The 120,070-nt window shown below is 38.2% G+C and overlaps 14 protein-coding genes across 30 annotated transcripts; 9 read left to right on the forward strand and 5 right to left on the reverse strand.

The window, feature by feature from the left end:
• Positions 1-15,446: 15,446 nt before the first annotated feature.
• On the forward strand, positions 15,447-19,408 carry LOC131314494 (uncharacterized). Of its 8 annotated transcripts, none has more exons than XR_009196425.1 (4): positions 15,447-15,704; positions 16,409-18,299; positions 18,405-18,537; positions 18,803-19,408. XR_009196425.1 is itself a non-coding variant. In XM_058343166.1 (2 exons), the coding sequence occupies exon 2, from the start codon at positions 16,675-16,677 to the stop codon at positions 18,172-18,174; it is 1,500 nt and encodes a 499-aa protein (XP_058199149.1). In that variant the 5' UTR covers positions 15,447-15,704; positions 16,409-16,674; the 3' UTR covers positions 18,175-19,408. The 8 variants fall into 8 exon arrangements, 1 of the variants encoding a protein (XP_058199149.1); XR_009196422.1 differs by having other exon boundaries at positions 18,408-18,676; XR_009196421.1 differs by having other exon boundaries at positions 18,408-18,537.
• Positions 19,409-19,963: 555 nt separating this feature from the next.
• LOC131314495 (mitochondrial fission 1 protein A-like) lies at positions 19,964-25,610 on the reverse strand. The gene is made up of 5 exons (XM_058343168.1): positions 24,698-25,610; positions 22,505-22,643; positions 21,366-21,487; positions 20,410-20,473; positions 19,964-20,295 (listed from the first exon to the last, which is right to left on the reverse strand). The coding sequence occupies exons 1-5, from the start codon at positions 24,788-24,790 to the stop codon at positions 20,210-20,212; spliced, it is 504 nt and encodes a 167-aa protein (XP_058199151.1). The 5' UTR covers positions 24,791-25,610; the 3' UTR covers positions 19,964-20,209.
• Positions 25,567-31,875, reverse strand: LOC131314493 (uncharacterized). Its single transcript, XM_058343165.1, has 6 exons — positions 31,686-31,875; positions 28,827-29,001; positions 28,141-28,262; positions 27,456-27,519; positions 26,721-27,094; positions 25,567-26,633 (listed from the first exon to the last, which is right to left on the reverse strand). The coding sequence occupies exons 1-6, from the start codon at positions 31,800-31,802 to the stop codon at positions 25,842-25,844; spliced, it is 1,644 nt and encodes a 547-aa protein (XP_058199148.1). The 5' UTR covers positions 31,803-31,875; the 3' UTR covers positions 25,567-25,841.
• Positions 31,876-33,078: 1,203 nt separating this feature from the next.
• LOC131314496 (probable magnesium transporter NIPA4) lies at positions 33,079-41,002 on the reverse strand. Of its 3 annotated transcripts, none has more exons than XM_058343171.1 (9): positions 40,762-41,002; positions 40,591-40,647; positions 40,094-40,184; positions 39,820-39,980; positions 39,606-39,733; positions 36,575-36,712; positions 34,915-35,007; positions 33,919-34,039; positions 33,079-33,776 (listed from the first exon to the last, which is right to left on the reverse strand). In XM_058343171.1, exons 1-9 carry the CDS (start codon positions 40,985-40,987, stop codon positions 33,676-33,678), a joined length of 1,116 nt encoding a protein of 371 aa, XP_058199154.1. In that variant the 5' UTR covers positions 40,988-41,002; the 3' UTR covers positions 33,079-33,675. The 3 variants fall into 3 exon arrangements, with proteins under 3 accessions (XP_058199154.1, XP_058199153.1, XP_058199152.1); XM_058343170.1 differs by having other exon boundaries at positions 33,079-33,809; XM_058343169.1 differs by having other exon boundaries at positions 33,079-33,818.
• Positions 41,003-44,798: 3,796 nt separating this feature from the next.
• Positions 44,799-53,749, forward strand: LOC131314497 (pentatricopeptide repeat-containing protein At5g47360). 7 transcript variants are annotated; one of them, XM_058343175.1, is made up of 4 exons: positions 44,799-46,494; positions 48,024-49,834; positions 49,944-50,099; positions 52,564-53,062. In XM_058343175.1, exon 1 carries the CDS (start codon positions 44,985-44,987, stop codon positions 46,317-46,319), a length of 1,335 nt encoding a protein of 444 aa, XP_058199158.1. In that variant the 5' UTR covers positions 44,799-44,984; the 3' UTR covers positions 46,320-46,494; positions 48,024-49,834; positions 49,944-50,099; positions 52,564-53,062. The 7 variants fall into 7 exon arrangements, with proteins under 7 accessions (XP_058199158.1, XP_058199159.1, XP_058199157.1 ...); XM_058343176.1 differs by having other exon boundaries at positions 48,024-48,171; positions 49,649-50,099; XM_058343174.1 differs by having other exon boundaries at positions 48,024-50,099.
• Positions 53,750-56,196: 2,447 nt separating this feature from the next.
• Positions 56,197-62,557, forward strand: LOC131314498 (beta-glucosidase 12-like). Its single transcript, XM_058343180.1, has 13 exons — positions 56,197-56,398; positions 56,502-56,571; positions 57,374-57,432; positions 58,305-58,380; positions 58,929-59,006; positions 59,102-59,189; positions 59,329-59,584; positions 59,712-59,827; positions 60,445-60,665; positions 60,996-61,027; positions 61,134-61,236; positions 61,885-61,993; positions 62,140-62,557. The coding sequence occupies exons 1-13, from the start codon at positions 56,333-56,335 to the stop codon at positions 62,354-62,356; spliced, it is 1,491 nt and encodes a 496-aa protein (XP_058199163.1). The 5' UTR covers positions 56,197-56,332; the 3' UTR covers positions 62,357-62,557.
• Positions 62,558-62,893: 336 nt separating this feature from the next.
• LOC131314499 (cysteine proteinase inhibitor-like) lies at positions 62,894-67,612 on the reverse strand. 2 transcript variants are annotated; one of them, XM_058343182.1, is made up of 3 exons: positions 67,326-67,612; positions 65,020-65,203; positions 62,894-63,122 (listed from the first exon to the last, which is right to left on the reverse strand). In XM_058343182.1, the coding sequence occupies exons 1-2, from the start codon at positions 67,425-67,427 to the stop codon at positions 65,024-65,026; spliced, it is 282 nt and encodes a 93-aa protein (XP_058199165.1). In that variant the 5' UTR covers positions 67,428-67,612; the 3' UTR covers positions 62,894-63,122; positions 65,020-65,023. The 2 variants fall into 2 exon arrangements, with proteins under 2 accessions (XP_058199165.1, XP_058199164.1); XM_058343181.1 differs by having other exon boundaries at positions 62,894-63,133.
• Positions 67,613-72,502: 4,890 nt separating this feature from the next.
• Positions 72,503-73,705, forward strand: LOC131314500 (F-box protein At4g18380-like; the record flags this gene model as incomplete). The annotated part of the gene is made up of 1 exon (XM_058343183.1): positions 72,503-73,705. A coding segment is annotated over one exon (903 nt), but the record flags the coding sequence as incomplete, so codon positions are not given.
• Positions 73,706-80,768: 7,063 nt separating this feature from the next.
• On the forward strand, positions 80,769-81,812 carry LOC131314117 (F-box protein At4g18380-like). The gene has a single exon (XM_058342609.1). The coding sequence runs from the start codon at positions 80,769-80,771 to the stop codon at positions 81,810-81,812; it is 1,044 nt and encodes a 347-aa protein (XP_058198592.1).
• A 7,431-nt stretch (positions 81,813-89,243) lies between these two features.
• LOC131314118 (uncharacterized) lies at positions 89,244-90,374 on the forward strand. The gene has a single exon (XM_058342610.1). It carries the CDS (start codon positions 89,244-89,246, stop codon positions 90,372-90,374), a length of 1,131 nt encoding a protein of 376 aa, XP_058198593.1.
• Positions 90,375-92,587: 2,213 nt separating this feature from the next.
• LOC131314119 (F-box protein At4g18380-like) lies at positions 92,588-94,526 on the forward strand. Its single transcript, XM_058342611.1, has 2 exons — positions 92,588-94,158; positions 94,518-94,526. The coding sequence occupies exons 1-2, from the start codon at positions 93,178-93,180 to the stop codon at positions 94,524-94,526; spliced, it is 990 nt and encodes a 329-aa protein (XP_058198594.1). The 5' UTR covers positions 92,588-93,177.
• Positions 94,527-103,068: 8,542 nt separating this feature from the next.
• Positions 103,069-103,611, forward strand: LOC131314120 (F-box protein At4g18380-like). Its single transcript, XM_058342613.1, has one exon. It carries the CDS (start codon positions 103,069-103,071, stop codon positions 103,609-103,611), a length of 543 nt encoding a protein of 180 aa, XP_058198596.1.
• A 9,210-nt stretch (positions 103,612-112,821) lies between these two features.
• Positions 112,822-114,844, reverse strand: LOC131314501 (F-box protein At1g30200-like). The gene has a single exon (XM_058343184.1). The coding sequence runs from the start codon at positions 114,414-114,416 to the stop codon at positions 113,448-113,450; it is 969 nt and encodes a 322-aa protein (XP_058199167.1). The 5' UTR covers positions 114,417-114,844; the 3' UTR covers positions 112,822-113,447.
• Positions 114,845-117,629: 2,785 nt separating this feature from the next.
• LOC131314121 (F-box protein AUF2-like) lies at positions 117,630-118,619 on the forward strand. The gene has a single exon (XM_058342614.1). It carries the CDS (start codon positions 117,630-117,632, stop codon positions 118,617-118,619), a length of 990 nt encoding a protein of 329 aa, XP_058198597.1.
• The last annotated feature ends 1,451 nt before the right edge of the window (positions 118,620-120,070 follow it).

Consider the following 120,070-nt stretch of genomic DNA (forward strand, 5'->3'; position numbering starts at 1 on the left):
TACACCCAGTGTTCTTTCCCTCGATGCTTTAAGTGGTAGTATCATGTGGCTAACACAAGATCTTTTTGTTACTGCTGATGTGCTTTATTGTTTGTAACATAAGACCTTTTTGTGAACTATGAAGTGGTGAAGTGGTGTTGCAACTTATGAAGGCCATAATGGCAACTTAATGTTGCATCCATTTCAATTTTCTGCTATGATGATAAAAGGAACTAATATTTGAGCAGAATTTAGTTTTCTTATTCATTTTCCTTATTAATTTTTTTTGATGGGTATTTTGGGATTATTCAAGGGATATACGGAAATTGAAAGGGGCCATTTTCTTCCTCAGTTGGATGGGGTGGCAATATGGTATTAAATTTTTTTTTGACTTTACCTCCATTCTAGAACTTTTTGGTACAAAAGAGCATTTTCAAGGTGTAATTGGCCTATGAACTTGGCTTGTGATATTTTCTTGATATGCATTGCAGGGTACTGGAGGAAGATCTGGGTTCGGCCGTGGTGGCGGCGGTGGCAGTTTTGGTGCCGGGCCTGCTGGTGGAAGTTTTGAGTAAGGAAGATGGATGGTGTATTGAAGCTCTCCGTGCTGCTGGCTCGGTCCGGAAGAGACTCTGGAAGCTTGAATGTTGTACTACTTCAGGACACCATTTCTGTTCTTTTTTATTGTTGAGCAAAGTTATTAGTATGTGATTTTAAATGGGCTAGCCTGCTTGTTCAGTTTAAATTTTGACAGATATGATGATTTTGATTGAACTTCATTTTCTACAACTACTAATATTTATGTTTGTAGATTTTATGTTGCTGGGTTCTTGCTAGTGATCCTAGTTTAAGCTATTCATTCTTAGTTTCTTACCTAAACCCACAAAATCTACATAACAGTAGGCAGATTTGCTATGGCAGGAGCTTCAGTTGTTGCAACAAGTACGAGTGTAGTTCAACTGTTCAAATTATCCTCACTGGATGGAATCGAAGCTTTTGAGTTTAATTTGGTCTTAATATAGTGTTCTAATACTGGTCTCAACATGCATCAGAGTCTATGAAGTAGGAACCCAATTTGGGATTCCTAAGTCGTTGCTTCAAAATTGTTTTCCCTAGCAATGGGCCAACACATTTCAACCCCTCTTTCTCTCTCTCTTCTTTATTCTTCAGTACCCTGTTTTTAATGATACAATACAATTTGTGTGCGCTTATTATGTTGAAGATGAAAGAACTATTTTCACAATTGAATACTTATATTGTCAACGTGCATATAGGCATGATAATTCCACCCAGAGGGTGTTTCCAGCATCTTCGAAAAACTTCTACAATCTGAAAATAAGGATGATGCTCTGCTCGCATTTCAAACAGCTTTTGATTTAGTCGAGAATGAGCACTAAGCTTTTCTACTGAATGTGAAAAATCTGCTTTCTGGTCTCAAGTCTCACCCATCCAAACCTCCACAGCAACATTGAAATTCATGGTGATTCTTTGATAGGAATGCTATTGTCTCTCTCTCTCTTGGCAACATGTTAGTATGGATTTCAAAGACTATCCATAATGAATCCCAAACGTCCATGAGGATGACGAGGAGATACCAACTGGGCTACAGCCCATTGGCAATAACGTTGGTTACTAATGTTAATTTTGAATATAACATTTGTGAGAGCATGTGTGTTTCTAGGGGGATGCACCTTGCACGTAGACACTGGATAATCATTAGGATTGAAATATTGAATAATACGATCTACAAACTTAGGAACATTAGAGGCACCGACGCACCGGGCATCGGAATGTGTGTTTTTTGGGAAGATTTTTTTTTAGACGAAAATCGGTTGCCGGTTGGTGATGTGTATACGAAAATCGAAAACCGATGACACAACATGGCACGACATGAGCGGCACGACACACGATTAAGGGCCAGCACGGCACGACCCGACAAAAAAAGGCACGGCACGACGCAACCCGACAAAAAAGGCACGGCATGACCCGACCCGACCAAAAAAAGCACGGCACAATGCGGTACGATTAATTAATCGGGCACGGCACGACACGACACGATTTAAAAAAGGCACGGCCCAACACGGCCCGACAAAGCAAAATGGCCCACCATGGCACAGTACGGCACGGTACGGGCATGGCACGCCATGGCACGATGAAGTCAACGGGCACGGTACGGCACGACACGAAGCACGGTTGGCACGGAAGAAAATGACACAGTACGATACGACAGGCACGTTTGACACCTCTACTGCCAAATGCTCTCAGAAAACATACAAAAATAAGAAGCAAGAGGACCCACTTATAGTCAGCCCTCTGGGCTGATAGTAGATTTCTCCTATCTATAATAGTGTAAATCACTGCATGTTATAACCGTGATCGAATACATCATCGGGAAATATTACAATACACACTTCTTATTTAGATGTGTATTATATGCACCTCAAAATATTATGAATTATAGAGAAAATTTTACGAATCGTATTGCTAAAAAGTTACTGATCGTAAAAAAGTTACGAGATACACCAAAATGTTATAAATCAAAATGAAAATGTTATGAATCATACTGCTGAAAAGTTATGAATTCTAGAATAAAAGTCACGAAACACGCTAAAATGTTATGAATGAACCATAAAATAAGTGCATATAGTACACCCTTTTAAGGGTTGTGTATTGTAGACGTTCTCACATCATTGGGTTTACAGTTTTCACTTTCAACTTATTGGTGGAATCCATTCTACCTACTATATAAATAAAGGACATCCAATCCCAGAAGAGCAACAAAAAAAATAGTAGTAATAATACTATGTTGCATTTTTTTCCAGTCTTGTTGCTTTTGATTGGTCACTGTTGACAAGGTCGGTATCGATCGGCAAATTACGCACGCCATAATAACGGACGTAAGAGAGGAAAATGACGTCCTAACTTATTGTGATATACTACTCCTAAAGAGAGGCTTGATAGCATGAAAGGTCTTACATGCGTAGATTATATTGACGTCCTAACTCAACAGCACGCTTTGATCGACTTTACTATTCTCTCTCTCTCTCTCTCTCTCTCTCTCTGAGTCTATTTATATGGTAATAAATGTCTGCAAAGAAGTTAAGAAACAAGAACTTCTAGCTCTTTGTCAATGTCTTCCGCCCTTTACGTGGTCATCTTGTGAATAGGTGGTTCATGCAATTAGTTTCAAACGCACACTCTAAACTTAGACGAATAAAGGAATCGGCCATCCAGACGATAGAAGAGTCGGGTTCAGATCCAGGGGGTGCGTGCGATCCAAACATTGCATTACAAACCCCGACCTCGTCCCATATCTGCAGTACTATTGACGATCGATGATGAAGACATTGAAGAGACAACGCAGAACAGAGACCGCCAAGGCGCCAATGCATTTCTGTAATGACTATTCTTCCTTGTTTTAATTAATAAATTTATTACTCTTTTCGTCCCAATTTATTTGTCTTTTTTGGGAATTTCAACTTATTTAAGAAACATTATAATTGCGCTTGTCATATTTTTATTCTCTCTTTTTACCTGTCGAAACATCCTCACAGCATTGTACTAGTAGTATTTAATTTCAAAAAATGAGGAAAAAAGAAGTAAACTCATCAATTTTTATTGTCGCTGGATCAACGTACAATCTCACATTCAATGTGAACTTTATGGATTGACAAAACTTTCTCTTTTAGGTAATTGGATTGATAATTTCTTTCTTTTTTAGGTAATGCATATATTTCAAAACCTAAAGGCTCTGTTTGTTTCGAAATAAATGTCTTCCTGGAAAATGATTTACTTATGAAAGAATCTTATTCACGGATGCAGAAATAAATATTTTCGTGTGGAGTGCTTGGAGATCTAGAGACAAAAATTAATTATAATCCTTTAGAAAAATATGGTCAGAAAAATAAGATTTTCGCACCGATTCAAATAGATTAAAAATCTAAAGGATCATAATTAATTTGTCTGTAGAACTCGCATAATCAAGTTTCTGCACTATAGGGGCCCAAATAAATAGCAGATAATTATGAGAGCTCTAGAGACAAAATTCAATTATGATCCTTTGAGATAAAATGATTAAACAAAGTTCTATTGAAAATTGGTGCACTTAGTTTTTGAGTCATATTTTTTAATATATAAACAGTTTAAAAAAATTAAATGATCCAATTTTAATAATTCGTTTGAACCGGTGCGAAAGTAAAGCACCTGGTTCAGATCAGAAGAGAGCGACAGAGTGGGGTTAAAGTTGCACGTGTGACAGCCTTTGATTGGTGTCCGAAAATATATATTTTTTAATCTTTTGGTTTAAACATGTTAAAAAGAAAGCTTAATTACCACACAAAAAAAAAAAAACATGTGATAAGAAGAGAAGGAAGAGAAAGGGTCGGGATCCTCTCCAGTTACTGTCTTGGAAAGTTCCCTTTTTTTCTCACACTTTCGTATTTTTATCGATAAGAATTTCATTGTGGGGTTCTTATTTGAGAGACAACCTAGCAACTGGAGAGGATCCAAATACTCAATATGCAGAAAAATTTATTGTACTCGATTCGTTATTTTGCTATTTCTTTTCACTTTCTTCTCAAACTAAATAAGGGAAAATAAATTTTTAATATTTCGTTATTTTCTTTCTTTTCTCCAAGATCCAAAGGGTTTGTTTTGGAACCTATGAAAAAGAAGAGAAAATAATTTTTCCGTGACTCCCATATTAATAGAAGTGATAATTGAAAGTTTTTTATTTTATTTTGGTAGAGGTAAAATACAAGGCAATTAACCGACTATTGAAGAAATACTGATCGTAGTGCTTGCTCATGGCTGCTTCATCCAATCAGCCGGGCGAGAATATGGCCTTCAGCACTTCAAGACCAGGTAGAGTTTTAACCTCACATCCTTTTCCTCATCGATAGTGAAGGTAAGTTCATTTTGCAAGCTTGGTATTTTAGGGATTCAAGGGGTGTTTCTAGTCGTGAAAATTTTGTAGATTTTTATTTGTGGTTAAGAAATACGTTGTTAGGTGTTTCCGATAGTAAATAAATTGTTAATAAATGTCAAGTTATTTTCGATAGTGAACAAGTAAGAAATTAATGTGAAAATTAGAAGAGCAGTCATTATTACTGGAGAAATTAATTACTTTATTGTCTGATGAGTTATATGATTACCATTATCAAGCTTACACTGCAGCCAGAAAAATTTGGAGGGCAGTTTTTTTTGATACATTCATGTTGATAAAGATTTTTTTTTTTTTTTATAGGCAAAAAATTTTATTGAAGAAAATTTGACAAAGGGCACATTAAGTTGGAGGGACGGAGAGAGGAATCCAACCAAATTAAGGTTGGATGAAACTAAAATACATCCGAAGGAACAAAGCTTGAAAACACCTAAGGGGCTAAGCCTGAAACATCTAAAAAGGCAAACTTCATACAAAGTAGGAGTATATATGGGCCAAAACCAATCCGAGAACCCCAAAACCTAACCCTAACCCTAACCCTCTACCTTCAAAATCATTCCAACCAAAACAGACCCATGAAACTACCACATTAACAACCTGCCACCACCCCGTACGCTCCTCAAAGAAACAAAATGACTCCCCAAAAAAAAAACCATGCCTAAAATGCACACTCCTATTTCCCTGTCACCTGGTGATACAAGATTGAAAACTTTAGCAAGCGGAGGTACTCCTTTGCATAATCATACGCTCGTTTGCTTCCATCTCCAATCATGTTTCTCATCCTTTGAACGTCTCTCTCCGTAATCTTCACTCCTAAGCTTTTGCCAATGTTTGTTGTTAATTGGAGCTCAGCATCTATTTCTTCTTGATCTTGCCTTGTCCCTTGTGAAGAACATGAGTTTTGGACAAACTCACTCCCTCCAGTGCTCATGCAATCCTCATATATAAGATTGATTTCTTATCTTTTTTCTGAGTTCGGCTGGTTTAAGGTCCAAGATGAGATTTATCCCCTCCATTTGGGATGCTCTGAGGTTGTTCCTTGAATCAATCACTAGTGGCTCATACATTGAAATTATACATCTGTCATCATTCTGCACTTGTTCACTTGGTACCGGATTCTCCAACCTCTGGTCATTACCACCTTGACCTTTGTTTTCAATATTGCTTTGACCCTTATGAGTGCTTTGACCCTTATGAGTGACCAAAAATGGGCCTGTTGAGTCCGCCACCCAAGAGTTGAGACCAAGAACTGAAATTTCCTCATTGCACTCCTCATCTGACTCCACTTCTGATGTGTGATAGTCCTTAGGAATCTGGGAGAATTGATCATCCTCCACACGCTTGATGCCCAACTGAACTTTCCTCATTATTCTAATTTAATTGAAGAGACACTTTTGGCATGACCGAGAGGGTGGTGAAAGGATTAGGGGGCAATAAGCTAGGCTGTTGCTGATTTTCAACTCTCGAAAGAGCCACTTTCGGCATGACCCGCAACTCTCGAAGGTGATCAAACCAAGACTCCGCAATTACAGAATCTCCCCGTCAAATGGCCTATTTCCCACACTAAAACACTGCTAATGATACACATACATATAGGGGAATCAGTGGTGTCACACCTTGTGAACACTCCAATGCATGTGAACGCCAGCAGCTGAAGCAAAGTCCCATTTTGCTTCTTCTTCCTTAAAGCCAACCCACACAAATATCACCTTCGAGAAGATTGGATGCTTACGATAAGTTCCTTTTACAAGCTTGGTGGAGTTGTATTTTAGAGATTCACGAGAAGATTGTTGATGAGGCACTAACAAGATTTTGGCCTAATAAATAAAGCAAAAGTCAAGCCCAATAAACAAGTCCAAAATTGAAGATATTATCAGAGAATATATAAATATCTAGTTTCGAAAAGTTCAAAAATATATCTAGCTTATGTATATGTAAATATCCACCATTTTTTGGATTTTTTTTTTGTTATACATAAACATAAACTTTAAGAATTTTTTCTTTACCCAAGAGACTTGTAGGGGCAATTTCATAGATTTTTTACAAGTTATTAATTAACCTGAAAACTAGTATAATTAGTGGAGATATTTGTCATTTAGGGGCCAGGCATCCCAACACCCCTTGTGTCAGGCCCTGCCTAGCTAGGATGTGTCAAGCATTGACAATCAACGTCCATAGATATCACGCGTCTAACACGTGATAGAGAGAAGCCCTTACAAGGTTTATATTACCATCGTATTAACCCCCGTACCGTTTTTATAAAAAAAAATCCTAAACATCAACAATAATACTTGAATCGTGATGGCAAGGAAACTAGAGCTGAGCAAATAACCTGGTAACCCGCGGGTTCGACCCCACCCGACCAGACCCGAAGGGTTTTGGATGGCTTCGACCAAGCACTTCGATCGGGCACGGGTTGATTTCCCTTAAGAAAATCTATTTTCGGTTTTGTTTGCGTTTTGCTCGTCGCCACAACCAAAACCCTAGAGAGTACAGCCGCCCTACCACTCCAATTCTTCGTCTGAGATCTGGAAAATGGAGACCCACACTGTGAGCCTCTGCCACTCTCTCTCTCTCTCTCAGACCGTCCACTGTCTCCCTCTCTTCTTCCTCACCCATCTTCATAGCGACCACAATCTCGCCGGTGAAAAATGACGACAACAAGCGATGCCGGAAGATTTGTCTTCGTCTTCCTCTTCTTTTCTTGATCAGATCTGTTTTACTGAAGTCGAAACCAACCCGACCGACAATCCGATGATGTCGGATTGGTCGAGTTGAACGCCGTAGTCAGTCGACCAACGGGTGTAACTTTTCCAACCCGATCTGGTCGGGTCGGGTGGCGACTATATGCCAAACCCAACTCGACCTGTGCTCACCCCTAAAAGAAACCAATCAAAACAAAAATCCAATTTCGTTTTGGCGTACAAAAAAAAAAAACCCCAATCAACGCTTAGTGGTTCGCTCATTCGTGTTTGGAGATATTGTCTAGGTGCTAACCTAATGTTCGAGTTGTGCTATATGTACCGAAAGTGGGGGAGAGAATATGTACCGACGGCTGCCGGCGGGCCGTCTCCGGCCACCGGACGGCCGATCCGAGCCGTCCAAAAATTCTAAAAAAAAAAACCGATGGGGCCTACGCGAGGATCAACGGCATCCGAGGTGTGTAGGGTACTTGATCCGAGCACTTTTTTTGTGTGTATATACACGTATATACATATATACAAGAAAAAAGGGTGCTCGGATCAAGTACCTTACACACCTCGGATGCCATTAATTCTCGCGTAGGCCCCATCGGTTTTTTTTTTTAGAATTTTTGGACGGCTCGGATCGGCCGTCCGGTGGCCGGAGACGGCCCGCCGGCGGCCGTCGGTACGTTTTCTCTCCTCCATGGTCGGTACCTATATCATTTCTCGGTTCCAATAGGAAGAGTTCTTACGCTTATGGGTATGTTTCTTTCTTTGTTTTCTTTTCGTTTCCTCGTGTTTTCAGCTTTTATGATACACAAATCATAATGTTTTATTACCTATTTTGTTTACATGTGACTTTTTGCATCGAGTGGTAGTCTTACATGATGAAATTAGCATTGGAACCTCTGCAAGTAGAGGTGGCAAACGGGCGGGTCTGAACGGATTGAAACGGATCGTGAGTCAAATATGGGCGGGTCGAATATGGGGTCAAAAGGTAAACGGGTTGAAACGGGCCGGGTCGAATATGGGTCAAGTCAAACCCAAACCCGCTCAACCCGACCCGTTTTCCTCCTCTTTTTTTCCCCCTTCCCCCCCCCTCTGATTTGTCTCAATAAGGGGATTCAAAAAAATAAAATTTTATGATTAAAACTCTTCTTTTTTTTGAATAAAAATGAAGCAATTAGAGGCTAAAAAAGCTTTTAAAAAATTAGATTTTTACTTCTTCTTTTTTCATTTCCAAATAGTAACGTAATTTCGACGAGGAGTCAAAGACAACATCAGAGAATTGTCTGGAAGGCGATGATTGCACCAATTGTACAGTTTCGGTCTTCGTTGCATTTGCCGAAGCCACCACTTAGGTTTGGATTAAATTTGTTTGTACAATTTTTTGTTTGTACAATTTTTTTGTACCACCACCAATTGTACAATTTTTTTGTCTTTATTCAAATTTGTTTGTATTTGTTTGTTTTGCGACAAACTTCTTAGCCCTATTAGTTCGTCTCGACGACAGAATTGAAAAAGTAATTTTTTCTACTTTTACCCTAATATTTTTTGTAATATTCAAGATAAATCCCAACAACCGACTTTTGGGACTTTATTTTGGATGTTTTCAAAAATATTTGGGTAAAAGTCAATTTTTTACTTTTCTGATTGGAGCGAATCAAAAATTGTAAAATACATGTCGCGAAACGACAAACGCGAAAAAAGTTGAATAAGGACAAAACGAAAAAAAACCCAAAAAAAGGAGAGGAGCTCAAGGGATTGGTCTTGTAATTATCTTATCACAATCAAGAGGAGCTCAAGGGATTGGAGAGAGAGAGAGAGAGAGAGAGTGAGTTTGTGTGGATAAATTTGATTGGATTGAATAGTGAAGACGAACTTTTATTTTTTGATAGTTTAGAATGAAGACCGGCCCATTAAGTTTGGGCTCATTCTGAACTCGTCCGAATTTTGCCAAACCGGGTAATTCGAAATTAAACATCGTTTGGGCTTCCGAGACTTCATCCGGTCCAATTGAACATAGAATTGGGCCTCCATATGTTCTACATCAAGAGGCGTGTTGGATGGACGATCTATTCAGGAGACGAAATCGAGAAAAGTTTGTTTTCTTTTTCTTTTTCTTTTTTTCTGAAATAAGCATCAACCAAACAGTTCCTTGAAATATAAAGGTGTTTATTGGAACAGTAATTTTTTCGAAGACGAGGTTGTGATAAAGTGAGCTGAGGGGGTATGTTTTTGTCGAACCTGCGCGGTCTTGTTTTCGTGGAGTAGTCACCAACACGCCTTTTGCAATTACAGGCTCTGGGTTTTCCATTCAACCCATATTAAACTCATTTTCAACCCATCTAAATCCACTTAAATATGGGTTGAACCCATATCAACCCATTACATAATATGGGCGGGTTGGGTTGGGTTGGGTTATAAGTGGACGGATTTGAACGAGTTAAAAAATATGGGTTGAGATTGCCACCTCTACTTACAAGTGTCCTATCTATTCCTCTCTAGTGAGAAGATATTGAAACTGCAACCTAGACGAACATTATCTACATGAGTTCTATGTGCAATTACACAACAGCTATGTGCAGTATCAGATATGTACCTTAGGATTTTTTAAGGGAAATGATATTGGCACTCCAAAAAATGATACAGGCACTCCAAAAAATAAAAGAAAATGGCTTAGGAGTTACTCTGATTTTGGAGTGTCTGCATCAATTTTTGGAGTGCCAATATCATTTCCCTTTTTTAAACGAAATTCCTGATAGAACTTTTTTTGGTGATTGGCTTCTCTTCTAATCCCAAATGTCCATATCCGAGCACCTTTAATGTCTATGTCGCATGATGAAACATCATCCAAAAGGAATAAAATGACAATCGAGAGCAGTCCTGTATCAATTTCAATTTTAGTAATTATGGCAGCATGTGGAGTATCAGTTTCAGCGAGAACGAAGATAAGAGCTAGCTAATCAAGCGAGGGTTGTCGCAGGGCTCATCCTTTGCAGTAAACTAATAATGGAAGCCGTTTTCTTGCTTTTCTTAATCCCGCTATTACTGCTAAGAAATTGATGCAGTTGCCCGAAGTCCTTGAATTTTAGGCCCATCATGTAACAGGCAGGCTCGTCATCCTCATAAGACTGTTTTCCTAGCTTCTTATCACCTAAGAAGCATGGTTTTGGACCCGACATTTTCCAAATTTGGACACCAACTCATTTAGGGCACTTTGAATAATATATTAAGATCTATTATTCTCTTTAATCCCACATATACTTGTAATTGTTTAACAGTTTATGTGCCTATCTGCTTTTCTTTTCTTTTTTTCAGATTCAACAACATAATTGGTTTTTTTTTTTTTTGTCAATCGAACCACATAATTGGTTCAAGAAACTCATAAAGTGTGATATTCTAGAATTATATCAGATACAAGTTATATATAAGCAACTTTTTACTTGTGCTAAATACCTGTTACGGACCGTTCTTATCATCCTGGTTATTTATACTTTACATTTTTCAAAAATGTCGTGGAATTTGCTGAAAGAGTGTGGCGAGAATCTGGACGAGGTGGGGGCCAGCTGCGATGATCTCCTACGTACTGAGGGACATTATCGTTGCAGTGATGCTGCGTATGACACTATGACTGCGATTTTGGGGTATGATTCCCCGCCTCCGTTTCCACAAACACCACGCCGTTCTACTTCATGGGGCGGATGTCCGTGCGGTCGACTACAGAGCTATGCTGCGCATCGGATAAGACCATCATTTTTGGTTACCGGGTGGGCCGGACCACTAGGACGGACATTGCGAGCATCCAACGCAACGCGCTTGCTCGTGGGTTTCCACCAGCCTCGGGAGGACATTTATAAGTGTTGAACTATGCACAGCTCTGAGAGGACAATGGTTGTTATAGTTCTTATGTTAGAGCACATTATGGTTTTATTGGATCACATAAGGAATGTTGGCATCGGTGATGGTTGCACTGGCGCTTTGTTATAGCTAAGACCCTCTGGGACGAGTCAAGGTTGTGACAGAAATGCACACATTCTTTCTGGGACGAGTCAAGGTCGTGACAGAAATGCACACATTCTTTCTTTTTATAGCCATCCACCCCTTCAATAAAACAGCTAGGATTATTTTCATCCAATAGCCCACATTCTCCTTTTAGAGTCCTCCTAAAAAAATATATTTCCTTCTTTACATCTCCAGAATATTTCAGAACTTTCCACACAAGTCTAGCATGTCAGGATTATTTTCATCCAACAGCCCATATTCTCCTTTTAGAGTCCTCCTAAAAAATATAGTTTCTTCTTTACATCTTCAGAATATTTCAAAACGGCTTTTTTGCCTTTTTGGTTTCCAAAATATTAGCGAGTTGTCAATTTGGCCCCCAATATATGAATTTAGCCAATTTAGTCTCCAACGTTTAAAATGTGTGCCAAAATGGTCCTCCTCCCCAACGGCGTTTGCCTCTTCCGTCAAAAGAGGGGGGTTGGTATTTCACCCCCTTTACACGTAACTTATGCCTAGTTTGACATTATAAGCCAAACAGCTTATTTTTTTGACAAAAAAATTGCATTTGTTAGTTTTTCGTTTATTTTTGGAGAATATTGCTTCTTCGTGGTGAGAATAATTTAAAAAGTAAAAAATTACGATCAAAATCTATTTTTTTAATAAAGAAGAAAAAATTGGCTTATCGGCTTTTTTTTGTCTTTATTAAAAAAAGATTGGGTTTGATTGTAATTTTTTTTACTTTTCAAATTCCTCTTGTCATGAAGAAATAATTAATCCTCAAAAAATTGACAAAAAAACTAACAAATGCATTTTTTTTTTTTGAACAAGGACAAAAAAAATAAGTCGACAAAAAAATCCTGGGTAAACAAAATCTCTCTCTGTGTGTTTTCTTTTGAGTGTTACAATCTATATAAGAAGTGAGGGATGACATTTGGCGGGAAAAAGCTCTCCATGAGAAAGAAACGTGTATAGTGGTGAAATACCATTCATGCCCCCCTTTTGACGGGAGAGGCAAACGCTGTTGGGGAGGAGGACCATTTTGGCACACATTTTAAACGTTGGGGACCAAATTGGCTAAATTCATACATTGGGGACCAAATTGGCAACTCTCTAATACTTTGGGGACCAAAAAGACAAAAAAGCCATTTCAAAACTTTCCACACAAGTCTAGCATGTAATAGAGTTTTTTACAATCTTGTAAAACATTCCAGAAGAAAAATGTACAATAGTCTATTTTCATTTTTGACAAGTATTTTATCGAATAACATGGTCTGGCAACAAAAAGTTAGATAGTTTGATTAAACATTTAGGAATATCTAATTGAGATAGTATATTTTTAGAAAATGATTAAAAGGTTAAAATGTTAAGAAAATGAATTTACCTATTGAAGTGTGACCTAGTATGGATTCAAAATAAAATAGATAATGTTCACCCTATTTTTCAGTTATTGACAAAATTCCTTGATATGCATCTAATTGTGTTAGCTAGTTGGCTCAACTATATAAAAGCAATATTATTTGGTTAAAATAAAACTTAAACTACCAATTGAAAAAAATAACTGAAACTAGGATGGGAGGGGGATAGAGATAGTGGGAACGTGGCAGTTGGCTGAGAGAGGGCCGGGTGTGTTCCGCATTGCCTTTTAAAAAAATAAGTAACTTATTTCACATTTTCAAACTCAAAAATAATGTATTGATGAAATAATTAATATATCAAATTTTTTTTGCACCGTTCAAAAGATCTCGATGGGATCTATCAAACAATATCCATATTGCTATAAAAATTATTTGCGTAAACACATTATTTTTTAGTTTGAAATCTCCTTATTAAAAAATAAGCAATTTATTTGGAAAATGTGGAACACATCCAAAATCTGATCAACATGGGGAGGTTGGATTTTGATTTCACATTTTTTTTATTGTTCTTTTTTTGTTTTATTAATTTATGTTTTATGGCCCTTTCTTCTTATTTTCTTTTTTAATCGGTCATGATTTTTTTTTATATGTACTTGCAGACAGGTAACAAATTATTTTAACAATTAGCTTCTTATTTTCTTTTTTAATCGGCAATGATTTTTGTATACATACTTGCACACAAGTAATAAATTACTTTAACAATTGGCGTTGTATCTCATTCAATGCACAAGACGAACCAATAAATTTCGGAAAATACTTTTGCCACTTCCTTTTTTGTTAACGTCACTCATCTGCAAGTGTATTTGTACACCAAAAAATACACTTATAGGGGAGTGGCATTAACAAAAAAGGGAGTGGCAAAATCCGCAGCCTAAATTTCACTCCAATAACTTTTTTTGTTGCCCGTGCATTGAGGGAAACAACGCTGGTACATGGGTACAGAAAGTGGCACAAGTAAGGCTACAAATGAACCAAGCCGCTCGTGAGCGGCTCGAGTAGGTTATGGCTCGTTCGAACTCGGTTCATTACGTTTCATTGAGTTCGACTCAAACTCGATAAAATTTTAATAAACAAACTCGAGCATACTAAAACTCGGCTCGGCTTGGCTCTGGACTCGGCTAAACATGAGGAGATAACATGATTTTCTATTTCAAATTAATATCTTGATGCAAAATTGTCAAGAAAATATAGTAAAGTTTATTTGAATAAGGCTTGTCCTTGTAGTGTATACAAATATAAAACATACTTATATATTTGCACAACCAAAACTTTCTTTGCATTCCTATGCCGGTATGTAAGTATAAATGTATGTTTTTTTATACTCGTTAAAGCTCGTGAGCAAGTTCAAGCTCGAGTCCAGCCCAGGTCAACTCTATTCATCAAGTTTTTATTGGCTCGGCTCGGCTCGAGCTCAAACTCGATAAAATTTTAATAAATAAAGTTGAGCACGGCAAAGAGGAGTGTTAGGAACAAAAAAAATTGATAAAGAAAATACTCTTAAAGTGTACATAAACGGCTCAGATTCATTGTGCAGTACACTTGAACCATTCATGTACATTTTAAAAATATTTTTTTTATTCATTTTCCTTACACCTAATATTTCTCCACGACAAAATTTGGTTTGACTCGTTTGCAACCTTAGGCACGAGGGACGACAAGTTACGATTTTTTTTAATCGGTCATAATGTTTGCTGCCACGGCAAGTTACGATTTTCTACTTCCGATTGACGGTTTTCTCTGTCCCCTCTCTCTCTCTCTCTCTCAACTCAAATCCCTCCGTATGGTACTCGGCACTGAAAATCTTCTCAAAAGGAGAAATTTTTGGGTGCCGGGTGGAAGAAGATTTTTAGTGCGGAGGGATATCAAGTGGTGTCTGCTCGATGCATTCAGTTTCTTCATTTTAATTTTTGGACAGCTTGAATTTAGAGGGAAAAAAAAGAAAGAGAAAGAGGAGAGAGAGTGTTTCGATCTGAGCAGTCCAATACATTTTTGGACGGTCCGGATGTGTTGCTCAGGCACTAGGTCGGCTAGGTAACGTGGTATCCACCCGGTGAGAAATTTTGGGTACCCCTATCAGACAGTTTGTTTACACAGATTTTTCATACACATATCATGCACAGTTCATTATGTGCGGCACACTACGGGCCCCACACAAACGATCCAAATTGTTCATTAAATATGAAATATTTTTTCAAGGCCCCTTGCAAAATATCAGCTCAATCTAATATATATATATATATAAATGCTCGATCCTAATGAAAAGTTAAATAATTGAATCGAGCCTCTATAAGCATTGAATTGAACTGATTTTTCAAGTGAACCCTTCAAAAAATATTTTACATTTAATGAATAGCTTGAATTATTTTGGTGGAATCTGAGGCACCACATTAAAATCTGTGTGGATAGCATTGCTGTGCCCCTGTATCATTATTGTTCCCTCAAGACCTTTCCTCCCCTTCTTCTTCACCTGCTAAACCCCTCCCTCTCACGTAGCAACACTGCCAACAACTATCCAGGTGCCACCTTGATCCCTTCGCAATCAACACTGGAGCATACCCTTCGCAATCAACACTGGAGTATTTTTTTCCTAAAAGTTCGGATCCCCGTTTCTCTGCTGGCCCAAGTAATCCGTATATTAGGGCTTCATTCAGTTCTTATTAAGCAGTTAGCTGAAGAAAGGTCAGTATCAATGGTTTTATTGCTCTGCTGTTTTATACTACTAGTCTGTTACTACTACTACTACTTGATAAACTCCTCAATTTCCTTTGTGGGTGTTTGCTAACCTAAAAGTTCTGATCCTTTTCTCTTGTTTCCGAATTTCCAGATTCAGCTTCTTTGATTTTTTATTGCTAAGTGCGACAAATAGCTTAGGTAGTTAATAAACCTAATATCTTTACTGACAACATTGCTTACAGCAAGAAACCGCTTGATACGCTTTAAGTTTTACTTTTCTCTTTCGTATTAGTCCTCAGTTTTTACAGTGTCAGATTGTCATTGTATTGCGGGTGTAGGTATAATGTATTTGACTGTATCATTCGTGAATTTATTTAAAGAACAAGATATGGGTATTGTGGATTATGGCAAGAGAATCTAATTGTTTACACACCCTTGGGAACTATGATTATTGCTTTCCTACTTGGCTAGCTATCATGTCCGTTTTGTTTTCTCTTGTTCGTGCTGTGCACGTAAGAAGCACTCTAGTTATCCATCCAGTTTGGCCCGAAAACACAAAATGCCCTTTGGTTTATTTGCATTGTTTGGAAGCAACTTTGTTCACTTACGTGTGTGTGTGTGTGTGTGTGTGTGTGTGTGTGATGCGTTATTTGTGTTAGTGTAACTTATGTGCAATTTTCGTATATGTTTCCCTATTTTGTTTGGCTCAGGCAGGTAGAGGATTGAGAAAGAAGAAAGGGGGAAAATATTTAACAGAGGACTCAAATGAAAGAGACCAGCAGTGAGAACAAAGAAATGACACCACAAGGTGCGAAGGACAGTCTTTTGGTACTGGAGTCCTTCTGATTCCTTTCTGCAGCTTCCTAACACGAAGAGGAGTAGAGGAATATCTGAACCTTCAAGGGACCCAAAGCAGTTGTCCCTAATGGCTTATGCTGCCATCTCAGTTACTAAGGGGCTTAACCTATAGGTACCAATGGCTTCAAAGCTGATCCAAACAGAAGGCCATGAAGCTGAGAACCCCATTGGAGTCTGTCTACGAGAAGCCTTTGGCCTTATTGAATCTCAGCTAAGACCCCCATTCCCACTCACAATTCCATCTCCACCGGAGTACGTAAACCTTAATCGGGCAATCCTTTACGGAATTTTATGTGAACCCCATCTGGCCAAAGTTCATATTAAGCACTTACATGGGAAAATAACAGACGGTTATGGTTTCTTCACCAATATGCTTACAAAGGTAGTTAATGATTTGTACCCAAAACTTGTATATACAGCAAAGGTTCAGTTGATTTGGGTTACTAGTGAAATGGTTTCTGTTTCAGCTATAGGGATCGATGGCTTGTTGGTGGCCCTGCTGAGGCAAATTGTTTCTGGAGATTTTACTGAAGGAAATTTGTGGTTGTGTTCAGAGTTGGTCGGTCTTTTTTTAGCTAAATGGGATTGCTTATTAGAAGAAGAACCAATAGTCTTAACAAGTGCTCTTTATACATTTCTTCGGTTATTGGCCGATCATTATAGGTTATCAAGTAATTCAAAATTGGACATCTTGAAGCAACTTGAGATCAAGTTTTGTATCCGAATGTTTAGGGAGCAATTCCATCTGTGTTTCAAGATAGGAAGAGATCTTGTTCGCCTTTTACAAGAGTTGGTTCATATACCTGAGTTTCGAGCAATATGGAAGGATTTGCTGTTCAATCCTGGTGAATTCAAGACTAGTGACTACCGTGACATTTCACAGCTTTACCTATCAAGGACTTCAAGTTGGTACCTTTTGCTCCGCATCACTCCAGAAATGGAAACCCAATTGCGATTTTTGCTTACACATGTGAATTTAGGGAGTCAAAAGAGGTACCAAGCTTGGTTTGGTAGGAAGTTTCTTAGCTTTCCAGAGAGAGAGACTCTTGTTGTTGACATTGTTCGATTTATTTGTTGTTCGCACCATCCACCCAATGAGATTATCCAATCAGCTGTTATCCCTAGATGGGCTGTTATAGGATGGCTATTGAAATCTTGCGGGAGGAATTATGTTCAAGCCAATGCTAAGCTGGCCCTGTTTTATGATTGGCTGTTCTTTGATGAAAGATTGGACAACGTTATGAATATTGAGCCTGCAATCTTACTTATTGTACACTCAATTCCAAAATACATTGACGTGACTCACACTCTTCTTGAGTTCTTGTTCCTTCTTATGGAGAACTATGATGTTGGGAGGAAGGATATAATTAATCATGGGGTCTTATCAGCCTTCTGTATGCTTGTTAGAAAAGGAGTGCTTCACTCACTTGATATTTTGGTTAATTGTGATGCAATTTCCCCCTTTCTTAAACAGAGGCTTGTAGAGTTGTTTTCTGGTATGAATGCAATTGTTTCCAAGGAATTGCAGCCAGTCATAAAGGGATGCTCTTTGGATTTGCTAAAAGCATCCAGTGTGGAAGTACAAAACACAGTTGCAGGGAACACACATGAGCAATGAAGTAGTGGTCACATAATGGTGCTACTCTATATTCAAACGAGCCAGGCACTGCTTCTCGTCTGTTGCACAAGACTAGCAAAATTCAGGTTGATCCTCAGGAGAATTTGGTTTGCTGCAGATGTTAGGTACTTTTTTTGTTCCCCTTATTAATTGGTTATCTGGAGCATTTTATCGGCCCATGATAATTTTGGAAGTTTTTTTTTTTGTTCTGCATGGATTGTGTTGACTAGCAGTTCTGTGATCATGAACTTATATGACATTCAGACCAACAATTCTGAGACACCTCAGTTGCCTAAATTGGTTCTTCTGCTTTGGCTCGTTAAATAAGCTCTTACCTCAGCAATATCAAATTGCTCACTGTGGGTGAGTTTTGGTTCTCTACTGTATTGATTGGACATTGTAGAATGTGAAACCCTCAACTCCAGAAATTTCATTTGGCCGACTGGCTTCCTTTTTAATGTTTGCTCCCAGAAGGCTTTGCTTAGCCTGCCAAACAACATAGGTTACCACTATGACTTACCACTCTCTCTCTCTTCTTGTCCGGTATCTACAATTAGTTGTTCAATGCATTTTTGTTCAACCATTTCAACTGAAATGCGTCTGTAACAATGTTGTTTGGCTATGCTAGGTTTGATTCCAATTTGAAAAAGTTTAGAGGACTCCTCTTAAATCTGTCACTACGCTGGGACGTTCCGAGTCCAAGATTGAGGCCATTGATGGCTGTCAATGCACGGAGAGGATTTTGGACTGTCTTAGACATCATCTCTTCTCCTGGAGATTGAAATGTGGTTTCCGTGTTCAGCTGAAGAGATGGCAGACAGCCCAACAAGGATCCATGTTATGTGTGACAGTTATCGATCACATTGTTTTGTTATTCGGAGTACACTGCAAGATACCTTGAAACTGGATAGCATATTTTGGCTATGTGGATTATCAATATGAAAATTAGGTTTCTTGTGATTCTAACTTGTCGAATGTTTAAAGGGTACGTTAGATGAGGTAATGGTGATTTTAGTTTTCAAGCTTTTGTTCAGGAGAAAGTGAGCGCTAAATATTTGAATCAAGGTACCAAGATGTGGTTGAATCTTGTAATAAGGGATGCTGATCGATGGAAATTTGGCAGTGATGTGAGCCACAAATAATGGTATAGAAGCAATGTACAGTGACCATGAATTGTAATTCTCATAATTTCTATTACTGGAAAGGTAAAAATAAGACAAGTGATTTCTCATAACTAATTTGATCTTGAATGACATACTCTAACCTAGTAAGAAAATTTTAACCAAATTTCTGGGTAAGATTCTTGAATTTATCCAAATATGTTAGAATCACAAGAAACCTCTATAAAGTTACAGACGTTAAGCTCTCATCAAATTCAATTATTCTACAGGCTACAGCCTCCTCTAGTTTTGCAACTTGTGAACCCATTCGAGCACACAAGGATGATCTAAATCAATGCAACTCGTAGACCTTGCATAGAAGTATCTATGTAAAAAAGAATTAACTTTGAATCAGATGTAAGTAGCTAGTAGCTAACTCAATGATTCACTACAGACGGAAAAAAATGATTAGGACTATTAACCATTCAATTTTTCTTGCAAAGTGGCAAAAGTATGCATCGTAATTAAACATATTTTTAAGCAGGCCGTACACCTTAGTGAGGTTTACGAGATAGAACGATTCAAATCATCTTTACGGGTCTAAGATGGGCCCATAAAGTCTCAAAACTGAATTTCCGTTTGACCCAAAAAAAATAAAGTCTCAAAACTGGAAGATACTACAGGATAGGTGACTAGATAGCTAGATCCGTCAAATGTAGATTAAGCACATCCTGATGGAAACAGGGTTCTTAGCTATCCATGCTATACATGAAAGTAAACCATCAATATTTGCACGTCATAGAACAAAACCATCAATCTTTGTACATGGCAGAAAGCAAAACATGAGGAGATTAGAAGAAATTCAACATGGGTTCGGGGACAGGATGGTAACTCCAGTGAGTTTTGATGTTACAACGGTTTAATAAAGCATGATATCATTTCTTGCGAGACACAGCCGCCGCAATCCCACCAGCCAATAGTCCTATAGCAGTTGCAGCAATGCCAACTCCTATTACTCCATCTGCGATAAAGAAACAACGAAACACGAGGGCAGAAAGTTCATATTATACAATGGTTGATCTTCAATGGCCATTAAAAAAAAGGGAAGGTAAGCAAAACACGATTGGTTGTTTACCTTTTGTAATCCGATCTTCAATTGCTTTCTTAAGGGTTAGAGCTTGCCTCCAATCAGGTGCAATCTACAAATTCATATTGTCAGTCGTCAAATACCAACTTAAAATTGAAAGAACAAATGAAGAAGAAGAAGAATCTGCACGTTCTTATTGTCAAATACCAACAATACAATCCACAAAAGAAAAAAAGAAACTGAAAAAGAATCACAAATTCACATTCTCAAATACCAAATTTACAATAAATGAAGGGAAACAAAAGAACCAATTTACTAATGGAGAAGGAAATAAAGAAAAAAGAAAAGAGAAAAAGAATGCACTTCCCAAACCAAATCATATTCTGTGTCTAAACACCTACATGTTTTTTTATCCGAACACCTACATGTTTGTAACAGTTTTTCAATGATGAAAGTGGAAGTTAGCAAACTCTGACAACCAAAAGAACATCTACAGAGAATTGCTGACATAAGCAGATTGCAATGATTGTAAAACTTGACAATGACAGAGAGCTCATATAGCCCAAAAGCTCTACTAAATACTCCGGGATCCTAGTTACATCTAGCAGCAGTGCAATGATTGTAAAAACTTGACAAAATTAATGGATACTTGACAAATTTAATGGATACGGATACGTTTGGATCTTCAATTTGTCAAATGACATGAAAGTAGAAATACTCAAGTCATTTTTTGTAGGTAGGAAAAAAATTATTGACAAACAGTTATTCATTTTCATGGGAAAAAAAATTGGCTTCCACTTATTTTCTTTTCCGATATTATAGTCACTTTGTCTTTGACCTCCATTAATCCAAGATCGAAACACATCCCAAACAAATAATAGACAACTGAAGCAAACAGATATTGTATGCCAACTCAAACAAACCAGAATATCATAGATCAGAAACAGATATTGGAAGTCACCAATCAGGTGATGTATCAAAGAACCAGAATACAGAGATCAGACCTCCAAACAACGCTCAGCAAGCTGCCGGCTCCTTGAATAGTCCCCACTTCTATAATATCCAACAGCCAGGAGATAAAGTTTCTCTCTCATTTGCAGTGGGCTGGAAACACCAGACAGAGAAGCTGCCAACAAGAAGGTATCCCAAGTCATAAATGGAAGCTAGTTTTGATCCAAAGGGAAAAAAAACCGGGGGGGGGGGGGGGGGACCAAAAGTCAACCCTTTTGTATCAAGGTTGTTTATAAAGGTCAATAGAGGTAGCTTTATGGCATCTGTAGTTTTATCCTTTGTGCAGAATAATTCTGTACCATTTGCTGCAATACAAATGATGTATCCTCTTTCCTCCATCTTTCAGATTTATCAAAGTATCAAAAAGCATCTGGACTTTTGCTCATTGAAAATGGGATAGTAGATGGAGATTGAAAATGGGATAGTGGACGGAGAAGGGGGGGTTGAGTACGTTCAGAAGTGTGATGTGTTTGGATATGTGCAGTGAGCAGAGAAGCTAGCTACTAGCCTAAACAGTCTGTTGATTGTCTGTATCGCAGACTCGTAGGTGTACTACTGGGGAATACAATTTGGTCAACACCTTTTATCATGAGCTATCTAATTAGCACCTTATCATTTCTGTTGGCTTTGATTGTTGTAGGCTAATCCCAATTCGGTGGAGCATAAGTTGTTTTTAGTCAGAGCAGAATGCACAATTACTATACCCTTTTGGTATGTTGACAAGTGTGTTATGAACTTTGGTGTATGCTATCTACTAAGGTAGTTAGCTCATTAGCCCCCAAAACTATCGGATGTTGTATGACAATTGATTGTTTTCATTTATACAGTTAGTGGAACTAATAAAAGATTGTTTTCATCTAATGACTATTGTTGCTAGATATTACTGGAATATTCCACCGAATATCTTCACGTCCTATGCATCTCCCCACAGGACACAGTCAACCCTTTTTCCAGATATGGTAGACCCCACATGTACCCTCGTATATTTAGTGTGGATACATGTATAAGGTGAAAAAGGGGTCAAAAGGAATGAAATTATTTGGTGACAAAATCACTTCCCAGGTTGCAAAGCAAAGATGACAAACGACTCTCACACACAGAAGCCTGCTATATTACACATCTAGTGTCTCACCTTCAAGCATAGCAATCCCACGCTGCACATCTTCTGGTCTTCTTGAGTGAACAAGAGCCCACGATAACCTCATGATACATTCACTCTTAAGCTCATCAGAGGAACCTTTCTCAGCCTCAGCAACCTCTCGTTCACAACCCTACAAATATATCAGGATTAAGAGGTAGGAATAAACAGAAGAAGATGAAAATACGAATGCCTAAGAGTGGAGTCACAAAATCCTTCGATAGGACCCAGCTCCCGCTGTCAACCTCACCCTCACAGATTATATTACTTTGGGATGCTTTCGATCAAAGCTTTCCACGCTCGCACCAGCACATTATGTGACTTAGCTTACATGGCAGGATGCAGGAAAACCAGTAACCAAACATCATTTCTTAAACTGTTCAACCCTGTCACGTTTAGTTGAGAACTAGAAGGAAATTATTGTAAGAGCCGGTGGTTGAATAGTGTGGGAACGATGACATTGGCACATTCCATTCGTTAGTTTTGCAAAATAATGGTCGAACTGTAGAGACCAATGACCTCAACAAGAAGGGAAAATCCAAAAAAGAAAAGAAAAGGATGTAGATAACATTTGTGAGTGGCAAATACCCCAAATTCTGAGTAAGATGGAACCATGTGCACAAACCTATGAGAAGTAAATTGGACAAAAGTGCGGGCTCAAAAATGTTTCATGCAAGACTTAATTGACCACAGCTGTTAATCAAAGACGGAACCAGGTCTTAACCATATAAGCCAACCATCTGGTGCATTCTCATCATTCAAACAAAAAGGATTGGCAAGAGTTGTTGGATATGATATGGTATGATACAAATAACAGGATAACCAAAGGATTCAGGTATTCGGGCAAAAGAAAGAAAAACAGGGTATAGTAAGAGCCTCAGGTCTATGCGTAGGCCTAGTTAACAAGCAACTTTAAAACGCTATGTTACACAATTACTGAATTATCAGGATACTGATGGACAAAGAGCCACAGAATGGTACAGAACAAGAGTTTAGTATTGTAAGATCACCCCATAAAGGCAAGACGTTACAAGATCATCTCTCTCTCTCTCTGAATTATCTAGGTACTGGTGGACAAAGAGCCCCAGAATGCCACCGAACAACAGTTTAGTAAAGTAAGATCACCACACCAAGGCAAAACGTTACCTGATCCTCTCTCTCTCTCTCTCTCTCTCTCTCTCTCTCTCTCTCGCACACACACACCCCGCTATGTTACACAATTAGTGAATTAACTAGGTACTGATGGACAAAGAACCCCATAATGGCAACGAACAACAGTTTAGTAATGTAAGACCACCACATAAAGGCAAGAAGTTACACACACACACACACACTCTCTCTCTCTCTCTCTCTCTCTCTCTCTCTCTCTCTCTCTCTCTCTCTCTCTCTCTCTCACACACACACACACACACAGAGGCAATTAATAAGTTCGTCAAAACAATTTTGAGGTCAAATTGAATTTCAACAATGCCACAACACTCATTACTCACGCTTGGTGGGCACAGAACTAATGGGATCTTGCAAAAAGAAGCTACCCTATTAACTTACATACAAAGTAAATGATAACCATCCAAAAACCATTAGACACGAGAGTTCTTTTCAATATGTCCATTTTAGCCAATTTGCCTCCAATTCCATTAGCAGCTTAGGATAACCATCCAAAAACCATTAGACACCAAAGTTCTACACAAGCCAACAACCGTCCTGTACACACTTGCTTTCAGTATGTTCAGATTCCTCAGAAGTTGTCGAGCAAAGCAAACTCAAAAACGACATTTGAGAACTAATCAGCAAAAAAAATCAAAAATCAATCAATGTTCAAAAAATCGTTAGGCAGCCGACCAGACGGTCGCCTAGCGCCTAGGCGGGACTAGTAGGCTGCCTAATCTAGGGGTTGGATCACCGCCTAGCCTAGCGCCTAGGTGGGGACTAGTCAGCCAAGGCGGCCAGTTTTATAACACTGAAAAAAGAGAGTAAAGAATGGGAAATAAAGAATGATCACTCCGAACAAAACCCTAAGTTCAGCTACATCAGAAAGACAACACGTATGTCCATACATATATACGAACTGAGTGAGGTTATGGTGAAACTGAAAGCAAATCAAGTAGTAGGGGGAAAAAAAAAAAATTAGCAAGCAATTCAGACAAAAAGAGCCCTAATTAATTCGAACAGCAACGAAATACTTACGACAACGATGTCGCCATCGGACCAAGGGATGTGGTCGCCGCCGGTGAAGAAGCTGCCCACCGACTCGAAGAATTTCCCAATCTTCGCTTCCATTTCTCAAAGGATTTTCAACGGGGGAAGAAGAGCAGAAGAAGAACGTTTTGTGCCTTCGCAGCGACGAAATCTGAGAGGAGGAGAAAGAAACAGCTGAATACATATAATGGTGTGTCTAGAAGATGAGACCCAGTATGTCTTGTTTGGGATGCAAGAAAGAAAAGCTCTTTTTTCCTCTCAAAATTAAAATTTGACATTATAATAATTACTACTAGATACTGAGAATAAAAATGACAAAAATACTGCCGACTTAATCCTATGAAAATGTGGAAATATTCGTTTTGGACTCTCTATGCTATCCGCTATGGTACGAAAAAATCTTCAATACAACGATTATTTGTAACGTCCTCTCACAAGATGTAGATTTTATGCATGTATAAGTCTCACACCATATGAGAGAGACATTACAAATTATCATTGCATTGAAAGTTTTCACGGCTATAACTTGATTTGTTAATTTTTAATAAACTAGTAGTATTTTTTGTCCATAACTTTTTTTTGGTAGTTTTTATTTTTCGTAATTTTTTGTTCAATTTTTACTATAATTTTTAACATTAATTATTCGTCAAATGAATCGAATAAGTATAAAAACATAGATCAATGTTGAAAAAATTCGTATATGATGATAGTTTAGACAAAAAAAAGTCTATTGTTTCATACTGAGCTTTTTTTTTTTTTTTTTTTTTTTTTTACTTTTGGTCCTAATTTTTTATTTTTTAAACTTTTCTTATCGTGATAGATGATTAATCTAAAAAAAATATTAGGCAAATCTAAAAAAATTTGGACAATACGAACAAAACACGCGAAATTTAAATAAAAAAAACCTTAAGAACCAACCCGGCTCGACCAACTAAAAGGGGGACTTCAGATTAGTGCTGTGCAGTGAGATACACAGCACCGTACTGCACACTTCCGAGCCGTCTAAAAGGGTGCACGGGCAGTTTCAAATAAGTATATCAGTTGGGTTCGGGCCAAATAAAAACAATTTTTTTTAAACGTCAGTCGGGTTTGGGGAGTCCACCAGTTTCAAACACGCGACTTGAGCCATCTCTTATACCCCTTGCACCGAACGCGCACAAATCTTCTTTTGTTGTGCGACAAACCAAATTTTCCCTTCCTCGGTAGGAACCAAATTGGGATCAGTCATCATGATCTCTTTCTCCAACTTCATCCTCTCTTGCTCGTGTTTAGCTTCAAATCTCATTCGCTCTCGTTCGAGTTTAGACTCCGCCCTCCAAATCGCCTTTTGTTGCGCAATGACCCAAGCTTTCCCTTCTTCGGTAGGAAGCGAATTCGGATCAGCCATCATTATCTCTTTCTCAAAAATCATGTCTTCTTTCTCACGTTTCGCTGCAATCCTCATCCGCTCTAGTTCGAGTTTCGCTTGTATTTTCATTTGTTCTCGTTGTTTTGCCATATTGATCTCTTGTTCAGCAATCTCTTTTTGCTCCTTTCTCAAATTGTTAAATTCTTCCGCAAAGAACTTCAAAGCCTCTGAGTGATCAAGGTTCTTCTTTCGGTGTATTTTCTTCACCACTTTTCGTCCAAGGGGTCTTGGCAATTCATGTGATCCTTGGCTCAATGGTGAATTCCCATTGTCAAGGCTAACTGAACCTGCATTTGAACCCAGTGTTGCAAGAGTTGATGGATTCAAAGAATCTAAAGTTTGCTCAACATCCAAATCCGAACCATCTCTCTTCCTTCGTGCAATTTTATGTTTCTTGCATTCATGCTCTTGGGTATAGCTATTCCATTTTGTGGAATCTTTAAGGATTAACCAACAGCCAACCCATTTGAAAGGGCGACCCTCAGATATGTAGTACAGTTGTTTTGCAGCTCCTATCTATAGTATAGCAAACAATAAACAAGAATCAAAGTCTAAGCTCAATTTAAATAGGGCTGAGTACCATAACTTAGGAACTAAACTTACCAATCCTTCACCATTATAGCCACTGGTATGAGTCCCCCCCTCTACTGAGCGTACAAATCCGGAATATTTGATAAGGCGGGGCTGAATGCTTGACCAACGGTGCATCAAACCCGTGTTAGCCCTATCTGCCTCATAACCCAATATGTCAATAAACTCTTCCCGAATTCGATCCCATAACCTTGCTCCTGTATAGTCAGTATCTGTTGGATTTTCCGGGATACGCAACCATGCTCTACAAAGTGCTTCATCTTCTTCCTTAGTCCAATTAGGATTCCTTTCCCTCGTTTGCACTTGACCCTTCTTTTTCTTTTGCATAATGGGATGTTGCAAATCAATGGTTTCTGAAGGTTGATGAGATGAGAACTGAGATTGGTCTGAAACAAAATGGGTGAATGGGGTGATGAAAACTTCCGGATTAAGCAAGTAGCTAGAGGCAAATAAGAATATAAAACGTTGGGGTGTTCAACAGATTCTTATGAAACAAGACAGAGAAACAGCTCTAAAATAAATGTCTTTGTGGTATGGAACTGTTGCAACAGCCAATGGACTTGGATGATTGTGCACTATTTTAATGGGATTGGGCCAACAAGTAGCCAGAAAAAGGGCTGGCTGCAGTCAACAAGCATTCTGGGACCTTACAAGGTTAACAAACTTCCTACTATGTCTAATGTCAAATGCTGCAAAAATAAAGGCAAGCACTAACTACTGGCATTAGCAGATGCTCTTAGTTCTTACCTATGGTGATCTTATCTTCAATTGCTTTCTTTAGGGACAGAGCCTGCATGCAATCAGGTGCAATCTACAAATTCACACCGACATGTCAAATACCAACTTAACAAGAAAAAGAAACAAAGAAAGAAAGAAAGAAACAGAATGCACTTGTCAAACTGGACTGACATTCTTTACATAAATCTGAGTGACGAAAGTGCAACTTGGCATGCTCTTTACTACTACAATAATATCTACCAGGAATGGTTAACATAAGCTGCAACATAGGTCATTACCCTACGAGGCAATCTCTAACAGTTTGGGGATACACATTAAACTTTGTAGTAGCATTGCCATAAACTTGGAACCCTATAAAATAAATATATGCGGTATTGGATCAGTCAGGGAAAGGAAACTGAAAGTGCAATTATATTACTCCGTAGTCCATACTTATTGATGCCTATTACCTCATTCTTCATAGTTAACTAGACAAAAATACATTTTCCCCAAACATATGTATTTACTTCTCATTTTACTAACGCAACCAAACAGGAAAGATGTTAGTGTCTTCCCCTCATAAATTCCAGATCCAACTAATAAACAATGGAAGCAAACAGACATTGCATGTCAACAAGAAGCCAAAATTGACAAACAAGGATGCAGAGATCAAAAAACAGCTATTGGATGTCAACTCGCATCCATAAAAGCAGACCTCCAAACATTGTCCAACAAGCTGCATGCTCCTTGTATAGTCTCCACTTCTGTAATGTCCAACAGCCAGAAGATAGACCTTCTCTTTCATTTGCAGTGGGCTGCTAAAAACAGCCAGAGAAGCTGCGAACAAGGGTTTTGCCAAAAAAAAAAAAGAAGGTAACCAGTCAACACTCTGAAGAAGAAAAAAGGTGCCGAAAGTCAACTTAGCAAAAACTAAGAAAACAAGCAGGAGCAAACGCCAGAGACTCAACGGCACTATGGAAAGTTCCGGTTAGATTAAAAAGACAACATATCCAACACCACATCAGAGGCTTGCCAACACAGGCAAGTCCTAACAACGCTAAAAGAGGGCCTCTAAATATCAATGGACCGCATCGGCTAACCTCCAATATGTCTCCCATGGGGTATGGTGGGTCTCATTACCCTCGAAGATGACAAACCCACATTTACACATGGTGGGTCCAACAGAGTAAAGGGCTGCTTCACATCACAGAAATATCTCACCAAATCTCTTGACCTCCTAATGGGTCCCATTATTTTCTCGCATGACAGGTCCGACATGTAGGCATGGTGTTTGTAGTGTGTTTATACGCGTATGAGGTGCAAAAGGTACTGTGAAATATATTCCGCGGCGGATATCATTAACCAATTTAAAAAGCCAAAGATGCCCAGCAATTCACATACACGGAGGGATGCTAACTGCCACATCTATTTTCCCACTATCAAGCATAGCAATCCCGCGCAGCACATCTTCCGGTCTTTTTGAGTGAACAAGAGCCCATGACAACTTCATCTGACATTCACTTTTACGTTCATCAGAGGAGCCTTTCTCAGCCTCAGCAGCCTCTCTTTCACAATCCTGAAAATATATCAGTAATCAGCAGCCGGCAAGAAACAGCAGAAACAATGACTTAAGTTGAACAAGTGATCGAACAGCATTTATTAAACAGGTCAAGCGTATCAGGATTAGTTGAACAGCAAGGGAAACACAGCTTGTACAATGACAAAAGGTCATCCTGTTCTAGTTTACAGAAGTTGGTGTTGAACTAAGGGAGTATGACAACAGCTCCTTAGGATAGGGAAAATTCCATAGATATGCTTGTTGAATAGATTTCCAACTACTCGTTCTGGGCACATATCTCCAACCCAACCCACCGTGGGCTAAGTCTTCTGGGCTGTAAATCAATCAAATACTAACAAGGGAAAACTAGAAGGGCTTAAAGAACTAACAGCGAGTTAAGGGTTGAAGTGTCAGATTCTCGAAACGTGTAGATGGATCAAGCAACATAGCACACGGTATAACAAGAGAGGTATGACAGCAGAAAAGTTAAGTGACGGGCAATGCAAACATCACGAGATCAAAAATTCATCAATCAGGCCAAAACAAGAGAATGAAAAAGTTAACAGTATAACAATCAGTAGCCCAAGGGAATATGGAGTGTTGAAGTCAATGCATCGATCCCGTTAACAAGACTTTAGACAAATTCAGAAACCTCTAGAATAGTAAAATTTTCAACCGAGAAACATGAGCATATCTTCCATTTTATCAATACATTACATACATATAGCACTTTATCAAAAAATTTATATGCTCTCTCTCCAGTAAACATATATCGTAGAAGATTATCCACTATTTATCTCCCTCAACATAATACTGCCAAGCCAAACAAGATTGTCTTTTTCTCTACATTATCTGCTTCAAGATCCCAATAATGATCGGATACTTTCCCCATGCTTAGGGGTAGTTTCCCAAATGTACTAAAAGTACTTTTTTCCCTGTGTATTTTGTGAAGGAACTTTGTACTTTTAGCACATTTGGGAAACTAGGCCTCAATGCAAAAGAACAATACAACAATCCAGCTAAAACAAAGAAAAGAACAATGGCAGTTTATACAAGAGAAACACTCGCTTCAATACTTTAGTTTTATGCCCGTCCGTGTATGATGTTGCAATGGGATTGAAAATTCTCTAATTTCTCTCAGCAGTTTCATTTATCATAGGTTGATAGTATTTTTAATTTACATTATGAATCAATGAGCTTTCTCTCTCACACAACATTATAGGACCTCCAATTTGTTTCCAATTCCATTAACGAGTTAGACCATTTCAAAACCTTACTCTTATTTTTTCCCTCAAATTTGACTATTAATTTGGGTAAAAGGTTTGTTTGGTATGAAACAATCCAATTGACAAACTCAATTGTAAGCATAATTTTGAATAAAAGGTTCATTAATGGCAAAGTTGCATATTTAAGAGACTTAAAATAGCTTCTAAATTTTAATAAAGAATATAGTTTCCCATAATTTAAGTACAAATCAAGTAAAACCCAATTTGGTATGGGTTCGAGTCAAAGATTGGAGTGAGTTTTAAGGTTTTTTCACTCAAATTTTCAGTGTAAGGCCCCATTCTCCTTAGTCCTTACAAAAATAAGTACTTATTTTTTGAATTAAAGGTGATGTATTGTGAAAGAATGACATGTATCGTAAAGTGCATTTAAAAAATAAGAACCTTAGCGTAACAGGGCCTAAATGTATTAAAAAAAATGTAGGGCTCGAGATTCTCTCATAACTAAGCAAAATACTCCCTCCTTCCCAAAATATTTGTCCGGTCCGCAAAACGAGAATTTAAGAATAATACAAATTTCCCAATAAAAATTCTAAATTTTTTCAACATTCTACTGGAAATCCATTAGTTCTTTAATTTTTTCTCGAGGAAAATTTATTACATTTAAGTCCTCATTTTGCGGACCAAACAAATATTTGGGACGGAGGTAGTAAGACATTACAGTGTTAAACAAGCCAAATTTTAGTTTGAGGGAGCTCCTGGTGCCGCTCCCACCTTGGGAGCCCGCTTTTGCACTCCCAACTAAGGAGCTTGACGGGAGCCCACTCACAATGAGATGAGAGCTCGCTCCTTACAAAGATGAGAGCTTTTGTATGATCGTTGTATAGAAATATAGGGATTCATCACTCGGTTTTATTACTTGGTCTTTGATGAACTCATATATCTAGCCAAGTCATGATATCTTGAAAAGAAAATCATACTATATTGTAACGCTAGCTCATTTCTTAAACTTACGGAGGACTTGGCCCATATTTTAAATTCCTAAAATGATTGTACTTTTAAAGTGAATACTCTATGCTACATTATTTTCATGATATTTGTACACGCTCCTCCCACACTCAGCTTCTGCATTCCCTCGCTCCCACACTCCCGCCCCCGCTTCCGCTTCGTGCAACTAAGAGCCAAACGCCGTTACACTTGTTTCCATTACCGTCAGAGTAGTAGAGCACAAAGCAATACATAAATGACATTGGTGGAGCAACCAGGGAAAAGAAAAACAGCACACAAAGTGAAATCACAAGCAATCACTCCAAACAAAACCCTAATTTCGACTTCATCAGAGTGATACATGTATGTATAAGATATACAGAGAGAAGGACTTGGGAAGCAAATGTTCCAATACTGACGTAGCGAATCGAAAACAACACTGAATTAGTTCGACAGGAAAAGGGGAAATGCTCGAGAAAAGGTGATCCTTACAGCGACGGAGTCGGCATCGGACCAAGGGATACTTTGAAACTGCCGATCAAGAGAAGGGGTACTTTGAAACGGAGTCAACACAACAGGCTCGAAGAATTTCTCAATCTTCGGTTCCATTTTTTGTTCCGAAATTCAAAAACAAAAAAAGCAGAACGTTGTGGCCGAAGTTACGTTTAGCCCTAGTACTAATTTGCTAGTTACAGAGTGGTTTACATGATGCATGTAAGCCAAAGCTTTACGTGCATCTAACAGTCTCGAACGCAATTTATAATTTAGATATGTGTAATAATATTGGAAATTTTATAAAGTTTCAATACTTATTTTTACCCTTTTTATTAAGATACATTTATTTTTAATTAAAAGTTGTGACTTGTGAAAAGAAAATAGTAATATTTAGAGTTATACATTATTCTAGTACCAGCCCAAATTAATTTAAGAGTCTCTTGGTTAGTCATACTATTTTGTTGGAGTGATTGGATATACTTGTTCCCGGGCTTAGTTAATTCAGTGTTTGATAGGCACACATCCCCGAACTATTTGATTGTATAGAAGGGAGTCAGATCCCGTCCAGTATGGGTTACCCTCTAGTCCCGTCCGGTTCGGCCTTTTGTGGGCCCTTTTCGGGCCCACGGCAATGATCGGAACCGTTCACATTTTAGAGCTCATCGAGACCAACGAACATACCAAAAATGACGTTGATCGGATACCGTTTGATATCATTCAAAATGTATTCAGTTTTCGAAAAAATGTGTTGAAGGGTTGTAATCCTGTGTTTCACCCCTTTTTTTAGACAACATTAATGCATTTTGAAATGATATACGGTATCCAATCAACGTGATTTTTGGTATGGTCGTTAGTCTCGACGAGCTCTAAAATGTGAACGGTTCCGATCATTGTTGTGTGCCCGGAAATGGACCACAAAAGGCCGAACTGAACGGGACTGGAGGGTAACCCATACTGGACGGAATCTGAAGTCTCTCTGCAGTTAGACAATTTACGGTAATGTTCTAATGAGCTTGGAAGAGTTCTCCTCAAGCAAGTCGTTCTGCTACTATATATAAGCAGCCAAAGTCATTTTTTGGCTGTTTTTTTTTTCTTCACAAAATTCAAGTACAGCCATTGCTACTTTTTACCATCAAAAAATGGTTAAGTTCTCTTCAAAAAAAGAAAAAAAGAAAAATCTTTGGTGTCAAATTTAACATTAGATCTCATGTCAAAAACCTTCCGAGTGCTATGGCTATAATTAGGCCTCCGCTATTAGATAGTGGATTTGACCTCTTAAAATTAGTTGAGGTGTTTGTAAATTAACTCTGATACCTGAGTCATAATAATATCAATGATAAAAATTGGACCGACGCAAGTGAAACCGAATAGGCTCCCAAACAAGAGAACATACACATCAAGTCTCACTTTAAAAGTTTCAAACAATATCAATCAATCAATTAGATTTTTAGTTAATGCTAACAAATACTGTACAAAGACTCCTTTCAAGAAAAAATTCACCCCCAACAATTGAAGAATACCACTAAGTTCCCAGTGTAGCACAACTGCAAATGAATTGTCAAGTGGAGGTTTTTGCCCAGGGGATCCAGCACTCATTTGATTTGGTTTTTAGGTCCACCTAGTTTTGCATAATCTCATGTCAATACCCAAAAAACCACCCTTCATTTTTCAGACGTTCAACGAACTACGCTTCACATTTTCAAAATCATCAATCTTGCACGCTCTGTACAAATTAGCAACCGCCCCTAAGATCCAGTATGCTCACTATATCTATAGATTTGAGCCCTAAGAATGTTAGTCACTGACTCACTGAACAATCAACCAAACAAGTTCTTGAGAACCTTTTTTTGTCATTGCGCTATTGAGTTGATCTTTAGCTGCCATCTTGAATTATTTGACTAGCATCCTCTCTATTAGCAGTTCTTTGAATTTGAACTTCACCTTGCCTACTTTTTCCGTAAACTAATAAGGGCTGTATTTCGTTTGTCTATGGGTAGAGTTCTTGTCTTCTTAGGCAAACTTCCTCGGAACATGGCTCATCTTCCTCTTCATGGTTCGGCAATTCCCCGTTTCCATTACACAGTCCAGCTGAAAACGAAGGTGAAAGGGGCGCATAATTACCTGCGTTTGCTTTGAAACATATAAGGATGAACCTCTGGGTATTGAATAAGAGCCATTAAAATAGTAGAGTGAGAAACAGAAAAGGGTAGGGTACGAACAAATAGCACACCTTTGAAAGGTGAACTTCTCTCGAAGTCTCTGGTCACGTGTAACAAGATGGTTCCAGAAAGCACAACAATAAAGCCACATATATTTGATACGATGCTTCCCCCACTTTGCCCATCCCAGTCCTGGTAAAATAATTTTTTCCATAGTCATCAGTAACAAAACAAGTTGAATGTTTCACCAGATATATTAAACACAACATCATTTGCGAGTGATTTCAGAGCAATGTTTTACTGACGTTAGAGTGAGGCATGTATGTAGCGGTTATACTTGGTAGATAAAATCACAGAAAGGTGCGGAACATGCGTGGCTCAAACATAAGAAGCACTCGAACGTCTACCCAGCCCACATATCCATGTCCAAGACATATCAGATACGGACACAGCATGACAGCTCTGAACAACTGCTAGACAAGCTTAAATATGTGTCCCATTTTTTACTTTCTTTTTCTTTTTGTGTCAAACACAATAGTGTCATGTTTGGGACATCAGGAGGTTATGATGCAATTTTTAGAAGTTGGTCCGAAGTCAAATTGCCATGGATGGCTAGTTGATGAATACTCAATTAGTACCTGTTGATTTACATATTCTTTTTAACGTGAAAATTACTTCTGTACAAGATTCTAATTTGATAGAAATATCATTTTGTAATTTTAATAGGAACTTATAAGATGAATGTTTAACATGTATATAGACATTATATTGGATGTGTCTGTCTCTGTGTCCTTAATTTTTAGGAATGATGTGTCTGCATATTCGTGTCATGTCGTGGACATGTATAAGTGCTTCTTGTTCACCACCATTGATACTAAATTCCTAGCAGTCACCTCAAGAATTCAAGCACTGTTAAGACTAAATTCAGGAGGTCATTCCCGTAAAATGGAAACAAGAACCTCGGGTTCACCTCTCCTACGCCAAATCAAACCTCAAAAGAATCTACATTGGGAGGTGGGAGGAGAAATTCAATTAAGCTGCCATCAATGAAAGTGAATTGAAATTACCTTGAACATAATAACACTGGCAATGATTGTAAGCGAAGTGAACATGACATAATATATGGGGGAAACAATTGCAGTGTTGAAAGTGTCAAGAGCCTGAAACATGAAGGCCATGTCATTAAACCATATCGCACTTATGAAATTAAGCCAACTTAAGCATTGATTCAAATTCAAGAAATTTTGAATCTTTACACCAAAAACCAACATGCACATCGAAGCCTGGCAAGAAAACTGCCCCCAGTGCAGCTTCAACTGCTAATATATGGACAGAGATGGAAGTTATAATCTTAACACTCTTTCAGTCAATGGTTTGACATGAAGCACTTTTTCCTCAGTATCACCAGATGCAATAACGAAAAGTGGATGGACACCGGTTATCAATTGTGAACCATAAGTAAGACCTCCACGTGGTAAAGACATTCTACTTGACATATTAAGGAAAAGACTTTTTTTTCTTTGTGCTTCATTTCCACCTACAACTGAAACCAGCAAAATAAGACCCTCGTGGCCTCATGTAAATATAGCCAAACTATTTCAGACTATTCTAGGAGTAGAAGTATATAATCAAACTTTACATGGCCCTCAAAGTTATATAGCAAATGCCATGAGCTGCCGTTACCACCACCAGGGAGGAGTCCATTGAACCAGATTAACTTTACTCTCTCTCTTCCACCACCACCATCACCACATCACACACACACAACACAAGCGCACACAGAGTGAATGTAAGAGATCACTGGAAACTCAAAACTGACTTGCTTTGAATAGAAAGATCAAGACAAGCTCAAAACTGATTACCAGACTTGATTTGAATAGAAACAAGCTCAAAACCTATGTAGCACCGACACTCCAAAAGGGCACCATGTCCACGTATTGGACACGGGGACACGGCAGAGACACGTATTGGACACACCACGTACACGCCACGTGGCGTGTCCAATAATTTTTATTATTTTTTGATAGGGGACACGTCTAGGGGTCAAAATGTAATATTTTTTTAATTTTTGGGGGTTAATATGAAATTATTCAAAACATATGGGTTAAACTGTAATTATGCCTTTGAAAAAAAATTTATACAATTTGTGAAATTATTCATATACAATGGTTCATAATTTTTTTTAATTATGTACATTTATTTATTTTTTATTTATTTCTACATGTGGCACGTCACCCGCCGTGTCCGTATCCCATTTTTTTAGAATTGCCGTGTCCCGTATCCGTGTCTATATCTGTATCCGTGTCCGTGCTACATAGCTCAAAACTGATTACCTTTTGGTTTCTTTGAATTAACTTTTTCTCCTTCTTTATGGTTAGTACTAGCACAGCTACTTTGAGCACTATTTTAAGGTTAGGCCTGTACCTAATTTACTCCTCCAGGAGGACCATTAGTAGATATATTACAGGGTACTGCTTTGTTTTAACAGTCTAAACCAAAAGGGATGGGGAATGGCACACGAATGGTGGGGAGAGACAAAGCGGCCTAATTTGTCATCCCACATTGCATGTCAAGCAACTAGAGCTGGAAGAGTTACGCTCAGCATGGGAGAAGGGGGTTTAATTTATCATACATAGCATGGGGAGTGAGTTGGAGTCTAAAAATTGGGTATGCATAACAGGCAGTAAAATCTAGCAGAACATAAGTCATAAGTCATAACTTACTAACCTTGTTGAGATAATTCATCTGGGTGACGACACATGTAGCCACAACAATCATAAAAAACCACGTCTCTGGGTAGATTAACTGGTTATTTCCCTCCAATGACAATTTCAATGAAGTTCCAAGGGCTTTAACGCTCATCACCTGTACATCAAACAAGAAATTTCTAAAATATAAACCAGTGTAACGGTATAACATAAAGGTACACGATGTAAAACTTCATCCAATCGATAGAAGGATGGTCCTAGCAGACAGCTTAAAGAAGAAAGTTTTTAAACATCCATTTCCACAAATGGCTAGGGTCGCAAAAAAAGGCCAGCAGTAAAGCATTTTAAGGTTCAAATGATTTAAATTGCTTGATCATATAACAATTTCGATAAGTAAACGATATTAATATGTAAGGCCCAAGGGACAACCTTGTATATGTTGTAGGGAAAATCAAAAGGAGATGGAAGTCACCTGTACGTTGTGTCTACTCGAAATAATATAGATTCATTGTCAACTCTATCCCAGTACTAACTACAAAAGAAAAATCTAACGTAAATCTGAAGGTTAAATATAGGTTAGTATGTCCTGTAAAATATTTCTTCGGGTACACAAGTATGATTTAGAAGCAAAGACCACATATCTCCATCCACTTGTATAGTGAATACAGAAGTGATTAACTGATTGGTCTTTATACCTAAATTACAAAACCAATTGAGTGGCTGGCAAGCTTTCACTGAATCACAATAAGATGGCAATTGTAAGGATCTTGCAATGCACAACTGACTGCACCCAAAAAAAAAAAGTGCAACCCTTAGAGGAGCCTTAGACACCCAAATAACTTTCCAAGGTAGATACAATACCCTATGTTCCACCAAAGCTTCATAACCGAATTTCCTCAAATCTTCGAAACTCCAATCAGACAAAGATGATCCACCAACTCCTCGACCTCCCTCTCCTAAAGATTGGATAGCCTGGATCAAACAAGAAGATCCATCTACTCCCTCAACGCTTGAGAGAAAGCTGTATCCAATTGACTGCTGATAGACTCAGTGAGGACAGAGAATAGGAGACGAAACATGAAAGGATTAACTCAAGGAAAAGGGAAAGAAGGAGAAAATAGAGAAGATGGAAGAATAATAAGAAGAGAGGAGAAAAAGAGCAGTAGAAGAACGAAATATCCACCTAGCTAAAACAGGTATAGTCAAAGTTCCAAAAGATATATTTTATGCAAAATTTGAGTTTTACCCACACACAACGCACATACAAGTAACTGCTCACCATTCAATAAGGGTACAGAGAAAATACTTGGAATAATCCAAGAAGGATATAAATTACTAGTGTATCTAGAAATTCAAAATCTGTACACTCTCTAGTCTGCTTAACGCACGTCAGTATGTGTGAACTCTTCTTCCTACTTAGTTCCCATCAGCTTCTTTTCTAGACAGAGATTTTTAACAGGAGCTGTGTTTTTTAAGTGCTGGGAAACACACCTCTACCTTACCCTCCCTACACCAAAGATGTCTCCAGTATCGAACATTCACAACAATTCCAATGACAAACTACTTGCGATTCTAGGAACCTTTCTACCAATGCAGGATACCTTTCCAAAGCCTTGTGCTATATGACATAGAAAGCTCCATCAACGACTAAACCATCACATGCTACCATATTTTGAGTACACCAACTTTGTCAAAATCTATCCCACTCACACATATATCTCCAAACCATTCCCCCGTAGAGCTTAATTACAAAACTTTGAACCCCTAGACAACTCTTTCTAATAGGGGCACAAACTCTGTCCCCATCTACCCAGGTAAACCTGATAGTGTTCTTTTCACCAACGTAAGCCTACCCTCATTAGACGGTAGCATTCCAAATATGTCTCAGCAGAAAGAAGAGCCCAAAAGTAAAACCAAATATGTTTAACGTAAGTACCGACGACCCAAAATGAGCTAAACCTCCTACATTTGGCACATTACCAACCAGAATCAAAGAGTGTTTCCCAAGACTCACTCTCAACCCTGCTGCCCTTCCCTAAAAGAAATGGAAGTACACACAAAAGGTAGTCCTACTATTGTGCACTTGCCCAACCAAGAAATAAGGGTATGATTACAAAACAAGTTGGCCGCTAGAAGAGAACCACCCTCCCCACCTCAACACAGTAGCATAGGAACTGAATAAAAGCCGTTTGACATTCCTTATTGCTTTGTACGTGGATAACAAGATCAAGAGGTGTATCCACTTCTGGAACCATTTTCTCCAGGCACAGTACAAAATTCTTCTCGGAGATGAACTTTTACAGAAACCTCCCTGTAGAGACTTGTCATCAGTCTTTTCAAAACCGATGTGCCTAAGATGAATAACAGAAGAGTTTAAGGATATCCCTAACACAAGCCTCTGTACACAACTCAATTCATCAAAGCGCAAGGATATTAAGCTATGTTTGGTCGCAAGAAAATAATAGGAGAAAGAAAGAGTATAAGAAAGTAAAGTAAATGAAAGTGAAGCTAAAAGAAAATTAACTTTTCGGAATGAATTCACCAACATATAAGGTTTTTTTTCTCCTCCAGAAACATGGTAGAAAACAAGAATTTGTTACCTGAATAGCACAAACCTGGAAGAATTTTCGCTATTTGAAGTGAATAAACCTTTTTATTTTCCATATATACAAAGATGCATTTGAAAGACATGCATAAAGTTTGAATCTTTAAAGTTGATGACATTGTTAACACAAAATGAAAAAAATTCTTGTCCTCCAGGAAGGAAATGATAAGCTACATTTCAAGAAAACCAAGTCGTAATATGGTTCCCGTTATCTTGATTTTCTTTGTTGCGAACCAAGACCAAGATTCTCCACCTCACCAAACATGGTTTCATTTGATTGCTGTAGAAATTCAATAATTGTTCTAGAAATACAGCCACTGCAAGTTTGTTCAGTTTTGGCACTACTTGAATATATGATGGTTTGAAAGGAAAGAAACACGCATTATTCAATGTCAAGCAGAGTAAGAACAGAAAATGTAACTCATCAGTAGTTCAAAACATTTACCGAAAGTGAACCCATCAACGAACAAATTCCGGTGAAAACCATCACATTTGAATGCCCACATTGAGGTGCGAAATAGAAGATCAGAATGAATACCAAAACGATCACTGATCCAACATACAGCAAAAAGGCTGAAATTGACAGTAAAGGATAGGTCATTAATTTAAATATACTACTGGCGATTTAAAAAAAAAAAACAGAAAGGTTTTCTTCTAACCTGGCTGAGTTGCCATAGTCCAAATCTCCTGAACTGAAGTTATAGGACGCTCTTGCGGTGCATGGATGACAATGATGACAGAACCAGCTATACACATCACACATCCTAAAACCCCGAGTTGATGCAACTTCTCCTTCAGGATACAGTGAGCCAATACAGCACTGAACACACCACAGAAGTTGAGGGGAAAAAAATTAAATTTCATCAAATATTACGTATAGTAGAACTGCAATAGTTGTACAAAATGAAACGAAATACAATGCCAAAGAATTACCTGATAATTATACTTAATGCACCAAGAGGGGTTACTAGAACTGCAGGGGCAAATGCATATGCCACGAAGTTTGCTACCTCGCCAGTAATCACTAAAAAAAATTCATAGGAAAAGAGATGTTCTGCAAACAGTCAGTCGGCTAGAATCACAACGAGGATTACTCCATCTATTGGTACATTAATCAAGTGGGCATTCCAACCAAGTAGATACACGTGGGACTAATTTAAAGAAAAAGAAAAGTGTTCAACTATGTGAGAGACAACAGGTTGCAGTCTACAAAATTTCCAATCTTATCATTGGGGAAACCGTCCAAAACCACTACCTGTATCGATGATGTTGAGCCTATTTAAAACAACAATACCACAACAAATAAAGAATGAGAAAGAACAAGAACCTGAGCAAAAAATTCAGAAAATTGCAACTACCTGGGACAAAAATATCAATAGAAAGATTCCGAAAAGAACGACAAAGGAAAGGGAAGGGGAAATGAAACTCACTTGTGATCATGCCCAACCACCACAGAGGTTCCATAAGATACGAATACCCACCAACACCTGATCGAAATGAAAATCAAAGACATACCCATTTGAGAAAATCCAAAATCCAGAAACAAAAATCAAGATTTCAGACAAAAACCCAAAGGAAATGATGATCAGATAAAAAATCACCAGCTCTGACACCAGAAGCAGCGGCTGCTTTCCTGAGGCCTTTCTTCTTGATAATGAAGCTGGCTCCTATGAACGCACTTGACGAAAGAGCCAGCAGAAACCCAATCAGATTATCCTTCGAGAAACCCATAATTGAATGAATCTTTTTCTCTCTCGTCCCTCTTTTCTCTTTCGGTTCATGGGGGTATGGGTATTGCCGTATTGGATTTGGAATATGTGCACGCATCAACCTACCCAATCATTAGTACTACTCCGTCAGTCTCTCAAATTGGTTCGCAAAACGAAATGTTAAAAATAATACAATTTTTTAAGAAAAAATTCAAACTTTTTTCACAAATTAAAAGTACAAATTTTTTTCACAAATTAAAAATACTCACTTTTTTCACAAATTAAAAATCTAGTAAGTTGTTGAAAAACTTTTGATTTTTTTCTTGTAAAAATTATATTATTTTTAACACTCCGTTTTGCGGATCGAACAAAAAATTTGGGACGAAGGGAGAATGTAAGAATATTTTTGCTGTGCCAATTTTTTACTTCTTCCGTCCCGGTTTGTTTGTCCACTTTTTGATAGCGTTTGACCTCTTAAAAAATTGGCTATAATTTTTAATTCGTAATGTTTTTAATATGCAATATAAATCTTGTTTGATAGATCTCAATTAGTTTTATTATACAAAATCTTCAAAATCATAAAAAATATTATAAAATGTAACATATAAGAATATTTTTGAAAGACACGTATTTCGACAATTAGACAAACAAATTGGGACGGAGGGAGTACTATTTTCTTTTTTGATCCGCTTTTTATTGTGCCATTTGTAATCGGGAGTTTTTTTTTTTTTCCCCCGGATTGTAATCGGGAGTTTGGGCAAACAAACTTTCGAGTAAATCAATACACCTACTTGGTATACCGTTAATTTTCGTTTGAAAAAATAAAAAAGAGTATACGGATAAAGAAAGAGTAGTGTCATATATTGCTATTAATCGCAGCCTTTGATTTCCAAGTCAGTTTCTTAGCTCGACTTCAGAACAAAATTAAAAGCTCGCGTTTGGTGGGTAAAAACTCACATAAGATTCGCTCTCGTTAATCTCCGCCACTAGGCAAGTTTGGATATTAATATACATTTTATAGATATTAATACATTTTTTTTATGTATTGATACATTTTTTTATTCATTATTTTACATCTAATGATGAGGTTAGCATTTATCTTTTTAGGATTTGGGTAAAAGTTTGCATTGGTTCGCGTCAATTTCTTGTCATCATAGTCTAGTGTACATCCTACATTCCGTCCTTGGGACTTGTTTGGTTCCTGATACGTACTTGCATCATCTTCAATTGAAGATATCGTCTTTGACATCATCATGGTGAGAGATTTTTTAGTGTGGAACGGGTATGATCCACGAGGTTTTCGTTCGGTGCATCTGAGCTGTCCGATACACTTTTGCACGGTTCAGAGTGAAACTTTCTCTTTCCTCTCACCTCAACACTTTCTCTCTCCAAATCTGAGCCGTTCAAAAACGAAATGAAAGACTCGGATGCGCAAACGGGCACCACATGGTACCCGCTCGGTACTGAAAAATTTTCCCATCATGGTACACCTAGTTGATGTATGTTGAACAATTCCAAACAATAGTAGTATATTATGAGGCGATATGGGATCCGATTATGATGTCTCATCCGATTTAGGGACATTCACCTCGTTGTTGTGAGTGGTTTTGATCTAATCGTTGAGATTTATTAAATTTTCAATCTAAATGTTCATAGTCTTGGGGGCATAGAAGCAAAATTCGTTGGTACGACGTCTTCTCTCTTCTTGAGTTAAACTCACATGTGAAAAATATAATATTAATTCAAGAAATTGGCTTAGTGGTCTAAAATTTAAGAAGTTACTACAATCACTCGTATTTGTACATATAATTGCAGAAACTCACTCACATTAAATATGAGACCCATACGTGCAATGTGTGTGGGCCCCATGTTTAATGTGAATAAGTTTATGTGATTGTACATTACTATAGTTGCTAAGTAAAATCTTTGGTTCAAAATAATGGATTAATGCACCCGTGAAATTTGTAGCCCCAAAACCCCTCGACCCGCATTAAACATGGCCTGAGCTATGATTTTCATCTTTTTTTTGAAATTAGCCAGTTAGATTTTATTTGCTTTATACTCCACTACACATTGTTTGACAAAGAAACCACTATTTTTTTTTTCATCAAAGAAAAACATCATATATATTAATGAGAAGGAGAGTACAAGGGTTTAGCAAATAGAAAACATTATATAATTGTGATATCGCCTAAAATAAAATACGCTGACGACATGTGAAGGCCTAGAGGCCTAAGAAACCACTAGTTGAGGAGTTTGTTTTCATTTGGTAATTTGTTGATTGGCGGGACTCATATAAAATCTCACAGAAACTCACGTTCTCAAACTCACAGGTTCGACTCTCACCGCACCGCCAATAAGAAACCTCAAGGCTAATGGAATGATTAGTCGAGCTGTACATAAGCTAGTCCGTGAAACACCGGTTGTTTTTGGATTTGCCTTCTTTGCAGTCCAAGTTTGGAGTACATAGAGCAGCTTGTGCGATCACGACCGGCCAAAAGTGGTCTTAATTGTTCACATTTGCTAAAAGACTCCGATGAATAAGGATCTATTTAATTTTACAAGTCAGAGTCTTGATAAAATTTGAATCATTATTTACCGAGGTTAACCAAGATATGGGCCATATGATACTTTCTACAATCTACGTTCGGATTGCAAAGAGTCTATTTTTTTTTTTGGGAATGTAAATGACAATAGCATGTAACTAGAAAAATTAATAAGTCTATCAAATTGCATGAAAACCCTTTATGAGTGAGACTGAAAAGTGAATGGGAAGATCGACAATCTCTCTACATTCAAATTATGGTATCTTTTTTGGTCTTTCTTTCCATTTCCTGTATCGGGTAAAGAACATTATTAATTTCTCTTGATTTTGTATAAAATACCTATTAATGAAAATAAGCAATTTCTTTTCGGATTATATTTTGCTTAATCTAACAAGATTAGGTTTCAGACGGAATCACCATTCATGTTATTTCCAGCATATAACATTTGGCATTTGTTTGTTTGCATGTGCAATAGCCTCTGTGGCTAGATTTGACCTAACTTTTTTATTGGATCATTATCTAGGAGTTCATTTTTCCTGTATATGAACTTTGGTTAATCTTACATAGATTATCGGTTCAGCTAGACGGGAGAAATTCAAAAAGCAAAAAATAAAAATAAAAAAAACGAAAAAAGACTTTTAAAAATTCACCAAAAGGCTTTTACAATTTATGTCATAACATTTTACTTTTATCTTCTTCTCATGATGAAACAACAATTTCATAAAAAATTGACGCGTAAAAACTTTTCGGTTAAATCAACAAAAAGGTTCATATAATACATACTCCATCCGTCCCACTTTAAATGTCCCTAATGATAATTCATACATTTTCAAACCCTAAAAAAAAAATATTTATATATATTATTTGAGAGATTAAAAAACTAATATGTAGAAATATTTCTACGTTTTTTTTTGGATTGAAAAATGCTCGGATTTTTATAAGGGACATTTAGGCTCCATTCCAGAAACATTCTTTAAAAAAATAAGTACTTATTTTGGAATTTCTCAAAGAAAAATAACAAGGGTTGTTCCAGAAAACTTAAATAAGCAGCTTATTTCACATTTTCAAACTAAAAAATAACGTAAATAAAAAATAATTTGCACCGTATTAAAAATCTCAATGAGATCTATCAAATAAGATCCATATTGATAGGAAAATTATTTGTGTAAACACATGATTTTGAGCTTAAAGTTGCCTTAACCAAAAAATAAGTACTTACTTCTTATTTTGTGGAACAAGCCTTATTATTGAACAAAAAATAAGAACTTATTCAAGTTCTGGAACGGGGCCTTAAAGTGGGAGTAATATATATATATAATGATCTAAGAATAAAATTAGGCCGAACAAAACTCGTGTTTTGAAGACGGGAGGTTAACCCCGACTAGGTTATCATGCTTCGCCATTTCGGATGATTTTTCCAATTGCCGGTAAAGATCCTTCGCGGCCGACCCACCCACCGGGCAACCACGAAGGTCTCTCTCTCTCTCCACAAATGTGTCAGAGACTCATAATCCCTTTCATCTTCTTTTCCGTTCCCTCCACCGAGGGTTAGGGCTTTGCCCTTTTAATATGAGGCCAAACCCTAACTTCTTTTTAAATCCCAAACAATCTATGACAGTACCATCAATCTCTCGTTTTCTCTCATCCTCAACAAGCAACTACTGGACCCATTTGCAGAAAAATGTAGCAAACGTAGAAAAAACCCTTAGCACTGTTAAGGCTAAGCTGGACACTACAAGTGTCAACGAGGTCTTACACAAGTGTGCCCCCAATCAACCGCTTTTGGGTCTTAGGTTCTTTATTTGGGCTGGTCTCCAACCCAGTTATAGACACAGTTCACATGCGTACAGCAAAGCTTGTCAGCTGTTTGGTGTTTGTAGAAAGCCTCGAATCGTTACTGATGTTATTGAAGCTTATAGGGCTGAGGGTTGTTTAGTTAGCGCGAAAACGTTCAAGGTACTTTTGAATTTGTGTAGAAAGGCCAATCTTGCTGGCGAGGGTTTGCGGGTATTGAGGGAGATGAAGGAATTCAATTGTCAGCCGGATACAACAGCTTACAATGTTGTTATCGGGTTGTTTTGCGAGAATGGTAATATGGATGTTGCGGCAGAGTTGATGAGAGAAATGGGTTTGGTTGGTATGTGTCCTGATATGATTACTTATGTTGCAATGATTAAGGGGTTCTCCAATGCAGGTAGGCTAGAAGATGCTTGTGCTCTGTTTAAGGTTATGAAGGGACACGGTTGTTTGCCCAATGCAGTGGCGTATTCTGCACTTCTTGATGGGGTTTGTAGGTTTGGGACTTTGGAAAGGGCATTGGAGTTGTTGCAGGAGATGGAGAAAGAGGGTGGGGATTGTAGTCCAAATATAGTTACGTATACTTCTGTCATTCAAGGGTATAGTGAGAAGGGTCTGGCAATGGAAGCATTGCGGATTTTGGATCGTATGGAATCTAATGGTTGTTTTCCAAATAGGGTGACTATCAGTACTTTAATCAAGGGGCTTTGCACAGAGGGACATTTAGAGGAGGCTTATAAGCTGATTGATAGAGTTGTTGCAGGAGGCAGTGTTTCCTACGGAGAGTGTTACAGTTCTCTTGTGGTGTGTTTGGTAAGAAGTGGAAAATTCGAAGAGGCGGAGAAGCTTTTCAAGAGGATGATAGCTAGTGCCGTGAAACCTGATGGTCTGGCTTCTAGCACAATGATAAAAAGGTTTTGTATGGATGGACGGGTGCTGGATGGATTTTGCTTATACAGTGAAATTGAGAAGGTGGGTTGTATGTCTCCCATTGATACAGATATTTATTCTATTCTTTTGGCTGGCCTCTGTAAAGAGGGGTTTTCAGTGGAAGCTGCAAAACTAGCGAGATCAATGGCTGAGAGAAGAATACAACTGAAAGAATGAAAGGCCTACATCAAATTTCGGCAATCTAAGGGCGTTTGAGATGGGTGCAAACTAGACACCCTTTGGGGTGTGCACTGTCACCGCTTCAAAAGAACTTTGAGTCGAGTTTAAGTTCATGGCTTACACACACATCAGAGGCATATATGTATGGTGATTTCTGTTTGTATCTATGCATGTATAGTTCCCCAAATCCTACCTGCTTTTTTTATTTTTGAAATTTCTATTTTCCCAAATATGATCTTCTATTTTTAAAATTCCAAGTTAAGGGCCACAATGACGCCGTTTTTGTTGTTTTGGAACTCGCTTTTTGTTCACTAAATTGGGGTTTTGTATTTTTTGCTCAATAAATTGGGGCTTTGTGTTCCTTTTTTGTTGAATTAGTTCTGAATGATACCCCTTGTTATGATCTATCTGAGATGCCTTTTTCGTTTCTTGACTTTAAGATGTTTGTAAAAATATGCATCATAAGAGTTTTTCAATCTCAATATGTGGATCACCTGAAATTTCAAATTCTCGCTTGTTCTGTGTAATGGGTGTGTAAGAAAAACTGCTTTATATATCTTAGTGAAAATTATAATGTGGTTTGCTGGTTTCACTTATCTATGAAATATTAGGGATTTACAGTTTCGTAAACGAATCGAAGTAGGCCATGTACAAAATTGAGGCTCCTATGCTAAGGATCGATGGATGGCCAATGAACCAAACACAAGCAATAGCACTAAAAATAAGCAAGCAACAAGAAAACACTTGATGCAGATATACAATGTTCAGCACGAATTACCAAGTCCACGTCTCACACCAGTTTTGCATATGCTAGGAAATAAAAACTTGTGAGATGACCGCCACGGTAGCCAGCAATATATATCCTAGGAGTTGTATACACATATAGGGTCTTGAGTCCAGTACCGCTTAGGCTTCTACAAACTTCACGTCAATCTTTGTATGGTGTTGTTTCCGATGCATTAGTCCTTTTTATTACTGCTCTATCCAAATGTGTGATCGAACTGTCTTTGTAGCATAATAGATAAGACTATATTCTGTCATGGCAAATTGTATGGCACACATGATGCATGTGCAAGTGATGAGAAAACACATAGCTGAGTCTCTCACTGTTTCAATTACGATCTGGCACTAATTTCTTTCAATAGCATTCAGTTGAAATGTGGACAAACTTGAAAAACAAATGTGTGAGCTAGCTTCAAATTGCTGTTCACGCCAAAAAAAGGGTGTTCCTTTTATAATGGTTTTTGTATGGTTTGTAACTTTGTATATAATCATGGATAAATAGATGGGCAATATAATAAACAATGAACAGTTTATGTTTCTTTTTACAAATATCCTTATGAGAGAAAATCCTAGTATTCAATAGAAAAGGGGTTTGTGCCCAACATGTAGACCGAGTTTCCTCCTGACAGCATGTGTCTAGTACTCTGGAAAATTGATTTACCCCTGTTTATCTTGGAGATCTCGTAAACATTCTTCTCAGCAGGGATGGGAGGCATACCATATATGTTCTGAGTTGTTATTCTGTCATTGTTTTCTCAGTTTCTTTGGGCTTGGTCTCCATTGGTTTTGCTTTGTTTCTAGGCTCTGCCATGTTGCAGAGTTAGTTTTGCAGTTTTCCAAAGGGATTCCTTGTATTTGTTTTTGCTGCAATGAAAAACCTTAACCTAAAATGAAATTAACCCCTTGTACATATTGCAGAATTCTGAGTTTCTATACCAGAGTTCTATCGGTGCCATGGGCAAAAGTTTGGGAAATGCAAAAATGTTAGAAGATAACAGATTACCTTTATTTGATAATGACTGAAGGTGAACAAGTTGGGTCGTCATGATCAAGCCATCCATTGAAGGTTTCTCTCTCCCTTTCTCTCAAATTCTGTCTGTAATTTTTTTTGTTGGTAGTTGCTCTAATTTTATTTGAAGTCTCCGTAATCTCTCCCTCATGATCAAGGACTTCCCCTTTTAGATCTCTATGTAACTTCATGTAATCATGTTGTTTTTATTTGTGTACTCATGTACTCGGGCTCTTGCGAATGCATTTTGATCAAACGATTGGAAGAAACAAAGAGAGGGAAAGAAGCACCTGCAAGAGTGCCTTAAGTAGTATGAGTAGACGTAGTTATTTTGTCTTAAAGCACTTTCTAATACTGTTTTAACTTGATATAGAGCCCTTCTAAGTTTCCAACTGGGGAATTGAGAATACTTCTAGGTATTCTTTGAGGTTCTTTTTCTAATGGTTGGAGACCAAGCAACATTTTATGACCAACTCCCAACTAGTATGAATGTCTGCGACAGTGGATATTTCAGTTGATAATTCTTAACATGCCATTTTGTTATTATTGCAATATATCCCACATGAGACTTCTTTGTTATATTGTAGTGACATTTCAGTCAGTGCTGGTTTACTTCCTACTTCGCAAATTCAGATGTTAGCAAAGATAGTAGTTGAAATGGAGCAACATAATCAGTAAAGGAATCCAAAATAGCCTATCATAATAAATTTAAAAATGCAATGCATCGCATCACATCGCATTCATCCTACAATATTGACATTGAGTACAATTATGAATTATCGATCAACGACTACTACAAAAGATCCATTGGATTAGCAACCCATGGAAGAAGAGAAAAAAGAGGAAAAGATCAATACAATATGTAATTGTAGTAGGAAACCCCAAAAACTAACCAGATAAGAAAAGGAATCCTATTGGCTAAATGTGGAGGTATATGAAGTAAATGCATTACAACATATAATTGCTAGAACCCTAAAACAGTTGCTACAGCAGTCGTAATATGAAATGTTGGTCGCCGGTTTTAGGCATTGCTAGCCATTTCAATTATTCTTCATCTTTGGCCTTTTCTCCCCCCATCGGGCCATTTATAAGTGCTAAAACATCCTCTAAATAATTGTGCTCTGGATTTTCTCTCTTGACCTGTCAATTATCACAAGAACTTTCAATTTATTTCATACGATGCAAATTCACATGTTAACACAAAACCTACGTCGAATGGAGAAAACAAACTTTAAAGGAATGAAAAACAGCCTATGAAAAATAATATGCAATTCTAGGCATTCGTCAGTAGCCTCTCCCCTCTTGAGCGGCTTGATGGGGAGCACATTACTAGCATTAATTTCTGTCATTCCCTAGTTTTCCATTTCATGTTCATGGTCGAGTGGTTGCTTTTCCACATCAGTCTTGCTTCTTAGATTTTATTCCCGATGTGGTTTTCTTCAATTTTCCTTTGATACTTGTTTTCTATCCTCATATTCTCTGCTGATGACATGCTCTTAGATTTTGTATTGCTCATGATTAACTCTTTTTCAAGGAACCATGTGCTCTTACTATAAGTGGTTGACATTGACATCTGGCCCCTTGAAGCACACTGATCTGGGTTAGATGTTTTTGTCTTTGGAATGGTTCATAGCTCTGTCGGATGGGCCTAGGTTTAACTATTTTGCCCACTTATTTTGGGGCTGGGCCTGGGATGAAGTTTTGTAGACCTACGTGATGGGTATATATTCACTTTTATTTTCTTTTATGTCCTATAAATGCATCCTTTTGTGGAACCCTAATTATCGACTACCCCCTTCCACCATCGCCTCCTCTTCTCGCATCTTCAGATCTTGAACCAATTTCGGGGACATCCATGCCCTGATCTCTTTGTTAACGAGATCCACATTGACGTCCTTATCTTTGCCATCAAGTTGTCGGAACTGCTCAGTTTCTCTGGTGATTCTTACAGAGGGTTTCCTCATTTCTGTGAAGCCATTGGATAGGTAGACTGACAGACTACCGTCATATCGTGCTCTTGATATTTAACTTCTTAGTATGGCATTCGTTAGTAACAGATCACGGTTATGTGGTTATGCAATCTCTTTAAACAATGACTTGTTTTTCTAGAAATGGGTATTTTATTTCAGCTAACGAATTCTTTATTGGGCTAAACAGTTGAAATCCTTCTCCCTCTTTTTGTCTCTCATACAAGTATGCGGCTCTGAAGACATTATTTCCTAAATTCACATGTTTATTAAGTGATTCACTTTGAATATTAGGCGATGAATATCTCAGCAATAGATAAATTTGGAAAATGGTAAAATATCTTTAGTCTTGATTTTTTCCGTGGTCAAGCTTTGATTTATAGTAACATCCACTAAGATTTGGAGTTAATTAGTGATGAATGATTTTTTTTTTGTGTGTTCTTAAGATTAAGTATGGTATATGTTTATACGAGTGGGAATCTAAAGAAGATTCGTTACATTTTTTTTTTGATCGGCAAGGAACATTACTATCTTTGTAATTCATATTTGTTAATACCTAAACTGATGTTTAGTTGAAGATAATTTTTCCAGCTGCAAGTCTCCTCCTACACGCTACAGTGCACGACGATGGTGGCTACTAGTTCATGGTCCTACCTAGAAATACGCGTTGAAATGCGATTGTTGGTGTGTAACAGTGTTTGTTTTATTGACTGAGTTTCCTGTGAGAGATGTATCTTGAGTGCGTGTGTTTGTGTCTGTTTTCAGGCTAGGTGGGCTAGCTATGAAGCCGGCATGTCTAAGTGGTTTTCCTATTTTTGTCGGACAGTGGGCATGCGATAGTACGTAGCATATAAGCTTTCTCAATTTTAGGCAACAGACACGCCTCCACACGCCCCATAGACGCGTGTCTCAAGTGAGACATATATGGAGACACGGCAGTGGTCACTTCACAATTTCACATCATAACAAACTTGTTTTGGGGTCAAGTCATGAAAAAGTTGTCGCTTGTGCCTTGCAGTTTGTCTATTTTTGGGATCATGAATTGTTGTCCATTATTGATTTTTGTGCTAAGTAGGTTTTCATTAGTTTTGGATTTTGCGGACATAATGTTCATATTAATAACAACTGGTAATATGCTGAAACACATTTGTGTAGAGTCCACTTTTTTCCATGTCCCTCTCCCTCCCCGTGTCTGTGTCCCCGCTTTTCTAGTATTGTCGTGTTCGTGCCCAATGTTTGTGTCTGTGTCCTTGCTTGGGATGGTCGGATTAGGCTTTGATGACATGATGTATAATCATAATACGCGGTACAGAGCAATTCCAAGTTGGCCATTTTAGCACCCGTCCCACGTAATAAGTCCACATGGGTGATATCGGGTATTTCTTGAACCATGCAAGGTACTTCTGATAACTTGGAGTTAACCATTTTGCTTCACATTATCAGGCTCCGATCAGTTCTGGACTAGTGGTCTACCCAGGTCAAGAAAAGTGGTATTAGAGTGACGTGCACAGAAATTGTGAGTTTGGGACCACACGTGGCCACCAAAGAAAAGGCTTGCAGAGCTATAAAGTTTGGGAGTTTGTAACACCCAATCCCCATTGGAAGTCTACATGGGTGGTCTTGGATATGCAATGAAACATTTAAGTTATTCCAATTACCTCTTGTGGACACTGCATGTGTGCGTCAAAACCCATTGATAAGCTAGATTTTACTAGGGGACACAGAACCAGGCAACAGAGGCAACCATCATGACAATAACATGATGAGAGGGGGAGAACAATTGATAGTACAAGTGATAATTAGTTCTTTAAATGAACTGCCCAACTGACTTTTTCGATCATTTTATCTTAATCTCTTACCAAGTATCAATTAAGGCAGTTTTATAGTCAGCACACCAACCGATCCCCTTTCAACCAACTAACCGCCACTGCCGCTTCCACTGTTTGCCTGCATTATACTTATCCCCGCCCACCCTAGCCATCATCACCTATTACCCACTCTCTTCCTAGCCCCTGACCTTTCTCCCATCCTTCAGCACCATCGCTTCCCCTGTCAAACGAAATGGCTAAGGTAATGCTGTGTTTACATTAAAAACAAGAACAAGAACGCTTCTTGGCATTGCACTTTCCTGTTGGCGTTCTCTATTTCACTTTTTTTCAAGTTTTATGCCTGTTTGGTGAATATTTTACCAAAATTCTATACATTTTAGATTATACTACATAGATGTGTGGGGTCTCTTGATGCATAAGGAACGCATCTCTTGTCAAAAACTAGAATTGTATGAATTATTTACTGGATTGTCCTATTCCAAGTGAGGCCTTAGTGTTTACTTCTGGATCTTACAGCTTTCGGCATTCTTATTGGGATAAAAAAATTTCTTATCTTTGCATATAAATGTATCTCGAAAGAAAGAGCTCGTTCTTCAAATTTGGGATCTCCTTTTTTATCTTTATCTTTTCTTATTTGCTTCATTGAAACTCAGCAAGCTGACTTGATTGAAAAGTGTTGGAGAGGATAGTCAAGCGATGGAAGTTTTAAAGCACTCCCAGAAAAATAACTTCGATCGTCTTCCTGACGATATTGTCCTCATCATATTTAACAAGTTACGGGAGGCTAAGTGGCTTTGCAGATGCTCAATAGTATCCAAGCGTTTCACTTCCCTCATCCCTCACATCAGCAACGTCTCTGTCAAAGCACCCAACAACTTGTCCACATGGTTTGAACAAAAAGAAGGGAGGACTTCTGTTTTTGACTACCTAGTTGGACTGAAAGCCATTGTGCATTTGCATATAGAGGACAGTTTTTTCTGGGAGGTGAATTGGGAACCCTTATGGTTTCCCCTTCTCAAGTGGAAGATAGTTGAGTTCAATGTTAATGTCAAAAGTTTTACTTTTCTCATGGCTTCGCTTCTCAAAGTGGAACTACTGCCAGAAGATGAAAAACAAGATGATGAAGAAGAGGACGAGGAAGAGGATGAAGAGGACATTCAAAATGCAAGAAGCAATGAGCAACTCCAGCAACTTAACATAGCATTAAGGTGTTTTGATGATGCATGTATGAAGCTCAATATCGTGTTGGATATGATTGAAAAACATCAAATGCTTCAAAGCATCACACTTACAGATGTCATGAAGCAAGGGAAGATTGTTGTGTCTGGCAACCGGATTGCTGAACTGAGAGACTTGGAAAGGGCGAAACTGTCAATGCCCAAAATGGATAGTGGTGGAGTGAACTTTCTAGTCAAGTGTTGTCATCTACTGTTGTTGCAATTGCCCAAATCTGAGTTCCTGATGGAGAGACCGACTCTGGTTTATGTAAGATGTGTTAATCCAAGTTGTGACGATGAGGGTGATGATGTCATTGATGATGAGATGTTAGCAGGCTCTTTTGATGGCGATGAAGGAGGGGTTTTTAGTGAAGCTGTGAAAGAAATATTGGCAAACCACAAAAATAAGATGGATACCGGACGGGTACCCTAAGTGGTAGATGAGGTTGCAGCAGCTGGTCAAAGCAAGTAAGCCATTGGCCTTTGGTTTAAGTAGATTCAGCTTTGGAATTACTGAATATGCCATTTTATTTTCTTTTCAGAACATCCTAGAATTGTTTCTGATACTTTCTCGGGTTTTCTAAGATTTTCAGATATATGGATTTTGTACTTGCCCCTTGAATTCTTTTCCTTGCAGGTTACCGTAAACAAGGGCTGCAAAGCAATGATGCATTTGCTTTGTTTCTTGCTGATTTAAGCTTTCCCACAGGAAAATAATGTTACATATCATTAACGGTACTTGGGGTGGGCGGGTGGGGTGGGGTGGGGGAGGAAAGAAGACGGTTGAATGGTGAATTAGGGATGCACCCTGGTCTGGTCTGGTCTGCTAGCGCAGCTGACCTGCATGCTCGGACCCTGTCGCACTAGGAGCCCACCTTTGTAAAAAAATTGGGGGTTTTGTCCTACAGTTTGGCTCATGTTTGAATCCTAACCACGAAACAATTAATCTGAATTTCATGAGCAATGCAAAAGCTATTCCAATCCACTGACATTTCTTTCACTAAACCCAGTAAGAGATGGTCACCAAAGTACCAATTTCACTGGACCCATTTGTTGATTCTTTAAAACCCCATGATTGGATTGAAACCAATGGATGGTAACCCCTCTTCTTGAATTTCAGAGGAACAATAGGGAAGAAGGGACAAACCCAGATTCAAGTATTTTCCCATTTCTCTTGATACTCCAACACAACAGTAGTTGGATCGATTTGCCATTTTTCACTTTGGTGTTTATAGATGTGGGTTTTTTTGTCCCTATCAACCGGTGATTGCCTCCACCTCCACCTCCACCCCTCAATCATCTCCTCCTCCACCACCATCTATTACGCCTCCTTCTCCTTCCCTGCCACCTCCGCCTACCACTCCCCGTCGGTGAAAAGAGTACTAATGTTTCCGTGGGTATTTTTCTGATTAGGCAAATGTGGTGGTGGTGGTGCTAGTGAGCCAGAGCCAAAAATGTCTTCTTACCAATGCAGTTGCTAAGAAATCGTGAGACCTGCACGAACTATTGAAGCTCAAAAGCTGATTTTTTGGGGTTTTATCTTGGATATTTTCAAAAATATTTGGATAAAAGTTTAAAAAAAAAATTTATTTTTCCGATTCCTCTTATTGAGACGAATCTTTGGTGCAAAACTAACAAAACACGTATTTTTTTGAATAAAGAAAAAAAACCCAAAAAGCTTAGTGGAATTTAGCCTTAAGTTAGATGGGAAGTCTAAAGGTGCATTTTGGTCCAAGAACCATAAGGGGGTGAACCTGTTTGGGAGGCAATCTGCACCCAATCTATATCTCAGGGGGGTTAAATGGATTTTTCCCAAAAGAAATTTAGTATACTACGGAGTAGTATTTTTTTTTTTTTTTTGTATATGGTAGTTAATAAGTTCAGCAATTTATTAGATGACCCATTTCTTGTTCATCTCCCCACCAAAACTCTCTTTTTCTTGGGTAAGTAAACGAACGACAATATCTTTTCTGCAATCTGCCACTTTGTTTTGTTTGTTTATCCTTCCTTTATTTAATTGCCCATTAATACTTTCTCACCCATCACTAGATTGATACTCCATTATTGCAATGTGACTAAGGTCTCGTTCTGCTAAAATTCTTATTTTGTAAGTACAGAGTACTTATTTTATGTTTTTTGAGACATGTCATTCTCTCACAATACATCACTTTTAATTCAAAAAATAAGTACTTATTTTAGTTAGCGGAACGAAACCTAATATGATTGTCTTATTTTATTGGGAAGATGGGAATCAAAGTAAAGAAACGATGCTCTCTCATTTTATTCTTAGAATGTAGATGAAATCCTAGCCAAGTCCCTTAATTATTGGGAAGCTAGACCTCCTGATTGATTATTTACTTGTAACCAACCTCTTTGATGTATTCGTTATTTCTCGGAGTTATAGTAAAATTCCTACCATGTTGGCCAAAAAAAAAACTTTAATTATTGTATTTGACTTTTGGTTTCGTTACATTTTATTCGGCCAATTGTAAATTTATTATCTTTTATTTGTTAAAATGATTTTCTCGAATATTCAAGATCAGGTGTTTGGTTTCAGTGACTTCAAACACCAAATTATACGGAGTACAATAGTTTTCATATGCATAAAGTATGATTAGATAATGTAAATGGGCACATCAAGTAATGTAAATGCCGAAAAGTATACAATTAGGCCGCTTGTCCTATTATATTATAATTTGATGTACTTCGTGGAACCAGGCCGGGGCGTGTTGTGCGTATCGTGCTGTGCACATTCGGGCCGTTGATCTCGGCAATTAACGGTCTGAATTGTCTAACGATTGAACGGTTGATATTACACACAATACCGTGCGATCTGGACCGTTGATTGCCGAGCACAGACAACATAGATTTGCACAGCACGGTGCTGCATAGCACCTCTTTGTGATACTTCATTTTTGTGGTTGTAGGTCCAAAAATTAATTAAATTTGTCGAATTCGGCCTTGCAATTTGATCAAACCAATCCAAAGTGCATTAATTGGGGATGAATTATTAGATGACCCACTTTGGAGTATTTCATCTCACCAACCACACTATCTTTCTGCCATCTGCCACTTTGATTTTTATATATTTCATTTGATTGCCCATACCACTAGTTTTGCTTCCCATCATTACTCCAGAAGGAAAACTTGACATCGAAATTTCTAAAGCTTAAACTCGTGCATATATATATCAGGCGATAGATCGATGTCGCTTAACCGCAGCAATTTTCCGGCAGATTTTGTTTTTGGGACAGCTTCATCTGCTTATCAGGTAGTTTTCCTCTTTGAGCTGGTTTCAAAGCTATATGGGTTTTAGGCTTCATTGTCACATGCATTTACCTTAGTATTTTCTTGGTCGAACACTATTTTCTCAGTATGAAGGTGCAGCAAATGAAGGTGGTCGCGGTCCAAGCATATGGGATACGTTCACTCATACATATCCAGGTCTCTCTCTCTCTCTCTCTCTCTCTCTCTCTCTCTCTCTCTCTCTCTCTCTCTCTCTCTCTCTCTCTCTCCTGCATGCCGCGGGGACGAAGCTATATATTGGATGTAGTTCAGGGAGCGGTCGATCAGTTGCTTTTTTTTTTTGTTAAATGCAAAACATTTAGAACTCAACAGCTAGAGTAGTTGGTACGTTTACTGTCCCTTCTAGGAGAGAGTTCATGAATTCGAGTTCTCACGGGGCGTTGTTCGATGCCCATTGTAAGTTGTAACTACTAACTACTAGTCACTAACATCATGTCGTTTAAGAAAAATTGAAGAAGTTGGTTATAATTCCCAAATTTGATTTAACCTCTTATTCTCTATTATTACGAGTTTCATCAATTAACAAACAAATTACTCCAAAACCTGCTTGGAAAATTCACTACATTTTGTATAAAACTGATAACATCAATCATGAATTCATAATTTTTGGATAGCAATTTGTGACAGTAATAGTAATGAATTAATAACAATTGCATGTTATGAATTTTTAAACAAATGTAATTTGAATCCCTGTGCAAATGCAAATATTACTATGAATCTTTATACCAATGTACGAGTGTCATACAAAATGTTACTCCATGAATTTAGATAAAAATTGTGAATTTAATCCATTAGTAGTCTATATCGTACACCCCAAATAAGAGCGTGCATATCATAGCATTTTCCATATATTCCTTAATCCTTACCCGTCACAGTATGCTTTCAATTTTCTGGTGAGAAAAAAAAAACTTTGTAACAAGATTTTGATGGGTCATGGCAGGTAAAATAAGAGATGGCAGCAATGGAGATAGGGGCGTTGATTCTTACCATCGTTACAAGGTACATATGAATCTCCATCAAGTTGTTCCCTAGCTTGATCTATTTTGAAACGTATATACGGAAAACTGAGCCAATTAAACCGGAGAACAAAAGGTAGCACAAGTGGTAAGGTGCTCCCTCTGCCACTACAAGACTTGTATTGGGTTCGAGTGTCATCATAGAAGCTAGCTCATTCCTTACCTCCCTTAGGTTAGGACTTAGGAGAATAATGCCTAATTGAAGATATTATGAATTAGCTGACCAGACATCCAAAATATAGTGCATGCAGTGACATTTCTAAAATTAGTTATCCAAATGATGAGTATTTTTACGGGATTTCGATAAATGTCAGTAAAAATTATGTGTTCATATTATTGCCTTTTGTACATGAATCATACCCCTATTTTTCCAGTACGTCCTGTTCCTGTGTTAATAGGAGCGGGCCTTCTTCTTTTTGCAAGGGAAATGAAATCGTATTTGGGTTTTTCAGAGTTGTGTTACTTGTTAAGTATAGTCACGACTGTGTCACTCAATCTATCCATTCAGCAAATAAATAAGTTGTTCTGTACAACAAAACACAGTCTTGGATCGTCAATAATGATTTTTCGCGAATATAAGTCGGATATTTGATCGATCCTCTTATACTTCTACTCATATTATCTATGTTAGTAATATTAATCACTAGCTTGGGCAACGATCTTGGCAATGTCTCAGAGAGGCTCAATGAGATAGACATCCTTCCAAGCTTGGTTTTACTCACACCTAATACGGCCATATTATCACAGTAACTCTCATTAATTAATTTAAATGGCCATAAATATGGTTGGATTATTGAAACTTTTATTGGTGTGATGCCTATATAACTTGTTAATTTATAATCATGCATGTTTCAGGAGGACGTGGGGATCATGAAAGAAATTGGTCTAGATGCTTACAGATTCTCAATCTCATGGTCTAGGATTTTACCACGTACGTAAGATTGATGATCATTTGTTTCAAGATATATACAGTTCTTATGATTCCTACACGCGCGTTATGTTTCTACGAAGAGTTCTATATAAGAAGAAGAGTCAACGACTGGAGTAAGTTTTAGGAGAGATCGATGTACTTTCCGAAAATCCTCGTATAGTAGTTAGCAGTATTGAACAAGCGAGTCATCGGTCCGCGATAAGAAAGGAAAAAAAAAAGACTGCGCCTTGTACTATTTCGTACACAGGCAAATGCCAAATGCAACCATGCCAACCAATGTGAACGTGTATCCTTGGTTAAAAGTTTTCTTAATTAGTCGTCCAAAGATCCAGATCCTCTAAGAGAGATTTCCCTGCGAGGATCATGTGAGCTAATTAAGCATTTTATACGAATCTGTCATAGGATCGATGATGTACGAGATTATGCAGTCAATGGGTACCATACGATATATATTCAAAATTCATATATATATAATTATCTAGGCATAATACATGTACGTAGCGTTACTCCCTGCATGTATATTAACTTGTGTTTTACGCTATTTGTAGACGGAAAGCTAAGTGGTGGAGTGAACCGGGAAGGAATCAAATACTACAACGACCTTATAAACGAGCTCCTAAAAAGAGGTAATTTTCTCCCTTTAGTTGGATATTCTTCTTTTGAATTCAAATTAAAGTATCGGAGTATATGCTTATCGATTCGTGTTTTATTCGAATGGCAGGTATAAAGCCATTCGTGACTATATTTCACTGGGATCTTCCCCAAGCCCTGGAAGATGCCTATGGTGGTTTCCTAAGTTCTGAAATTGTGTAAGTAATTACTTAAATAGACGATCTGATTCAAAAACAAAAAAACAAAAAGCTTAAATAGACGTTATACGCAGCGCCGGCTCATATGGTAATTCCAATATATTCATCCTCCAAATCCCATTGATGAATTGTTTCACAGGGAAGACTATAAGGACTATGCAGATCTTTGCTTTAAAGAATTTGGCGATCGGGTGAAGCATTGGATCACTTTCAATGAGCCGTGGATGTTTAGCAATTTCGGATACTCACTCGGTATCTTTGCACCAGGCCGATGCTCTTCTTGGCGGCAAGAAAATTGCGTCGGCGGAGATTCAAGTGTCGAGCCGTATCTTGTGTCGCACCACCAACTTCTTGCTCACGCGGCCGCGTCGAAGTCGTACAAGCAGAAGTATCAGGTCGAGCTCGACAATCCCTATATGTTGGAACATTATCTAATCCCTATAAGAATTTATACGAGCCATCTTTTTGCTTAATTTCAGTGTTGCGAATTACATTTTCATTTTGAATTAACTTGAGCTGCAGGCATTGCAAAAGGGTAAAATCGGAATCGCACTGGTAACTCATTGGATGATACCTTTCTCAGAAGCAAGGGAAAACCAAAACGCTGCACTAAGGGCCATGGATTTCATGTTTGGTTGGTGAGTGTGTTTTATTAACTTTATAAGCAATTAGTTGCATGGGGACTGAAAAAATTAGTATGCTTTTATGAGTTGTTTTTGATAACCGAATGTCTAGGGCAACTTGTGTGCATCTCGACTAATTTCGGGACTTTGAAGTTAAAGATCAGGCAAACTCTCTTGTGATCCCAAGATTTGAAATGTTCGACTTTCATATAATTCAAACATGTGAATTCATGGAGGAAAAACACTAAGGAGTGTTTACTTGTTTATGCCTACTTGATAAATCCCTTGAGCTTTTAAGAGCTGTTGTACCTTGGGTAAGCTTATTTTTAATTTAGGGGTTTGGGTACGGGGAAAAGGTGTACAAATCTTGGTATATATGCTTTGCTTATGTTAAATGAGAAGAGATATATATGTGCCTACCATTCGAAACATTCATCTAGACCTGTGATTGTCGAGGTGCGCGCGAGGGTGCCAACAAAGTTGGAATGCCCGCACTTCGTTGTGATCCTTCATACTTGAGCCCTTTTAATCTTTGTAATTTGTTTCTGTTGTTTAACAAATTCTCTTCTGGTCGTTGCATTTGTTTTTATTATGTGTCCTAAGTTTTGGTTTTCCATGCATGTAAATTGGAGGTTTATGGACCCACTAACAACGGGTGACTATCCACTTACAATGCGAACTATTGTGGGAACCCGACTTCCTAACTTCTCCGAAGAGCAATCCCAGATGTTGAAAGGATCCATCGATTTTCTTGGATTGAATTACTACAGTGCCAAATATGTGGAACATGCAGCACCAAACTCAAACAATGTTAACGCAAGTTATAATACAGATTATCAAGTTAGTCTTACAAGTAAGTTCTAGTTCGTGTGCCCGGTCTTGTGTAGAGTAACTATTCAGTAGCAATCCGAGAGCACTGTTACATGGTGGTTCGGATCATTCTAAAACCACACATTTACATGGGATTCCTACACTTAGTCGTGAGTCCCACAAGAATGTGTAATTCTGAAGTGATCCAGAGCATTACTAATTGGCGGTGGTGCACAATGTGCAACATTTTTTTTTTTGCTACGTACATTCATTTATTTTTCTTTTGTATATGATGAAGAACAGTGTTATTGTAGTACCTTAATCATGATCAGCTCTAGCTTAAAGCTAACTAGCTTTCTCTTTTCTCTACTAGCTCAAAAGGATGGGGTTCCAATTGGTCCAAAGGTAAGATCTTAAGGCAAGTTTTTCTTGCTGTACATGTAGTGCTTAATTGTTTAACTCCAACATTTCCTTGTCCTTAATTCTATTCCTTCACATGATCTTGCTGCAGGGTGCTTCAGATTGGCTCTTTGATTATCCTCGGGGCATTTACGATACTCTACTCTACATAAAGAAAAATTACAATAACCCACTTATTTACATTACGGAGAATGGTATGTAATCCAACAAATTCATCTCATTTTAGGTTAATCAAATGATGTCAATTTCAGTGCACCGATATGGTTTACCAAATTAGTCCCTTCGGATCAGTAGATGAAGACGCGCGTCTACTGATCAGGGACTAATTTACTTTGGTCGAACATTGCTCTAGTTGTTCTTGTTTCTTTACTTCGGCTCTTTGAGCCATGTAATGTCCTTGTATTGCTGGTTAGGTTGGCCCCTCTTGCCAACCTTCTTGTACCGGAGGGCTTGAAAGGCATATGATTATCATGAGAGTTGAGTGTCAACCTAGTTGGAATGCTTCGTGCTTGTGTTCTCTTTTGATCATTGTACTCCCTCTGTCTCATATTGTTAGTCCGATGCGAAAAGACGTTTAATTTTTTCATTAAAAAATAAAGTACTTCCGTGTGTAGTTTTTAAAATTTTTCGACACCCAATTAAATTGGCAATATTAGTTTTTTAGTTTGGTCTCAATAAATTTAACAAAGCTATGCATTTCGTAATGGACCAACAATATGGAACGGAGGGACTATCATTTACTTTGATTAATAACATCCTTTTTCGCCGTTTAAAAAAAAAAGAAGAAGACTATTTATACCATCTAGTGACTGCGAGACATACACATGATTGATTAATTACAGGGATTGATGAGGTGAATAATGCGACATTATCACTAGAAGAAGCTCTAGAAGACAATAAGAGGGTAGATTACTTCCGCGGCCACCTTTCCTTCCTTCTACAAGCAATCAAGTAAGTTTTCAGCACAACAAATTTGTCAAGGGTTTTGCAATTTACGATAGAGTACTGTGTACAAGCTAGGGCAACAAAGTTATATTTGATCTACTGAAATTTCGAATCCGACTTTCTTGATGATTACTGTATTGTTGTTGGGATAGGGATGGTGCTAATGTGAAAGGATACTTTGCGTGGTCGCTGTTGGATAATTTCGAATGGGGCTTGGGCTATACGTCTCGTTTCGGCATCAACTACGTGGATTTTAAAGATGGTTTGAAAAGATACCCGAAGCTTTCGGCCAGATGGTTCAAGGATTTCCTCAAACAGGAAAGTCTCTTACAGTGTCACGTTGTGGATGAGTACAATCAGTATATTTGAAAGAAACAACTACTACAATTGTTTATCGAAGTCATTGTACCAAACTGATTGCATACAATTTTTTGGGGGCCCAAGGCGCAAGTCTTCCTCGCCTTCCTTCAGGGACGAGTCTGATCATAAGTATGAAACAATTATGGTAAGCGCACAAAGCCAGTTATGTGCGCTTGCTTCCAATCTATGGTCATTTTCGTGTTAGTAATAGCTATGCAGCTTTGCTCTCTTTTTTACTTCCGCTCTTCTACTATTTGATGATTGTAAGTGAAGTGTTAGCTTCTTTGGCGATCGCAAAAAAAAAAGTTTTCCATTACAAGGAAAGTCATTCAAGAATGATCAAATCTAGGATCCCATAGTCGTTCAAAAAGCAAAAAAAAACCTAGGATCCCATACGGGTCAAAACAGCATCTTAACCACACAATTCAAACTAAATTTACAAGAACCCGAAAGCCACTGTTGGGTCACTACCCCCACAAGAATGCACGATGATCCCGGAACCTTTCCGAGCAGAGAATTTCCCACGGTGCACACAGATAGTCAGTGTTAGCATCGCAACTTTTTATTAGCTATTAACTTTGTTTATTATAACACTGGCCATTAATTCCCCAACAAATCCAAGGCTATAAAAGATACATATAGAAAGTTATGCTGAAAAGTAGGAAATAATAGTACAGAAGATAAACCCTGAGAAATCATTTAGCCCTGTTTCCTTTGAATGGAGAATAGCCTAGAAAGCTTCACATACTTCAACTGGAAGTGTAAGCAACAAGCACTGCTTATCACCTGAGTTTGCAAAGGGAAACAAGAAAACATCAGTTTATGCCGTCAACTACACCAGAGAACTTATGTACTGCAATAGCAGTACAATAGAGATAAAAAGAAGCGTGAGGAAGCAAGAATTTTTACAAATTCTGACACTGATTTCACCATACAAAAATATCAGCAAAGTGCAGAACAGTTGAGTTTCCAGCAGCAGCACAGCACGTACCGTAACTTACCCAGCCAAAAAAAAAAGAAAGGAGAGAGAGAGAGAGAGAGAGAGAGAGAGGGGCTGCGCTAACCATAGAGTTAGCAATCACTAGGTTTTTAAATGATCAGCTTTGTCATGCGACAACAGTTCCAAACAAATATTGACAACACTATAGAAGAAAATGCAGATCTGAAGAAGCACAAACACGGACGCAGCAACACAGAAAGTTTAAAAAATGCAAGGCACAACACCTGAGGGACATACGCAAAACAAGTAACTTCGTATATCAAATACATGTCCTATATAAATGTACGTCAAATTTCCAGACCCTAGAGGAGGAGAATATGTATGAAGTCACTTTCAACAGTTCAACTTTCTTAGTACAGATCTAATTGACATGGTTATCTAAGGAAAAGAACACGCAACATAATTACATACACACGAAAGTTCGACTTCTACGCATCTTGGCATCTGGGTCAAACCACACCTATGCATCACCTTGTTTGCGGTTATTGTTACCATACCAGCTTGACAGGGACAAACATGAATAACTTCCAAACAATTGCATCCACAACTGATTCATGCTTGTGCACAAATGTCGTGTGACTAGACCGAGCTCCAAAGATATGAACAGTGAACTATAACGTATGGATACCTCTAGGGACTGAAGCATAGGCATGGATCAAAGGATCAAACAATACTTGATTCAAACAAATTTAAATTGAGAAGAGAGGAGACAGAGATTTGATGCCTACAATGTACAAACACACAACTGAAATTGTATGATAATATAAACATTTACATAAGGGCCATGCTGTAGTGGCATTAGCATGAGGCACACAATTCATATGATTCTCTCTTAATGGAACTTTACATTTTGAAGTACTTTGCTTGCATCAACTTCTTTATTAAGACAAAAGCTCCAATCAAACTCCTTATTGTGGTTTCCGTAACAAGTATTTACACAGAAGAAAAGCCAGATCTCCAAGTCAGGGCACGTCAAGTGCATATTCAAGAGTATCTAGAAAGTATCACGAGTTCAAATTCCATAGGCTAATTCAAAACTATTGAAACATCACTTAGATGGGCATCACTTGTCCAAGCTCCAAAGAACTATATCCGGCCTCTATAACACGGATTATTGGAGTTTATAATTTAGAAGGCCAATTGGATAAAGACGAAAATTATTTATAGACATGCAATTTTTAGAACGATCTCTGCTCCCGTAAACTCACACACCAAAAGCCAGCCACCTAAACACATTTGAGATTCTTGAGTGATGGGTTTATAATTTTTTACTGCCAAAGGGATTATTGCGACATGGTCTCTTCATGCATTCTTTCCTGACAAAGAACCTCATGGACAGCATGGTTTCCTGCTTCATTGGGGTATAAACTTAATCGTTCAGTTGTATAAGATGAACGATTTGACATCAATAAACTTACGGACATACCATATCCTATCATTTTATCAGCAGTTACTATTGTTCATTTTCCCTAACCTATCAATGTCCATGCTTCCTAGCAGGATCTGAACCTCCAAATATTAAAAAGACTCCCAATTCATACAATCCATATGACATGACTCTCAACTATTTCACAAATAAACAAGCTCAACACGATAAGTAATACCACACCCCTGTGTAACAACAACGTACTTAAACCGTAGAAAAGGATTTGTGTTCCATTGGTAGAGTTACCTTGCTAAGCAATGAGCTTGAATTCCTGCACCTCCTTGAAGTCCAGCCATGGCTTCACCCAGACCTTTGCTTCATAAACTTTCTTCTGATCACCATCTTTTGCTTCAAGTGTTATGTAGTAAACAGTTCCAGCAACCACCTGCTGCTTCACATTCACGACTTTCCCAAACTGAAGAAGCGCGTTCTGCCCACACAAATAAAAATAAGAACCAAGATACAAAAGAAAAAGACACCATGAATCCACATTTAATTTTAGAAATTAAATAACCCATTTGCTTGTATGTAAAGAACCAATGCAATGAAAACCGAGTGCAGGAAACTCACATAAACTGAATAATTCCAAGAAAAAGTCAAAAAAATTCTCTTGACGAAAATATTCGCCATTGTAGCTCATATTTACAAATGGTACAAGTCTGGAGGGCTGAAAAGCTTAATGATGGGCCACAATCTTTGGGCTAGGCCCAAAGTCCATTGAAGATGGTGTTTGAATGAGTGTGCCCAAATCGAATGGGCCGCTCTGATGGGCTGTTTGGCCTCTGAGGCTATAGGCAGGGAAAAGCCCAATCCACAACATCTCAGTGCACATCTGAGGTGGTATTACTTAGCTGATGCCACAGATGAAGACATGATGGGATCACATATCCGTTGAAGAGCTCCTAAAAAACTTAGGATCGGCACGTGTCTTTGGCAAGAGGAGCTTTGATGCCAAGTCCTCCGTTCTACAAGTAGTCCATAAAACCTCAAGAAAGTATTCGTCTCTCTTACTTTCCATTGATACTTTTCTGAGAGGAATCTACTTGAGCATTGGAGGGCCCTCCAGCCCATATTAGGCTGAACAGCACCAGTTGATGATACTGGCGCAGTGAGCGCATTTAGGGAGACTGAATCAGGACTCAAATGCTAGCTTACATGAAGGACAAATCTTCCCCACCACACAAATACTGAACAAACATCATGTTTCTATCAAGGGTACACTGATCACTTAAAACAAAGCCTAAAAAAACTTTTTTTCCCATTGTACACCAGGTCCAGAATTAACTACATTTTTCATTTTAGTTCCGTGATTTTGGTTGCTATCCCTTAAAATTTACCCCGTATAGCAAGAGCCAAAGCTTGGCGCTTATTGCATAAAACAATTTTGAATCAATCATCTCGATGATCATACAGAAGTGACCATCCACTACACAACAATCCAAACACAACACCAACCACAACCTATCACATACATGTGGGGTCCACACATACTAGTGTGTGTGGGCCCCATAGATATGTGAGAGGTTATGTTTGGTATTGTGTTTGGATTGTTGTGTTCCTAGCATTTTTGCTACTCTTAGCTCAATGAACTCCACCCATAAAGACGTGTGATCAAACGTCTATGTAACATGATGACCATTGAACCCACGTCCCATATAACTACAGAAAGAAAAGGGTCACCTTTATATAGATGACACAGGTTTTCGAAAATAAACAGAATAAGATTACTCGCATGACATAGCTTTTAGGCCGGTCAGTTTGGATGGCACGAATCTTGCGGCATAAGAAAATGATTCAGAATTCCTTAAAACATTTGGAATGCAAATCATGATAATCTATTCAAACTTCGAATAGCAACCCAATCCCCACCCTCCCTCCTTATTTACATTTTTTTTTTATTATAACTCAGGGTATGGGCAAGTTGATGTGCACCTCGACAAGGCCAATTAAAGCCACAACAAATCCCTCCTTATATTAGTCTTGGATTCCTAAACAACATTTTCCCAGAAAAAATTTCAGAATAAATACACACGTTTGAATCAAATTAACTAATAATCGCGCGCATCATTTGCACTTCAGATTACGGGGATATGAACATCGCCTCACGTTGAACTTCTTTGGATCGGAGTGTAAAAACAATACCCATATAATAGTCAAAGAAACAAAAACAGAAAACAGGCAAGAAATAAAAAGGGAAAACTAGTAAGCCCGTTTGGATTGAGGGTTTCGACAGGAAAATAAAAGATTAGAGTTCCTTGCCAAACCACTCATTTGGATCGAGTAATTTGGTGAGAAATGGAAAGAAAAGTACAAAATTGATTATCTCATCTATCAGCTCCTTCCCCTTTTTCGCTTGGTGAGATTTGATGAGAAATAGCTCTTCTTTCTTAGGAATATCTCAATTTCTCACAATCCCAAGGGGCTGGGTACAATATTTGACAAGAATCAAACAAAGCAATTTTGCCATATCATAGTTGTGTGTGTGTGTGCGTGCGCGCGCGCGCGCGCGCGTGTGAGAGAGAGAGAGAGAGAGAGAGAGAGAAGGGGGATACCTCTTTCTTGTTGTGTTCGTCGACGGCGAACTTAGCGAGGTTGTCGACCTCTAAGCTGTTCGCGCTGCCCTCTGCTTCTTTGATTCCACCAACTGTCGCCATCGCGCGCGCGCGCTCTCTCTCTCTCTCTTGACTTCTCCTCGTCGCTTGGGTGTATTAGATAGATAAGGATGCAATTCCAAAGACAATGAGAATTGAGAGAGCGATATAGTAGAATATTTATAGAGGAGAAAAGCTGAAAGGGAAAATGGGTAAAGAGATTCGCATATCGGGAAGGAACAGAAGACGCACCACCGGCTCGGCTTTTACGCCCGTTACATAACACCATCTTAAAAAATAAATATTTATTTTATATTTTTAAATTTTTTTACACCGTATAAAAAATTTCAATGAGACGTATCAAATAAGATCTATATTGATAGAAAAATTATTGTGTAAGCACATAATTTTTAAATTTAAAATTAACTTCTTAAAAAATAAGTACTTATTTCTCATTCGAGAAGAGGGCCTAATTATGCTATTAATGGTCTTCCCTCCGCACACTCCTGCGTCGGTCCCAACCAACACTAATTTTCCAACCAAAAAGCATGAATGGAATCGTTGGTCCACATTTAAAATACACACCCATATTCACATTGTGATGGGTCCCGTATATATTACAGTGTTTAGCGTATGTAGGATCCGTCGTTCATGTGAGTCATTAGTAATGGGTCCTGCACATACTACGGTGTTTCGTATGTGCAGGATTCATCGTTTTTGTGAATGTGTGTTTAGGTGTGGTGCTAGAATTATTGCATTTGTATTTGCATATATTAGTGTTTAAAGTTCTGTTCATAGGATTGTTGTTTTCAATGTCCGCATCCATGATCCATGCATAATTTTATACACATAAATTATATGGCGAAGAAGACTGATGGAACACCACGTTACGAGGCACAAGATCATCCGATATTTATCCGGCTCAACGATTCCGTTATGTGACTCAACATAACTCATTTTGTGTAGGTAACATTCCTCATCAAATGTTTTTTGGTTTACAACTCGGGTTTAGAATAATATAGATTAACGGAAAATAAAAATTCAACTGTTAGAAATTTGACAGTTACGATTATGAAAATGAGATTCGATACGGGTCAGGATCACACGCAAACTTGATATAATATTTATTCAATCTTCAAGTGGGTGATCTCCATATTTTTGTTACTTTCGTTTGCGAGAGAGATTTTGTATTCGAATCCTCATAGAAGAGGTAGTCGACTCCATATATAACCGCTAACAACCAACTCATAACATTCTATCTTTACGAAGAGAGAATGAAATCCCACGTAGCTGAGCGTTGAATTCGATTGGTCGTTGTTGGCGCAGTCGGTATCGAGAAATCCGACATGGCCCTGGGCCTTTGCTACGTTAACGGCCCGCTGTTTGACCCAATGTTCTGAATACCGTACCGGTCAAGGTACCGGTTTTCCTACTGATATGGTATGTACTGGTACCGGTCAAATACCGGGTACCGTTTCAAATTTACTGCAGCTACAATATATATAATAATTATATATAATTGTAATTCAAAAAAATTTCCCGTACCATGTAATTCATCATAAAATACCTATGTCTTTGCAATTCATCATAAGTATATATTAAAAATTCAATACATATATGTGTGTGTGTATATATATATATCATTTACCTAACAATTATATTATATATATTTATCATAATAGTACTACTAACCTTCATTAAATAAAAGGACAACAGTGATAAATAAAGAGTGGTTTTGAATGGATGTAAGCTACTGCATGATGTATCAAATACACTGAATAATCTCCAAAAAATGGTGGACCCCAATAAAGCTTGTTCTGCTTTCAGTCGTTCTTTTACTATCTCAGATCTGGAGAAGACTTGAAGGAAAATGTCAGGAATCAACTGAATAGCGAAGAGGCGTGAAGAAGACGACGGAGAAGTTCATCGAAAGTTCTCTGGAAGACTAGATATGAACAGCAATTAGTTCCAGAAATACTTCTCTGTTCTCCATAACTTATGTCTTCTTCCCCTTCTTTCTATTTTTCTTTTGTTTCTCCTGTTTTCACAATGATACGTAACGCCGGTATTCGTCGGTAAGGCTGGAACTCGCCGGAACAGGCTGAAATTACAAACGGCCAAGCTTTGCAAAATACCGGCCGAAATTTCCTGTACTGACCGGTGAGGCCCGATATTGAGACCGGAACGGTATTGTATGGTTAGGCTCCGTTCCGGAAAGGAAAATAAGTACTTATTTTTTAAGAAGATAATTTCAAACTTAAAAATTATGTACTTACGCAAATAATTTTCCTATCAACAATTCAATATGGATCTTGTTTGATAGATCGCATTAAAATCTTTAATACGGTGGAAAAAAATTAAAAAATTATTTTTTATTTACATTATTTTTTAGTTTGAAAATATGAAATAAGTATTTATTTTTTAAAAAGGTGTTCTGAAACGGGACCTTAGAGTACCGATTTCTCACCAAACCGGTACGTACCGGTCTGTACCGGCCGGTACGGAAAGGTATTAACAACCTTGGTTTGACCCAATAAATCCTTTCTTTTTTAAAGTCGTCCCAATAACTTAAACTAGACGAATACTCCCCGGTATTTTATTTCTCAAGTGCTAAGAAATTAAAAAAAATAACAGATAAATTCTATTTCTTAGGTGCTAAGAAATTAAAAAAAAAACTGATTAACCCCAATCTTCTTTTATAAACTAAGAATAGGTTGCCTCGTCATTTTCCATTTTGCCACCCGCCGTTGAATTTAGGTATGAATTATGGGGTTTTTTTTTATTTAAAAGAACAAGAAGTGTTAGGCTCCGTTCCAGAAACCTTTTTAAAAAATACTAAGCAGCTTATTACACATTTTCAAACTCAAAAATAATGTAAATAAAAAAAAAATTTTAAATTTTTTTTGCACTGTATTAAAGATCTTGATGAGATCTATTAAACAAGATCCATATTTGTAGGAAAATTATTTGCGTAAACATATTATTTTTAAGCTTGAAATTGCCTTCTTAAAAAATAAATACTTATTTTATTTTACGTTCCGAAACGGGGTAGTTGCCTCGTCGTTTTCCATTTTCACCCAAGTAGTCCACATTAAATGGGTTTTCGCCCAGGATTTGAAACCTTTTTTTTTTTGGAATGAGCATTCCGGTGACGAAGACGGTGTCTGCTTTTGGTCTGCGGCGAGACGAGTTCGAGTTGGAGCGGCGGGTCATCCAGGCCTCTCAACTTCGATCTCTCCAACCCCTCCTCACGAGTGTGTTCGATGGGTCCGGCTCCGGCGTCGTGGTTCCATGCGGGTTTTCCCTTTTGTTTTCTGCTGTTGTTTTTTCCTGTTTTTTCATTTTGTTAGTTTTTGTATTTGGGACAGGTAGTGTCCCTTTTTTGTACTGTTTCTATTTTGGTTTTAATATAATGCATTGAACTTGTTCGTCAAAAAAAAGGGTTGAGTTATTTCTGAGAGGTGGAGGAGAAATATGTACTACATGGATAGGAGACCGATTGTCTGCGGTTATGGGAAAAAAACTGCATGAGATGCAGTCCGGCAAATTTCAGACCCCATTATGGGTCTATTATGATGATCGTACTCATTCATATTGTAGAGTTTGTTGAGTAGAATAATTACATGAAAAATTATTCTGATCAAAAACATATTAGGAATGACTGAAGGACATTTGTTTTGAAAACAAAGGTTCTTTGGATTTTAATTTAGCGTGCCCAACTCATTTTTTTTCACAATTATTGTACTTGGACAGTGCCGACTCATAAGTTTCGAGAGTCGGTAACGAACCCCTTGAATGAGACTTCAACCTCTTATATTTTTTATACAAAAGTTGGTCTACAAAAAGTTTTATAAAAAAATTACTACAAAATATAAACATATAATTATCCTTAAAAAAATGCAATCATTACAACATCTCAAAATCTATCATTTAAAAATTAGTCTTTTCACACTTTTGCTGATTGATGTACTAATTAAGGCTCCGTTCCAGAACACCTTCTTAAAAAATAAGTACTTATTTTACATTTTCAAATTCAAAAATAATATAAATGAAAAATAATTTTTTAATTTTTTTTGCATCGTATAAAAGATCTCGATGAGATCTATCAAACAAGATCCATATTGGTAGGAAAATTATTTACATAAACACATTATTTTTGAGCTTGAAATTGCCTTCTTAAAAAATAAGTACTTATATAGAGTTCCGGAACGGGGCCTAAGTCTCCATCATTTGAAAATTGGTGCGAATTCTAAAACAACCCATTTTCCATATTGTATTGAGCTAATTTTTTTCAGGAAATTATAAAAAAATATTTTTAAAAAAATTTGTGACTTGAATAATGAATCATCTTTGTACAGAACCCGTAATAAGTCTCTAAAAATTTTAAAAAAAATCAAATAGATGTTCTGTCAACCAAACAAGTAGTGTGTCTTATGGTGTGACACTCTTTTCCCCCCTTTTTTTGGACGCTTGGCAGAACGCGTTTGGTAGTGTACCCAAACCCCCCAAATAAACGGACCTGGAGACTCTGCCAAGCAGGGGTGTTTGGCAAGGGTGCTGAGCACATCTCGGTCGTCCAAAAGTATTTTGGACGGTCCAGATGTAAAGGTACCGAACGGATTTTAAAAAAAAAAAGGAAAAGGAAAAAGATGTTTCCATCCGGGCAATTGATTCCGAGATGAACGTCCGGATTGGCCGCTCGGCACCCGCTTGGTAGGGGTGCCGCTCGACAGGGTCTCCGGGTCCCAAATAAACATTTGTTTTTTTACAAGTTTGAGGAAAACTTTTTACTCTTGGTATAATTTTCAATAAATTTCTTTATCTATCATTACGCTCATAAATTTTTTTATTTAAGGCCACATCTTGCTAAAGTTTCTATTTTTTAAGTATTTATTTTGAAGAATGATTTTTTCATTTTCTTTTTTTTATATTACTTTTTTTTGTGTTTTTATCAGATGATTTGTTTTGTGAGAAAATGATAGTAATATTAACAAAAATAGGAGTTGCAAAATAAAATATAGAAGATGATTTGTATTTTTTATTTCGCAATTATTCTCCACCTATGTACACTTTCGTTAGTATACTTCCTTTCGTACACTTTATTTCATCTCTCCCGCTGCCTAGGGTTTAAAGAGTGAGGGAGAAACTTGTCAGGAATTACAGTGTACAGAGAGAGAGAGAGAGAGACTGCGCTGGGCGATGAAGAAGAAGAAGTAGAAGCAGAGAACCAGTTCCAGCGTTTGCCGGACGACCTCGTACTCAACATCTTCGACAAGCTCTTCGACGTCAAATGCCTATGCAGATGCTTCGTGGTCTCCAAGCGATTCTCTTCCCTCATCCCTCGCGTCCAAACACTCTCTGTCGACACCAATATCTTGAATTCCAATTGGAAATCCATTTCCGATTTCCGCGACGAGAAAGACAATAGTAATAATACCCAGGACTTGAGTTTCCTCGGAAAATTCTCGGAAATCTTCGTCGACGGCTTGGTGGCCTTCGAACCCCTTCGCTTCCTCCCCGATCTCGTTCCCTTTCCATCTGCTTTGGTGTTCCACTTGAAACAGGTTCGGTGTCTCGATCTCCAGCTTTTCTCCGATTTCAGCTGTGACGATGACTCTGTTTTTAAATGGGGGGCCAAATTCACCCCTGAACTTGACGGTGTCACGTTTCTCTACGCAACATCTCTCTCTAAAACGATGAAATCCGAAGCAGAAGAAGATGGAGATGAAACTGAGAATGAGATAGCCCAGGAAGAGGTTTTTCGTCGAGTAAAACTAGCCATGAGGTGCTTAAAATATGCCGTGTGGTGGCTAGGAGTCTTCCGTCATGTTCTCGCGAAATTCCCGATGCTGGAGAGCGTTACCATCACGGATTGGAAGAACAAGGGGGTGAAGCTCTGTTTGGGTGCTGAAAAGCTTGTCGAGTACAGGAATCGTTTCCATTCATGCGAAAGGACCATGGCATGGATACAAGGGAACGTTCAAGAGATCATAAGGGCTGGGTATGAGCCTATTTTACAGCTGCCGATTTTGGATATGTGATGAAAGGGGTGACCATTTTTAACTACAAAATTTCTGATGTTTTTGATGCTGATACGGCCATGTTGGATGCGTTTTCGGAGGAACAAGGTCCTTTTTTGGAAGCCGTGGTGCAGATTCTGAAAAAGCACAAGGACTGTATCAAGGAATTGCTCTAGAACTATAAGTGATGCTATGTTTGAATCATGACTTTACTTCTTCTTCTTGTTACTGCTTTAGTTTCAATTACCGACTAAGAAGCTTCGCGTGCAACGCTAGTCAGTTGAATATAAGACTAACCATAATAGGAGTTTATTGAGCAAATTATCTGGAAATTAGTATATGCTTGTTCTCGGTATGCCTACTGTGGGGTGTGCAGGTGCGCCTTTCTAGATGGTGGACCTTCTTGGAGTTCTTGGTTCGTGTGGTTGAGTCTTGGAGGTTGGAAGGCTGGAGTGGTGAACTTGATACCTGAAAAACCGAAGGGGGGTGTACCTCCGGAAAGAAGCTCCGACGAGCAAGTTAGTATGGTGAGAGGAGAGTACGTAGATTCGTGCGGGTGTTTGGAGGGAGAGAAAAGCTTACCTTCTTCTCAATGTTCTACAAATAGCTAGGTGCAAGTCGGGCGGAAAAGAGGCGCCTATCGCCTAGTCGGCCGCCTAACGCCTAGGCCGGGACTAAGCATTCGACTAGTCGACTGTCTAATCTAGGCGTCGGACCACCGCCTAGCGCCTAAACGGAGACTAATCGGCCTAGGCGGCTGCCTTTTAGAACACTACTTCTTCTGAAGGTGAAGTACTCCTTTTATAGGTAGAGGTAACTTAGTGCTCAATCCACGCGTATCCACCACGTGCTCAGTGATTGGGGCAGAGGTAATGTGCTAGGGCCGGTCTCCTCTATCCCAGAGCCCGACACAACCCCTCCCCTCCGCTAATTCCTCAAGTGGGGTGAGGTCACGCCTGTACCCAGCCACTTGCTAGTATTTGGCTGGCACAACACCTAGCCCTCCCACTTGCCCACCTCAACCTGACTTCCTCTGTAAGTCAAGGGGCAAGGGGTTGGCTCGGCACCAGCTCATGCGCTCGGACCCTAATGCTCGACAGATTCTCACTGGGATGTGCCTTGTTTCAAGTAGCCCTAGCTTGGCAAGATCCCGTCGAGCGGTTGAAGAGAAGAAGCCTAGCGCCAGTAACCGCCCTCGGCAGCATACCCGCCATGCCTCTCGAGAGATTGTTTAGTCCCAACATCCTCTGGCTTCCTCATGCTAGCCGAGCATCACATGCTCAGCGGCCCTCTCGGCAGAAGGCGCTTTATGAAAGGATGTTTCATTGACCCACACATGGTTGGTAAAATCTTACGATACGGGATACGTATCTCACCCCATATCCTTTTTGTATAGAAATCTTACGATACGATGATGTATCTTACGATATAATAGTGTATCCCGATTCGGGACGTATCCTACGATTTCTTATTGAGAAGAAATCATACCATATTTTAAGAATTGGAATACAAATGCATTCTGGATTGTTTGATCTAATTATGACGGTATCCAAACCATTTAGAGAAAACCAAAATTCAAAGCTCATATAGAAGAAAGAACATATTTCGATCATATATTGCATGACTCAGGCACCAGAAAGCCTCTCTATGATAGACCCTACTTGGGAGACTAGAAAATTTTCATCCTAAAAGCCTATTTTTCATACATTAAACACTTATTTTCATATATCCAGCATATTTTTAAATTATAATTAAGTATAAATATTATATTATATTATATTTATTTTTGTTAACGTATCTTACGATACACGATACGATACATAAAAAGAAAAAAAACGATACATACGTATCCCGATTTGAAAACATTGGACCTACACGAGTTAACAATCAACCTGTGGATCCCTGTGGTGTTGACTTGAAGGCCTCACCTTCTGGCCCTTTGTCCGAACCCGGCCACCACACCTACATTGTTGGAAGGATTTTGAAGGATTCTGCTTTGATGTAATGGTTATTGGAAATCTTTGAATCCTAGTTTTGATATGCAGCAGTAACTCAACTTTAATGCTGTTACTATGGAAACTCGATAGGGGCTGGGGTGCAAATCTTCATTTCAACATCAAAGCACCATGTAGGAAAATGCAGTGACAAACACGGTTGCATGGATCACATTTGCATAGCTGGAGTTACCAAAGGGTTAAGTGTTGTAGGAACCATTCTTTATTGTTTATAGACATATAATTTATTTTTGCATCTTGTTTAAGAAGAATTTATGTTTAGTGTTAGTCATTTGATTGAAATTTGTAGCTGTAAAGGGATGGTAAGGATAAGATGTTTATATTGGTAATGCAAAATCGTGAACCTATTTGAACCGATGAAAATATGTAGGAATATAGTAGGTTTCGACTCCTTGGTGGATTTTTGGTTATGGAATCACGCCATATTTTAGGAGATCCAAACACTAATTTAGGGTACCCTCTCACTGCAAAGGTCCGACACTAATTGTTGTGGGAGCCGAATTCATAGATGACAACTGCAAGATATATAATCACTTAGTCAGCAAAATCCAGCGAGTTTCTTCTGGTGAGAAATTGCGCTCTCAACTTCGAATCATGCATGGAACTGTTCCGGTAGTTCCTAGATGGGTGGAATTAGGCTTTTGGATACAGACAACTGAACTATACATAGGTTGATTTCTTTGCGACCTAGTTCTTCCATAACTGATTTCTATTTTCTAGTACTTCGGAAAGTGCACATTGGTTTTCCTCACTGGTCATAGGCAAGATGCTAATTTCATGTAAATAATCGTTGTCTAATCATCTGTCTTTTCCATTTTATTTAAGATGAAGACATCATCACAACAAGAAGGTAAAGGTAAAGGAAATTGCTGGTTGAATAAACTAAGGAAACCAGTTCCAGCGTCTGCCGGACGACGTCGTTCTGCACATCTTGGACAAGGTCTCCGACATAAAATGGCTGTGCAGATGCTTCATGGTCTCTAAGAGATTCTCTTCCCTCATCCCTCGCGTCCAAACACTCTCCATCAACGGCAACATCTGGGATTCCTTTTTGGAATCCTGCTCTGATTCCCACAGCGAGAGAGAGAATCCCCGAAGACCCATTTTCCTTGGAAAATTTTCCGAATTATTTATCGATACCTTGGTCTTCCAACCCCTTCGATTCTTCCACGATGCCTCCTATCCCTTTCCTTCTTCCCGGCTGAATTTCCTTGATCTGGTGTTCCAATTGAAACCTGTTCGTTCTCTGAATCTCAAGCTTATCTCCGATTTCAACGGTGGCAATGATTCTGTTTTCAAATGGGGGGCCAATTCACGGCCGAACTCGACAGCGTCATGTTTCTCTATGCAAAATCTCTCTCTAAAATGATGAAATCTGAAGCAGAAGAAGATGCAACTGAGAATCAGATAACTCGGGATGAAATGTTTCATCGAGTAAAATTAGCCATAAGGTGTGTAAACTATGCAGTGTGGTGGCTAGGAGTCTTGTCTCATGTTTTCTCAAAATTGCCGATGCTTGAGAGAGTTACCATCACGGATTGGAAGAACAAGGGGGTGAAGCTCTGTTTGGGCGGTGGAAAGCTAGTGGAGTGCAGGAATACTTCGGATACAAATCAATGATTTCGCCAAAAAGGGCCAACGCATGGTGCCGAAGGAAAACAAGGGTTGGCTATGTGCCTGTATTACAGCTGCCTATTCTGGGTATGTGATGAAAGGGGTGACCATTATTAACTTCAAAATGTCTGTTGACGATTTTGATACCAATATGGCCATGTTGGATGCGTTTGTGGAGGAACAAGGTCCTATTTTGGAAGCCGTGGTGCAGATTCTGGAAAAGCATCAAGGAATTGTTCTAGAACTATAATTGATGCTATATGTGAATTAGGACTTCACTTGCTGTTGTTTGTACAAGTTTAATTTCACTTACGTACTAAGAAGGTCGCCTGCATCGGTTGAATATTAGACTAACCATAATAGGAGCTTTGTGATCAAATTATGTAAATATTAGTTTATGGCAAGAATTGTTCTAAATGCATGTGCTTACATTGTTGGAATAATTTTAAAAGAACTCTGCTTTAATGTTATGGTTTTTGGAAATCTTGAATCTTAATTTTGATATGTGGTAGTGCCTCATCTTTAATGCTGTTACTATGGAAACTCAATAGAGCCGGGGGTGCAAATCTTCATTTTAGCATCGAAGCCGCATATAGAAATGCGGTGGTAGTAACACGGTTCACGGTTGCATGGATCACATTTGTGTAGCTAGAGTTACCAAATAGTTCAGTGTTGATTTTTAAGAATCTCCATTTGATTTGTTTTGGATTGTGCTTTTGAATAATCAACCTTTTAACTTAGGTTCACCTACAACAAATACTTGATTCAGAATGGAGCTTTAGATAGGATTAATAATAATAACAGATAAGTATATGAAGTTATGAAGCAATTTGAAGTTGAATAGGAGGGGTTTCTGCACATGGCCATCCGTTGACTATTGATGGATTAGCCAGGAACTGTGATAAACATATTTCCTTCTTGTATTTTTTTGTCATGGTATAGCCATATTATTATCCATCCCTATCTGTGATAATATCACTCTTGGAGCTGTCGGAGCACATAGAAATCTAAGGTAGATTTTTGAGGTACTGTAATGGCCATGTAGCTGACCTTGTTGGATAGCTGAGCTGCTGAGATAATACTTTTAAGAACAAGTCACGGTTCGGTAACTGGTATTAGGTGTCCACACTGTGCTTTCTTACCTATTTGGACATGAATAAAGTGATTGCTTCCATGCAAACACCGTGGACGAATTAGAAAAGCTTAGAGATTGAAGCTGTGGTAATGGGTTCTTTAAGAAGCTCTCGTAGAAGTCGTCCTACTTTTAGGGTGCTAAGAATCACAGACACATCTAAAAAGGTGGCATGTCGTGCTGGTCACCAATGTGGCGTAACATCTCCAGGCACCTATAAGTTACGTCCACACACCTTCTACTTTTCAAAACTATTTTTACCTCTGGCATGCTTTAGACACTCGTCCATCTCTTAGACTTGTATTAATCAAGTTAACATGGAATCCAATGAAGAAAAAGTTTGTAAGTTCATGCATATTCTCGTATTTTAGATTTGGAAAGTTAGTGTCATGTTCCATACTTTTGGTATGTTTAACTTCCGTATTTGTGTAGGCGGCATTAGTCTGGCATGTAATATACAGGCAAAACTATATATTTTTCGCCGTCCTCTGCGTGTCATGTCTGCCTTTTTGAAACCTTCCTCATCAATGTCAAATTGGCTTTGCATCAAGGCATCTTCTGTTTCGCGTTTTCGCTTGTATATTTGTTGCCCTCTTCAGGAAAAAAGGGAGACTTCACAAGGACAAAAAAAATTGCCCATGCTTCGCCTTGGTAGTTTGCTTGTAAACTGGGTGGGATACTTGAAGCACTGATATACGAACTTTCAGGTGTGATGGATTTTGCAATATATCCAGATTTTGGTGACAAGGTCACTTAGTATTTATCGAGTTAGAAAATTTTGGAAATCCAATTTCGGAGATTTTGAGCTTGCTTTCAATTGTTGCAGTAGTTTATGGTCTGTTGAAAATTAGGAATTCTCTATAATTTCCCAGTCTGAGGCGAAGCAACTCAGATTATAACGAGTAAAGAACTTTTATTTTCTACATTGTTGATTGAGATGCATAGCTGAAGGATTCGTCCACCTTTTTCCTAGTATTCGTTTTGTTTAATGCCCTAGTTTCCCTAAGACTCCGTTCAGTTGCCAGGAATGTTGTACAGGAAAGTTATTCTCAGGAAAAGTGAAGTAAAGGAAAAAGAAATCCACTTTCCTGTGAGTGTTCATTTGACAAAATTTTTTTGCAGGAAAACTAAAGTTTAGTGGTTCATTTGTCGGAAAAAGACACTTATGAGAAACTTCTTTATTTCCCATGGCTAAAAGTAATTTTGAGAACTAACACATACCGGAAAATGTATTTTATCTAATGCAAAGCCCTAACATGAAGCTTAAAAAATAAGTAGATGATAACTAAATAAACAAATGTTAAATAACTATGCTTGATTAGTTGCCGATATATAAACTCATTGATAAACTGATGATTAGTAAGTACAAAACAAAATTGAAGACTAATGACAAGATAAATAAAGACTTCCAAAAAAAAATCAATTACTAATTTTTTCTACAACAATTATCTTAGAAAGCATCACAATAGTCGAAATTGTTATTGCTCACGTAAATTTCAAAGTGTCCTTCTAAGAACCTAATTCGTATTTTTTTTGGTATTGGCGTCATTCATTTTTTTTCTTGCCCTCCAATTATTTTGGCCCCACAATGCAGAAAACTTTCCCGCAAAATCCTATGCTTTTGGCCGGATCACTTTTGCAAGAAAGTAAATTTTGCAGGAAAACTTAAGAACATTTTTTTCACTACTTTCCTGGCAACTAAACACTATAAAAGTTATGAGAAAGTTGATTTTCTCGTCCTTTCCTACACGAAAAACCTCTCTTTTTTCTGTAGCTTTTTATGTCCTATGGTTAATTGTGTTTTTGTCTCAAAAGGGTTTGTTTGGTTTGGGCTATAGCCATTGGGCTTGGTTCCCACCATCACAATTGCTTGGTTCCATGTATATATAGACAAGTCTTCTACATGTATTTTAATTAAGATAAATAATATCGCCTTTTATTGGTTTTTTTTTAAAAAGGTTGACCATCTAAATAAAAAATTGTTCTCACCGAATACTTTTTTTTTTTACTCGGCAAATGTAACATTTTTATAAATCTCGAATAATAAGTAATCTCACCGAATACTTATTATTAGGAGTTCATCGAAGCAAGTTTATTTTTTGAAAAAAATGGTTCTTTGAGTTGTACTTTAGTTTTCTCTCGCCCCATGGCTGATGAGAATGGAGAGGGGACCAATCAAATAATATATTTTCCTACTTTTATCTCTATTTCTCATCAAAATATTTAAATCCAAAACTAGTAAGAACTCGTTCCGCTTTCTACCAAAATCTTCTTTTTCAAAAAGAATGTAATTTCAAACTCAAATATAACGAAAATAAAAAAATGATTTTTCAATTTTTTTTCACCATTTAAAAGATTTCAATGAGACCTATTAAACAAAATTCATATTGATAGAAAAATTATTTATATAAACACATAATTTTTTACCTTTAAATTACCTTTTTTTTTTCAAAAACCTACTTTTTTTCTAAAAGTGGAACGGCCTCTAATTTCTTGGAAAATTACAACCCTTTCTTTCTTTTTTCTCATAATAAAACCACAAGTTACAAACTGGGCAAAAAAAAAAAAGAGTACGGGCCTAGGGTTCCAAAATCTCATTACGGAGAGCGAGCGAGCTATACCAATGGAGCACTGGGAGAAGAAGAATAACGAAGAAGCAGAGAACCGGTTCCATCGTCTGCCCGACGACGTCATAGTGCACATCTTCGACAAGGTCTCCGACATTAAATGGCTGTGCAGATGCTTCATGGCCTCCAAGAGATTCTCTTCCCTCGTCCCTCGCGTCCAAACACTCTCCGTCAACAGCAACATCTGGGATTCCTTCTTGAAATCCTGCACTGATTCCCACAGCGAGGAGAGAGAGAATCCCCAAGGACCCATTTTCCTTGAAAAATTCTCCGAATTCTTCATCGGCACCTTGGTCTTCCAACCCCTTCGATACTTCCACGATGCTTCCTATCCCTTTCCTTTTTCCCGGCTGAATTTCCTTGATCTGGTGTTCCAATTGAAACAGATTCGGTCTCTGAATCTCGAGCTTATCTCCGATTTCAGCGATGACGATGATTCTGTTTTCACATGGGGGGTCAAATTCACGGCCGAAATCGACAGCTTCACGTTTCTCTATGCAAAATCCCTCTCTAGAACGATGAATTCTGAAGCAGAAGAAGATGCAACTGAGAATATTGAGATAGCTTGGAAAGAGATGTTTCATTCAGTAAAAGTAGCCAAGAGGTGTGCAAAATACGCAGGGTGGTGGCTAGGAGTCTTGTCTCATGTTTTCGCAAAATTCCCAATACTTGAGAGCGTTACCATCACGGATTGGAAGAACAAGGGGGTGAAGCTCTGTTTGGGTGGTGAAAAGCTTGTGGAATGCAGGAATACTTTGGATACAAAATCAATGATTTCGCCGAAATTGGCCGATGCATGGTGGCGAGAGCAAGGGCACGCAAGGGTTAGCTATTTGCCTGTTTTACAGCTACCAATTACTGGGTATGTGATGAAAGGGGTGACTTTTGTTAACTTCAAAAAGTCTGGTAAGGATTTTGAGTCCAATACCGCCATGTTGGATGCCTTTGCGGAGGAACAAGGTCCTTTTTTGGAAGCCTTGGAGCAGATTCTGGAAAAACATAAGGACAGCATCAAGGGATTTTTCTACGAATATAATTGATGCTATATGTGGATTTATGACTTCACTTGCTCGCTGTTGTTACTGGTTTAATTTCACTTACCTACTAAGAAGGTTGCGTGCATTGGTTGAATAGTATTAGACTAACCATAATAGGAGTTTTGTGATCAAATTATGTCAACATTAATTAGTTTATGAGCAAGAATTATTCTAAATGTGCCTACATTCTTGGAACTTGGAAGAATTTTAAAGGATTCTGCTTTAATGTTATGGTTATTGGAAATCTTGAATCTTAATTTTGATATGTGGTAGTGCCTCATCTTTAATGCTGTTACTATGGAAGCTCAATAGAGGTCGGGGTGCAAATCTTCATTTTAGCATAAAAGCCACGTATAGAAATGCAGTGGTAGTAACACGGTTCATGGTTGCATGGATCACATTCGCGTAGCTATAGTTACCAAATATTTAAGGGTTGATTTTTAAGAATCTCCATTTGATTTGTTTTTGATTTTGCTTTTGAATAATCAACCTTTTAACTTAGGTTCATCTACTACAAATACTAGATTCAGAATGAGAGCTTAATGAGTGCCTAGACAACATTCAAATCCATGACCTTATTTTTAATGGAGCTTTAGATAGGAGTACTAACAGATAAGTATATTATGAAGTTATGAACCAATTTGAAGTTGATTAGGAGGGGTTTCTGCACATGGCCATCCGTTGCCTATTGATAGATTAGCCCGGAACTGAGATAAATATATTTCCTTCTTGTATTTTTTGGTCATTGTATGGCCATATTACTATCCATCCCCTTCCGTGATAATCTCACACTTGGAGCTGTTGGAGCACATAGAAATCTAGGGTAGATTTTTGAGGTACTGAGTGATGGCCATGTAGCTGACCTTGTTGGACAGCTGAGCTGCTGAGATAATACTTTTCACAAGAAGTCACGATGCGGTAGCTGGTATTAGGTGTCCTCACTTTGCTTTCTTACATTTTAGGACATGAATAAAGTGATTGCTTCCATGCAAACACCGTGGACGAATTAGAAAAGCTTAGAGATGGAAGCTTTGGTAGTAGATTCTTTAAGAAGCTCTTGTAGCCGGCATTAGTCAAGCATGTAATATACAGGCATAACATATAAACTATATATGTTTTGCCGTTCTCTGTGTGTCATGACCTACCTTTTTGAAAACTTCCTCATCAGCGTCAAATTGGCTTCCATCAGGGCATCTTCCGTTTTGTGTTTTCGCTTGTATATTTGTTGCCCTCTTCAATAAAAAAGGAAACTTCATAGGGACAAAAAGATTGCTCATGCTGCACCTTGGTAATTTTCTTGTAAACTGGGTGGATGCTTGAAGCACTGATATACGAACTTTCAGGTGTGATGGATTCTGCACTATATCCAGATTTTGTTGACAAGGTCGCTACTAAAGTATTTATCAAGTTTGAAAATTTTGGGAATAACAATTTTAGAGATTTTGTGCTTGCTTGGAATTGTTTCAGTAGTTTATGGTCTGCTGAAATTTAGGAATTCTCTATAATTTCCCAGTTTGAGGCGAAGGAACTCAGATTATAACGAATAAAAAGAAATCTTATTTTCAACATTGTTGATTGAGATATATAACTGAATGACTTCGTCTACCTTTTTCCTTACGGATTCTAAGGTATACAGTTGTACATTTCTATCTTATAAGCACAGTAGTTGTTTTGTTTAAAGTCCTAGTTTCCCTAAGAAAAGCCTCTCTCTTTTTCCAGTAGCCAATTCTGTCCTTTCTGGATCTGTTGATCTAGACCCCAAACCCAAAGCTTCAAAAGCACAACCAAATCAGTTGAAGGGCTTGTTTTGTTAAGGGGATTTGAGGGTGGGATTGGTTATGCAATGCTGTGAGCCTCGAAAATCTAGTGTTTGCTATCGCATAATGGACGGGATTGCATCTCTCAACACAATCTATCTCTGGATATGAAATCCCTTGATGAGTTGGAATTGTATCCCCTCCATCAAGAACTAGTTGATGTGCTGTTTTGCCCTTCCCTCTTTGCCCTCATGTGGTTTTGCAGAAGGATAAAGTAGGACATGCATGTGGTTTTGCAGAAGGATAAAGTAGGACATGCATGTCACCACCGCAATCAAAACAAACACTGGATTTAACCGTAACTCCGAAATACGTTGTGGTGGCATATGCCATGAGCCGCATCACGTGCTCGGGCTTTGGTACCCTCTCTCTCTGCACACCACACAAACACCGGATTGTTTTTCCTCCACCATTTCTATATCCCAAGGGAGTTTATATTCCACCCATATCTTAGGGACTCGATATCCATCTTTTTATCTCCGAGCGAACAAACAAGCCCTTACTCCTTGAACTTTTTTTCCCCTTCGTCAAAAGCTTGTTTGAGATTTTTTGCTACGAAAACAAACCAAAATTAAACATTGAACTACTAGTTCAAGCTACTTGAGATCAATCTTCGTTAAATCTCGTTTGTGATAAGATCATTTGAGAAGCAACTCAAGCTTTGACATAGTTCTTCGTTAAAATTTCAAACAAAAATTGGACAATTCATTGTTCGGCTCATTCAAACCGTCTATTGACTCTACCCAAAGCCGTAGCTATTCTGGGCAATATTGTGTGGCGAAAGCAAAAGATGAACCACAAAGTATGTCGACTTCCTTTTTTTTTTTTGGTTTAACGTTGTGTGCAGACTTCATACCAATGTATGTTTGTATAGGCCCTTTGACTTTGAGCACTGTTTTAGGAGCATGGAATCACAAACTTGACTTGGAGGATTGACTTGGGAATTAATACAACTATGGTTTTGTGTGTGTGTGTGTTTTGTTGTGTGCAATTGTGAGCTTTTGGGCACAATAGAACGGGGCCAATATAACTTGACAGTAGGGTCAAAATCTTGAGTGTTTTGTTGTGTGCAATTGTGAGCTTTTGGGCACAATAGAACGGGGCCAATATAACTTGACAGTAGGGTCAAAATCTTGATGTACTAGGGACATGTCACACGTTGTATTCACTTCAATGTCAACACAAAATTTTTTGCTTCTTCCACCGCATATAGTACAAACTCGTTCCAAAAAGAAGATAGCATACGCAATTAGGACGCAAAATATACACTAAATGCAACCACATTGTTAGTTTTGCATCAAATTTTGTAGATTATTGATTCGTCTTGACGAGACAAATTGGAAAAGTAAAATTATTTTAAATGAATCCAAATATTTTGGAAAGTAATCACTTTTTAGCCAAAAAATTCAAAAAAAGTTGGTTTTTTTTTTCCTTCTAAAAAGTGGTTATTGTCCAAAATATTTGGATAAAAGTCATATTTTTTTACTTTTCCGATCTGTCTTGTCAAGACAAATAGGAAAAACCAAAAAAGTGAAGCACAAAATTAATAAATACAAAAAAAATTTGAATAAGAATAAAACTAAAAAGGAAAAATCTAAAATCAGCCCACTGGGCTGATAATAAGAAGTGTGAATGTGTATTAAAAAGTGTAAAAAAAATAGAAATAAATGTTTTCCTTATTCTCTTGTGGAAACTAAAAAAAGTTTTTAGCGAAACAATACCTTAATGCAAGCACCAATCTTACATACACGACTTGATGCCAAAATCCATTCAAAAGATCACGCAGAATAATTGAATACCAAATAAGAGAAAATCTTGTTTACAGAGTTACTACAAATGTTTACGAAAGTCAATTTTGATCGTCAAAAAATATATTACAGCGGCTCCGTAGCCAAATAAACTGGAGAGGACCCTCTCGTTATTTCAACTTAAAATTCAAATTCAATTATACTAGTACGGATTCTATCATATCGCACATCCTCTCTCTCTCTCTCTGATACTCCTTCCGTCCCAATTTGTTTGTCCAATTGTCAAAATTCGTGTCTTTCAAAAATATACTTATATCTTACATTTTATAATATTTTTTTTATGATTTTGAAAATTTTGTATAATAAAACTAATTAAAATTTATCAAACAAGATTCATATTGCATATTAAAAATATTATGAATTGAAAATTACAGACAATTTTTTGAAAGGTCAAACGCTCTCAAAAAGTCAAAAAGATGACAAACAAACTGGAATGGATGGAGGATGTCCTTTCTTCTACCTTTTTTTTCATCTTCCATGGTATTGAGAGAGAGTATAGAAAGTGTTGGAATTTAGAGAGAGAGGGAGAGATGTCAAAACCAGAAGAGGAAGTAATAAAACTATGTTTGGAACCCACGGAGAGAGAAGAAAAAGAAAGAAAAATAAAAGAGAAGAAAAATGAGAGGAAAATGAATGGAAAAATTTACTACTCCATTTACTATACTTGAAATTTTTATTTTTTTCACTTTTTCCCTTTCAACCAAATGATAGAAGGGAATTTTTTTTAATTTTCCTTTTCTTTTCATGAGATCCAAACAGAGCCTAAAAGTATCAGAAGAAGAGCAAGACTCCCCCTCAGATCGACTACACACCCATTCCCTATCCCTCCAATTCCCCATCCCCATTCCCTACCCCTCCACCAACCGCAATCTCACTTTCTCAAACCCCACTAACACCACCACCCTCCTCAGCTTCCTCGCCTTTCCCTTCTGCTTCCTCCACCACACCACCGCCCCCTAGCCCCTGCCGCCGCCACCATCATCAGAGCCAAGCTCCGCCGAGGACGATCTCTTCCTTCGCTTGATAAAACTTCTCCTCAGATTCAACGAACTCCCCTGCTCCTGCCGCGATTCCGACGAGGTCGAAGCCGGATTCCCCGCTGCGTTCAAGTGGAAGGCCAAATTCGGACTCCGATTCGAGATATTCAGTTTTCTCTCCCCGAAATCGGTCACTAAAATCGAAGATGGTCTAGAAGAGGACGAAGACAAAGAAGTAGAAGTCGACTGGGATGATTTGGTCGAGCACTCGCATTACGAGTTCTCCGGGCCCACGCGCCATGCAATGTCAGTGCATCGCCTGATGCTGCTTCTCGTTGCGCGGCATCCGAATCTTCGGAGTGTTGAGATTGTGGAGCGTGAGAAACACGGGGGGTTAAAACTCGAAGGGGAAGAGCTTGTTAGGGTCAGGAATGCGTTGGATTCGACCCCAGAGGCGTTGGACCCGTCGAGCTTTGACCGGTTCCCCGCGCGTTTGAAGATATGGTACGTGACGAGGATGGAGTTGTCGTCGGGGTTTGTGACGAAGAAGGTGACATTAGTGGGGTTTAGAGGTAAGGGAGTTGGTGCGATTGGGGGGGAGGTGGAAGACAATTGCGACGCGTTAGATGGTGGTTTCGAAGGCAACGGAGATGGGATTTTTGGGGAAGCTCTCGCTGAGATTTTGACCAAGTGTTTGGAAAAATAAGCCAAATGGTTTATTTTTTTATTTTTATTTAAATTTTTTTTGTATCACTTGGCTTATTTTTATTTTTTTGAGAACTATTGCATCGTCATAACGAGAGGAATCTAAAAAGTATAAAATTTTGATCAAAATTCAATATTTTTTTGAAAAAAATGACTTATTGGCTTATTTTTGTTTTTATATGAGTTTATTTGGCTCATTTTTTGCAAGAAAGCCAATGACTTTTTTGAAAGAACAACCCCTAAGAGTAAGTACATCAAACAATGTAAAATACATTTTTGTCTATTTTGGAGAGAAAAATTATAAAAACTTGTTTGTACTAGATTAGGTAAAAGAATAGGTAAAATCCATTTGTGAATAGTTGTTAGTCATTTTTACTTAAGCATTATTCATACTCTTTTCTTTTTTTATCGTATCTTTTCTCTCTCCTTCCTACTTTCTCCTTTCTTTATTTTTAATATTAGAAAAAGAAAAAAAAATATTTTAATAATTGATAGGTAAAATGGATTGTGTTAGTGTAGTTACAGAAGAAAAAGTTGATAGTTAAAATAGAGTTGAGAACTATTCACAGTGTAGTTTACCTTTACACCGGTAAACTTGCTTTAAGCATCGTTTCAAGGCGAGGTGTTACCTTATAGAAGAAGAAGAAGATGCTTGTAACTGGCTTTAGTTGGGGAGTTTCGTAAGGACGAGTAATTCTCTTTCGTGCCACTAAGAATAGGATCACATACTACACACTAATAAATCGATTTAGTGTTTGAGCCACTAGCTAGAAAGTGTCTTAGGCACGGGCTTAGGCACAAACAGTTTCAACTGGAATGCGTAGTGCCTACGGAAAAACACTGGTAGTACAACAATACAAACTTGTCCCAAAAAGAAGATGGCATACGCAATTAGGACACGACAAAAAATACAAAAATATATACTAAATGTGGTCATTATTTTTATAGTTCGAATACTAGGGAAAGAAACAGTGAAATGTAGCCCAAATAAGTAATTATTTTTTAAGAAGTCAATTTTAAGTTAAAAAATTATGTGTTTACATAAATAATTTTTTTAGCAACATGGATTTTGTTGGATATATCTCATTTAGAATTTGAGATCTTTTAAAAGTTGCAAAAAAAATCAAAAACTTATTTTTCATTTATATTATTTTTGAGTTTGAAAATGTGAAATAAATTACAACTTATTTTTTAAGAAGTTTCTGGAACGGGACCTCAGAATTCCAATGAATACTTAAGATTCGCAACTTAATACAAGAATCAATATTACACGACTTGATGCCAAAATCACCAAGCCAAAATGCATTCAAAAGATCACGCAGAATAAATTTAAGGAAATTGATTTGATACTTTATTTTTAGTCATTGGTACTCCATTTTGTCTTTTTTTTTTCTATTTAAAATTACAAAAATACCCTTACTCTTATAGTGGATGAACACTAACAAAATAAGGGTAATTTGATAATTTCATATAGGATCAAAATAAAAAATAAAATACCAATGGCTAAATGTAGAATGTCAAAATCATTTTTCTAAATTTAAAAACCAAATAAATTATTAGAGCATATACATCAATTGAGCAAAAATAGCAAATTAGTCATTTTACCAAACCAAAATGAAGAAAACTCAACGGCAGCAGCTTAGGTAAAACCTTGTGTATTTTACATTTTGCTACCGTTTTTAGCTACAAATACCTACTCATTGTACATCAGCCATTTATTTGTCTATTTGTATTCACCCACTTTCTCTCTCTTCCTTCTGTGCAAGAAATGTCTCTCTCCAGTTATTTACAAAATGACAAAAGTAGGAATACAATATTTTAATAAAAAATCGGTAAAATAGATAGTATTTGTAAAATGTTGATTGAAATGTGAAAAGACAAAATATAAAATATGCACTATTTACTGACATTTTTTGCTAGGGACCGATAAACTTGCTCTTAAAGGAGCCTCCCGCTATTTCAACTTAAAATTCAAATTTTGCTGTAGTAGTATGAATTCTGTCGCACTTCCTCTCTCTCTCTCTCGGATAAGTTCTGTCCTCTCTTTGTTTTCATCTTCCATGGTAGTACTTGAGAGAGAGCATAGAAAGTTTGGAATTTGGAGAGAGAGAGAGAGAGAAGAGAGAGATGACGAAATCAGAAGACGAAGTAATAAAAGGGTTATCAGAAGAAGAACAAGATTCCTCAGATCGACTCCACACCCTACCAGACGAAGTCCTCCATCTAATCCTCTCCAAGATTACCGACCCTAAAACCCTCCTCATTTCCTTCCTCATTTCCAACCGAATCGCATCCATTCTCTCCCATTCCCATTCCCTTTCCCTTTCCCTCCAATTCCCCATCCCCATTCCCTACCCCTCCACCAACCGCAATCCCGCTTCCTCAAACCCCCCTAACACCACCACCAGGTCCCTCCTCAGCTTCCTCACCTTTCCCTTCCGCTTCATCCACCAGATCTCCGCCCCCAAGCCCCCGCCTCAGCCACCATCAGAGCCAAACTCCGCCACCGACGATCTCTTCCTTCGGTTGATAAAACTTCTACGCCGATTCAACGGCGTTCGGTCCCTCCGCATCGAGCTCCCCTGCTCCTGCCGCAATTCCGACGAGGTCGAAGCCGGATTTTCCACTGTGTTCAAGTGGAAGGCCAAATTCGGACTCCGATTCGAGATATTCAGCTTTCTCTCCCCGAAATCGGTCACTAAAATCGAAGATGAACTAGAACAGGACGGCGATGCAGAAGAAGAAGTCGACGGAGATGATTTGGTCGAGCAAACGCATTACGAGTTTTTCCGGCCAAAGCGTCACGCAATGTTATTGCATGACCTGATTCTGCAGCTCATTGCGCAGCATCCGAATCTTCGGGGTGTTGAGATTGTGGAGTCTGAGAAACACGGGGGATTAAAACTCGAAGGGGAAGAGCTTGTTAGGGTCAGGAATGCGTTGGATTCGACCCCGGAGGCGTTGGACCCGTCGAGCTTTGACCGGTTCCCCGCGCGTTTGAAGATATGGTACGTGCCGAGGATGGAGTTGTCGTCGGGGTTTGTGATGAAGAAGGTGACATTAGTGGTGTTTAGAGGTAAGGGAGTCGGTGCGAATGGAAGTGGTGGGGGGGAGGTGGAAGACAATGGCGACGCGTTGGATGGTGGTTTCGAAGGCGACAGAGATGGGATTCTTGGGGAAGCTCTGGCTGAGATTTTGACTAAGCATCGTTTCAAGGCGAGGTGTTACCCTATAGAAGAAGAAGAAGATGCTTGGTAAGCATTTACTTATTATGGGCTATTTCATCTGCTAAACACCTGATATTAGTAATGAATTTCTGAGTTTGTATGACTATTATGTAAGAATGACTATGCAATGGCCAATGAGTTTCTGAGTTTGTTGTGAACTTCTTTTTAAGGTGATGATTGACTGATTGTAAGAGTAAGATTCCGTTCCGCTTTCTCCCAAAATCTTACTTTTAAAAAAAAAGGTAATTTCAAATATAACAAAAATGAAAAATGAATTTTCAATTTTTTTGCACCATTTAAAAGATCTCAATGAGATCTATCAAACAATATCCATATTGGTAGAAAAATTATTTGAGTAAATACATAATTTTTAATCTTAAAATTACCTTATTTTTCTTAAACTTCCTTTTTTTCAAAAAGTGGAACGGCCTCTAAATCGTGATATACTTAATTTTGTGACTTCAACTAGCTGTTAACTTGCTTTTATATGTTGGAGTTGTGTTTGTTTTCTTTCTCTTTTCTCAAAATATAAAGTTGGAAGTGTTGCTGCTTGGTTCTCATTGTGGGGAAGACCCTAGTGTAAGTTGGGGCTAATTGAATTTCAGGTATTGAAGGTGGTTGTTGCCCTTTCGTGGTTGACATGTATGATCGAAGTGGAGAGGAAATAGTGTTATACAGCTTTATTGTAAACTAGCGAAAGGCGTGACGTGCTGTGATCATTGCTCATTGAATCCCTCACCATTTACATTCACCTAATAACATGCTTTCAACTGGCATTACATTCGCTCATGTCGGTTCGCTACATCTATTTTAGCGGTATGCCCCATACTCTTGGGATATGGATTATATGAATCCAACACCTGCCTAGACTTGATGTCATAACAGACTATGTAGCTTGCTCTCACTTTGTGAGGTGACAGAGTGTACTTGTCAAGACATAGAGTTGCAAAGACATGGAACGGGGCCTTAAAAATTGACGAACAATATAATGTATATCACTGCATTGTCTTCTAATTACTCTCTTTTATTGGCCTGAGATAGTTACATGAGATTTGTATTTACGAAGCTTCATTATCTGATCACCTTTATGGCTTCTTCTACCAGTTGCTCACTAATCACAATATCCAGATACTTTTTGAGCTTCTTTTGTTGAGTGTTGCTGAAAGATTTGCAAGACCCAGGCTTATGTGATTTCCCTCGACGAGTGGTGCACATGGCTAAAGTCAACTTCCTCTTCTCTCTCTCTCTCTCTCTCTCTCTCTCTCTCTCTCTCTCCACATGGCTGGTGTCCCAATAATCTCCCCCTCTGAGAATTAGAATCAGAATCCAAGCAAAACTGCTTTTGTTTCTTGAAGATTTCCCAATGATTCTCCGTCAGAGATTCACCCAGTGGTTTGGGGGAGAAGGAGCGATGCCAGACATGATTTTACCAAAGGATGCCAGACATGATTTTACCAAAGAAACTCCGCGCGAAGGACAAAAAAGTAAGAAACTAAGAAGGGAAAAAGGACATAGAGGGAAATGGTGAAAAGTCAGAAAATTCATTAAAGTAAATTTTAAAAAATGTGCTACAGTGCATGAATAGTACCCATGGCCACCACCCAAAAGTTGTGTAACGACCAAAATGCCCCCTTCCTCCTCTAGACAGGCAAGCATGGACAGGGGGCATTTTCAGGAGAACCCCGCCCAAAAAGTTGGTTGTTGCTTACATTCCAAAACAAAGCCAATCCTCTTCTTTAGGCAGGCAAGCAAGCAAGGATGTTGGGGTTATCTTCTAACATATTAAGCTTTTGGGACAATTGGTGATCTAACTTGATATCAAAGCTTTGATTTCTGGGAGGTCTCAAATTCAAGTGTCCCGATTGGAATTTTGTTTCTCTCCCCACTTGCACCATAGCTTTAATGCTTGCTATATGTTGTTGGGCTCATTTTTTTACAATGCCAACTATTACGGCAAATTTGAGTTCTAATAGCTACTGGATAGCCGTAACTTATGACCCAGTTCATTTCAAAGTTTTGCCAATCTGTTATGGCTGGGGCAGAAACTACTTTAGTAGGTTGATGCTTAAGAATCTCCTTTTTGATGTGTTTTTGCTCGTGCCTTTGAATAATCAACTTTTTGCCAAAAAAAGAGAGAGTAGATTCTTTAGACTAATGAGAAAGGACATTAGAATATCTCACGGGCCACTTCCATTCATACATTAACCTAATTGACAAAAATTGCAACATTATGAGCTACTTATTCAATTGCGTACCGATTCCAAGAACATGCATGGTTATATTAATCTACTTTTCCAAACCAAGATGATTTTGACGGCATATCTTCCGCGATCCCGTCATAAGGGGCTATCACTCGGTGGACTCTTCTTGGCAATGGAGAATGATTTTATAGGCGTTTTTTGGGGGGTTGAGTCCCAGTTGGACTCTATCGTTGGATCGTGCCTGTTGATAAGGTTGGCATTGATTTAGCCTTAGCTTTCCTAGAACCCTTACGATTATGAATCCCGGGGCAACTGAAGCGTTGGGAGTTATCCCAGTGGAGATTGGGATACCTAAGGAGACTCCTTTCATGGCTAGAAATCTCGCTTGGGATCTTAATCTGAGCAAACTGCTAAACCCAGGCTGCGGCCGAGCTGAGCAGGACTTTGATGAGGCGACCAGACTTGTGGTCCATAGTCAGTTTTAAGCCTATCAACATAGTTTCCGAAGTAAATTGAGATTATTTTTTTTTGGCCAATCGTTAATCCGATTCTAGGAGACTTGGGGAGGGGATGAGTGTTTACAAGAATTGAACCCTGCCCATGTGCATGGGAATATAAGGGTCGAGAGTAGCCATGGGCGATCAAGAAGAAGAAGCAGATCAGAACCAGTTCCACTGTTTACCAGACGACGTTGTACTCCACATCTTCAACAAGCTCCCCGACGTCACATGGCTGTGCAGATGCGTCGTAGTCTCCAAGCAATTCTCCTCCCTCATCCCTCGCGTCCAAACAGTCTCCTTACAATCCACAAACTCGAATTTTGTTTTCAATCCCTGCTCCGTTTCCCCCATTGAGAAATGGTATCGCAAACGGAAATTCTTAGAATTCTTCCTCAAACCCCATGGATACCTCCGGAATCTCCCCCTCTCTCCTCCTTCGCGACGGCTTTTCCCTGACTTTGCGTTCCACTTGAAACAGATTCAGTCTCTGAATATCGAACTTCCCTTCGATTTCATCGGTAACAATGATTCTGTTCTCAAATGGGGTGCCAAATTCACCACAGAACTCAACAGCTTCACAGTTCTCCATGCAGCATCTCCCTCTAGGATGATGGAATCTGAAGAAGAAGAAGACAATGACGGCGTAGATGAGAATGGGATAACTCGGAGAGAGATAGACTGCCGAGTAAACCTAGCCGTTGAGTACGTAAGAGACGCAATGTGGTGGGTGGGAATCTTGTTTCATCTTATCCCGAAATACCCGATGCTTCAGAGCATTAGCATCACCGATGCAAAGAACAAGGGGGTGAAGCTCTGTTTGCGTGGTGAAAAGCTTGTGGGGTGCAGGAGTACATTTAATATAAGTTCGATGATTTATTCGAAAACGGCTGGGGGATCTGTGCCTTTTTTACGGCTGCCAAATTCTAGGTATGCGATGAAAGGGGTGACCACTGCTGACATGAAAGGCCGTCCAGGAAAAACTGCCGAATTCAAGGCGTCTGGTGGCGATGGTTCTGAGACCGAAAGGGTCGAGTTGGAAACATTTGCGGGAGAGGGAGGTGTTTTTTCGGAAGTCATGGTGCAGATTCAGGCAAAGCGTAAGGAAGTTATCAATGTAAATCTAAATATCTGTATTGAAACTATTATGCGGAAAACAGATATAACAGAATCTTGAATTCAACACATCTCAAGAACAATAAATAGCGTACCTTTATTGGCCATCGTGATTAGAGAGAACAAACCCCTTAATTAGAAATACCTTAATTCTTGGCTCACCTTCTTCTCTCTGTCTCTACTTTTCTAGAATACCCCAGTACTTTAATTGATGATGGAAAAACCGTAGGAATAAGGGGTGAGTATTCTACCTTTTATAGAGGAGAGAAGAGGGCCTTAGAGATAATTATTAAAAGACACCTAGTCCATCAAGGTCTCTTTTATTATCAAGAGTTTTCCTTCATCTGTAATTCTTATTAGTTATCGTAATGAACCATATCACTTCATTGGCTTATCTGATAGTAGAGTCCCACATGCACAAAACGTGAAGGCTAGTGGGCCACACTAATGGGAAAAAACTAACATTCTCCCACTTGGCCCATCAAGCCGATTGTGATGCAAAGTGTATTTCTTCAAAATATGCATTTTGTTTAAAATGACTCGAGTGGGCTCCACACTAAAAAACTTTGACACGTGATCACGGATTTAAAATAGCCAATAGGTTCAAACCAATTAGAAACTTTAATACTGTGATTAATTCAGACCACCAATGTGAGTCATAGCGGTTGTATAGCACCATGCCACATTCCCTTCTATGCACCACACCATTGATAACCTTTACTAACCAAGTCCATAATAGAAAAATATCATTATTTAGGCTGTAATGCCTAAATCCCCTGTAATTTGTCTTGTCAAGACATTTCCTGTTGAACATAATCCAAAATAAAATGTGCACGCATAATTGAAAACAGGAAAATCAGAAACAAATTTTTTATTTGCGCTAAATAGTGTCAATAACAATAAGAACTCAACTACTCATATCAAGTATTGCTCAAAAGACTCATCCTAATAACATGTTCTTTGTATGTCTTTGGAGGCAATCCCTTTGTCAACGGATCAGCAATCATAAGAGTGGTGCTTATGTTTTCAATAGACACTTGTTGTTTCTGGACTCGTTCTCTAACAACCAAGTACTTTACTTCCATGTGTTTCGAACCACTAGAGTACTTTCCATTCTTAGAGAAGAAAATTGCAGCGGAATTATCACAATAAATCTTCATCGGTCTGGCAATTGAGTCGACAACACCAAGACCAGAAATGAAGTTCCGCAACCATAACGCATGACCTGTGGCCTCAAAGCACGCCACAAACTCGGCCTCCATTGTAGATGAAGCAATAATGGATTGCTTCACACTCTTCCATGACACTGCCCCACCAGCTAATAGAAAGACATAACCTGATGTAAACTTTCTGCTATCGTGACAGCCAGCAAAATCAGAGTCCGAGTATCCGATCACATCCAAATGATCCGATTTGCTATAAGTAAGCATATAGTCCTTAGTTCCTTGGAGATACCTCATAACCTTCTTCACTGCTTTCCAATGTTCCATTCCTGGATTACTTTGATATCTGCCCAACATCCCTACTACAAAACTAATATCTGGTCTAGTGCAAGTCTGGGCATACATCAAACTCCCTAATGCTGATGCATATGGAATTTCATCCATTTGCTTTCTTTCTAAGTCATTCTTTGGACACTGGCTTTCATTAAATTTGTCACCCTTGACAATGGGTGCATCACTTACTGAGCAAAGCTGCATATTGAATCTCTTTAAAACTCGGTTAATATATCCCTTCTGAGACAGTCCTAGCAGTCCTCGAGATCGATCTCTAAAGATCTCTATGCCAATAACATAAGCTGCCTCACCCATATCAACCATTTTAAAGTTCTTCGAGAGATATCCCTTAGTTTCATGTACTAAACCAAGGTCATTACTGGCTAACAAAATATCATCCACATATAGCACTAGAATGATAAACTTACTCCCACTGACCTTCAGATATATACACTGATCAACAGCATTTTCTTTGAAACCGAAGGAGGTAATGGTATCATTAAACCTTAAGTACCATTGCCTGGAAGCTTGTTTAAGACCATATATGGATCTCTTTAATTTGCATGCCAAATGCTCCTTCCCTTTTATTGCGAATCCTTCAGGTTGCTCCATGTAAATATCCTCATCCAAACTACCATTTAGAAAAGCGGTTTTCACATCCATCTGATGCAGCTCCAAGTCATAATGAGCTACTAGGGCCAAAATGATTCTAAGTGAGTCCTTCTTTGACACAGGAGAGAAGGTCTCCTTATAGTCAACGCCTTCTTTCTGAGTGAAACCCTTGGCCACAAGTCTGGCCTTAAATCGTTCGATATTGCCTTTTGCATCGCGCTTAGTCTTAAAGACCCACTTACAGCCGACTTTCTTACAATTAGCAGGCAATTCAACGAGATTCCAAACTTTATTCTGGTCCATTGATTTCAACTCATCATTCATAGCGTCAAACCATTTATTAGAATCATCACTATTCATGGCTTGTGAAAACGAAACCGGGTCTATCTTAATTCCAATGTCGAAATCTGATTCTTGTAGATATACCACATAATCATCTGAAATGGCAGACTTTCTTTCCCTTTGAGATCTTCTCAGAACTGCCGGTTGTGGTGGTTCTACAATATTTTCAATGGCGGTATCCTCATGAAGTGGAGAATCATTACCTATATGTTGTTCATTCTCCTCAACTGATTGAGGAATAACAACTTCTCGATGAGGAAGAATTGTTGGGATATCAACTCTCGATGAGGAAGAATTGTTGGGATACCAACTGTAAATCTAAATATCTGTATTGAAACTATTATGCGGAAAACAGATATAACAGAATCTTGAATTCAACACATCTCAAGAACAATAAATAGCGTACCTTTATTGGCCATCGTGATTAGAGAGAACAAACCCCTTAATTAGAAACACCTTAATTCTTGGCTCACCTTCTTCTCTCTGTCTCTCCAATGTTCCATTCCTGGATTACTTTGATATCTGCCCAACATCCCTACTACAAAACTAATATCTGGTCTAGTGCAAGTCTGGGCATACATCAAACTCCCTAATGCTGATGCATATGGAATTTCATCCATTTGCTTTCTTTCTAAGTCATTCTTTGGACACTGGCTTTCATTAAATTTGTCACCCTTGACAATGGGTGCATCACTTACTGAGCAAAGCTGCATATTGAATCTCTTTAAAACTCGGTTAATATATCCCATAAAACTCACCACCTCTATCTGACCTCACTATTTTGACTTTTCTATCTAATTGTCTCTCGATCTCAGTAATGTACACCTCAAGGATGTCAACGGCTTGAGACTTTTCATGAATTAGATATACGTAACCATAACGTGAGAAGTCATCTATAAAGGTGATAAAGTATTTTTGTCCAGTAAAACATGGAATAGGACTTTCGCAAATATCAGTGTGGATTATCTCAAGAAGTGCATTGCTTCTAGTGGCGCCTTTCTTTGTGTGTTTGGTTTGCTTTCCCTTAATGCAATCCACACAAATTTCAAAATCAGTGAAATTTAGGTTTTTTAAAATCCCATTCTTCACCAATCTATCAATTCTTTCCTTGGAGATATGCCCCAATCGTCTATGCCACAGGGTAAATGATTTTTCATCAATTCGACCACGTTTTAAACCAACATCCGAATGCAGGGTCACTAATGATTGTGCAAACTCATGATTTAAGGCAATTTTATATAAACCATCATATAAATCACCAGAACCAACCACTATTGCATTAAACATCAATTTGAGTTTTCGACAACCAAATGAAACTGAATATCCAGAACAATCTAATCTAGATAAAGAAACCAAATTCCTAAAAATGGAGGGAACATAAAAAGTGTCTTCAAGATCTATCTGATGACCCGTCTCTAAAACCAAGCGATAGGTACCAACAGCTACCACTTCAGCCTTGAGACGGTTCCCCATAAAGACAAATCTCTCACTTTCCTCCGGTTTCCGAGTGGAAAGGTATCCCTGCAAGGAATTCGTAATGTGAGTCGTAGCACCAGAATCAATCCACCAAGTATTAGAAGGAACTTCAGCAAGATTTGATTCGTAACATACAAAAGAAAGATTATTACCCTTCTTTTCGAACCAAGCCTTACGCTTGTTGCAGTCCTTCTTCACATGTCCCTTTTTGCCACAAAAGTAACACTTGACAGTGAAACCATTATTTCCATGAGCCTGGCTACTTTCCCCAGGTCCACTGGCTTTCTTTGGTGGATACTTCTTTGCTTTACCCTTTTTCTTCATAGCAACTTGAGTCACTGCTAATGCAGTGTGACGCCCTTCCCCTCTCAATCTCACTTCCTCCTGAACACACATGTTGGTTAGCTCATTCAAACTCCACTTGTCTTTATTGGTGTTATAGTGAATTTTGAATGGGCCAAACTGTGTTGGAAGTGAGTTGAGTATAAACTGAACAAGGAAGGACTCATCCACTTTCATTCCCAAGGTTGCAAGCTTTGCAGCTTTGTCAGACATGTTCAATATGTGCTCTTGAACTCCACGACTACCATCACATTTCATGGTGGTTAATTCAGCCATAATTGTGCCAGCGAGTGACTTATCAGCAGATTTAAAACGGTCTTCCACAGCCTTTAAATATTCTAGTGCATTAGTATTCTGTGGTAGGGAGGTTTTGATGTTATTCGCAATGGTCATCTTTATGAACATTAAACTGAGCCTGTTCGACCTTTCCCATGAATTAAAATTGAACACTTGATCCTCGGAACTCTCATCAGTAATGTCCGCAGGTTTTTCAAAAAGTAATGCCATATCAAGGTCCAAAACACCCAGTGTGAACTGAATATGCTCAGACCATTCCGAAAAATTTGGTCCAGTGAGGGTTGGAACATTGGATGCATGAGAGTGCAGTGAAACAGGAACTGTAACTGAAATAAAATAGGACAATACTTAATAAGAAACTTTGAGAATTGTAAACATTTATAATGATGAACTATTAACATCACCTAGGTCTTCCTTTGGGCAAAACCTAAGCATACCTATTGTTCACTCATTAATTAAGTGCAACATAATCACCTAAGTAGGTCTAAATAATTTATAATGATGAACTATTGACATCACTTAGGTCCTCCTTTGGGTGAAACCTAAGCATACTTATTGTTCACTTATTAATTAGGTGCAACATAATCACCTAAGTAGGTCTAAATAATTTATACAGCTTATCAAGTTAGTCATGTTATCTTTGGATATCCAATCCTAACCTGCTAAGTTGCATAAATTACTCACCCTACCCAATTCATAATTACTTAAATGTGACTCTCCTTTGGGCCTAGTCCCATTCTTATAATTATGACTGCAATCGAGAATATCATTGACTTAATTGTTACCCTTTTAACAAAACTTTAATGTAGTTTAATATTCATAAGTTTTACTAACCTAGGCCACTTTGGTGACTACTAAATTAGTAATTCCTATGAAAATTAAACTAACCAATGATATACTCTATTCTTTTATTCGAGTTATGCCGATGTCATTCTTTAATTCAATCACTACTACCGAAAATAAAATATACAATTAAGTATTCTTTTATGTGATTGATTATCCGTTCAATAACATTCAATATAACCATAACTCTCACGTATGTAGGAAAACAGTAATAGAAAAACTTTCCCAGTTAAGTGCTTCAAAACAATCATGCATTATCGCAGAAAACATAATCTGACAAAATAGATTAATTTATTGTAAGCATGTGATCATGATCTTTATTTCTATTACTGACCACATAAAATAAAATCACGTATACATAAAAGATGGGTACATGTATGTGATTTTTAAGTCCTATAATCATGATCAAAAAACGGTAATTTAATCGGCAAAGATCCAATAAATTTAGCATAAATTGGTTAACCCAATCATCATGTAACTAGTAGCACAGACAGAATGTGAACTACCAATTTATGGGCTAAAACCGACATACTAGTCCATCTACCTATATTAACCCACGGTAGTAGGTTTTTCCAAAAGTTACAGAAGCTAACATTTAGTTGCAAACTTGGAAAACTAGTATACTAACACAAATTACCGATTTTTTTTCTTTACCGAAACATTACCAACCAACAAAATGGATTATGCTTACTATATTAACCCGTGAATCAATAACGGCATAAATGGAACGAAAACTATTTGTTTTTCATCCAAACGAAATAGCGACCCAGATCTTCCATCAATTTAATAATGATCATTTACTGGGTTTAACGTAAATATCGAGATTGACTCAGTAATATGTTATACACTGACTATGAAACATGCAATATGTAAACATAAATATAAGCCAGTAACGTCCAACGATTCGTGTCATTAATTAATCAATAAAATTAATTAACGTGGCAGTACGTTCTACTTCATTAATTCCAAGATGTATTGATTCAGAAAACCATGCTCTGATACCAACTGTAAATCTAAATATCTGTATTGAAACTATTATGCGGAAAACAGATATAACAGAATCTTGAATTCAACACATCTCAAGAACAATAAATAGCGTACCTTTATTGGCCATCGTGATTAGAGAGAACAAACCCCTAAATTAGAAACACCTTAATTCTTGGCTCACCTTCTTCTCTCTGTCTCTACTTTTCTAGAATACCCCAGTACTTTAATTGATGATGGAAAAACCGTAGGAATAAGGGGTGAGTATTCTACCTTTTATAGAGGAGAGAAGAGGGCCTTAGAGATAATTATTAAAAGACACCTAGTCCATCAAGGTCTCTTTTATTATCAAGAGTTTTCCTTCATCTGTAATTCTTATTAGTTATCGTAATGAACTATATCACTTCATTGGCTTATCTGATAGTAGAGTCCCACATGCACAAAATGTGAAGGCTAGTGGGCCACACTAATGGGAAAAAACTAACAATCAAGGCATTTTCTAAAACTCAAAATTGATGCTTACTGCTTTAATTTCACTTGCCGTCGCAGCCCAGTTCTCGACAACTGATTTCCAGGTGCTCATGAAAGTCGACAAATCGATCTTTTAGTTAAAAGTTTTCATTGATCACTGCTTGTTTAATGCAAACTTCTAAAGATTCACGAGCCACCTTGATTAGGCAATTGGCTGCTGTTTTAGCTTCTCGACTTTTTCCATTTTGGTGTGTTTTCGCTTGTGCTTTCGAATAATCAACCTTTGCCAATTTTTTGCTGCAACAAAAAATAGATCCAGAATCAACTTATTGAACTTATTTTTAATGGGAGAAGGGGCTTCTCCATTTAGGTTCCAACCAGTTTGGACCATTTGTGGGCCTAGAATGATCAGAACCGTTCATTTTTTTTTCGTTCGAATGAGATGCCTATCACGAGTCAGCCATCTAACCCCTCTCATCAGAAGATATATTTTTTTTTTTTGCCAAAACTTTAACAGACTTATATTGATACCAAATCAAAGAAAGAAACATCAAAAAGGATGATTATCTCGCTCTAAAGAGCTCAAAAACCATGAATGAAGTCTAGCTTCCCAAGTCTTGAAACCAGAGCTTCGCACACCATGCCTTGCCAATCTATCAGCCACCCCATTAGCTGATCTTCTCACAAACCGGAACGAGCAGCTTGCAAACTGCGCGCGTCCAGCCAATCCTCGGATATCCTCGAATATCACTTCCATGTAAGTCGGGTATATCATATCCCTATTTAAAATGCACGTCTACTTTTTGTTGGCAGTAAGGGTCTCAAACGGGCAGGCAAAAGCACCACTACATACTACCACAATACCCTTTTCGTCTGTTCAACTGTGTAGTATTCGAAACGGAAAGAAAAAAAATTTAAGTACCAAAAAAGTACCTTTAGACTAATATCACACGGGCCACTTCCATTTGTACATTACTAAAACTCAATAACAAAAAGAGCATTGTTAGCAACATCATGAGCTATTCAATTGTGTACCAATTCAGAGAACGTGCATTGTTATAATCTATACTTTTCCAAACCAAGATGATTTTTAAGGACTTCGAGTTGGTTCTGTGCAGTAAGGTGTACAGCACTATGCTGCGCACCTTCGAATTGTCGGATCGTGCATTCAACGGCTCGGATTTCATCTTGACATTGACTGTGCCGAGATGAAATTCGAGCCATCAGATATACAATCCGAAGGCTCAGAAGTGCGCAACACGGAACTGCACAAATCACTATAGAGCACCATCTCCCATTTTTAAACGGCCACCCATGATTGTTGCAACTCTTGTTGGCAACGGGGAATGATTTAAAAAGCAATTTTTGGGAGTTTGAGTCCCAGTTGGAGTCTTATCGTTGGATGGTGGGATGTTGGTAAGGATGACATTGATTTACTCTAATAACCTTACGTTTCCCGAACTTAGCCCCCGACCCAACCCCGACGCTGTAGTGGGCATGCCACGTCAACTGTTGGGGGCCCACCTCTCATATCAGGAAAAAAAAAAATTCAAAACAGAAACAGAAACGTAGACTTATATTGAGTAGCCTTAGCCTTAGCTTTCCTAGAACCCTTACGATTAGGGAAAATAGCGGTCCAAGACGTGTTTTGATAATTAATAATGACGGTCCAAGATGTGTTTTGATAATTAATACCCGTTAAGGACATGCTGAGAATATTTGTTAATGCTGAAAATATCCTTGACGGATATTAATTATCAAAACATCATTAGCCTGTCATTTTCCCTTACGGATTAGGAATCTAGGGGCAACTGGAGTGTTATCCCAGTGGAGATTGGGATACATAAGGAGGAAAGAGACAACTCATTGGTTCTTTAATCCATTCCTCCTTTTTCTTGGATTTTGTTCCCAATTTTAGATTTGTATAAAAACTTACGTGCACTCCAAGCCTCCATAGTTCCCTAACCGAAATCCCACGGCAGTACATGGAAAGGAAAAAACTCTCGACGTTCGATCGAGAGAGATAGAGAGAGAGAGGAGCTATATCGATGGAACTCTGGGTGAAGAAGAAACAAGAAGCAGGGAACCAGTTCCACCGTTTACCGGACGACGTTGTACTCCACATCTTCAACAAGCTCTCCGACGTCACATGGCTGTGCAGATGCTTCGTGGTCTCCAAGCGATTCTCCTCCCTCGTCTCTCACGTCCAAACTCTCTCCTTCCGATCCGATATCTGGAATTCTGTTTTGAATTCCTGCTCTGTTTCCCGCAAATTTGAGGAAAGGAATTCCAAACGGAAATTCTCAGGAATCTCCCTCAAACCCCTTGGATGCCTCAAGAATCTCCCTCCCTCTCCTCCTTCGCGACTGAATTTCCCCAACTTTGTGTTCCACTTGAAACAGATTCAGTCTCTTAATATCGAACTTCCCTTCGATGAATTCATCGGTAACAATGATTCTGTTCTCGAATATTGGGGTGCCAAATTCACCACAAAACTCAACAGATTCATGGTTCTCTATGCAACATCTCTCTCTAAGATGGTGGAATCTGAAGAAGAAGAAGAAGAAGAAGAAGAAGACAATGAAGCGTAAAAGAGAATGGGATAACTCCAAGAGAGATAACCCTCGGAGTTAATCTAGCCATTGAGTACGTACGAGACGCAATGTGTTTGGTGGTGATCTTGTTCAGTATTATCACGAAATACCCGATGCTTCAGAGAATTAGCATCACTGATTCGAAGAACAAGCGGTTGAAGCTCTGTTTGGGTGGGGAAAAGTTTGTGGGGTGCAGGAATGCATTCAATATATGTTCGATGATTTTGTCGAAAAGGGCTGAGGGGTGGACTTTGAACAAACAGGGGGGTGGGTATGTGCCTATTTTACGGCTGCCGAATTCTGGGTATGTGATGAAAGGGGTGACCACTGCTTACATGGAAGGCTATTCAGGAAAATCTGCAAGGCTACTCAAAGCGTCTGGTAGTGATTCTGAGGCCGAAACGCTCACGTTGAAAGCATTTGCGGAGGAGGAAGGTGTTTTTTCGGAAGCCATGGTGCAGATCCAGGCAAAGCGTATGGATGTTATCAAGGCATTTTTCTAAAAACTCAAAATTGATGCTTACTGCTTAATTTAATTTCACTTAACCGTCTAAGAACTTTGCCGCTCTGCTGGCTAGTAAATATTAGACTAACCATAATACGAGTTTAGTGATGAAATTATATGGAGATTAGAATATAAAACTGGAATTGTTGGAAGAGTTTTCGAGGATTCTCCTTTGATTTTATGGTTATACTTGGATTTTAATGTTGTTGGGGGGCCAGTGTGCTAATCTTTAATTTCAAGTGAGATTTTTAGGAGCCTTTCTTTATTATGCATAGTGTTGGTGTAGTTATCTGATGGATTGTGATTATAGAAGTATGCAATTGGTAATGCAAACCCAAACTCCTGATCCCATTAGGACTGATAAAAATTTGAGGGAACGTGGCAGGTTTCACCTCTTTGTGGGTATTTGGTTATCGAAACACATCATGTTTTAGGCGATTCATACATCCTATTTAGGGATCCACTCACTGCATAGGCCGGACATTTTTATTTTATTTTATTTTATTTTATTTTTTTTTTTTTTTGGGGGGGGGGGGGAGATATGATGTAGAGCAGTCTAGAGTTTCCTCCTCTTTTTCCCTTCCTCTTCTCCTGACGTCTCTCTCTCTCTCTCTCTCTCTCTCTCTCTCTCTCTCTCTCTCTCTATCTATATATATATACACACACACACACACATACATACATAGAAACAAAATAGGAATGGAGAACGATAAATATCACCAGGATATTTTGCTATATAAGGGCACAAGGGATCACATGCAAGCAGAACTACGTCTTTAACTTATGCTCTAATCACAAATCACACACAGGACTCTCGCAAGTTCTATTGTTTACGATTTAAACCTCCAAAACATAACTATGACATGTATAGTCACTTGGGTAGTAAAAGTCAGCGAGTTTCTTCAGGTGAGATATAGCATGCTCATGTACGAATCATGGATGGAGTTTTTTGGGGGTATTTCCTAGAGTAGGATTAGCCTTTGGGATGCAGACAACTAAACTGGATATGAGTAAGTTACTTTACTTTCATTAGATGTATTGCTATTTAGAAAAATATTATCTGTGTCTAATAATTTCCCCGTCTAATTCATTGAAGATGAAGGCATCGTTCACAACAGCAAGGGGAAGGTAAATGAAATTGTTGGTTAAACAAATTTTGAAAAAAAGGAAAGTCGACGAATGGTACTAAAACAGATTGTGATCATTTTATTAAGGCACCATATTGTGTCTGGTGCAGGTTAACTATCTTTTTCTACATCTTGTTTGTATTGGGTGTGCGTGATCTTTGGCTGGTATGTTTTTACTTCTTTTCATCCCTGTTAGGCCTGGTGTCTGGTATGTTTTACTTCTTTTCATCCATCTTTTTCTACATCTTGTTTGAATCTAGTTATGCTTTCACACTTGAACAAGTTCTTGTTCAGCACATTTAGCTTGTAATGCATAAAAAGTTCGAACTACATGTGATCGGCTCGACTAAATCACATTTGTGATAAACTTCGCTTGATATACAAATCAAACTTGGATGTTAAATTGGACACTGACGAACGAATGGAGTTGTTATATCAGTGAGCTTTACGAGAGAAAGGGGTACTACCCTTAAATTGCCTTCCCAAAAGTTCGATCAATTTTTGCCTAGCAAAAATAAACAAAAAAGGTTCGATCAATTTTCTTGCACTTTAGCTTTACATCCCAAAATTCAAATTACAATCTGGCCACTCATTTAATTGCAACTTTTGTTGCGGTGGTACCGATGTACATCGTGCACTGGCATGTCGAAGATAGACTGGTCTCACCCAATTAAGTCAAAAAATTATTCAGGTCCTTCGAGCATTGCTCCCCATAAACGATCTCACAAACTTGACTTGGAGGGTTGGCAAACCCATCGCGTAATATTGAATTGCACAGATGTGCGGTAAGGTGTAGTCAGAGAAAGATTGAGTGGATTTTGGGGTTTTTTTTTTCCGATTAAGTAAACAAAACTTTTGTAAGGTATCACATATTATAACTCAGTAAGATGTCCGCGACCATAGGCAATTGCCAAACCACGTTAAACATGTTCGTGTTTTATGTGTGCACTTGTGAGCTTCTGGGCAACAATATCAAGATGCCAAGATATATAGCTGGACAGCAGGGTTAAAATATGAACATAGTAGTACAGAACACGTTGAATTCACCTCGACATAATTCTTTGTAACTACCATTACATATTGTATAAGAATGATTCCACATAAAAATGAAAGAATAAGTAGTCAATTTCCTAGTCAAGGACTAAAGTGAAAGCTTGGATGAAACAGTTTATTGGATAAAATTTCAGGAGTCGAGTTTCGAACAAGTAAATTAGCACGTCAATACAGTCACCCATGCATATCACATGACTCGATGCCAAAATCACCAAGTCTAAATGGATTCAAAAGATCAAACAAGAGAAAATAATATTTCGAAAAATAGCCAACATGAAGACACAAAAGATCACTCATGGAAGTTGTAATTACTTCTTTTCTTCACATTTTCTTTCACTTCATGTTTTCATTTTTTTCTAAAAGACAATTCCCTTTTCATTCACCTTCTGGTTGTGCATTGAATTTTGATCTTCTAGGTAGACGAAGGGATGGCAACAGGTCAATTCTTCCCGGAAACGAACCCGAAATCTAAAACCGAAAACCGAAACTCAACAAACACCCAAGGTAGGAGCCCTCAAAGAAGGCTGGAATCAGCTGCTTTACGACATAAGGAAGATTGAGTATAGTTCCAACCAAGAAGATAAAAATAATCAACTTGCAACAACACCAACAGTAATAGTGCCCATATAGTCCCCAAGCCGCAGGGGTATGGACGGGGAGGACTGAAAACAAGACCTAACATTTGGAAATATATGTACAAAGTGGCTCCTCTAAGAAAATTTTATCACCGAAATAGCGGCATTCCCTAATGGTGAAAAAGGTCAAGAAGCAAGCTTAAAAAGCAGTCAATTTCCTAGTCGAGGTGGCTCATGAATCTTTGGAAGTTTTCCATGAGACGAGCTATGTATGGACACTTCTAAAGTCTAGTTCAGAACAAGGGTATAAATTGCAAGCTAATAGTAAAATCAACAATTGCATATAATGATGCCAAAGTCGGATGAAACCAGGGTTAATAGAAGTAAAACACACCCAAACCAAAGATCACACCCCTAATGAAGAAAAAGATAGTAACATATATGACACAATCATTTGTACTCCTTTCCTTTTTCTTTACTTTCTTAAATTTATTAAGCTAACAATTTTCTTCACATTTCCCTTCTTGATATGATAACGTGTTTTCATCTTAATTACATTGAAAAGTGAAATGATTAGAAAAGGTAAGATTATTCACATAAAATTTGTGTTATGTCTATTGACTAGTGAGGAAAACCGATGAGTCCATTTTCCTGAGCACTGTAAATCAGTTATGAAAAATTGGGTTGCAAAAGAAAGTAACCTACTCATATCTAGTTTAGTTGTCTCTATCCCAAATCCAAATTGCACTCCTCCAAGAACAACCCAAATACAATAAAATAAAATAAAGAACTAGCCGAACAATTTCATCCATGTTTCGTTGTTGAGCCTGCTATTTCTACCAAAAGAAACTCGCTCAAATTTACCACATATGTGACAAATCAAGGCGCAGTTCTCACCTAATAGTTCACCCCTAAAATAAGAAGTGTCGTACCTACGCAACGAGTGGATTCCCTTCATATTCCTTCATACTTTATCAGTTCAAATGGGTTCAGGAGAATGAATTAACAACTGCATCCATCTATCCTTACAATCCCTTTACAGCAAGAGATCTCAATCAGATGACATACACTAAAAGTATGAAAGCTTATGAAACACGACACAAAACTAAAAGCTAATTAACTAAAAAGAATGGTTGCTACAGGTTACAACACTTGAACTCTTTGGTAACTCTAGCTGCGTGAATGGTAGATTCCATGCAACTGGGTTACAGCTACTGCATTTTCCCTTGCTAATTTTATGGTGAAATCAAAGATTCGCAGCCCGGCCCACTATTATTGTCCATAGTAACCGCGTCCAATTTGAGGCAAAACCTCATATCAATAATTAAGATTCAAGATTTCCAATAACCAAACCACATTTCCATTACTTGACGTTCATATGGAGTATTAATTTAAATACATATGATCACTCAAGTCCTATTATGATTAGTCTTATATTCAATTGACTAGTATTGCATGTGAAGAAAGTGAAATCAGAGCAGCAACAAGCACACATCAAAGTAGAAAATAGAACTATTCATATTCATATACTAATCTTCACGTACTTGGATCACTGAATATTCTAGTTAGTCATATATTCAACTGAGCCAACTGACTAGCACTATACGCGAAGCATCATAGTCAGTAAGTGAAATTAAAGAAGTAACAAGAAGAAGAAGAAGTAAGGACACAATTCAGATATAGCATCAATTTTGTGAGTTGATCCCCTTCATAAGTTGAACGGATCTCCTACAATATGGAGTGTTTCGGTAACCAGAGGTGAAACCTACCATAATCCCTCATGTTTTCATCAGTGCAAATGGGTTCGGGAGTTTGCATAACCAATTGCATCCTTTCATCATCAATCGTTACACTAACAGTGTGCATAGAGAACAGTTCCTACAACTCTTAACTCTTTGGTAACTCTAGCTGCCATGAATGTGATCTATGCAAAGTGCTACTACCATTGAATTTCTCCTTGCTGCTTTAATGCTAAAGATTAGCACCCTGGCCCGCAATGATTTCAATAGCAATGAAATCCAAGCTTTCCAGGAACCACAACGTGAAAGCAAAATCCTAAAATATTCTTCCAATAATGTAGGCACACTTGGAACAATTCTAGTTCATAATCTAAACTTCGTATAATTTCATCACTGAACAGTGAACTCCTATGATGGTTAGTCTTATATTCAACTGACAAGCATAGTGACAAAGTTCTTAGTCCGTAAGTGAAATTAAAGCAGTAACAACAACAACAAGTGAAGACACAATTCAGATTAAGCATCAATTTTGGTTAATTGACTACCGTGAAATCGTCCTTGTGGTTTTTCAAAATCTGCACCATGGCTTCCAAAAAAACACCTTGCTCCTCCGCAAACGCATCCAGCATAGCCGAATCGGCCTCAGAATCATCATCACAATACAGTTTGAAGTCAATAATGGTCACACCTTTCATCACATACCGAGACATAGGGAGTTGTACAACAGGCACATACCCTACCCTTGTATTCTCTCCCGTCCAATTCTCGGCCAACGAAATCACCCTGTCTAAATTGAAAGCATTCCTGAACTCCACTAGCTTTTCACCACCCAAGCAGAGCTTTAACCCCTTGTTCTTCAAATCGGTGATGGTGATGCTCTGAAGCGTCGGGTGTCGCAGGACAACGTCAGACAAGATTGCTAGCCACAACACTGCATGTTTTAGGCAATCACTGCCTAAATTTAATCGGCGCATCAGCCTTTTCCGAGATATCTGATTCACAATTCCGTCTTCTTCTGCTTCAGATTTCTCCATCATTTTAGTGAGAGATTTCGCATAGAGAAACGAGACGCAGTTGTGTTTGGTGGTGAATTTGGCCGCCCATTTGAAAACAGAACCATTGTTACGGCCGAAATCGGAGTCAATCTCAAGATTCAGAGATCGAATCCGTGTCAAAACAGAGAGGAACTCGACGCCAGGGACATTCCATGGAAAAGGAGGCAACTTGGAGGACTTTCCAAGCATACCATTGTTGCAAGAAATTCTTTTGAAGGAGACCGTTTGGACGCGAAAGATAAGGTAAGAGAATCGCTTGGAGACGACGAAGCATCTGCAGAGCCATTTGATGTCCGAGAGCTCGTCGAAGATGTTTAGTACGACGTCGTCCGGCAAACGCTGGAACTGGTTCTCTGTGTCTTTGGAACTGATTCTCTGCTTCTTCTTCTTCTTCACCCTGTACTCCATGGGAATCTCTCTCCTGTTAATTGCTGCGTAGCTTCTCTCTGCCTATGAGCTCTCGCTCTGTCTTCAACCCCGAAACCCTAGGGAGAGTAATTGGGTAAATGATGGAGTAGTTACTGGCTTGCTACTACAGCTATACTTTATTAGGAGTATATTCAGATGTTTATAATTGATTAATGTATGTTTCCACTAATCTAAAAATGGGAGACTATTAACTTTTGTTTTGTTTTTATTAAAAAAATCACATTTGTTAATTTTACGCCAAATTTTATTTTATTATTAATTCATCTCAACAAGGGTAATGAAAAAAATTAAGATCTTTACACAAATATTCTTGAAAATATCCAAAAAAAAAGTTCAAAACTAATTTTTAGGCTTTTAGTTGGATATTTTTTAAAAATTTTGTGTAAAAGTCATAATTTTTTAATTTTCAGATTCCTCTCGTCAAAATGAACTAATAATATACTAGTATTAAAATTTGGTGCAAAACTAACAAACGCAAAGATTTTTTTGAATAATGACAATAAAAAAACTGTAGTTCACAACTTTTACATGTGTTTTTGGGTATTATGGAGTATACTTCATCGATAAACCCGTGTACTCCCTCTTTTCCGAAACAAAAGTGCTACACACACAACGGTTGTGTAAAACACAATACACAACCAATCTCTAGCCGTCCATTGCTATAATAAATGGCCATGATTCACTCAAACTCTTTCTCATAAAAGTTAGACTTTTTCTTGAAAAAGTTTGTTTAAAATCTAGACTATCCAAATACATCTAGACGGTCAGAATTACCCCACACAATCAACACAACGGTTGTGCAAGTAGCATTTTTGTTTCCGAAAAGATTGTCTGGTCACAAAGCGATAACTTACAAAAATGCATATTTGTAAAATTTCAACCTTTTCTTTATTTTTTGCAACATACTCGTTAATTTGAATTTGGATTTGTTTAAATGTGTCGCACCCCAAATTTTCCGTTGTGGCGTTTCCCGTGAGAAACAGCGGAAGAGAACACTTGACTTTATGCGATGGTATAAAGTCAAGTGTGAAGGGTAAAAGGATAATCTTAATAATGTGATCGTACTTAAAAGTAAATAAAAACTGAGTTCATCCTTAATGAGAATCAACAAGCAATTTTTTATTTTTAGAGGTAATTTTCTCTTCAAAGAAACACTTTTTTTTGGGTCAAATGATAGGATAATTTATTGATAATAATGAAGAAAATAAATAGAACGGGAAGCCATTCCAAGAGGGAATGGGAGGGGCTGGTAGTGCAGTCGATTCGGCAGTCCATCTCGTCACTGACGGCTTGGATTTAATCCGAACTCCTACAAATCCTAGTCATTCATTATTCAGATGAAAACTGAGCCATTCATTGTCGAGATTGAAGGCCGGATTGGCCGCACTACACGTGTAGTGTGAGGGGTGCACTACAACACCCCCGGGTCCTCCCAAAAGGGAGATATAGCAACCATAAAGGAAGCCTAAACATCACGCAAAAATATTCTGGACCTTACACAAATGCGCAAAATAGTTGGAGCATATCTCCAATCAACACAATACCAGACAAGTGACCAACAAAACCAACCAAAGAAACACTTATCCGTTTGCACAATTGGCAAGAGCATCTCTTTACACGTTCCAAATGCAACCACACACCTTTTACACACCCAAACCAAAAGATCACACCCCTAATGAAGAAAAAGATACACTGGGTTGCAAAAGAAAGTAACCTACTCATATCTAGTTTAGTTGTCTCTATCCCAAATCCAAATTGCACTCCTCCAAGAACTACCCGAATACGATCAAAAAAGAAGAAGAAGAACTACCCGAACAATTTCATCCATGTTTAGTTGTTGAGCTTGCTATTCTACCAAAAGAAACTCGCTCAAATTTACCACATGTGACAAATCAAGGCGTAGTTCTCACCTAATAGCTCACCCCTAAAATAAAAGTGTCGTACCTACGTAACGAGTGGATTCCCTTCATATTCCTTCATACTTTTATCCGTTCAAATGGATTCAAGAGAATGAATTAACAACTGCATCCATCTATCCTTACAATTCCTTTACAGCAGGAGATCTCAATCAGATGACATACACTAAAAGTATAAATTATGAAACACAACACAAAACTAAAAGCTACTAATTAACTAAAAAGAATGGTTCCTACAGGTTACAACACTTGAACTCTTTGGTAACTCCAGCTGTGTGAACGATATCTACGCAACCGTGTTACAGCTACTGCATTTTCCCTTTGCTGCTTTTATGGTGAAATCAAAGATTCGCAGCCCGGACCACTATTATTGTCCATAATAACAGCATCCAGTTTGAGGCAATACCTCGTATCAAAACTAAGATTCAAGATTTCCAATAACCAAACCATCAAAGCAGAATCCTTGAAAATTTTCCATTAATGAAATCGCATTTCCTTTACTGGAAGTTCGTATACTAATTTAAATACATATGATCACTCAAGTCCTATTATGACTAGTCTTATATTCAACTGACTAGAATGGCATGTGAAGAAAGTGAAATCAGAGCAGTAATAACCACACATCAAAGCAGAAAATAGAACTATTCATATTCATATAGTACTAATCTTCACATACTTGGATCACTAAACACCTATTCTGGTCAGTCATATATTCAACTGAGCCAACTGACCAGCACTGTAGGCAAAGCTTCGTAGTCGGTAAGTGAAATTGAAGAAACAACAAGAAGAAGAAAAGACATAATTCAGATATAGCATCAATTTTGTGAGTTGATCCCCAAAATAAGTTGTATGGATCTCCTAAAATATGGAGTGTTTCGGTAACCAGAGGTGAAACCTGCCATAATCCCTCATGTTTTCATCAGTTCAAATGGGTTCAGGAGTTTGCATAACCAATTGCATCCTTTCATCATCACAATCCATCAGATCACTCACACTAACAATGTGCATGGAGAACGGTTTCTACAACTCTTTAACTCTTGGTAACTCTAGCTGCCATGAATGTGATCTATGCAAAGTGCTACTACCATTGAATTTCTCCTTGCTGCTTTGATGCTGAAATCAAAGATTAGCACCCTGGCCCGCAATGATTTCAATAGCAATGAAATCCAAGCTTTCCAACAACCACAACATGAAAGCAGAACCGCCGGTAAAAAAAAAACATGAAAGCAGAACCCTAAAAAAATCTTCCAATAATGTAGGCACGGTTAGAACAATTCTAGTTCATAATCCAAACTCCATATAATTTCATCACTCCTATGATGGTTAGTCTTATATTCAACTGACTAGCAAAGCGACAAAGTTCTTAGTCGATAAGTGAAATTAAAGAAGTAACAACAAGAAGAAGTAAAGACATACAGTAATTAAGATCAAGCATCAATTTTGGTCATAGAAATTGAATGCCTTGATACCATCCTTGTGGTTTTTCAGAATCTGCACCATGGCTTCAGAAAAAACACCTTGCTCCCCCGCAAACCCATCCACCATAGCCGAATCGGCCTCAGAATCACCATCACAATACAATTTGAAGTCAATAATGGTCACCCCTTTCATCACATACCGAGACATAGGGAGTAGTATAATAGGCACATACCCAACCCTTATATTCTCTGCCGTCCAACTCCCGAGCAACGAAATCACCCTGTCCAAATGGAAAGCATTCCTGAACTCCACTAGCTTTTCACCAGCCAAGCAGAGCTTTACCCCTTTGTTCTTCGAATCGGTGACGGTAATGCTCTGAAGCGTCGGGTGTTGCAGGACAACATGAGACAAGATTGCTAGCCACAACACTGCATGTTTTAGGCACTCACCACCTAATTTAACCCGGCGCATCATCCTTTTCAGAGATATCTGATTCACAATTTCGCCTTCTTCTGCTTCAGATTTCTCCATCATTTTAGTGAGAGATTTCGCATAGAGAAACGAGACGCTGTCCTGTTTGGTGGTGAATTTGGCCGCCCATTTGAAAACAGAATCATTGTTACGGCTGAAGTCGGAGTCGATCTTGAGATTCAGGGATCGAATCCGTGTCAAAACATAGAGGAACTCGAAGCCGGGGACATTCAACGGAAAAGGAGGCCAGAGCTTGGGGGGGTCTTTTCCAAGCAAACCCTTGTTGAAAGAGATTCTTTTGACGGAGACCGTTTGGACGCGAGGGATAAGGTAAGAGAACCGCTTGGAGACGACGAAGCATCTGCAGAGCCATTTGATGTCCGAGAGCTCGTCGAAGATGTTTAGTACGATGTCGTCCGGCAAACACTGGAACTGGTTCTCTGTGTTTTTGGAATTGGTTCCCTGCTTCTTCTTCTTCTTCTTCTTCTTCTTCACCCTGTAGTCCATGGACATCTCTCTACTGTAATTGCTGCCTAGCTACCCTCTGCCTTGGAGCTCCCCGTCTTCAACCCCGAAACCATAGGGGCTAGGGAGAGTTAATTATTAAGTAAAAATGATGGAGCAGTTGCTTGCTACTACTGTACTATATTTTGAGTAGGAGTAGATTCAGATGTTTATAAATTCTTATTTTGATCAGCGATGTTTATAGTCGTAATTGATTAATGCATGTTTTCCACTAATCTATAAACGGTCTTGCTAACATTTGTTCACTAGGCGGGGATAATATGTTAATAAATTTAAATAAGTTCGGATATTAATGCATATATCATGAATATTACTTCCTCCGTTCGGATTTTAATAGTTCCTCGTTCAATTCCAACCGGATATAAAATGAGTTATATCTTTAAATTGATAATGAATTTTATATCAAATATAAATCTTGTTTAATAGATCTCAATTCTATAAGACAATATTTTAAAATTACATAAAAACATTATAAATTATAAGATATAATATATTGAAAAATGACACGAAGTCCCAAAAATGATTATTAAATCTGGACGGAGGGAGTAGTACATTTTGACAAATTTTAATACACCTTTCTCAGAAATCGATACACTTTTTACCTATTATCCAGCACCATTTGGACAGAAGTTAGAATAATCCATCTAAAAATTATAGATTATAACTTTTTTGTTGTCTTTATTAAAAAAATCGTATTTGTTAATTTTGCGCCAAATTTAAATATGTTATTGATTCATCTCGATGATAGAAATCGAAATAATAAAAAAAATTAAGATCTTTATCCAGGTATTTTTGAAAATATCAAAGGAAAAGCTCACCCATATTACAGGACTCATGCCAAAAAAACAAATACGCCACTACGATGAAGGACAATATGGGTGATATTGACATCAAGTCGTGTAGTATTGGGGGATGATAATTGCACAATTTCGAAGAGCATCTCTTTGCATGTTCCAAATGCAACCAAACACCTTTTACAAGTCCCAAGTTCGGCGGATGAGTTCCCAAATACAGCTCACAATTTCCCACGCACGGCCGGCTCACGATTTTTAATGGCTGTGGCACAATTAAAAAGAAACGGCTTGCAAGTTCCCATTTCGGCTGGGCATTACCCATGGCTGCGCCGCAACTCCCAAACACGGCTTGTGAGTCTCGAAACACAGCTTGCGAGTACCAAATGGAGCTGACAAATTCCAACACCGGCATTCTGCTTCTTTCAGTTCTACCTCCTCTACCTTTTAGCCTGCATTCTGCTTCTTTCAGTTCTTCCTCCTCTACCTTTTTTTAATACCGTGATCGGTTCGCGTACATTTTAGACAGTATCCGCGGGTACATTACAATAGCGAGGCCGTGGGATTTTCGAGTGTTGCCATAATTATATTGTGGTTCAGTTTTGATTTGGTGCAATATCATATAAAATCAAAATCTAGATCGATCCGGCCTTTTTTTCTACTAGAAGCAAAAATCGCGGTTAAAAAATCCAATAAAATCCTTCTCGATCCGTTTAGTTCGTTTCTAATACTATCTACTATTAATCATCGGTTCGGGTGTTTTTAGCATAAAATTTGTCCAATTCTCTTTTTATCATAGCGTAACCTAGGGATAAAGATGCAAGGATGAAAGTTACCAAATCAACCTTCTCAAACCAGAATCATTTTGCCTGTTAACATTCACCCCTTGCTCCACATCCATTCAGCGCGGACCCTGAATTAAAACTTGAGAGATTAGGCTTTGAAAATTTACAAATTTTAAGGGCGCCTTCTATTTTGGCACCATCTCCAATTCTTACCCATTTTATTACTTAAAATTTAATTAAAAAACCTAAAAACTAATCTCTAATAATGCTATACCCACCTTATTTTTTCAAACCCTCTTTTTACTCATTAATTACAAATGTGTCATTCAGTAATAGGCTTCGGTAAAAATAAGGATTTAGCGTTGGAGATGGCTCATCCTAATCAAGCTTTTGACCCAAATCTTTGCCCAAATTTGATTGAAAAAATTGGTAAAGATCGGAAATGCTCTCAATCTCCAAAATTTGAGTAAAAGTTTAAAAATCCATCTCCAATGTCATACCCATTTGCCTATTTCCTCGCTCAATTTTAGGGAGACTATCCGTACCCATTTTTTTCAAACTCTCTTTTCACTCACATTAATTATACGTGTGTCATTCATTAATTACAAGTGTGTCATTCAAAAGTATAGATATAAGTACAAATATGAATTTAATATCGGAGATAGTTTATGCAAATCAAGCTTTTGCCCAATTCTCCACCCAAATTTGGGTAAAAAAAGGCTAAGAGCAACTTTACCAGCTACTTCAAAGTAGCTTTGTCGCCATTTTACCTCACAAAAAGGGCAAATGTACCCGAACAGCAGAGTAGCTAAAGAGGGAGGCAATTTTCCTCCATCTACAGTTCTGAGCCAAAAATGGCTCACAACTATTCATAAGCAATCTACTTTTTTATTGTTTCCTTTTTTTCTCCCACTCACTCTCTCTCTCTGACTCTCCCACTCGCTCTCTCTTTATTAATATTTTAATAAAAAATAGGTAAAATAGATTTTATTGGTGTAGTGTTAAAAAAATGTGAGTAGGTAAAATAAAAAATATACACTGTTCAAGAGTTTTTTTAGACAATGACTGATAAACTTGCTCTAAGAGCATCTCCTACCCATACTCTATATCTCTATTTGAGAGTATCAAGACATTCCAACCCATCCTCTCAACCCTCCTCCATTTGAGAGTATTAAATTTTGATCCTCTATATTTAGAGGGTAAGAGAAAATATAGAGGATCATCTCCATAACACTATTCATTTTTTTAAAAGACATTTTTGTCCTTGTAAGCTTTTCTAACTAAATTTTTATACCAACCATATCCTTATGAGAGTTAAAAAAAGGTTTTTTTTTCGTAAAGTGATTTTAGAGGGAAAAATAGAGGATTTGTGGTTGGAGTAAATAGGAATAGTGATTTTCTCTAAAATCACTTTATGAATAAAATAGAGTATTTTGATACTCTCAATTAGAGTATTGGATTGGAGATGCTCTAAGGGCTTGTGATACTCTGATTCGCCTTATTTAAATGAAAAAAATGGAAAAAATAAATTCAATTCCCTACATTTCTCCTCTTTACGACAAAACTTCTCCCTAGGGTTTCGAAGTCGATAACACGGAGAGAGAGAGAGAGAGAGGGAGAGAGAGATGAGCAATGTCCATCGAACAGTGGGCGGAGAAGAAGAGGAAGAAGCAGAGAACCTGTTCCAGCGATTGCCGGACGAAGTCGCACTCCACATCTTCGGCAAGCTCTCCGAGGTCAAATGGCTCTGCAGATGCTTCGTCGTCGCGAAGCGATTCTCTGCTCTCATCCCTCTCGTCCAAACAGTCTCCTTCGAAACCGAAACCTGGAATTCAGTTTTCCGCAATGAGGAAGGGGATCTCCAACTCCAAGAAAGGAAATTCTCCGAATTCTTAACCAGCATTTTAAAACTCGATCTCTTATTACCTTCTCCGCGACTGAATTTTCCCGACCTCGTGTTCCAGTTGAAACAGATTCAGTCTCTGAATATTGAATTTCCCTCCCATCTCAACGCTAACAATGATTCTGTCTTTCAGTGGGGTGCCGATTTCACCCCAATTCTCAAAAGCTTCACCTTTCTCTATGCAGCATCTCTATCTAAAACCGATGACAAAAATGATCGCGAAGAAACCGAGAATGAGATATCCCTCAATGAGATAAATCGGGGACGGCGAGAACATGTCAAATTGTATTGTATTACAAATGCCGTGCTGTGGCTAGGAACCTTGTCTTGTGTTGTCCCGACTTACCCGATGCTTCAGAGCATTACCATCACCGATTCAAACAACAAGGGGGTGAAGCTCTGTTTGGGTGGTGAAAAGCTTGTGGAGTACAGGAATACACTCGAAATAGCCCCGACTATTCCGTCGGAAAATCATGGGGCATGGACCCTTGGAAAGATGAGGGTTGGGTATGTGCCTATTTTAAAACTGCCGAGTTCTGGGTATGTCATGAAGGGGGCGACCATTCTTATCTTCAAAATCTTTGCTTTTGATGATACGGCCTTGTTGGATGCGTTTGCAGAGGAGAAAGGTGTTTTTTCGGAAGCCGTGGTGCAGATTCTGGAAAAGCATAAGGGCAGAATCAAGGCATTGTTCAATTGGTGGATTATCTGAATTATGTCTTTACTTGCTTTTGCTTTTACTTCATCAATTTCACTTACCGACTAAGAAGCTTAAGGTGCAATGCTATTTAAGGGTTCTTCTTGAAACCTATTAGTATAGGAGTATGAACATCAATTCTAGTAAACGTGTTTACTTTTTTGTAAGAATTTCCAAGAGTTCTGCTTGATGTTATGGATGTTAAAATTTCAAATTCAGTTGAAAAATTCGCTAGTCTGTTCGTTCAGCTTGTTTATCCATTCTACTCACGACCATAGCTGTTTGGGCACATTTCACCTAAAACCTCCTGGCCACCTTCTTTTTTTTTTTTTTTCCGCCCGACCAAATTACATCCTGGCCACTCATTTTAATTGCAACCTTCCCTCAGATCTTCCTCAGTCAACACAGCCACCAAACTTGGAAATATTCCATCATGGTCGTTGGAGCATTACTCTAAAGAGCATGAAATAATCTCACAAACTTGACTTGGACGATTGGCAAACCCGTAGCGTAGCATAATATTGAATTGCTCAGATGTAAGAGTTGGTCTGACAGATATATGGTGGGTGTCATTTGGACTTGGTAAACAAAACTTCTGTAAACTAACGTGTCGAAATTCGCTGTTCGCGACCATAGTCGAATCCCAAAACAACGTTATACATGTTTGTGTTTCATGTGTGGATTTGTGAGCTTCTCGGCAAGATAATTGCACAGCAGGGTCAAAATCTGAACAGAGTAGTACAGGACATGTTGAATTCACCTCAACCTCAACACAGTGCATTGTTACTTCCATAGTTCCATTAATCCACCAAAAAAGGAAAGAATAAGCAAAGCACACAGCAAAAAACTTCCCAGAATAAACTAAATGTGGTCATTATAGCTGGAATAAGCAAGTAGTCAGTTTCCAAGTCAAGGACTCAAGTGAATAAATGGAAGATTTGACGAAACAGTTAGTGTTAAAATTTCAGGAGTCGAGTTTCAAACAAGATTGAAATTTTCACGTTAATATAATGACGAGTATTACAAGACTCGATGCCCAATATCACCAAGCCAAAATGGATGCAAATGATCAAACATAATAAGATAACATCAGAAAAATAGTCAACATGAAGACTCGAAAGATAGTCTCATGAAAACGACAGTACCCTTTTCATTCCCCTTCTTGTGCATTGTATTTTGATCTTCTTAATAGGTAGAAGAGGGATGGCCATGGCCCATGGGTCGATTCGTCCTGGTTGTTTGCCAACCCCGATTCAAACTCATATTTTTATCAGTTCAAATGGGTTCAGGAGATTGCATTAACAATTGCGTCCATTTATCCTTGCAATCCCTTTACAGCTGTGGATCTCAATCAGATGGCATCGACTTAAAGCATGAATTCTTATGAACTAAAGAGAATGGTTCGTATAGGCCACAACAACCAAACCATCAAAAAAAAATCCTTGAAATTCTTCCAACAATGCAAT

The sequence above is a fragment of the Rhododendron vialii genome, chromosome 13a, assembly GCF_030253575.1.
Source record: "Rhododendron vialii isolate Sample 1 chromosome 13a, ASM3025357v1".
In the NCBI taxonomy this organism is placed as follows: Eukaryota; Viridiplantae; Streptophyta; class Magnoliopsida; order Ericales; family Ericaceae; genus Rhododendron; species Rhododendron vialii.

Coding starts and splice junctions, on each gene's coding strand:
- LOC131314494 (XM_058343166.1), top strand. CDS start 16,675: ATGGCTTCAAAGCTGATCCAAACAGAAGGCCATGAAGCTGAGAACCCC.
- LOC131314495 (XM_058343168.1), bottom strand. CDS start 24,790: ATGGAAGCGAAGATTGGGAAATTCTTCGAGTCGGTGGGCAGCTTCTTC. Junction 22,644..24,697: donor CCGATGGCGACATCGTTGTC/GTAAGTATTTCG, acceptor ATATATTTGTAG/GGTTGTGAACGAGAGGTTGC. Junction 20,296..20,409: donor TGAAGATCGGATTACAAAAG/GTAAACAACCAA, acceptor TCTTTATCGCAG/ATGGAGTAATAGGAGTTGGC.
- LOC131314493 (XM_058343165.1), bottom strand. CDS start 31,802: ATGGAACCGAAGATTGAGAAATTCTTCGAGCCTGTTGTGTTGACTCCG. Junction 29,002..31,685: donor CCGATGCCGACTCCGTCGCT/GTAAGGATCACC, acceptor ATATATTTTCAG/GATTGTGAAAGAGAGGCTGC. Junction 28,263..28,826: donor GGCAGTTAGCATCCCTCCGT/GTATGTGAATTG, acceptor CCTTGTTCGCAG/CTTCTCTGGCTGTTTTTAGC.
- LOC131314496 (XM_058343169.1), bottom strand. CDS start 40,987: ATGCGTGCACATATTCCAAATCCAATACGGCAATACCCATACCCCCAT. Junction 40,185..40,590: donor GTGGTTGGGCATGATCACAA/GTGAGTTTCATT, acceptor AATTTTTTTTAG/TGATTACTGGCGAGGTAGCA. Junction 36,713..39,605: donor CGTTGATGGGTTCACTTTCG/GTAAATGTTTTG, acceptor TTTGATGTACAG/GTGATGAGCGTTAAAGCCCT.
- LOC131314497 (XM_058343174.1), top strand. CDS start 44,985: ATGAGGCCAAACCCTAACTTCTTTTTAAATCCCAAACAATCTATGACA.
- LOC131314498 (XM_058343180.1), top strand. CDS start 56,333: ATGTCGCTTAACCGCAGCAATTTTCCGGCAGATTTTGTTTTTGGGACA. Junction 57,433..58,304: donor ATTCTTACCATCGTTACAAG/GTACATATGAAT, acceptor TGCATGTTTCAG/GAGGACGTGGGGATCATGAA. Junction 61,237..61,884: donor TATTTACATTACGGAGAATG/GTATGTAATCCA, acceptor GATTAATTACAG/GGATTGATGAGGTGAATAAT.
- LOC131314499 (XM_058343182.1), bottom strand. CDS start 67,427: ATGGCGACAGTTGGTGGAATCAAAGAAGCAGAGGGCAGCGCGAACAGC. Junction 65,204..67,325: donor ACGAACACAACAAGAAAGAG/GTATCCCCCTTC, acceptor TTGTGTGGGCAG/AACGCGCTTCTTCAGTTTGG.
- LOC131314117 (XM_058342609.1), top strand. CDS start 80,769: ATGGAGCACTGGGAGAAGAAGAATAACGAAGAAGCAGAGAACCGGTTC.
- LOC131314118 (XM_058342610.1), top strand. CDS start 89,244: ATGACGAAATCAGAAGACGAAGTAATAAAAGGGTTATCAGAAGAAGAA.
- LOC131314119 (XM_058342611.1), top strand. CDS start 93,178: ATGGGCGATCAAGAAGAAGAAGCAGATCAGAACCAGTTCCACTGTTTA.
- LOC131314120 (XM_058342613.1), top strand. CDS start 103,069: ATGGAACTCTGGGTGAAGAAGAAACAAGAAGCAGGGAACCAGTTCCAC.
- LOC131314501 (XM_058343184.1), bottom strand. CDS start 114,416: ATGTCCATGGACTACAGGGTGAAGAAGAAGAAGAAGAAGAAGAAGAAG.
- LOC131314121 (XM_058342614.1), top strand. CDS start 117,630: ATGAGCAATGTCCATCGAACAGTGGGCGGAGAAGAAGAGGAAGAAGCA.